Genomic DNA, 130,478 nt, shown 5'->3' on the forward strand with positions numbered 1-130,478 from the left:
AAATATTGCTCATTTGTAGTGGTCTTTCTAGAACTATTTGGAAAAATAGATATAAAAATAACTAAAAACTTGTTGAGAAATAAACAACTGATTCAATTATAAATAAAGATGTCTACACATAGAAGTAATCATCAACTTAAAGTGCCCTCTTTAGGGATTGTAATAGAGATCCATCTGGATTCATGAACTTAATTCTAAACATTTCTTCACAAAAAAGAAATCATTAACATCAGTATTTATGGAACATGTCCACAAAAAATCTAGCTGTCAACACTGAATTGATGCATTTCTTTTCACAGTTTATAAACTTACATTCATATTTTGTTGAAGTATTATTCAATAAATATATTTATAAAGGATTTTTGAATTGTTGCTATTTTTAGAATATTAAAGAAAAAAAATCTCACGTACCCCTTGGCATACCTTCAAGTACCCCCACGGGTCTAACAGAAGAAAATGAAATGAACAAATCTTTAAATAATTACTTAAATGTTTCCTGTATTTATTATTACTAGAATTAAATAAATACATCTGTAATTAATTAATTTAATGTAGGTATACATTTTATTAGTTAGTCAATAAATAATTGGCTTAACAATTTTACCTTTTAATTATTTTCTGATTGATTGATTTATTCAATGATTTCACTTTATGAATGTATCTGCCAAACAATAATGAAGTCACTATGTAAAGGAATGATTAAAAAAGAAACATTAGAATAATTAAATGATTAAATCCTAAATCAAATTTTTTTACCGATGGTAAAATGAATCATCAAACACTTGAAAGAAGATGCTCACTGAGCTCTTTTAAATATACATCAGTCATGTTTGGCGTCATGTTTGGCGTCAAGTTCGATAGAAAACGTAGTTGCATAAATGAGAAGTTTGTTTGTTTTTTTCAGACTTTTCGTTATCACCCCAAGGTGACGAGAAGGACTGCTCGCCTTGGCGGTGGGCCTCAAGTGCTGAGGCGGAGACGGAGCAGCGAGCATGTTCACGTCCCACCTTTTGCTTCAAAACAGTGAGTTTTTTTTGAGGACACACTTAATTCTGACACACATCTAAACGCTCCGCTCCTTTTGGTTGAAAATGTCTACATTTTTTACTAAACATAGGCAATTGTGATGACGCGATAGTGTGTTCTTACCCGGTTACATTACACTACTTCGCCAATGATGAGTCACATGTTTGCAGCTGACATTTGGGAGGGAGGAAAATGGTGTAAAAAAAAAAAAATCACATCTCACCTACGGACAATTTATAGTCCAACTTAACATGCATGTTTTTGGACTGTAGCACAGTCGTACTACCTTAGAAAACACTTGGCCCTCTAAGTACCACCAAACAGTAATATAGTAGGCCTAAATATTAATAATTTAAAAAAAGGTATAGTTTTTATTGAGTAGATAGTATATTTGATATGTTTGGCCATTGTAGAATTACACACATTTTGAATAGTAACACTGTGTTGAAATATTTAATTAAATTATTTGGCATACCACTAGATGGCACCCATGTACCACTCGTGGTACGCGTACCACGATTTGAGAATTTCGCAAAAGGTGTATTCTTAAATGTTGCAAAAATAATTCATAAACTTTGTTTAAAATGTTTTTTAATGTATTTTTTTAAAGAGTTTCCCTCGATCAAAGTTATGGACTGTTCATATATTTTAAGGGGTAATACCCTGGATTTACAACGGGAGCGAGGGCGGAGTTTAAGCATTGCTGTCTGCCACATCACCACTAAGTGGCGATAGAGGGTACAGTATACAAAGTGGTCCACCAAGCAAAAGAACAATACACTTTTTTTTAACATAACAGCAGCGTATTATTGCTTCTTCAACAAAGTAATGGTAAATAGTAGAGCAAAAAACCTTCAAACGAATCACATGTCTTCAAGTAATACCACTGAAAATGTGTTAGTTCATTTGTAGATCGACACTGCCATCTAGTTGTTTGTGTCATATTTGGTAATAATGGCATCATCCAAAACACACTAACGCTTGCTGGTTCGTTTTAGTCAGGGAACTTTGATTATAAATGAAAAATCGTCAATTCAGGAATATTAATCCTTGCAATAATGTGTGCAATTTTTTTTTTTACCTATAAATAATCCAACAACCGCCTAAATTGGAACACAACAAAATATTGGTAATGATTTGTTTGAATCATGGTGTTAAATAACAAAAATTAAAAACAATAAAAAATGTATATACATATATATATACATATATACAGTACATACATACATACAAAGTATATTATATATATATATATATATATATGTACATATTTATACACACATATCTATATATATGTACGTATATCTATACACATATGTATATATATATTTGTATTTTTATGTAACACCATATATATGTACATATATGTATATAAGCATATCTATACATATATATATATATATATATATATATATATATATTTGTATTTTTTATGTAACACCATATATAAATATGTACATATAGACATATATATGTATATATAAATATATATATGTATGTATATACACATATATAAATATACACATATATACAAACATATATATACATACATACATATATATGTATACATACATATATATATATATATATATATATATACATACATACATACATTTATACATACAAAGTATATATATACATATATACATATGTATACACACATATCTATATATATATATACATACAAAGTATATATACACATATGTATACACACATCTATATATATATATATATATATATATACATACAAAGTATATATACACATATGTATACACACATATCTATATATATATTTGTATTTTTTATGTAACACCATATATATATATGTACATATAGACATATATATGTATATATAAATATATATATATATACGTATATATATACACATATATAAATATACACATATATACATACATACATATATATGTATACATACATATATACATATATACATATACATACATACATACATTTATACATACAAAGTATATATATACATATCTATATATATATATATATATATATATGTGTATATCTGTCTATCTATATATGTATATATAGATAGATAGATAGATAGATAGATAGATAGATAGATAGATAGATAGATAGATAGATAGATAGATAGATAGATGGATATACATACATATATATATATATATATATATATATATATATATATATATAGATATATATACTCCTCTCTGAGCTGCTACCTTACCGTGGTAGAGGAGTTTGCGTGTCCCAATGATCCTAGGAGCTATGTTGTCTGGGGGCTTTCATGCCCCCTGGTAGGGTCTCCCAAGACAAACAGGTCCTAGGTGAGTGATCAGACAAAGAGCAGCTCAAAGACTTCTATGGAATTACAACAAAATGAACTCTGATTTCCCTCGCCCGGACGCGGGTCACCGGGGCCCCGCTCTGGAGCCAGGCCCGGAGTTGGGGCACGATGGCGAGCGCCTGGTGGCCGGGCCTTTCCCCATGGGGCCCGGCCAGGCACAGCCCGAAGAGGCAACGTGGGTCATCCCTCCAATGGGCTCACCACTCATAGGAGGGGCCATAGAGGTCGGGTGCATTGTGAGCTGGGCGGCAGCCGAAGGCAGGGCACTTGGCGGTCCGATCCTCGGCTACAGAAGCTAGCTCTTGGGACGTGGAACGTCACGTCACTGGGGGGGAAGGAGCCTGAGCTAGTCCGCGAGGTAGAGAAGTTCCGGCTGGATATAGTCGGACTCACCTCGACGCACAGCAAGGGCTCTGGAACCAGCTCTCTCGAAGGGGATTGGACCCTCTTCCACTCTGGCGTTGCCGGCAGTGAGATGCGACGGGCTGGGGTGGCAATTCTCGTTGCCCCCCGGCTCAAAGCCTGCACGTTTGAGTTCAACCCAGTGGACGAGAGGGTAGCTTCCCTTCGCCGTCGGGTGGGGTGACGGGTCCTGACTGTTGTTTGTGCTTACGCACCAAACAGCAGTTCAGAGTACCCACCCTTTTTGGGAACGCTCGAGGGAGTACTGGAAAGTGCTCCCCCGGGTGATTCCCTTGTCCTACTGGGGTACTTCAACGCTCATGTTGGCAACGACAGTGAAACCTGGAGAGGCGTGATTGGGAAGAATGGTCGCCCGGATCTAAACCCGAGTGGTGTTTTGTTATTGGACTTTTGTGCTCGTCACGGATTGTCCATAACGAACACCATGTTCAAACATAAGGGTGTCCATATGTGCACTTGGCACCAGGACACCCTAGGCCGCAGTTCCATGATCGACTTTTTAGTTGTGTCATCGGATTTGCGGCCTTATGTTTTGGACACTCGGGTGAAGAGAGGGGCGGAGCTTTCTACCGATCACCACCTGGTGGTGAGTTGGCTGCGATGGTGGGGGAGGATGCCGGACAGACCTGGCAGGCCCAAACGCATTGTGAGGGTCTGCTGGGAACGTCTGGCAGAGTCTCCTGTCAGAGAAAGTTTCAATTCACACCTCTGGGAGAACTTTGAACATGTCACGAGGGAGGTGCGGGACATTGAGTCCGAGTGAACCACGTTCCGAACCTCTATTGTCGAGGCGGCTGATTGGAGCTGTGGCCGCAAGGTGGTTGGTGCCTGTCGTGGCGGTAATCCCAGAACCCGTTGGTGGACACCATCAGTGAGGGATGCCGTCAAGCTGAAGAAGGAGTCCTATTGGGTTCTTTTGGCTCATAGGACTCCGGAGGCAGTGGACGGGTACCGACGGGCCAAGCGGTGTGCAGCTTTAGCGGTCGCGGAGGCAAAAACTCGGACATGGGAAGAGTTCGGGGAAGCCATGGAAAACGACTTCCGGACGGCTTCGAAGCGATTCTGGACCACCATACGCCGCCTCAGGAAGGGGAAGCAATGCACAATCAACACCGTGTATGGTGCGGATGGTGTTCTGCTGACTTCGACTGCGGATGTTGTGGATAGGTGGAGGGAATACTTCGAAGACCTCCTCAATCCCACCAACACGTCTTCCTTTGAGGAAGCGGTGCCTGGGGAATCTGTAGTGGACTCTCCTATTTCTGGGGCTGAGGTCGCTGAGGTAGTTAAAAAAGCTCCTCGGCGGCAAGGCCCCGGGGGTGGATGAGATCCGCCCGGAGTTCCTTAAGGCTCTGGATGCTGTGGGGCTGTCTTGGTTGACAAGACTCTGCAGCATCGCGTGGACATCGGGGGCGGTACCTCTGGATTGGCAGATCGGAGTGGTGGTCCAACTCTTTAAGAAGGGGGACCGGAGGGTGTGTTCCAACTACCATGGGACCACACTCCTCAGCCTTCCCGGTAAGGTTTATTCAGGTGTACTGGAGAGGAGGCTTCGCCGGATAGTCAAACCTCGGATTCAGGAGGAACAGTGTGGTTTTCGTCCTGGTCGTGGAACTATGGACCAGCTCTATACTCTCGGCAGGGTTTTTGAGGGTGCATGGGAGTTTGCCCAACCAGTCTACATGTGCTTTGTGGACTTGGAGAAGGTATCAACCGTGTCCCTCGGGAAGTCCTGTGGGGAGTGCTCAGAGAGTATGGGGTACCGGACTGTCTTATTGTGGCAGTCCGCTCCCTGTATGATCAGTGTCAGAGCTTGGTCCGCATTGCTGGCAGTAAGTCGGACACGTTTCCAGTGAGGGTTGGACTCCGCCAAGGCTGTCCTTTGTCACCGATTCTGTTCATAACTTTTATGGACAGAATTTCTAGGCGCAGCCAAGGCGTTGAGGGGATCCGGTTTGGTGGCCACGGGATTAGGTCTCTGCTTTTTGCAGATGATGTGGTCTTGATGGCTTCATCTGACCGGGATCTTCAGCTCTCACTGGATCGGTTCGCAGCCGAGTGTGAAGTGACCGGAATGAGAATCAGCACCTCCAAGTCCGAGTCCATGGTTCTCGCCCGGAAAAGGGTGGAGTGCCATCTCAGGGTTGGGGAGGAGACCCTGCCCCAAGTGGAGGACTTCAAGAACCTAGGAGTCTTGTTCACGAGTGGGGGAAGAGTGGATCGTGAGATCGACAGGCGGATCAGTGCGGCGTCTTCAGTAATGCGGACGTTGTATCGATCCGTTGTGGTGAAGAAGGAGCTGAGTCGGAAGGCAAAGCTCTCAATTTACCGGTCGATCTACGTTCCCATCCTCACCTATGGTCATGAGCTTTGGGTCATGACCGAAAGGATAAGATCACGGGTACAAGCGGCCGAAATGAGTTTCCTCCGCCGTGTGGCGGGGCTCTCCCTTAGAGATAGGGTGAGAAGCTCTGCCATCCGGGAGGAACTCAAAGTAAAGCCGCTGCTCCTCCACATCGAGAGGAGCCAGATGAGGTGGTTCGGGCATCTGGTCAGGATGCCACCCGAACGCCTCCCTAGGGATGTGTTTAGGGCACGTCCAGCTGGTAGGAGGCCACGGGGAAGACCCAGGACACGTTGGGAAGACTATGTCTCCCGGCTGGCCTGGGAACGCCTCGGGATCCCCCGGGAAGAGCTAGACGAAGTGGCTGGAGATAGGGAAGTCTGGGCTTCCCTGCTTAGGCTGTTGCCCCCGCGACCCGACCTCGGATAAGCGGAAGATGATGGATGGATGGATGGATGGATATATATATATATATATATATATATATATATATATATATATATATATATATATATATATATATATATATGGGGGCTTCACGGTGGAAGAGGGGTTACTGCGTCTGCCTCACAATACGAAGTTCCTGCAGTCCTGGGTTCAAATCCAGGCTCGGGATCTTTCTGTGTGGAGTTTGCATGTTCTCCCCGTCAATGCGTGGGTTCCCTCCGGGTACTCCGGCTTCCTCCCACCTCCAAAGACATGCACCTGGGGATAGGTTGATTGGCAACACTAAATTGGCCCTAGTGTGTGAATGTGAGTGTGCATGTGGTCTCTCTATCTGTGTAGGCCCTGCGAAGAGGTGGCGACTTGTCCAGGGTGTACCCTGCCTTCCGCCCGATTGTAGCTGAGATAGGCGCCAGCACCCCCCGCGACACCGAAAGGGAATAAGCGGTAGAAAATGAATGGAAAATGTATATATATATATGTGTATATATATATATATATATATATATATATATATATATATATATATATATACATACACACATACTGTATATATTATATATAGTTGTATTTTTTTATGTAATGATTGTAAGATACATCCTCAGATGCACTGGGACACATCCTCAGTGATGTGCCTGAGATCACTGGGGGTTTCGGGTCTTTCAACATCCTACCCACTCCTTCAGGTGACCCAGCCAGGGTTGATCAGACCCCAGCTCGTGTTCCAGTAGGTTTGGCCCACAGTTCGATCCTCCTGATCCAAAGCCATCTAGAGGGTCTCTCTGCTGCCTCCATGGTGGCCTTGATGGCCTTCCTTTTACCATCACCTGTTATGCCAAGTAGTGTAAACACCTTGCACAGTGAGTGGTCAGCAAAGCCTCTACACTCCACTTCAATGGGCTCACAGCGTGCCTTCCAGCCTCCTCTGCGGCATTGCTCGACTAGCTCCTGGTACTTTGACCGCTTCCGCTCGTTTGCCTCCTCTATGCGATCCTCCCAAGGAACTGTCAACTCTATCAGTAGCACCTGTCTTGAAGATATTGATGTCAGCAAGATGTCTGGCCTCAAGGAAGTTGTTGTGACGTGTTCTGGAAACTTGAGCTGCTTGCCCAAGTCTACTCGAAGATCCCGGTCCAATGCTGTGGTGAGGAGACCGTCTACTGGTTTGGGCTGTGACTGTGGATGCTCTCCAGCCCTGACAAAGGCAATTCTCCTCTTACCAACTTGTTGTTTGCTGCTGTTGTTTTTGGCCACGGCTTTGGCTATGGCTTCAGCAACAGTCTTCAGCCCTTGGTCGTGCCGCCAGCGCTAGCGGCCCTCCCCCAGTGCTTTAGAGCAGCTGCTTAATATGTGTTCCAGCGAGCCTTTCCTGGAGCACAGCACACAGGCTGGAGAGTCATTCATGCCCCAGAGATGGAGATTGGCTGGGCTGGGTAGGACGTCGTAGACAGCTTGAACCAAGAACTTAATGCGCTGGGGTTCAGCCAACCTAATCTCAGACCAGGTCACCCTCCTCTCCAGTGTACCGTCCCACCTTGTCCATGCTCCCTGCTGCCGCATACCCACCATCCTGCTGGTTCGCTCCTCCTCAACCTCTGCACGCACCTCCTTCAGGACTAGCTGGCATTTGTCTTTACCCCGTGCCTTCAAGTAGTGAAGTTGGGGGAAGGATCCCAGCCCAGCACGACCTGTTGCCACCATGCCCACCAGGGTCCTATATCTCAGCCCAGATTCAGCTACCTCCAGGCTTTCCTAAACCCTCCACTTCCTGACAGTTCGCACCACAATGCCTGCTGATGCCACTTTAGAGTCCTTGGAGTCACGATAGAGCTAAGCCTTTCGAGTGCGAGAGACCTAAACTCCTCGTCCAGGCTACTAAAAGGGAGCTGGAGCTTGTTGGTCTTCCCATACAGTGCTGTACTGCACAGGCTGTGTGGAAAGCCCATCCATCGGCGGAGGTAGCTGCTGATCTTCCTCTCCAGAGTCTCCACTGTTGACAGAGAAACCTCATACAACAACAGAGGCCAGAGAACTGTGGGCTTCAGGAATCAGAACGGACTCCCTCACTTGCCGTCAGGTGTGAAACACCACGTAAATCGTTGGCCAATCAAAAAGCAACCCCATAATGCTATAGCCAACATTCACCAGGAGATGGCAACAGACAACATAGATCACTCTATTACAGACGGCGTCGCCATGGCTGTAACTTCCTCGTTCTTCTGCTTTGTCTCCTTGTGAGTGAAGTTTTTCATTAAAATCCGTAGATGTTGTAACGTGATTGTGTGTATATATATATATATATATATATATATATATATATATATATATATATTATATTATATAGCCCTAAATCATGAGTGTCTCAGAGGGCTGCACAAGCCACAACGACATCCTCGGCTCAGATTCCACATCAGGGCAAGAAAAAAACTCAACCCAATGGGATGACAATGAAAAACCTTGGAGGGGACTGCAGATGTGGGATCGTATTCAAAAAGACTTGAGGCGGTAATTGCTGCCTAAGGTGCATAAACAAAGTATTTACTCTTTACTTACAAGTGATTATTTTAGCTTTTAATTTTTTCGAAATTTGCTAAATGGCTTCAAAAAAAAAAGAAAGAAAAAAAACTTTTCAATATTTTCTTAATGGAGCATTCATTGTCTGTAGAATTTTGAGGACAAAACCAAATGTATTCTATTTTGGAATAAGGTTGTAAAAAAAAAAAAGTGGAAAAAATTAAGTGCTGTCAATACTTTTCAAATGCAGTGTAAATATAATAAAAATAAATACATATTTACAATACAATATAATCCGTGCGGTATAAGGTGAGTAAAACATCAATACAGTATTTGTTTCCCATTTTTGCTGCAATCATGTGTTTTTTGAGTTTAAGGTTAAAATGACCATTTATAAGACTGATAACACAATTCATAAAATCACAACCTGATTCATCCATCCATTTTCTACCGATTGTCCCTTTTGGGGTCTGAGAGGGGGTTGGAGCCTATCTCAGCTGCATTCAGGCGGAAGACGGTGTACACCCTGGACAAGTCGCCACCTCATCACAGGGCCAACACAGATGGACAGACAACATTCACACTCACATTCACACACTCGGGCCAATTTAGTGTTGCCAATCAACCTATCCCCAGGTGCATGTTTTTGGAGGTGGGAGGAAGCCGGAGTACCCGGAGGGAACCCACGCAGTCACTGGGAGAACATGCAAACTCCACATAGAAAGACCCCGAGGCCGGGATTGAACTAAGGACCTTCGTATCGTGAGGCACACGCACTAAACCCTGCCTCACCATGTTGCCCAACCTCATTCAATGTTATTGAAAAAGAAAAACATTGACACTTTCTGAAAAAGATACATTATCATTGTATACTATCAGTAATGTTATTGCATCAAAGTCATAAAAAATACAAGTGTGATTAGGAGTCATTTTAGGTCACCACGGCAACAAAAACCACACTCCTAAAATATACCCAGTACTAAACCAGCATTACCAATATATTTTATTCTGCAACATCAATAATAAAGAAAAACACCAAAAGGAGCATTGTTCTGCCCACAAAATATGATTTAATTGATTGTTAAAAATAAGTAAGGCGAGAGATTGATGATACAATTGGGTATTGCGGGCCCTGCTAAATTGGTTCAGTCTCTGTCAGGTTTTTAACAATCTTTTTGCAGACGAGAGCCAGGAGAGCAATGTACAGACATAGTGTTTGGTGGAATGAAACTGACATTTATAGAGATGAAAAATGGTTGAAGAGGAGACTGAACATAGAGTACCTCCCTGCATAGATAGTGTGCATAGCTAAGCAGTCGTAAGTTAACCCTTAGCTACTAACAAACAAAAAAACATTCCAACACAAGCAACTGTCCGCTTCATACATTCTTAATTTATATTTATCGAACTGAGATACATTCTGAATTGCAATGACTCAATCCTTCAAATAAATACTGAAATGGCTAAACAGCATTGACGAAAACTCACACACATTGATAGCAAAATTCCACAAAAAGAGAATGGATTGAAACTTGTTCTGCAGGAAATGTTGATATTGCCCTAAAACCTACAAGAAATGTTTATGTGGCTGCAGTGTGACCCACTGAAACAGTTAACAGGCTTGTTGTCTTCTCTATGAAAATACTCAGCCTCAAATTCCAAAAATACATCTTATTTACACGCATCTTAGAGGAAAACAGCAAGTTTTGTATACAGACATACTGAGACGGTGAGACTTGATTTTGGTAGCAGAAGTTTACATTCTTTCGAGGAAGAAATATAATGTATACTGGAAAAGCGGAAGGCAACAGGGTCTGCTCGACAAAACGACAATTTGTTGAGTCTCAGCATGGCAAACAAACGAAAAATGAAGAAAATTTTAGTTGAATTATGTAAATAAAATGCAAAAAACTACAGTATAGCCATTATTTGCTTCTCATGCACAGGCCAGCTTATCAATTTCAAATGTGTATCTACTGTAGTGTCAAATGTAAAAACCAAAACAGTGCTTTGCTGGCAAAGAAAAACCTATAACATTACATTTAAAACATAACAGTATTGCATTTTACATATACACACACGTGTGTGTTTTAATGTCAGTTCATGCTTCACAAAGTTTGCAGTTGTTTGACTCATTTGGAAACAACCTTGTGCTGATGTTGTACTTTGAGGTCAAAAACATGTTTTATCCATGCATTCTTCGACACTTATTTGCTAAGACTCGTCCTCAGCACAGCGGAGCAGGTTTCACTTTCACTACTTTTGATTAGAAAGGCACAAACTGGGGTAGCCTCCGCCATGTTTCATATTTAAATACACAGAGCACAATACTGTACTTGATAGAACAATCAATCAAGTTTTGATTTAGGAGAAAACGGTGCATAGATAAAAGCCAGTGGCTTATAATTTGAGTGTTGGAAAAAGTAATCATTGAATTATTGCTCATACACTCGCATTAAACCAGACATTTGTCTTTGAATGTCATAAAAATATATGTGCTGGAAGAATAAATACATTTTGCACTGAAGAAGTCAGGTGTTAAAACTGAAAACACAACTGACTTTCAAAAGTGCAGATTGAGCGCCTCATTCAGAGTCACGGGTCAAAGGTCAGTTTTCGCTGTCCAGGACCTGCCAGACAATAAGGTGGCTGCGCTCAGCTATCGCCAGGGGCGACTGCCGTTTCATGGGCGGGTCCTCTCCCTCGGCCGCATCGCCTTCCTCATCCCCTGAAGACGAAAAAAAGGAAGTCACCTGGTCTTGTCATTTGCGCAGGTTCTGGATTTTAAGCGGCACACTCACCCATCCTGAAGTCTATGTAACCTTCTCCTCCACTCATCACCAACACGGACTTGGTTCCTTCATGAGCTGCGGCGTCTAATGTCTTGCCACCTGACGCTTCGCCGCAGCTGGACGCAGACGGAATGGCGTGACCTGGAAGGCGGAAACCGGCAAACTCTCTGGATCGTCGCTTTGCTATGTACTTTTTTTGTGCTTTTTTGTACTCTTTGTATTTTTTATGTACCTGGTACGGCGGTGAAGAACTTGACCGCATCCCGGTGTCCATGGAAACAGAGCTGAGCCTGAGCCATGGAGCAGTAGGGAACAAATGTCCCTGCTGCTACTTTGTCACTGCTCTCGTCACCGTAGATTCGAACGTCACTTCCTGCTCCTTTGGTTAGTTTGTTAGCTGCTGAAATAAACATGAGGTTACCCGTCATGTAATGTATTGGAAAAATCATTAATTTTCAATGTAGATTATCCTGTTCAATGCACAACAAGAGTCTGAACTACGGCTCCCTGGACTGGTCAGCAGTCTCCTATAAAGCTACCACGCATGTTTTTGGACTGTGGCAGGAAACCAGAGGGTCACACAATTCCTTACAGGAAGGTCCAAACCGAGATGTAAACCCATAACCTCCTGACTGTGGGGCAGGAGTTACATAATATGTGGCCGTTGTCTGGACCCCAGGTTGCAGAGAAATAAGAGGACGGAAAAGTGTGAAGTCCTTTTGTCTGGGAAAACACAGGTACAGTAGTGCAAAATAAGTACACAGAAGTCCATCGAGGTACAAAGCACAACGATCCTGATGAAGCTGGCTGAAGAGGCATCCTGATTGGCAATCAGGAGAGAGCCAAGCCTCAGACTAGAGTATTGGTGGCAAATGTAGGTAAACAGGAAGTTGAAAAAACAATAAAAGCACTGGAGAGGAAATAATCCAAAACACAGGAACATATAGACAAATGTTTAAAGTGGAACCTTAATATAGAAACTTATCAGTTCCTGAATATGGTTAATAAATAGAAAAGTTTGTATAGTGAAGCAAAGTTCTGCATAAGAAACAATGTAAACATACAGACCCCGTTTCCATATGAGTTGGGAAATTGTGTTAGATGTAAAAGTAAACGGAATACAATGATTTGCACATCATTTTCAACCCATATTCAGCTGAATATGCTACAAAGACAACATATTTGATGTTCAAACCGATAAACTTTTTTTTGCAAATAATCATTAACTTTAGAATTTGATGCCAGCAACACGTGACAAAGAAATTGGGTAAAGGTGGCAATAAATACTGATAAAGTTGAGGAATGCTCATCAAACACTTAAATGGAACATCCAACAGGTGTTGGATGTTACAGACCATGTTTAAGGACCAATACATTTCGTAAATTGAGGTTCCACTGTCGTTAAAATTACGTTTATTGTTATGTAATAATCTAAAAGTTGTGTACAGGGCAAATCTGCATTCTTGCCCCCTTGGCCCAATTCTGCAGTCTTCTCTACTGACCATACGTACTCCCTTTCGATTAGTCAGTGGTTGAGGGGTCACCACCTGCCACCGCCAGGCAAACAGTAAGTTGACTTTCTAAAGCTATGACTTGAGTAATTCACAACATATCGTGGAACTCTCGTCCCCGAATGTTTAAAAGATGTGAATATCAAACCAAGAATAACTTGATAACACACCAACCTTATGATATCATATAGAACAGGAGTACAAGCTTCAAATATATACAGAAGTCTAAAAAGTAAGAAATATAAGATAGGGTCTCTTTAAGTTCACTACTCACTCTCTGCAAGAGGTATTGAAATGATGACTCCGTTGCCGGTGCCAATCCACAGACGATTACAGGACACCATCAGAGCCGTGATGCGCACAAACGAGAAGCCCAGTTTCCCCGTACCTGTGAAATGGATGTTAGTAGTTGCAAGTCAGACTGACTCCTAATGTTGGATTAATAGAACAAGAAAGGGAACTAACCCAACATCTTGCTGACGTAAGGCTCGATGTCCACGTCTTGCAGGTGCTGGAAGGTGCGGGCGTGGAACAACCTGAGAGTGGAGTCTAGCCTGATGGACACCCAGATGCCGTCACCATCCCAAGCCAGCTGACGAACCTGGCTCTCTTTACGAGGGTGAGCGTCAAATGACTTCTGCAAAGTAAAATGAATGGTTGTAATCAGCGAGCTCACGCCGAAGCATTATCAGCATGAACATCAGACTTTTTTTGTCTATCAAAGCCAGGAAAAGTATTGTGATCACTCGGAATGTGACCTAAATTTCCATGAGAAAACTTTACAAAAATCCTCATCAAGTCATCGTGATGAAACGCAAGTCCACAGCAGATCTCATAAGATGTCAGCATAACGTATAAGAATTTAACTCAGCAGTGAGACTGGAAAACATTATTTGTTGTCAATCAAAATAATAGCAAATAATATTGTAAGTGTGAAATAAGTTTTGTTTTGAAAAATGTCTACCTGTGCGGCACTTTGCCTTGGAGTAAAAAAAAATTATTCTTTGGAGAGCTTCTTCATAAAGGAGATGGGGCTGCATTAAAAGATAATATCAGCAGACAGGTTTATCGCTAGAGGTAATTCACATGCACAAACCTTGCTCAGCATAATTTATGGTGACAGGCTAGCAAATAAAGCAATGAAGCATTCAAAAATGCTTTGGCACATAAAATTATGGAGTAGCCTGGATATTAGTAACATTCTTTTCGGGTGCCATTTTTTCACAATACCATCCATTTTCTACCGCTTATTCCCTTTAACTTTTTTATGAAAAAAAAAATGTCAATATTTCTTATATGCTGGTTCGTAAAAATATTGCTCGACTGAAACCGACTTGTGGCGCCAAAAAGGTTGGGGAGTGCTGATCTCAAAGTGGAACTTTTATGCAACTATGCTAAATGACATGGTAGAAACATAAAGATAACCGTAGTACCAGAAGTTTACCTAATTTGAAAGTGAGGAAGTCTCATTCCTGTCTGCTGAGCACAACAAGGCTAAGACAACAACAATTTATATTTATATATATTGTATTTATAACGATTAAGTGTGGGGAAAAATTGTAAAAGTCTAAGTTAAAGGACTCGCCTCCCAAGCACAGGCAGAAATCTCCCTCTAAATGCTCATCTACACCAGTGGTTCTCAACCTTTTTTCAGTGATGTACCCCCTGTGAACATTTTTTTCATTCAAGTACCCCCTAATCAGAGCAAAGCATTTTTAGTTGAAAAAAAGAGATAAAGAAGTAAAATACAGCACTATCTCATAAGTTTTTGATTTATTGAATTGTATAACAGTGCAAAATATTGCTCATTTGTAGTGGTCTTTATTGAACTATTTGGAAAAAAAGATATAAAAATAACTAAAAACTTGTTGAAAAATAAAAAAGTGATTCAATTATAAATAAAGATTTCTACACACAGAAGTAATCATCAACTTAAAGTGCCCTCTTTGGGGATTGTAATAATGATCCATCTGGATTCATGAACTTAATTCTAAACATTTCTTCACAAAAAAAGAAATCTTTAACATCAATATTTATGGAACATGTCCACAAAAAAATCAAGCGGTCAACACTGAATATTGCATTTTTGCTTTTTTTTTCACAGTTCATGAACTTACATTCATATTTTCTTGAAGTATTATTTAATTAATATATTTATAAAGGATTTTTGGATTGTTGCTATTTTTACAATATTTTTGAACAATCTCATGTACCCCTTGGCATACCTTTAAGTACCCCAAGGGGTACGCGTACCCAGGGGCGCCGAAAAGGGGGGGTAAAGGAGACGGATTCTAGGGTCCCATGATGGAGGGGGCCCAGAGAGGCCCCTAATGATGATGAAATTATAATACAGAGGGGTCCTGTAAAGATACAGGGGCCCTGTAAAGACTATTTTCATGGGGCCCAAAATCCCTCGCGACGCCCCTGCGCGTACCCCCATTTGAGAACCACTGATATACACAAACGGTGAATACGTTATTTACTGTTCTTACAGTCATATACATCATATAATTGCAACAATCTTAAAATTCTATTTACCGTATTTTTCGGAGTATAGGCCACAACTTTTTTTCCCACGCTTTGAACCGTGCGACTTATAAAACGGTGCGGCTGATTTAAAGATTTTCCTCCAGTAACAGCCATAATGTTTTGTATTCAACAAATAGTCTACATAGAACATCGACACCGATACTGAAAAGGTGTGTTATTGTTTATGCTATGGCGCCATCGCTTGGACGAGTTCGCTTACTGCAGGTGCTGTTAGTTGAAAGTGTATTTCCTGTTTTGTGCCTTGAACTGGAAGTATTCTGCTCAAAATAATTATTCATTTATCACTCTAAGCAACATTTGTAAGTTTTGCAACATAACTATTCATACTTACTAAACATCCCACGTGTGATGTCTGTAAGAGTGTTTTCATGCATATTAGCACATGCTAATGTAGTGTAATCAACCTAGCGTCGTTAGCATTAGCTAATATGCTAACACGATTACAAGTGTCTGTGTTAGTATTATTAACTTACAATGGCATTCGTTTTGTATTGTTTCAATTTCGTAAATTCTCCAAGTCTGTTTAGCTGATTGTAGAGCAGCTAGGTGGTCCATGATGATGATTTGTTGTGACAGGCACCGTTTGGAAACAATTAAAAAAAGGTATGTAAATGAACATTTACAGAATCTTTCGTATTGGTATATATCTGCCGCTTATAGTCCGATGCGGCTAATTTATCTAAACATATTTATTATTTGTTCAATTTGGTGGGTGCAGTTTAGATACCGGTGCGCTCTATAGCCCGAAAAATATGGTACTTTATTCCAAGTGGTCGGTTATACTGCTTAAAAGTACAACACAGCACCTTTTTGCATAAACTTGTGTTACAGACAGTTTTTCACCCCTTTTTTTGAGCTTTGCTTGGGAAAATATTTGACTTTAGATTTATGTGGGATGGAGTAGTGATTCTACTTTACATTTTGGGGTTCTTCAAACGGAAAAAAAATATTTCAACCATTGTCTTGTCACTCGTGCTTGCATGTTCCCAAAGCACACCGATTGTAGTAAGAACCATGTAACACTATAATATGCGAAGGTCAGTGTAGATGCTCATTTTTTGTAGAGATATAAGTAATACATTGCTGATGAAATAATTATTCAATAAATGATAGCACTTTATAGGTTGTAGAAAGGCCCATTGGAAGCTTGTATATTGTACCTCTATCTTCATAGCTTTGGGCTGCACCACAAAGATCTTATTCCTGAAGCCACACCACACATTGTCGTGTACCACAGTCATGCACCGGATGGAAGAGTGAGGTCTCCCCAAGTCAAGCAGATGGTAGTTAGTCAGATCCCACTGGCCGTCTGATACCAAAAAACATGAGTTTTTGTTGATCTCAGTTGTTTGTCGGGGTGAAATCTTGCGTCTGCTCACCAATTCCACGGTGGAAGATGGCTAACGTGCCATCAGAGAGGCCAACCAGGGTACGCCCTTTGACGTGTCTGTGGTAGAAAAAGAGAAAATCACAAGTCAAGTTCGAAAACAAGTATTAAAGCAGGAGTTCTCAGAATTAACTTACACAATGCCAAGCACAGAGTCTTTCAGCTTTACAGAGTGGAGACACTTCTTCCACTGTTCCACCGAAGAGTGGACATACACGCTGGGGGGGAAATGCAGTTGTATTTGATTGAATTTTGCTCACATAATATATATATATATATGTATATATATATATATATTAGAGCTGGGCAACAATTAAACATTTTAATCGAAGTTAATCGCACTATTTCTCCAATTAATCGCGATTAACTGCATTGTATACGCAAAGCCCAATAATGAATTCAAAAGTAGTGTGTAATGCACCTTTATTGGAATATTCTCCCACATGAACAAAAGCGCCAAAACATTTGTTGTGCAAACACAATTTAAATCAGTCCTTGTTAAACGGTAGCAGTTAAATAGCATATTTTATGAAAATCAACTTAAAAAATGTAAATACAAACATTTAAGCTTATTGCCACTGCCAGAGTATTTAAGTTATCCTGTTTGTTATGGAAAATAAATATAATCTACATACAAATCTCTGAGCCACAATCATAACATCTGAACAGGCAATTTCTGAGGTAACAGCAGAAACATTTTTTTATCAGGGATCTTATGTTTAAAAAACCTATATTATAGGTAGTGGGCTGTTTTAGGGAATTTTTGATCAAATTATCCGTAGTAGCAATATTAATAATGTTGTGTTTATTCTGCGTAGTGCACTTAAAATAATTATGACCATATCTACGAATTGATATGATGGGAATTTTCCGATTGTTTGCTTGGTGCTTTGATAAACCGAACGCATATACATGGTACTATTTGTGATGTTATGAGCCAGGGAAAAAAATAACTACCCTACCCAGCATGCAACAGGAGTGACGAGCATGCGCGGTACCCCGGTATAGGTTGTGTCGCCATGACGGCATCTTGTATGTTGTGATATGCACGCTCTGAAAGCAAACGTTAAGAACTCAGCAAACACTCCTCGTCTGCATTATTCATAAATAGACAGACAACACATATACTCCGCTGCTTCACAGGCCGCTGGATGTAGCCGGCAAAGTATTCCCATGCGAGTTAGTCGGTCTAGCAAGCACGCGTCATTCAGTCAAAAACGGCCCGATCTATCCACATTCAGAATTGTCTGGCGGTCGTAAGTGATCCTGGAGTGACCACGCTGTAAGCCAGCCATGAAATTTGCAGAATTGTCCCGTATTTTTGCCAAATGTTCCATCTTTACCAACAGCCCCTCCACGCCGAAGTACATCCGGGAGATGCCATCTTGTTAAGAAAATGTGCGATAAAATAATTGTCGGCGTTAATAGATTGATGAGTTAACGCGTAATTAACGCATTAATTTGCCCACCCCTAATATATATATATATATATATATATATATATAACATGAACCCCACACAGTATATATGCTGTATGCAGAAATGTGTAATTTTTAACTGAGGGTGAAAACATTTAAATGTTACCATCCATTCTGTGCCCCGAGCCACATGGTGGGCAGGACGCTGCTCATCTTCTGGGCCTCTTCTCTCATCAGATCCTGTTCTTCTGCTTTGGTGTTTGAACTCACGCCATCTTTCACCAGGTCACATCTGCCAACAACATTATATACAAGGTCATGGTCTTGTTGTTTCAGACATGTTACATTAAGCAACATCATGTGGTTACATTTGAGCGAGTCAAATGTCAACATGTCTGAATATTAATCCATTGTTTATCCGTTGTTAACTAAATAAAAGTTGAAAAAGGATATAGCTTGTGCAATGTTAAAAGAAAATAGGAAATAAAGATGTTAAAATAATGATAAAAAATAAAAAGGAAACAGGAATAAATAAAAGAGTAATAATTATATAAGTATGTAAATATACAACACAAATGTATATGTAAATAATAATAAATATTGAATAAGTCAGCAAAGACTTAAAAAAACGCTCTTAAATTAAAATAGAGAACAGTTTCTACTTACTATATAAACAAAAAAAATATTTAAAAGTGTGCAGTAAATTATTTCAAGATAGACGAACTAATGACATACAATTCAAGAGTTTATGTGGCAGTTCAGTTATTTGACAATTTTAGAATGAATGCTCTTTTTGTAACAGTGATCATTTCAAATACAGTACTAACAGAATGTGGATGACCAGCTTGTACTGTTCCAACATTTGCAATGTTTGCAAAGCTTGATGATGAATTGTATAATGCTGAAAATAAACAGAATCACATTGTACCTGATAATTAAGCAAACTACATGCTTTGTAAAGTGGATTATTGGTACTTTTTTGGCATTTCCACGGTTTATTGGACTACCGTATTTCCATGAATAGCTGTCGGGGCTAATTAATCTAAAACCTCTTCTAACTCCTGCGCTTATTCAAGGCATGCGGTAAAAATAAGCAGGCGCTAATAATTTTAAAACCTCTTCTCACCCCTGCGCTTACCAATGGCATGCAGTAAAAAATTGAGTGTGATAAAAAAAAAAAAGATTAGTAAAAAAAAATTCCTGCGGCCGCGGCCCGGTGGTTGAGGACCACTGCTCTAAAACACGTCATCGCGACCGCCTTTACACAATGCTATCTGCGTGCCGGCTGGATGTATGCATTTCGCTGCTTCTCATACGAGATTGCAATGCATACTTGGTCAACAGCCCTACCTTTTACACTGATGGTTGTGATATAAACAACTTTAACACTCTTACTAATATGTGCCACACTCTGTGAACCCACACCAAACAAATTTCTGGAGAACATCGGCTCTGTAACACATTATAAACGCAACATAAGAATTACCCACAATGCCATCCATTCATGACTCTTGGCTATATTATACACGCGCCCCCAACCCCGCCCACCTCAACCAACGCACGGAGGTGGGGGAAGGCGGGGTTTGGTGCTAGCGGGGTGTATAATATAGCCAAGAGTCGTGGATGCATGGCATTGTGGGTAATTCTTATGTTGCGTTTATAATGTGTTACAGAGCTGATGTTCTCCCGAAATGTGTTTGGTGTGGGTTCACAGAGTGTGGCACATATTAGTAAGAGTGTTAAAGTTGTTTTATATCACAACCATCAGTGTGATCTGTATGGCTGTGGAACAAGACACCTGGTTTACACATAGTAAAAGCAAAAAAGAACTCTTCCGCCATTTTGAAAATGACGACTCGTGACGTCACGAAATTGACCCAGCGGTAAAAGTAAGCATGCGCTAATAAATTTGGGGAGCGAGTTTGACACGGCAGTAATTCAAGGCAGGCGCATATTGCATGCCTGGCGGCTATTCAAGGAAATACTGTATTTGCCTTCTAAACATTATAGTTGATTATTTTGCATATCTCATAAGGAGTGTTGCAGGAAGGAGACAAGTGAGTAGAGAGCTGGATGGATTGTCCAAATATTGATATATGTAACAAATTAGTAAAGAGCAAACTTTTACATTCCATTCTGTGCTATAAGGGTCCAATGTTTGTTCACCTACACAGGACTATTCCCCAGAGATTACCTTTGAGAGTAGTTGGCTGGGGTGCCTGCTGCCTGGTGAAATCCCAGAGGATCAGTGAAATTCTGTTCAGTGTGGACTCCTTTTAGGTTTTCTTTCTCACCAGCGCACCCTCCACTATCCTCAGCGGTCTCTGCTTGTCTGGATTCTAGTTGGAACAGTCACACAGCGAGTAATAGAGAAGTGGGAATGGAAAAAAAAATGTATAGACAAATATTAATAATAATTACCTGTCTCTCCATTTTCTTGGCATGCACTACCTGCTGTCTGAGGGACAGCTTTTGCTCCCTCAGCTGTACAGCCCACAACAGTAATGCCTCCAAGCATGCCATCACTGCCTGCTGTACTGCTACCACTCTCAGACAAACTGGCTTTGTCAGCTCGTGCAGATTCTGAACTCAAGTTTACCGCTTCACCTGCAGGATAGTCTGTCTCCCTTGCACCTGAACAACAAAATACAATAACAAATACATTGGGTGGACTCACGTGTGTATGTCTCTGTTGAGTTACTTTTATGAGCAAATCAAAAACATGCTTCAAACGGTTATATTAAGCACAAACATAATAATGTTTTAATCACAGTATTTTATTCCGAACATGCATAGAGTTACCGAGTGGCACAGGACAAACGTACAATTTATCATTACAACATGTCCCAAAAAGAGAAGGAAGAAAGAGGGCTCTTTTGTTTCCTATATTTTTCCATTCAAAAGTGATTTCTATTTGTTCATATCCTGTGCTCAATCTGCAACACTAACAAACACGTTAAAAAATAAATCAATTAATGTATTATGAATAAATAACTGTTTATAATTTGTAATTCACGTAATGGTATGAATAAAATGAGCAAAAGTTTTGATAAGGTTCCAGAGGGTTATCTGGATTCTTCTTTCTTGTACTTTGCAAACACTTTGAACAGTTTCTTAAACTGGATCATATTAGTACTTTGTTTGACTTCTTAGCTTAATCTAAGGATATCCAAACTGAGACCTGCAGGCCAGGTGCAGCCCACCGGAATATACAGTGCCGCCCGCGAGACATAAGTTTATTAAGAACATTTGCCCACAGCCTTTTTTGTCTAAATTTAGCCCCATGCCGACTAAACTGGAAAGGAATTTCCGCCCTATCTTGGGTGAAGATAATATTGATGATTAAATGACCACACATTTCATTCGAAAGTGACTAGAGCACAGTATCAATATATATGACCCAATCCAAACAACTTTCCCCACTCATGTTGTGAATCAAACAACAAAAAAAGTCAACATACGTTCGCACATAACTCACATCCTGTTCATTGAACTTAATGGACATTATAAAAAAAACATATATAATTTTAAATTACACATATATATGTCCAGGGTGTACCCCGCCCTCCGCCCGATTGTAGCTGAGATAGGCGCCAGCGCCCCCCGCAACCCCGAAAGGGAATAAGCGGTAGAAAAATGGATGGATGGACATATATATGCATCCATTACAGGGCATGATTGGTGACATACAAAAACACTCTCTCTACAAGTGTCCACGTTTGGCGCATTTTAGCTGCTTGATACTTCTGATGGATTACAAAACTTTAAGGATGTCATTAAAGAAATAAACAAGGTATGAGTCGAACATTCACATACTCTAAATATTCAATGGTGTATTGTAGGGTATAGGGTCAAGTTAAGGAATTGAAGTTAGGTGTTGTGGTTCAGTCTGTTATAACTTGCTTTCATGCAATCTGAAGTGTAATTTTTGTACAAAGCATTGTAGTTACACCACAATCATCGCTCTGCTGTGTGGTAAAAAAAACATAAATGTGCATTTGTGTATGCATGTCTATTATGGCGTCTAAATTTTGCAGGCGCAAAGGTAGATTTTGAAGACAGAAAAATATATTTTGCAAACAGATATTTTAAAAAGAAATTAAACTCAAGCGAAAAATGTTTGCACGAATATAAATCTATTTTGTGCACAGTAAAAGTCTTTGCATATTTGCCACTATCCAAATTAACATTCAAATATTACTGCTGTCTGCATTCAGACCGATGCGCTCTCGTACCTCCTCTCTTCCGCTCCGCATTGATTTTTTTTCTACATTGGCACGGATGTCTGTTGTGCCTCACGCAAGTTTTGACACACCGTTATATTTGTGTCAAAAAGGCAACCAATCAGAGAGCTGAACAAATGTACGCTCTGATTGGCTGCCCTCTGATTGGCTGCTTGGTCTCTAATGAGGTTGCCCTGAAAAACAATTTTCAACATGGCGGCGCTATATAGAGTGGAAAGCGTGGCTTTCAAATGAAAGTATAGCTTTATTTATTTAAAACATCTAAAACCATACATGTAAAGCTAGGGTGACGGTAGTGGTATAAATATGTGTTCAAATACGAGACCTCGACTATCACCTCTTTTATCATCTCTTTACCCCGAGAGAAACCCTCATATTTGGCCATTGCAGACGGCTTCATGCCCAGAGCTGTTTTAAACGTAGAGAAGTAAAAGCCTTTAATTTTTTCTTTAGATATTTACACCTAAATAGCTTGACTCATGTGTTATTGATGAATGACTCTAATATTTAATCTTTTTGAAGTATGTTTACAATTTAAATCACATTAGTTGTTCGTAGACGCTATGTACATTTTTATTTCACTGGAAAATGTATGTATGTATGTATGTATTTAAACTACTGTTATTGTGAGCTTGTGTTTAGGACAATCAAGGAGAAAATGGACCACACAGCAACAATAAATGCATATAGTAACATGCGGGTTTGGCTGATATGTACTGCTGTTGGGATTCATTTCTTGCCTTAATTGCAACTATTCCAAAATAGGGGAATATATGAAATTATTACAAATGGAATGGAATTCAACTTAATTTTTACGATTACAATTACAGTTGCAAGTACAAAAAATCCTCAGCTGCTATATTTTAGAGCAAAAATGATTATTTATTATTATTTATTATTATTTACAAAAACATTTATATTAAATTTTTATTCCCTATAGCCCTAAAACATGTTTAAAATATTAATCTTAGTAGTACTCTGTGATGTTACAGTATGGAGTCCAAAAAGCAAGACCACAAAACTAAATACTTTTCCATAAACTACTCAATCACTCTTTGCTTTATAAAGACAATAACGGTCCCTTGATCCACTTAAAAAAAATGAAATAGTATGTACAAAATGTAGTTATTTAAAGTAAATTTTAAATATAAAGTTGACCAGAATGCTTCGTAGACCTGATCGCAAGTATGAGGATGTAAACACGTGACACAACAAAGAACATTCCTCCGGCTGGGACTCAAGGACTCTTTCCAGGACACACACTCCCTCGACCGCAAGGACTGGGACCTTGGAAGGATGCAGCCGCGGATTTCGGACATGATAATTGACCCCATCAGGCGCAAACTAATACTTTTGCGATAACATAGCAAGCGTTGGAGACCAAGTAGCCAAATAGAGCGCAAGTTTTTCCAGTTCTCTGATTGGTTGGCTTTTTGGGTAAAATATAAGGGTGTGTCAAACTTGTTTAAGCGCACAGCAGAAATCTTAACAAGTCCAGAAAAAAAATCTGAATGCGCAGTGGTGAGGTTTAGTGAGTGGAAGATAGGGGAGCGTATTGGTCTGACTGTGCAGAGAGCAGTAACTATTTAGTATTAATATGAATAATAGAGAATCTTCAAACACTTTTACTGTGCACACAATACATTTATTTTTGCTCAAACATTTTTATTATTAGCTTAAGTTTACTTTATTTTCAAAATATGTCTGTGCTTGCAAAACACATTTTCTGTCCTCAATATCTGTCTTTGCAAGCTCAAAATAAGACAAATATAACTATATTTGCGAGCATGCACCAGCATCCATATAACAGCGTATTTGCAATTAACCTTGAAAATATGAATTTACTGCAGTTTTTGACGTATTTTTACATTTTTGTTAAACTTCCTTCTTCAATTTGACATGAAATGAATATGCAGACTTAAAGCATTAGGTGAAAAAACAGCTTTGTAAACGTGATCACAGCTCACTCGAGTCAGCACACTTTGTAATCAAGGGTAGTGATTTCGATATTAAATGTATTTACCGGTACATGCTTATTACACATATATTTAATATCTATATAAGTACCTATACTTCAAAGCTGTATCTATATATATATATATATATGTATATATATACATATATACATATATATATATATATATATACATATATACATACATACATATATATATATACGCATACATATATATACACATATATACATACATATATATACATATATGTACATATATACATATATATACACATATATATATATATACAGTGTATATATACATATATATATATATTTATTCATACATATTTGTGTATATATATATAAATATATATATACATACATATACATATATATACACATATATACATACGTATATATATATATACACTTATATACATACATATGTATACACACATATATACATATATACGTGTATATATACATATATGTATACATATACATATATATACATACATATATATACATATATATATAGTTATACATATACACATATATAAATAATAAATAAATAAATGGGTTGTACTTGTATAGCGCTTTTCTACCTTCAAGGTACTGAAAGCGCTTTGACACTACTTCCACATTTACCCATTCACACACACATTCACACACTGATGGAGGGAGCTGCCATGCAAGGCGCCAACCAGCACCCATCAGGAGCAAGGGTGAAGCGTCTTGCTCAGGACACAACGGACGTGACGAAGTTGGTACTAGGTGGGATTTGAACCAGGGACCCTCGGGTTGCGCACGGCCACTCTCCCACTGCGCCATAAATATACATATATATGTATATATACATATATGTACACATATACATATATATACATACATATAAATATATATACATATACATATATATATACATATATACATATACATATATATACACATATACATATATATACATACATATAAATATATATACATATACATATATATACATATACATAGACATATATATATACATATACATATATATACATATATATATACATATATATATATATACATATACATATATATATACATATACATATACATATATATACATATATACATATACACATATATACATATACATTATTATACATACATATACATATACGTATATATATACATACATATATATATATATATATATATATATATGTATATATATATATGTGTATATATATATATATATATATTGTATATACATTATGTGTATGTAGGTAATGTATAAAAAATTATCATATATATAATACAGTATATGCATATAATATATATATATATATATATACATATATATATATATATATACACACATGTACGTATGTATATATGTGTGTGTATGTATATTAGGGTTGTACGGTATACTGGTACTAATTAAATACCGCGATACTAATTGATTGAATTTAGTACTATAATACCTTTGAAAACTATTGGTACCATTTATGCTGCTGTGCGGCAGTAACTACAGAGCCAAGTCGCATGATGTTGAGTGTGTCAAAACGCACACACAAAGGGCATACAAGCATTAATATCTTGGAGAGGAATAATGGCAAAAAAAAACTACAATTCTACTGGTTAATGAAGAGGGTATGTTGAGCACAATATGGAGGTATTTGGACTTCAAAACTAACAATAAAGGTGCAGCTTCAAACAGGGAGGAGGCATGCTGCAAGTGTTGCTTTAAAACAGGGGTAGGGAACCTATGGCTCTAGAGCCAGATGTGGCTCTTTTGATGACTGCATCTGGCTCTCAGATAAATCTTAGCTGACATTGCTTAACACAATAAGTAATGAATAATTCCGGTGGTAATCACAATGTTAAAAATAACGTACAAAATATAAAACATTCTCATGCATTTTTATCCAGCCATCCGTTTTCTACCGAACCTGTTCAAGAAATAACAATGTTATTAAAAAGAATCAGAGACGTATTATACTCTAAAAATGTTGATCTTACGTAAAAAATGCACGCATTTAGTTGTATTCAGTCTTAAAAAATATTATATGGCTCTCACGGAAATACATTTTCAAATGTTTGGCTTTCATGGCTCTCTCAGCCAAAAAGGTTCCCGACCCCTGCTTTAAAACATGCCTCGACAAAAGTGGCAATTAGTATTACTGAGTTTGTTTCAAACGTAGGTAAATAATAAAATAATAAGCATTCAGATCTGCACAAGCAGTTACAAAGAGTGACAGGTAATAATGTAGTTGTTACACATTTCCTGCTGTTTGGCTCCGGTGCAGACCGAAGTCGAGAAGCGCAGGGACCCATTTCCATTCTCGCAAACACACATACACTACTCTCATGAGTTAAGTAGCTCCCCTCTTGTGCACATGTAGATACATAGACGCGCTCAGCTGCTTGGCTTGATGCCAAATATCAGCAAAGTTAAGACCACCCATCTAGCGTCAAATAATGCAAGTGAAATTACTGAATTTTTTTTTTACAAATTTAACAAATGTGTTTTACATACGACATGGCTTATCTGTGTTTATTATCTATAGTTTTATTTTTAGTACTTACTAATAATTGTATTTTTATTAAAGCACAAACCAGGATTGGCAACCATAAACCATTAGGAAATTAAATATAATGTCAATAAAGCTTTTTATTCTATCCTAATCTACTAATCCTTGATTACGGCACACTATATGCAGGCATGTGATTTGGATTTAATGAAAAAGACTGAAAATAAGCGAGGTCTGGGGGCCGCAGCCAGGCCCCTTCCCCACCCCCCAATTTATCAACATGAATCACTATTCTGTTTCAGTCACTATGTTATTTAGTCTCTACAGTAATTACAACTTGCGTTCACATCCACAGGAACCACATGGGTTAGCCTACTCCATACAGTATTTACAATCTAACTAGTGTTCACTTCACAGCCACAGATGGTTCATCCAGTTTTTTTACATTATTTACACATTGCTTTGGTTTAATCACACATTACTTTGGTATTTTTGCTTTAATGGTTCTGACATGAGCCTTCCTGGCAAATTTCTGGGCAGTTTGCATTTTCCTTTTTGTTTCTGATTTAGTGGATTCTGCCTTTTATTTTATAGCAATTTCTATCTCTTTGTCTCCCTCTCCACTTCTAACTGCTCCAAATGCAAAAATCATAAAGAGTACAAACAATCTTTATTCTATTAGCTAACTTCCGTTATCTGAATGGTCATTTGTTATTCGTTGCATGGATAACAAATATATTGCCGTCATGTTGTTTATGTTTCAAAATTATTAAACTATTCAATGTCAAAATAAAAAAAAGTGGAAATTATGAAGAAACGGTCAGCTACTGTCTTGTTCTAAAACACCAATGAAAATGAAATTTAGCATTTAGACAGGCTATACTGTAGCAAAAGTCATCACGTCTGCCACAATCATCCATTTTCTACCGCTTATTCCCTTTTCATGTGTGTTCTTAAATGTGCATTCTACGTCTTCCATGTCGAGAACAATTTTGATTTGGGCTTACATGGTATACAACTAAAATGAATGTGTTCGGCATTGTTTTATCCAGACGCATACATGTGTCCAAATGTGGCTAAGTAGATGCATTGTGGGTTTCCTGGAAGTCGTCTACATCGCTAAAAGTAAAATCTAAAGAAGAGAATGACTCTGCCGTCTTCCACTAGTTTTTTTTAAATATATAAATTGCCTGCTTGAATATTCCCTCTTCTCTACTCCGACTCTTTAATCGTCATTTAGTATGTGCGCGTCTGTTGTGATTTCCCTTCCCGGTTCAATGACCCGCCCTATTTTGCTTCTGACTGGCCTATCCGTAATGTTTTGCCCAAATCTTAACCAATCGGGACTCATCATAGTAAACCAACCAACCAATCATGGATTTTCTTATACGTAAACCAACCAATCATCACGGATGTTTCCCATATAGTTTGTCCCCTGCCCGTGGAGTTACTTTGCTACATAGCTTCCATTTTTAAGTTAATAATTTTTAATGGAAAACCGTTGTTTTTAATCACTGGATTATCAAAAACCGTACTCATTACGGGAAAACCGTAGTTGTTGGCAGGTATGGCAAAGAGACAGATGAAGATTTTATCACACACTGTATTTTTACAGAGATAAAAAAAGACTGAAGCCTATATGCAAAATGGAAAATTGTAAATTGTTCTTTGAGTGCAACACGAAAACCCCACTGTTTAATGCCCTTTATATTTTAACCTTCTAAAATTGTTATTTGAGTGCAATAGGAAACATACTGTATGTTTAATGTATCGTAAGATATTCTGTTAAAATAAACCCAATATGGACATTTTTCGTAATTCCCTTTATTTGGAAAAGTATCAAAAAGTATCGATATACATTTTGGTACTGGTACCAAATCATTGGTACCGGGACAACCCTAGTATATATTGTTACTTTATATATTTTTTTTAGCCCAATGCGGCCCCTGAGTCAAAAAGTTTGGACATACTGATATGCAACTCGGATGTTGTACATGCATCTAAATGTTTTATCTTAAATTTTTATTTAAGGTTGTACAGTAATAAATTGAGGGGTGCCCTATCCACTTTAGCTGCCAGATGGGAGTAGGGTGTTGAATATATTTAAAAATGTGTTTTATGGCAATTCCAAGACTGACCACATGTAGAGTGGCACTTTCCATAATTTTCAGCAGATTTCATTGCAAAGTAATTGTTTGACTTTCTCTTCTACTGTTACTGAAAAGCAATAATTTTGTTTTACTTATATTCAAAATAGTTTGTTTTTGTCAAAACATCTCTTTAATTTATAAATTCTTATTTATAATTGTTATTGGCCCGAGTGTGTGAATGTGAGTGTGAATGTTGTCTATGTGTTTTGGCCCTGTGATGAGGTTGCGACTTGTCCAGGGTGTACTCCGCCTTCCACCCAAATGCACCTTCACCCCCCGCGAACCCAAAAAAGGAACAAGCGGTAGAAAAAAGGATGGATGGATGGATTATTTGTATTAGCTTCTGTGTTCTCTCCTGAACAAAAGGCAGTTGTGTCGTCTGCAAATAATATGAACTTCAAGTTGTCTATGATTTTACAAATGTTTACATAGAGATTTAAAAATGTTGGTCCCAGTCTTAAACCCTGGGATACGCCGCAAGATACATTTAGCGCTGTAGACGTGTATTCGCCTCGCTTCAAGTACTGCTTTCTGTTGGTTAAATACAGTACCTTCTTACCTTGTTAAAGACCAAGCCTCTGATGCCATATCATTATAATTTGTTAATAAAGATATTAGCAATATTTGTGTCAAAGGCTTTTGTTAGGTCCATAAACACTGCAGCTGCACACTGTTTACCATCCCCTGCATGGGTAAACTTTTTCATTATTTCGAATAATGTAATATGCTAGTTGTGTATCCGTATTGGTTGACCGCATGTTTTCCACTTGGAATAAATAATTAAATTTAATATTGTCATATCAGCTTATAAAAAAAACAATAAATCACTCCCAGTTTGTGTAAGAATAAAAAGCGAAACATTGCCCCCACACAAACCTGGTACACTGGCGATGCAGAGGATGTGCGCCTTACACACAAAGAAGATATCTAAGATGATTCCAGGCTGGTTGGCATCAATAACCACAGCTTTAGTGTTTGACTGGGTGCTGGTACAAATCCACACCAGCGATGACAACTCATCCTGATGTCGTAGTTCTTCCTGCTGTTCCTGCAAAGACGAAGACAAATCAATCTCTGTGTCCTTTCATGTAAATATTTTTAATCTCGACTCATTTACATAATTGATTGCAATGGACGCTGTAGAAGAGAAGGATAAGGTCATGTAAAAGAAGAAAAGTTAGTGCAAGTATGATTAGAACTGCAAATTAATTTCCCCGCCTTCCGCCCGATTGTAGCTGAGATAGGCACCAGCGCCCACCGCGACCCCGAAGGGAATAAGCGGCAAAAAAATGGATGGATGGATGGATGGATGATTCTTAGTCTGTCTTCTTTACATTTAAATTCATGTTGCTCTGCATTGTTAAAGGTGCTGTTTGCAACTTGCTCACAAAGCAAAACCTGTAACAAGAACACCACAGACTAGCTTTTGTTACCATAAGTGGTTTTTACGGAACACATTTATTTGACAATTGTCTATATTTGTTACAGTTCCAAAGTTAACGCAATGAAAATTGTTACCGACCCGAATAAAATGATTGGTGTTTACGGCGGTCATTCACCCGGTCTCCTCAACACGTCCCTGCGGGGAGCGCATGCACACTTACAAAAGCAGTTCAAAAGAAGCAACAAAGAATTTGCCACCGAAGATGATCAAGAGAAGAATATCGACCCTAGCTTCCCTGGCCTGCTGACATAAACTCCAAAACTGGACAGATCAGCTTTCAGGAAAAGAGAGCGGATGAGGGTAGGTCTACATAATATATTATTAGATGAAAATTTTATTCATTACTCGCGGTTTTACGTAAATTCTTATACATAAACTATGTTCACCAATAATTTAGCTTAAAAACACTTTTTTTTACTTATCCACAGGTCGCAGAAAAAGAAAATTTGGTGGTGTAAATCAGATCCCATTGAAAAAATAGAAGTCCTGTGAATGTCATAGGATACAATGGAAAATAAAGTCAACCCGATAATCGTACATTGCGGATATCACCCAGAGCCCAGTTTTCAACACCAGATCATCACACAAAAATGCGCAGAAAACCGAAGCAAACAAATGACAAAGAATGTAAACCTAGTTCATAGTTGTTAGTTTGTTTCCTTTAATGGAAACAAACACATACCAATTGTTGGTTAGAAGGCGATCGCCGAATTCGTCCTCGCTTCCTCCCGTGTCGCTGTCTGTCATGTCGTTTTCGTCGGTTTCGCTTGTATGCGGTTCAAAGCGATATGGCTCAATAGCTTCAGTTTCTTCTTTAATTTCGTTTTCGCTACCTGCCTCCACATTCCAACCATCCGTTTCAATACATGCGTATTCTGTTGAATCGCTTACGCCGCTGAAATCCGAGTCTGAATCCGAGCTACTATCACTATACCTTTCTGTGCTATCCGCCATGTTTGTTTCCGGTGGTTTCACGCTGTGACGTCACAGGATAATGGACGGGTGAATATACTGATGGTGGAAATCAGGCACTTTGAAGCCGTTTTTCGGGATATTGCGTGATGGGTAAAATGTTTTGAAAAACTTCGAAAAATAAAAAAAGCCACTGGGAACTGATTTTTATAGGTTTTAACCCTTCAGAAATTGTGATAATGTTCCCCTTTAACAATTTGTTCCATGCTGATCATATCAATAGAAGCCATAACAATGATTCCTGTGTGCAGCCACCGCTGCTGCTCACTGCTCCCCTCACCTACCAGGGGGTGATCCAGGGTGACGGGTCAAATGCAGAGAATAATTTCGCCACACATAGTTTGTGTTTGACAATTATTGGTACTAATATTTAAACATTTGATATGCCTAGATTTTTAGGTAACATTTTTTTTTACAGGTAATTTGGTAATAAGTCCATTTAAGCAGCAAAAGAAATCTGAGGAACCAATTGGGAGACAATTAATAGTAGCGCTCCGTTTCGTGAGTCGAACCAAAATAATCCATCACTTTTAAAGTGTCTCTGAAAAGTCTCAAAGACTCGGACCTCAAGTTCTTGATCCAGTTTATCCAGGCTGTTCTGAGATCCTGTTTTCTTTTTTGAGCTCTCTTGTACAGCCACATCACTGTAAAACACACTGGCACCTACAATGGAACCTCCATCTCTGGTTTTACCTCCAGACAAGTTCACGCCAGCAGCACACCACAGCTGAAACACAAAGACACATGATTTTTCAAAAGTTTCATCAAGTCCATTATTTAATAGGCACCTCATGATTCAGTTACGTGCTATGTGTCCATTTTTTACCGATCAACGATTATCAATGCATCTTTTTCCCCCCATACAGGATTTCTTTTGAACAAGGTAGGCTAAATTTGTCAGCATTCATCAAATTATCCATCCAAATTAAGTAAACAAATAGAAAGACCTAACACAACAAAAAAAATTTCCTGTAACACATAGTACATAAAGTGCCTTTAGAATTAAGACTTCTTTAAACCAGAATTTTTGATACTAGGAAGTTTAACACAAAGCAAATCCCGTATTTTCCGGACTATAAGCAGATACTTTTTTTCCCAAACTTTGAACCCTGCGGCTTACACAAAAGTGCAGCTAATAGGAATGCGGCTAATCTATGGATTTTTCTTCACTGACGGCCATAATGTTATGTATACAACAAACTTACATAGTAGTGACACAGAGACTGAAAAGGTGTGTTATTGTTTGTGGTATGGTGCCATCTTTTGTACAAGTTTGATCAATGCAGGTGCTGCGGGTTGAAAGTGTACAGTATTTCCTTCTGTTTCGTGCCTTGAACCGGAAGTATAAGCGCTGTTCGTCTACAAGTTGTCCATAGCGTTTTTATTTAATTCATCACTCTAAGCAATATTTGTAGGTTTTACAATACACCAAACAATTACATTTTTAATAAACAGTCACATGTTTAACAGTAGTGTTTTTATGCACATTTGTACATGATATCATAATGTAATCAAGCAAGCGTCTTTAGAACTTGATAATATGCTAACACGTTTACAAGTGTCTATGTGTGTGGGTAATTTACTTACAATTGCAGTCTTTTTGTATCGTTTCAGTTTCACAAATTTCTCCGTAAATTAACCAAAACGTCACTAAGGAGTTATAGTGTCTGTTAAGCTGATTGGAGAGCTTGCTTCCGCAGCTGGTGAGGTCATGACTGTTTTGCTGATTATTTGCTCTACTTCCATGTTACAGACACTGTTTGGAAGCAATTGAGGTATTTATACAAACATTTACAATTGTTTTTTAATGTAAATATCTAAGTTTCACAACATAGCCCGGTGCGCTCTATAATCGGGAAAATCCGGTGGCTTATTGTCTTTATTCAGAAATAATAAATAAATACTTTCAAACAAAATCCTGTAAAATAACGTATTTAGACTAAAATCATCAGCTTTTTGCACAAAGTGCTTTAGGCTTAATACAATAGCGACAATGTCAGTAATGCGTTGTGTTGGAATTTCTGGGTCCGATTGTCAAACTGTGTTTGAGTTGGCGGGAGTCAAAGACAACAGTTGAATGTGAGGGAAAATGAGATAGTTTTTGTTGCTGTTGTTGCTCTGGCGTGGTTAGCGACTGTTGAGCGACCATCTGCTCGTCACCTTTAAAGAGACCGCAGGTGCTACAATACCTACCGAATGGAAGTATTATTGTAGCAAAATTATTGCAAAACTTGTACCTCAATCTGTGTGTGTGTGTGTGTGTGTGTGTGTGTGTGTGTACTCTTGTACTTGTCTGTATATAAATTTGACTATGTGTGTGTGAAATCAGAGTGTTTTGAGTTGTCTGTCCTTATTAATGGTTTATCTGTGTGCAAAAAAATATGTGTCTGTCTTGTAATATGATTTGTCTGTGTGTAAGAAATGTCTGTCCATATTTCGATCAACGTGTCTATGTAAAAAAAAACATTTTTTGTGTGCATATTTACATGTGTGTGGAGCAGAAACCCGCTATTGGCCATTTTCTTACACATGATTTACCAGTGGTCTTGCAGCCTCTCACTGTCGAGTTGACGTTGAAGCCACGAACAATAGATTTAATCACTGGCTGTAAATAAATGTTCATGTTTTAGCAGTAACTTAGAGGTCAGAAGTATTGTTGTATTCAAATAAGTTATCAGTAATTGCATAGCGGCCGAAATGATTGCGTTTCCACTGTTAGGGATGGCGCTCCCTTTGAGATGACTGTGAGAAGCTCTGTCATTTGAGAGGAATTAAGAGGAAAGCCACTGTTTCTCCACATTGAGGAGCCAGGTGAGGTGATTGTATTTATATCTGCACCTTATTGCTCTTTTATCCTGCACTACAACGAGCTAATGCAACAGAATTATTTTCTTATCTGTACTGTAAAATTCAAATTTGTATGACAAAGTTTAAAAGTCTCTAAGTCTAAGTATTTCAAAAATTAATTCTAAAAAATAGTTTTTTAAAAAAACAACTTCTTAAGTGTTGACAGAAATCTCTGAAAAATTAGTTTGCTGTAGAGTATTATTTGCTTCTTTTTTCTTTTTTTTAACGTAAAATTGATAATAAAATAATTGATCCTACACTGGACAGTTAAAGTCAGACGGAAATTCATCCGTATAACACTCCTTCCAGATGGGCAATTTAGGATGACATGGGCAGGTTTATGTTGAGAAACTTGCAGTTTGCATAAATTAACTTCAGAGGTATTTGTCCAAATTCCAAAAACAATCATCTAAATGTGACAAAACTCATTAATTAACTAAAGTGTTCATAACATTTATATATATATATATATATATATATATATATATATATATATATATATATATATATATATTTCATACAAAAAAAAGCTATTTTTTGAGACCAAGTTGTCCAATACCTCCATCCCTGGAGGTATTGGACAACTTGTGACAAAGTGACAAAGCATTGCTTTGTCACTTTATTGTTTCATTTCCAGCCAAATGTACCCATTCATGAAATAAATACCGAATTCAACTCCAAATGTGGCCAGGGTATAAAAATTTTTGTCTGGGTTATTGGTATGATCCAAAAAAGCTGCAGGAGCTTACCTTCATAGAAGCATCTTTCTCATCCAGAGGTCTAAGGAAGACAGGAACTGGAAGGTCATTCATCTTCTCCTGACCGCCATTAGTCTTGGGGAAGAAAATAATATTCAAGAGGACAGATTTACATTCCATGCATTCTGTTATACTTTACATTTTCTCCAAACTCTCTGGTAGACATTCACATTTAAATGAATATGGTAACAATTATCGGTACATTGGCATGTGTTCAAATGTGTTAATAAATGTTCATTGATTTAAAAAAAATCTGATGTTTAATATCAACATTTAACACTGAGCTGTGCTCCCCAGTTGTAACCTTTTCCTACACTTCTGTGTCTCATTTGCGAGTACTCAATCATCCAGTATAGTAGATCCCATTCAGTTGCAATTCCAAGATATTACACAGCAGAAAGTGCATAGACTATGGTGTGTTGCCATAACCAGAAAGGAGTCTTTGCCATTAAGTTCAATGTGCCATATTTTCTTTTGTTGAGATGATGATGTGTTTATACTGTAAGTATTGTACTTATTACACACAAGTGGTTTGATTGTAACGTGCATCCTAGGTGTGGGTTTCATTACCAAAATTTGAAGGTGTTGAAATAGCCATGTTAAATCACTAATGCTAATAGGTAGCATGTAAATGACAAAAACAATATCAATTAACATAGAGCTAGCACATTTTGAAAAGTGGAGCCTTACTGTACTTTTGAGCGCATTGTTCTTGCTTTGTTGGCATGAAATAATTGCAACGTTACCTGGAGGTAATCGTCTACTCTTAATGCTTGACTGCTTATTTCCCAGTTAAGTGCTTGAGCCGCTAAATCTGCCACCGGACGTCACATGCAACAAAGGTATCGAAATATCGCACTGCTTAATTTTACTTGAATCAGTACCCCGTAGTACCAACTCATACCTTCTCTTAGCTATAGGTTGATAAATACGGTGTTGTTTGTAATGTTATCTGCCTACAGTGGATCGCGATTGTTCCAGAGAAAATTAGTTTTGGTTAAATATTACAGGAAAATGAGGCTTCACACTTAAAGTTTAGAGGATATTATGTACTTACATTATACTTATTGGGTAGGCTCCAGCCGTAAGCCTGCACTCGATCATCCCCTTTCTGGACATGGGCCTTAACCTGCTGGTACTGTGCCCGCTTCTGTTCTCGCCTCGACATGATGCTTTCAACAGCCAATCTGTTGCAGACAAGCACCAACTCCTTAATGAAATCGCCCTTTTCATAGAGATTTGTTTTTATATATCGCTAAAGTCAGTCACATTTATCATATTAACTTACTCCTCATTGAGGAAATCGAAAGCTTTGCTCTTGTCGCTGGGTAGCTGCTGCAAGGTGGTGCTCCTCTTCTTGACGGACGGTTGAATCTGTGAGGTGGGTGCATTGTACTTGACGTTGACCGAAGCCTCAGCGGCAGGCTTTTTGGATGCGCCACCCGATGAACTGAACAAACGGCTGAAACTGGAGTTGTAAGGGCAGGGAAGAGAGGGGGGAGAGGGTAGGGGAAGAGCACACGGACAAACATATAGAGGGGTGGACAAAAGCAGTGGCTCTCCAGCAATTGGAGGGTTTCACATTTATAAGGAAGGATGATAACAGAAGTTCTCATGCCAGCCTCCATAAAGGTCACAACTTACACTGATGATGATTCCAATCACGTATCACAAACTCTTGCACCATACGCTTATATTAGCTGAGCAGCTTTGCAGTAGTTATGTAGGGTTGCATGGGATGCCGGTTAATATTTTACACAGGTTGGGATATTAGTGAAGACACAAAGCAACACTGGGCATTTACACATTCCTCTCATCATGAATGGTTAGTGGCATACATATCGCATTTTATTGTACAGGCTGTTCTAAATACAACATTCACTGCAACTAAAACATGCTAGCTCAATCATATCGGTGTTCAGGCAACACCTACTCCCACCTTTCTCAACACAGAGCAAGCGGCCACTAACGCATGGCAAATAAGTGCACGCTCATGCCTCCTGAACTGTGTTTGCTAACATGCATGTAGCCAAACAGATTAGCGTGAGGTGTTATTTCAATGCCGAACCTTTCATATTTGTAATTTTGTTTTGATTTACTAAGATATTTTGACCTACAGCTACCCTCCCAACATACCGCCTGCACACAGACACATAATAGGCAGAATATAGGACGAACACATGAAAACAAGGGAAGAGAGATTTTAAATTCATCAGATGTCAATCCCCAAAAACAGATCTCTCTGTTAAAACTGAAATGTGCCCTTTTCTACAACACACCAAACGCATGCCAGGCAAAAACCAAACAAAGTGCCTTATTTAAGAGTCTAATCCCTCTGCCATGATAATCTTTAATTTTGGGGGGTTTATAAACTTGTAACTAAGACCTGAAAATCCACTAACAGAGCAAGTAAGCTCTGGAGTATATTAATTCAAGTTACTGCTCGTAGACGGGCCTCTGTTGAGAGTTTTATGGCACATACCGATAAAACATCCTGAACACACATCATGCAGAAACCTAGATTTGTACTTTTGCAAGTCACAGAATTACCTACATCCTGGAGAAACACCCATACAATGAATGTAACACAAAGAACATTGAGGATAAATAAATCACATCTATAAGCTCAAACAAATAAATAGGTGGAACTCACAACTGCCAGATGCTGGATTTCTTCTTCTCTGTAAGAGCCGGGGTTTCCTTGGAGGCCCTGAAAGACCAAAAAACATTTTCACCAAAATTTACACCAAAGCATGTCCAATACATATTATCCATATCACAAGGAAGTGTTTTAAATGTTAAATTAAAATCATCCTAGGTCCGCTATAAAGAGGAACTGCGCTTTTTTTGGAATTTTTCTTATCATTCAGACAAGCACAAATATATTTTTCTGTCTTTTTATGCACAGGCATTCTAGCTAATAAATACATGCGATTGAAAGTCTGCTTACAATGAAGCCTATGGGAGCCGCTCTGTTCTGTAAAGAATTTAAAAAACATCCAAACAACTCCATCAAGGTTTTAAATACAGGATGTAAGTATATATGTAATGTAGTAACAAGCACATTTATAATCACATGGTAAATTTACGTATTTTGCTCATTTTAAGGATACGGCGGCGCATTAATTTCAAAAACGCATCACGTTTGCTTTTTCCTTTGACAACATCACTGATTAATACTCACTGCAGACTTCATGAAAGACAACAAATACAATAAAACATCACTTACTGTACAATGTCTGCTGTCACCAGTATGCCGACTGTTAGGATTTTGTTATATTTCCATTTAGATAAAGAATAACTCATAATCCTCACGAAGAAAAATAGGGGGTTGTACCCACGTTTCTTTTTGTGTCGTTGTCACACTTTTTGGGGTCTAAGTTGGCTGTTAAAGTTGACCAACTTGTCGGATTATGTCCTCATCTTTCTGCTATCCAGGTGAGAGGCATTATTTATGATCTACAATTAACTTCCACAAAACTCCAAGTTGAGAAAGCAGCTCACCAGCCAATCAACATTGCCATACACGTTAGTTACCTCTCTGTGATCCTGGCGCCGATATAAATAGTTTGTCTGCGTTAACGATTATAATAATAATATCACTTATAATTGGTTAATGTTCAATCTATGTAATGTAAATGGAGTATTTTTGCCTTTTGGATGGTTATTTAGAGGGCTATATGGGCAGAATAGAGGACCTCACATTGGCTCTGCTGTAAACAAACTTTTTTTTACATTTATTTGCGAGTTATAATCCATTAAAACAAAAAAGTACATCTGTCACCTGGAGTGTGAACGATAGGCACAATTCCAAAAATAATGCAGTTCCCCTTTGATGCTTCAGCACAAAGGCTGCAACTGTAAGGTTGTATGTATTTTAGAAATGTGTTAATGTTTTCTTAAACTGTCATATGACATTTCTCCTAGTCTTACCGGATCATCTCTGTCCATCTGACAGCCTCCTGCAGCTCCATTAACCTCTCCTTATACTGGTTCCTTTCCATCAAGACCCTGGCCATTTCCACCCTGGTGAAGCGTTTCCTCTGTGCTGTCGGCACATCACTCTGCACAAAAAAACAACTGCTTTAAAGAATGTGTGTTTTTAAATTATGGAAGTATGTTTTCATTATGTAAAAGTAACTCACATCATCTTCGTCAGTCTTAGCGTTTTGTTTACTATCCTCAAGTGCAGCTCGAACCCTAAAGAACAGGAAAATAACATCCAAGTGTGTCCAATTAATTATAAAAAGAAAAGTCCAATTTGTATACAAAACAATTTTAAACTCCCATACCCCTTCAATTCGTCCTCTAAATCTTTATTTTTTTCCTCCAGTTTGATCTTGGCCTGACGGATGGCATCGAGCTCCCCTTGCAAAACATCTTTCTCACAGGTCAGCTCATCCATATGAGCGATGAGGTCATTTTTCACCATATTCAGAGCATTTCTGAAAACAAACACAATGTAATTGTCATCATTGATGTATGCTTTTCCATGTATTTCAGGGCAACGGGGATCATTTAAAAAAAATCATAACGATAAACATTCTTTGTCAATCCACTAACTTTGTCTCCAGAAGCTGTGCATTCTCCTGGATAAGATGCTCAACTTCACGACCCATGCCTTGGAGAAAAAAATGTAAATAAAAAGGTACAATAGTGAATTTCAAAAAGAAAAATCACCATGGTTATGAACATCTTCCTTACACTTAACCTTACCCAAAATGTTGTAGTCTGAGATTCATAGACATGGACAGATGTAGATCACGATTAGAAATGTATAATTTATTATAGTTACAACTTGACTGTGTCACTGAGGAATTGTTCTACTCTCTATATAGACTATTTCACTACCGTGATCACGAAACACAAACAGCTGATAAAGAAAACAAAAAATTAATGGAGTAAATTAGTGACAGATAACAGCTATATCTTTGATACACACCAGAAAACTCATCTGTAAGGATTAAGAATGCCAGGAAGCCGAAAAATTCAGTAAAACAATGGGAAAAGAACATTTGCATTAGTATACAATGCGGCCAAATCGAGCAAAAGAAAATGGTTATTTACCAAGCAGGTCTGCTCCGTCATCCACATCTCCAATTAAGTCATTTCCTGCAGAAGATAGCTCTTCAAACAGCGAGTCCGTGTTCCGGTCAAATGCTAGATTCTCTATACCGCCTTTCATCGGTGTGCTGGGCAGATAATAAACAACACATATAATGAAGTTGTACTTTTACGATACAATTCATTTACATACAGCAGGGGAGAGATTCATATGGGCCCTTTCTTGTGTGGATCTCGTGTAAGACGAAGAGAGGGGTGGGTTATTAACAGCAATTGACATTGCGGTCAACATTGGATTGCCACAAAACACATTTTAAAAGGTATTCCAGAAGAGCCGTGTAGAAAGAATGGCCAACTCGGTTTCAAAGTTGGTAGCAACCGGTAGTCAGGTGAGGGGCTTAAGACCAATCGTTTAGGAGATCCTCTTGCCATACTCTCTGATTGGTCAAAAATCCCTCACGTGACTACAGGGCGCTATGTGTGTTACCAACTTTGAAAGAGAGTTGACCATACTCTTTCTATACATGGCTCTGAAATATTCAACACTCTACTGCCATCTGGCAACTAAAGTAGATAGTGCATGCCCCAAGTTTGTCACGTTTCATGTGTCAGGTAAACCGCGACTAATAGGGCCATATGAATCCCTTTACTACTGTAAGCCTCAAAATCCCAATGTCCCAAATGTGCACAAAGGCTAAATGAATACACACAGTACAAATATAACCAGTGATGAACTTGTTGACTACCTTGTTGCTTTGCAGCCGTCAAGGTTCATATCCAGCTCAGGAGTAGACTCTATGATCGCTAACACCTCAGACGACTTTTCCAGGTTGTCTTTTCCATCTAAAATAAGCATCAGAAGTGAACACATTGGTATACATTAAGTAGGCTTAGACTGTGGTTGTGTTGTGGTGATTGCAGTGTGTGCACAGTGGAGATGCTCTTACTGTTGTCTGGTTTCCCACTGTTGCAGTCTAGGTTCTGTGTCTGCCAAGCCAATCGATCTTGTTCCTGAGGTGTGCCTACAGATTCTATTGCAACATTCGATGCAGCAAAAGAGACGGGTGTAGCAGAGACTTGGCTAGATACAGAACTCGCATCACCTGCTGTGCCATGAGGTGACAGCGGCCTTGACGTTTGAAAGTCACAACAGTGTGTAGATGTGGCTGTGTTTGATTTTAAACTACCCGTCTGAGAGAGTTTAGGGGCGTTGGCATTTGATGTCGCTCCTTCTTGTGTGGAGACACTTGGCTGGTTGGTTGAAGTGTTAGATTTGGACCCTTCATGGCTTGCATTGGCCATTTCATCCTACAGTGGGGGGCAAATGAAAAATTATTCACATGACGTGTATCAAATTGTTGATCCTAGAAATGGGCAGTATAAGTGATTAAGAAATATGAGAAGAGTGCACCTGATTGTTGATTAACTGTTTTTTATAAAGTGGTACGCAGGCTCCATCTCGTGGCATGCCAAAGAAGTCTGTAAATATGGACTGTATATGGAGTATTATTGTTGATGTATGTGCCTTGTGTGTAATGTTAGTGGCCAAAATGTTTCAAGTATACTCGTTAAATAAAACCTCTGTCTTGTTTTTAATGAACTCTTAGACCTACTACACTACTGTAATTTAATGTTGGTCATTATAGTAGTACTTCAAGAGCCAAGTGTTTTCTCAGGTGGCACTTGGTGAAAAAGGTTTGAGAGCCAAAACCTTTGCATTGAAACATTTGCATTGGAGTTTAGAACATTCAGTTACATTAAGTCAATTGCCCATCCCTTATTGCTAAACACAAAAACACAGCTTTGACAAACTACAGAAGATTATAGGGGACCTATTATGAATTTTATTCTTTTCTGACCAACAAATGTCATTATATTGTTGGATACTCATGTTAAACAATGCCAAAGTGTCAAGTCATATGGTCCATAGATTTTGATGTGAGATTGCAAGCAGTTTTAAGATGTCTCTGTTTTGCAGTCTGGCTAAATTGTGACATCATAGTGAGGTGAACATACTTTTTTAGACATTAAGTAAAGCGCTCAGGCTCAGCCAGAGGAGGAGGAGTGCTTCAAGCGAAGAGGAAAAAGAAAAAAAAAGATATGATAAAAGTATTATTTTTATATAATATTGGCATGTGCATAATAACACTGAGGCGCAACATGTTTTGACATAAATGCTGCTAAAACAGGTTTTTTCAATGCACTCAAGAAGTGTACAAGTGCACCTAATGTTGTGACCAAGTGAATTAAATTAATTCTTGACTCTGTCGGGGAAAAAACAGCGCTAACGTTAGTCTTCAAGATATACTGTATGTTTCAACAGTATATATTTTCAAAATATACATTATGAAATATTTGGAGAGGATGGGATGTGGTTTCATTAGCAATCCAGGAACACCTCCACAAATGAACATCTTACCGACAGACTCAAAAAAAGGGTTTATTGTGACTGTGGAGCAAAATGTTTGCAATATTTACACCAAAGCCTATCCAATACATAGTATCTAGACCACAATGATGTGTTTGTTTTAAATGTAGATTAAAAAAAAACCCTCATAGGTCCCCTTAGGTCTGTTGTAATAACTGTGAAGTTTCATGCATCAGGCAGGTCACAACACTGCAGTCATTCAAATTCAATTCAGATTCAAAACTTAGTACCGCGCTAGACAATTTATAACAAGCCTTTACCCTAATACAGTGCTGCGCAATAGCAAAAGTATCAACTCCTTGGATGTTTCAGCTTTTTTTTTTTGCTTAAATCAATGATATCATGGTCAAAATAATTATAGCTTATTTGACTTGAATTTTTCAGAAAAAATCTGCTTTCATGTCATAGTGAAAACTGAATTTACAAATTAGTGTTAATTAATTCAAAATATATATGAGGTAGAGTAAATGACTACATATTTTTCAAGTCCTTATTCAGTAGATTTGTCTACAATCACAGAACTCCGTCTGTGTGGACAAAATATGCCTCAATCAGGCTGGCACATCTGGACAAATTTGCAATTTCCTTCATCCCTCCTTGCAAAACAGCTCAGACAGTCAGGTTCTTGTAGGAGAGTCCCTCTCAAACAGTGGGGCGGGCCCCCCTGTGGGGCCACGGTGCGTCTTACTGAAAATATTTTCTAAGACGTGGTATTATTGCAGGTTTGAACAGATTATCCTCCAAAATTTGCCAATTTGCTTCATAATGAACATGATTTTCAATGTTTGGTGCCCCCCAAATATAGTGTTATTTAGTGTGATGGCCAAAAAGCATAATGTTTGTGTCATCAGATCAAAAAACATAATTTTTCTTTTGAACAAATACCAAGCAAATTTTTATGTGAGCTTTTACCTACTGCTTTCTCTTCACTATTCTTTGTTGCATTTACTTAGACTTAGACTTCCTTTTTATTGTCAGTCAAATCTGAACTTTACAGTACATATAAGAACAAAATGTTGTTGCATTAGCTTGTTGTAGTGCAGGATAAAAGAACATTAAGGTGCAGATCAATCAATCAATCAATCAATATATAATAGATATAAATAAATATATTGCTGTACAGATAAATATATTGCAGTTTTGCATATTCATCTACGTTTATGGATGTATGTTATATTGTCTTTATATTCCAGCGAGTTCATCCATTTTGGGGGGGGGAATTGAGGGGAATAATATGATGCGTTCAAGATTCTTATGGCCTGAGGGAAGAAGCTGTTACAGAACCTGGAGGTTCTGCTACAGAGGCTGCGGAACCTCTTTCTAGAGTCCAGCAGTGAAAACAGTCCTTGGTGGGGGTGGGAGCAGTCTCTGCAGATTTTCTAAACCCTGGTCAGGCAGCGACTTTTTGCGATTTCCTGGATAGGAGAAAGAGGAGTCCTGATGATCTTTACCGCCGTCCTCACCACTCTCTGCAAAGACTTCCAGTCTGAAGCACTGCAGGCTACAGTCCAGACAGAGATGCAGTTGGTCAGTAAGCTCTCTATAGTGCCTCTGTAGAATGTGGTGAGAAGGGGGGGAGGGAGCTGTGCTCTTCCGACGCAAAAAGTGCATGCGGTGCTGAGCTCTTTTTATAAGAGCTCCGGCGTGTAGGGACCAAGTCATATTGTCAGTTATCTGCACCTCCAGGAACTTGGTGCTGCTTACGATCTCCACCGCTGTGCCGTTGATCAAGAGTGGAGTGTGGCTGGAATGGTGCTTCCTGAAGTCAGCGATGATCTCATTGGTCTTGTCGACGTTCAGGACCAGGTTGTTGGTTCTACACCAGTCAACCAGATGTTTCACCTCCTCCCTATAGTCCCTGTCGTTGTTGTCACGGATGAGGCCCACTACTGTTGTGTCGTCCGCATACTTCACAATGTGGTTAGTAGTGGACCTGGCGCAGCAGTAATGGGCCAACAATGTAAACAGCAGCGGACTCAGGACACAGCCTGGGGGGAGCCGGTGCTCAGGGAGATGGCACTGAAGGTGTTGTCGCCCACTCTCACAGACAGGGGTCTGTCTGAGAGGAAGTCAAGCAGCCAGTTGCATAGGGGGGTACTCAATCCAAGGGGGGACAGTTTGCTCACCAAGTGCTGCGGGATGATGGTGTTGAATGCCAAGCTAAAGTCCAGAAACAACATCCGCACGTGTGTGTGTCCTGTCCTTCCAGATGTTCTAAGCTCAGGTCGCTGCAGCGCTCAAATCCTTAAGAGCGGTTGTAAGCGTATTGGTGGCAACTGATACAAGTTTGTAAACAACTATTTTTACTTTGACATGAAAGCAGATTTTTTTGTTTTGTTCTACAAGTTCCTGTCAAAAAAGGCAAAATAAATTGCGCAAGATTATATTAATAAAAACAACGTAAGACAAAGGCGTCCAAGGTGGGTGAGGATTTTTGCAACAGACGTCATCTCTCATTTTGTGGCAAGGAGTTCCAAGCACCTTAGTAGTAGTTTTAAATTTCTCTCCAGCCACACTTGTTGCAGTCATATGATGCGGTACTTATTAGTAGTGTTTTTCATTAGTATAATTAGTAAGTGGCAAAACAGTCCCACATCTAACTAGTCGAGGCAAAAATGCTAACTGGCCACAGCAGTCACAGTGAAATCATCCACGAGTTGTCTTTTTATGCTGCTAAATGCTGGACAGCGTAACAAAGTTGAACATAGTATCTGTATAGTAGGTATAGCTTTTATGTAAGTAAAAGGGTCTGTAACAAAAGTGTTTATGGTTAGTCAATAATCAAACATGTTGCATCCCTCCAACTTCATTTGAACAAATAGGTTAGCTTTGGGTAGTTTGCCTGTAAACATGTCTACCTGATCAGCCTTCTTAGTGGATGATTTGAACTTTTCCCTTAGGACATCCAACTGAAGAAAATAAAGGCCAAAATCAACATATTTTATAAACACTGTATTGTTTTAAATATATCAAACAATTTAAAGAAAAACAGTAGTAACTATAGAAGTGGCCCTGTATGGCTTAAAGAGGCTGTTTGCAACTTGCTCAAAGTTAGTTTTCAAACCAAAATATATAACAAGAACACTATTGGCATAGGCTTTTAAAATTACTTTTTTTAAAGTCTATTTTTCAGAATTTGTCATTATATTGAATACAAATTTCTCGTCGGCCCAAGAAATGACTTTGCCGTTCAAGCTGTCACTCACCACTGTCACACGTAACCCTAACCTTATGCCCTCAGGGCATGCACATAGATAAAAGCAGTACCAGAGAAGCAACTAACAGCTTGCAGTCATGTTGTTGCCGTGGAATTTATTGATAGCCCAGTCAGCCAGATTGCTATTATTAGCTGGCAATACACATTATTAATACAATTACGTGTTAAAAAGATATAATTGCGGCAGCGCGTTGGAAAATTTGTACACTCTCGGCAGCCATGTAAGGTTTGCAAACAGCCCCTTTATAAGTAATCACCGTTATTATTAATAAATACTTAGATGCAAAAATGGTTTCTATGTCATCAGGCAACAGGACAATATTTTGAACAGGTCCATCTGGTATCAAGATCTCCTTGGCAATTTTACTGACCAAACAATCGAAATTAGCCCCAATGTTGAATTCCGAATAAGATTATCTGCCGTTCTTAGCTGCTTTTGAAGCACACACTGAGCAATCTTTTTCTGTTTTGATCTTTGAACACCATGAGCCCCATTACGGTGAATAGTAACTAAACGAGGGGGGGAGTCAGTGCAAGAACAAAAAAGTCACAAAAACATGTAAAACATAGTATTACAAAATATTAGCACACACACATACAACAACAAACACACACAAATAATATGTATATATAGGAAGGTCATTAATATTGATGATGTAGTCTTGCTTGCAGTGTGGTTCCTAACAGCAGCAATGTGAAGACTCTCTTTATTTCCCTCCCTCCCTGAATGGTACCACTTTCTCTGCTTACTGGGCACCAGGCCACCCAGCTACAAGACAAGCTGTTAAAAATTCTAAACACACCAAACAATATTTATTTCTAAAGACCAAGTTACACTCTTTTTCAGGCTTTTTTTGCATTTAATTACCACAGTCAACTGAAACTTGGAGTGATGTAACTCAATCTCAAATTGTCGTTTAGCTTTCAGGATACTTATCTATTTCATACCTTGAGACTGGTGTTGGACCTTGGATGGTTGAGGTTATTGAATCTCCATTGTTCAGAATTCCCATCCACAGGCTGCCTTTGGAGATCAGAGGTCACGCCATCAATCCCTGGAACGTGAAAGATGCCGATGGAAATGGGACGCTCCTTCCTACAATACAACAGGAAAAAGTGAGAAACATAAAAATTATTTTGTGAGGATAATAAATAAAAGAAACAAGTCGTCTTTGCAAACCTTAAGGGTGACATAACAAATATAGAATAAAAAAACAGAAGACGTTTATTAGAAGATCAATTTTTAGATTTTCATGATGCTACCAAATTATAATACAAACATATCAAAGTTTTTATGAAATATGTGATGAACTGAGTGGTAAAGTTTCCTTTCCAGTAATAGGTATGAAGAACATAGAAGATTGCAATGAATAGGTATTTAAAAAAGAGACTTCAAAGAACAATTGCTTCATTAAAAAAGGTCCGCTAATCAGCAAGTAGTCTGTATCAATCCATTGTATTTGGTCATGTCTATAAGATACATTCATATATCTTTAAAAGTTAAGCAATAAGGAATGACTGCTCGATATAATCAGTATTCTTACATATTGTTATATATACAGTAGTTGGCTTTTAGATACAATAGTACATCAACTTAAGAGTGCCCCAAATTAAGAGTGTTTTAAGATAAGAGTTGTCTCTCGGCTAATTATTTATGCTTTAATTTTTGCAAACAAAAATTTGAGTTGCAAGAATCCACGCCATTAGTTGTCTTAGCAAATGTCAGAGTGAACCCCTTAAGATCCGAAACATCTGGCCTTACTCGGTAGCATTAGCTTATAACTAGAGATGGACATAACTTTGTTTTCCAACCATGGTAAGGAAAAACGTGAGTTGAAGGAAATCACTGAAGAAAAAGTTGATATTTTTTGATTAAAAAAAGAAATCATCAAAAACATACCGAGCGAGTCAGCAACTTGGCAAATCAATTTGAGCGTAGCATTCTTTGTACAATACTTAAGCAGAATGAGCCAAAAATGGTCAAATAATATCTAAATGGTTGACATATATCCCAGAAAATATGGAACACCTGCTGCTGTGTTTGATGAAGAAGCTGCTCGAAGGAGATACCGTAGAAGTCCACTCTCCAAAGCAAATGCTGTACATTATTATTGCATTACTTCATGAAACTACTGTAGTTGTTTGTGATACATTCTATTGTATGGTACAGTCTTTCTTTTAAAAATGCGTGTTAGATGTTAAAATAGTGCTTCTTTGGGGAGACAAGCACCAATTAAATTGATTTAAATTCATTTCAATGGGAGATGTTGATTTTAAATACAATGTGATGCATCATGTTGAAACTGCTATCATGTTCGAAATAAACTTCAACCAGCCAACGTTACAAAACCAATTAAGCTTTCCTCTTTTTGCGGGGAAAAAATCAAAGAGGAGGGGCTGACATTGCACAGTATACAATAACTTCCTTGCAGTACTACAGCGAGACCTTGTCGACTGAAAACATAGAAACCGAAGCCTGATTTTATGACAACACAATCTATCCTTCATGCCTTGTAAGCTTACTTTTTGATGACGTGTTGGACTGACCGCTTTTATCAAAGCTCCCAAATGGAGACAATACAGTGTATTACAATGGGTACCAAGCAGAAAACAATCACCCACATAAACCATCCCTTCACACAAACACACCGCGCGCGCACACACACACACACACACACGCACACACACACACACACACACACACACACACACACACACAGTACCTGCTGGGACGTGGTATACAGGGGAAAGACGGAAGGGCAGGTAAGCTGCCGGTAGCGACCGAGTAGTGAACCAGCAGCAGCACCGACAGAGACACTAGTACAGCAGAGTTGATGACCACGGCTCCCCCAACAAAGCCAAAAACAAAAAGCAGCATACGCCCAGGGCTCATGGCCCCACAAATCACTGCTGCCAAAATATTTTGTGACACAAGGCTGATTAAAACAAGCTACGGGTCCAACAGAAAATAATTAACCTAGTGTGAACCCACTGTAAAACCTCTAAAGCTACTGAAGCAGAAAAAAGATAAGTTGTGAGGTAGATAGCGAGAGGTAGATGTAATAATGACAGGAATTCAGACAGCAAAGCTGAGCAGAAATGCAGACAGCAGAACAGAAAATCATCCATAGAGAACCAGGAAAATCTGGTAAACTCCTATGTTCCCCTGCCAAGTCAGTTTTTGTTCCAGCATATCCCTTTCTGTCCTCTGCTGGGATGTGACACAGCAGGCTTTGTGTAATCTAGAATGTTCTGACTCTCTTTAGCTCCCTCTCTTCATCCACACCACTCTCTTTCGATACTGAGGCAGCTTGCTCCATATCCTTCTCTTCAGGCTGCAGCTTATAGGCTGCAATGTCTGTGACGATGGCAATGAGTATGTATTGAAGAACAAACTAATTTTATCAAGTGCTTCCATTTTAAATTGAGTCAACTCTAAATCATCTTAATTTCAGAACAATTTTGATGATAACAGCTTGCGGCTAATAAAAACACTAAATTCAATATATCAACAAATTTGAATATTTTGAAAACTTTTGCATACTAATCAGCAACTTAACAGCAAAGGGTCCTTGTGGTGACTTGTCCAGGGTGTACACCGCCTTCCGCCCGATTGTAGCTGAGATAGGCACCAGCGCCCCCCGTGACCCCAAAGGGAATAAGCGGTAGAAAAATGGATGGATGGATGGGTTCTTGTGGTTTTAAATGGTCTCTTACTCTAAACTAACTTCCTGAAATAACTGTATGCAGTTATTGATTTAGCAACATCAAATTTGCTTGAAAATCTTATATATATATATATATATATATATATATATATATATACGTATATATATACATCCATCCTTCCATGTTCTACTGCTTATTCCCTTTGGGGTCGCGGGGGGCGCTGGTGCCTATCTCAGCTACAATCGGGCGGAAGGCGGGGTACACCCTGGACAAGACGCCCCCTCATCACAGGGCCATCACAGATAGACAGGCAACATTTAACACAAGGCCAACACAGATAGACAGACAACATTCACACTCACATTCACACTATACATGAAGGAGAAATTACTTCCAATCAGGGATGTAATGTGGAGTGGACAAGGGTCAACAAGGGGGAACATGTTCCCTGCACTTCTTACCGTCCAAGAGTAATGGCGTTACACTATATTTAACGGAGACGAATAAAACACTGGCATCAAGCAGAAAACAGACGCTCAGGCTCAAGCCTGATTCCCTTTAGACCGCCCACATGCTTGTTAATTAGGTCTGTTGTTTCTTGCTAACGGCGACTTGTCCAGGGTGTACTCCGCCTTCCGCCCGATTGTAGCTGAGATAAGCACCAGCGCCCCCCACGACCCCAAAGGGAATAAGCAGTAGAAAAATGGATGGATAGATGGGTGGGTTTCTTGCTAACGTGACACCTCACCACAGTGCAATGAATGACAGCATGCAGCAGCTGACCAATCAGCAGTCAGATGCACCAGTTGGATTTAGGATGACCTCTACACAGCAATATTAATCACAAGGAGGTCAAATAAAGAAAAATCAAAACAAGAGGAGCTTTGTGCCCTGCTTGAAGGTGGCTATGTTGTTGACATAAAACTTTGCGGCTTATAGCTGTCACTGCTAAGAGAAAAGCATATTCCACCTTATTTTCTGTCGCTCCCTGGTGACACAGTGCCTCACAATCATGCCTTTTGTCAAAGAAGACGAGGATTAGATGCTGAGCAAGAGTGCACAAGGTAAACATTGAACTAAATCATTATGTGGTCGTGAAATCAAAAATAATATATATCATTAAAATGGTTAACATCTGAAATCAAAATGTTTACATGTTCAATGTTTAAATGAAATCAGATGTTTTACTTGTCGGAAACCATTGGAATATTTCTATGAATGTCATTGTCAACGCAATGTTTGTGCTTTACAGATATTGTTGTTTTTTTATAGAGCCCTGGGCTCTTTCTAATAATAACAATAATAATAATAATAATAATAATAATAATGGATCCAGTTCTAATCTCTTCTCCAAATGATTAATCAACCAGAAGGTTCACCATTCCGTGAAAGCAGATTAGGAAGAAGGGCTCTGTCTGATATACCACCCTTCACCATTACTGTACCTCTTTCCTAGTGGAAGTCTCTCTTATCTCTAGAGATCTCCAGACTACACTACCGGTACATATCAACTAAATGTCATTTTTCTGTTGAGTCTTTGAATTATTGCATGTCTGCAAAGATGGGTTCTCTGACCTTTTTCTTCCTGCCAGAAGGATACATACTGTAGAAGTGTAGGAGCATCTCTTGAACCAGATAAAATATTTCAATAGACCTGTAGAACCATCCACAGCGACAGAGGCAAAATACATATGGAAACATCTCTTGCTTTAATAGGGAAGTGCTAAAGTGTTAAATCTCAATGTGCCATGCAGAATGCTAACATGCCATAGTAGGATGGGTACTTTGTGTAAAAAGTGCTGTTTTAACCATGGTAGTATCCCAAAAAATGAGAAATACCAACTATGCTACAACTTAGCATGCTTATAACAAAAAATCTTGAAGGTTGGCACATTCATTTTACTCTGATGACATGTAGCTGCTGTTAACTAAAGTCAAGAGCATATTGGCACACTAACAAGGTAAACAAATTGGCTTAAAGGACAGGAGTTTAATTTGTCTCACCGTATCCTAGCTGGTGTGCCAGCACTGGAATCTGTGGGCTCTATTGTCACTGCATGCTGGTGTTTAGTTCGCTCCAAGTGCTCCATGTAGCTATGTATCATCTGCAAGGTCAGATAACACACAGAGTAGTTGTAATTAATATTCACTTATCACATTAATACTTTTTGTAGATTGGACAAAAGAACACCTTGAAAGAATGGCCATCTTCTGCAATAACAAGTTTTAGCGTGTTATTTTAGTATTTAGTTGTGGGTCATTATTATTGAAATAACTTACACTGTAATGCATTGTGAACCATGTTCTTTGAAAATAAATTTTAAGGCAGTGTAATACAGTGGCACCTCAACTTAAAAGGGACAAGCAGTAGAAAATGGATAGATGGAAGCTTTCTCTCTGATTTTTGTTATGCTTTCAATTGCGAGCATACCTTGAGTTACGAGCATTTTTGCTTTCGGGTGACAGGGTTGTGTCGCTTTTAATATATTGTTACACTTTGTTGCTCATGCTTCATTTGCACAAGAAACAGAACTGGTTGAGAAACGGAGAGTTAATACATTATTACACGTTGTTATGCCATCTTACACAAGAAACAAATCAGAGTTTTGATTAGACCATTGGTGAGTGTGTTTGAGCGCCACTTTGAGATCGACATCCTCCCAACCGAACTAAGATTATTTTTCAAATCACATGTAAGCAAATACGCCACAGAGTCAATTCCGGTCTTTCAACAATCGCCATTTCTTCTGAATCAAAATATATATTCATATATTACATATAGCACACTATTAACAAGTGATGGACGAAAAATTATGTTGTCTTAAATAGAAACCAAAACCGCGTGTTGTGATGAAATATCCATTTCTGCTGGCAACTGCGTCATCCGGCACACACGAGTGACGTAGCTCGCCTGGTTCTGGCGAAAAAAAATCCCATTGAGGTCGCATTGCATTTAGACTGCAATCAGACTCCAATCGGATTCACGACAACCTCCTAATGTGGACTGAATCTGATGCAAAAAGATCAGATTTGAAGCAAATTGAAGCGTTTAGACTGCCAAAAAAAATCACATATCAGATATTTGAGGGCCAAAAAAAATCTGATTTTGCGTGCAGTGTAAACGGGGCCAAGAAAATTAGCGTAAAAGAGGAGAAACGGACAACCAAATCAAAGTGAAAAACCATTAAAAATATTTTCTACTGGTTAGTAGTCATTTATCAAGCCACACTGCAGTCAGTCTGCGTCACACAAGCCAGCCTGTGCGCAGTGTAGTCACAAACGAACAATTATCCATTAAAGTATTGAAAAGCTGCTGAAATTGTGTTTGAATTTGTTATACTTAGTTCTTACTCAACAAACTGGATGGTCTAGCAATAGCTTTGGTATACAAACACATTGTTTGTTACATTGTCACCCGTAAGTGACTTCTCCTGTCTGTCCCTCAAAAACGTCGGAAATTGGGTGGCCTGATGTCACGAGGGTAACACGCAGCAGCTCTATGAAAACAATCAGACTCAGAAGTACTTTATTAATCCCAGAGGGTAAATTAAAGAAAGTAGCTTATAAATAATAAGCAGACTTGGCAAAGGTGGACAGAAAATCAGACATGCATAAGTTCGCGGCCCAGGGTAAAAGCTGTTCAATATTTTAGTACATTATTACATTAAATTACCGTAGTAGTGTGTAGTACATGCTATTGTAATGCTTTTTAAACAGTATCTAATATTCACAAGTTAGCTTGTCTTATTAAAAAGCATGTTACATGTTAAAATTATGGTGTTTTGAGAGGACCAAGCATGGATTAAATATATTTCATATAGATGGCTGCTTTGTTTTTGTTATACATTGTTTATATTGTATTTCAACTGAACCCAACAGAGTGGCCACCTGTAATTTTGTAATGCTCTCTTGTTTGATGACAACCAGGCATTCTTATTCTATTCTATGTGAATGTACATGGTACTGTACCTCAGTGTGTCTGTGGTGAAGAGCACTGTACTCCTTTTTGAGTTCCGCCTCTCTCTCTTCAAATCTGCTGACTACACAAAAAACAAACATACAACAAACATTCTATAAATCCAAGTACACAGGAGTGTAAATACTGAAGTGATCAAATGGGTTTATAAAGTAAATGTGGAAATAAATTGGTTGCTGCAATGAAACCTCTCAACCAGAAGGGGACTCTCTAACACACAGAACATACAGTATATTGTAGACCAGTGTTTTTCAACCTTTTTTGAGCCCAGGCACATTTTTTTTCATGGAAAAAAAATCACAAGGCACACCACCGGCAGAAAACCTAAAAAAAAAATTAACTCAGCAGCGGATATTGACGATAAAAAAGTCGTTCTCGCAATTGTTGGATATGAATTCAAACCCTAGACCAAGTGTTTTTATACATTTTTTGAGCCGAGGCACATTTTCTGCATTGAAAAAATGCGGAGGCACACCACCAGCAGAAATTATTTAAAATTTAAACTCTCTCAACAGTAAAATGTGGTTGTCGCAATTGTTGGATATGACCTTAAAGCATAAGCAAGCATACATCACTATAGATCTTATCTCAAAGTAGGTGTACTGTCACCACCTGTCACATCACATCATGACTTATTTTCACTTTTTTGCTGTTTTCCTGTGTGTAGTGTTTTACTTCTTGTCTTGCACTCTTATTTTGGTGGCTTTTTCTCTTTTTTTGTTGGTATTTCACTGTAGCAGTTACATGTCTTCTTTTAAATGATATTTCCCGCATCTATTTTGTTTTAGCAATCAAGAGTATTTCAGTTTTTTTCATCTTTCTTTGTTGGGACATTGTTGACTGTCATGTCATGTTCGGTTGTACATTGTGGACGCCGTCTTTGCTCCACAGTAAGTATTTGCTGTCGTCCAGCATTCTGTATTTGTTTACTTTTGTAGCCCGTTCAGTTTTAGTTTGGTTCTGCATAGCCTTCCCTAAGCTTCAAAGCCTTTTCTTAGGGACAACCACCTTTTGTTTATTTTTGGTTTAAGCATTAGACACCATTTTACCTGCATGCTGCCTCACGCTGTTTCCGACATCTACAAAGCAATTAGCTACCGGCTGCCACCTACTGATATGGAAGAGTATTAAACGGTTACTCTGCCGAGCTCTAGACAGCATCGACACTAGACGACAACATATCATTTGCAGAGTATAATTACTGTTTTGCAAAAAATATTTTTAACCCAAATAGGTGAAATTAGACAATCTCCCACGGCACACCAGACTGTATCTCACGGCACACTAGTGTGCCCGGCACAGTGGTTGAAAAACACTGTTGTAGACTACTGCGTCCTTAAAAGTATTTTTTATTATTACAATTTTTAGAAAACCCACATAGCAATACAATTCATAATTTCATGATTATTTTTCATAGGGACTACAGATGGAAGTTAGCTGATAACTGAATCTGGTGCACTCATCAATTCCTTTTGAATAATGTATACTGCATATTGTCGATAAACCAATAGAAGAAAATAATTAAACATATTGGTAGATAAAAATTACAGCTATAAAAAACCAAGGAACTTACCTCTAGGTTTTAAAAAGGAAAAATAAAGAATTAGCCATCAGAAAAATACACAGTTATCACCAGCTCTACAGTCCAACAGTGTTTAGGCCAGTCAAATATAATTATTATATTTATATTGACAGCACATTACCCGTTTTGAGTCAAATTAAATGACTTGTGTTCTGTAAGGCACAGGACATAATTCACCATTGAACAAAAATTGGGTCCAGTGTGCTGAGTTGAAGACGGAAAGAGGAAACTGTGGTTAAAAGGGGCTCCATTATGCAAAACCAACTCTTCTAACTTGTTGTTATGTTTTGGTGTATATGGGATCCCCATAAGTTCCGAAAATTTCTCCATGGCAGAGATATTTACAAAACAAACTTGCCCTCTTCCAAACGTATGGCAAATAAACTGTTTGGAATTTGAGACTTTATTGCCGTATTTTGCCTTAGTTACATCTGAGGATGTCTCCATATGGTAGAGGTTTGCCTGAAGAGCTTTGCATGAGTCCACCATTTTAAAATAGTTGTAGTCCTAAGTTGTATTAAAATGTTCCTTATTTTTTTTGTCTTCTTGTTGTGGAGCAGACTGGCTTGTACGTCCACATGCATCCTCCACTGTTGCCATTTCTAATAAGAAGTAGCTTATAGTTGTAACTTACAGTCAGTCGACCACATATGGAAGCACAACAAACTACAACATGGCTGACAGGGCGGAGAGGCAGTCAAAAAGGGCTTGGCCTGGAAGAGGACTTTGGCACGTAAATAAGTCTACACACAAAACGGTACCTTCGGAAGAGACCGTCAGAAAGCGGCTTGAATATGGTCTGTAAAAGAACATTTATTCCATGTTTTGACCAAAGCACCACCATTACATGTTATGAGACCATGGTTTCATAACAAGTAGTTTCGCTAAGTATGAAGAAGTCATGTCTTCTGATTATCTATTTATGTGGAGAAAATGATATTGCAAGATGTATATGTTTGCAGTGGCAGTGGTGTTAAAATATGTGAGCCGAGGCAAAAGTCTGGTTCAACCCTGAACCAAAACAAACTAAGCACAGGGAAAGTACCTTAAGCGCCTAAATCCAATGAGAGCAAATAATGACAATTTCCCTGCACTTATCAACGAAAACTGATGTTCACAAGATTGGACTGTGGTACAACAGTGCGTTGATTTAGGCCACGCTGCTGCCAATTTCAATCTTCAAACAGAACTTCTACGACAAGTGAAAGTCCGAATATGCCAAAGGGACTAAAAAAAAGTGAAGTGATGCTTTGGAAAACACACAGCAAACTGAAACCACTTTGATGCTGCGTCGGGAAAAAAACAAACATGTCACGCGCTATCAACAGGGCAGTCATGCACTCATCATGAGGACTATTCCTTGAGGCTGTGGAAAGATTAACTCCCCTTTTTGTGATGCAATCTAAAATGTATTGTTATTGTAATGATTAGAAAATTTAAGCCATTTTATGATGATTTATCACTTGCAATACTTTGGACTATAGCAGAACAAATACAAGTAAATGTCAATTAAGGTTCATTTTCAAATAAAGATTACAACATTGCTGTGGATAGATGTTTTTACAACAGTTTTTGTTTCTCTTCGAACCCCAATGCTCAGCTCCATCTGCCCTCAGACAAGAGGCTACAATCATGAGATTGGCATTATAATCAATTACAATTTTGACGATTGTGTGGAACAAATATTTGATATTATATCATTACTATGGCTTTCAAATTAGTTTTGAAATGTTCACATTGTTTATTTCACCCAATAAATTTTGTATGTACTTTGTTTTACTACTTATACTTATCGGCATACTTATTTAGGATTCTAGGATTTAAGGGTTCAAGCTTTCATGTACACCGTAGTTTCATGTGTTTCTGTGTAGACTTGATAAAGGATTACAAGCCTTTGTCCAATAACAAAAAAAGCTTTGATTTATATTCTTTTGCTTAATCGTTGAGCTGTTTTAATTGTTTAATGAGTAACTTATAATTGAGTGCACAAAACTTAAAATAATTAAACATATAGTGTCCGCACGGCAGAAATAAGTATTAGAGAGAAATATCCCAACGAAAGACAGCAAGCTATAAGGGAAGAAGAAAGGAATTTGTCTAAAGGAAAGGACAGATGCTGTCAAAAGTCTAAACATAAAAAGACAGACAACAGAGTGCAATGTTTGGGCTGTCAAAAGAAGCTTTGCATTCTACAACTGAAATGTATAGATCAGGGATTCTTAACATTTTTGACCTCGGGCCCCAACTTTTCCACTACAGAGGGGCCATGTTCTCACTCAAATATTAACACTGAATTAGTATTCAATAATTATATTTAACTTATTTACAGTTTAACATGAGAAAACATTGTTAAATGATACAAAACCATGTGTTAATCATGTGTTTAACACATAAACCTTAGGCTTACGTCAGGCTGATGTGCTTTTTTTTTTTAAATACAAGGTATGGAGAAATAATTTTTAATCAAACAAACTAATGAATTGATTACTCAATTACTAAAATAATAAATACATGCAGCCTTTTTCTAAAGCCTCCACTTAGCCTTGTTTCCCATTCTGCTGTCATAACAGGAGAAGTGTGGCTTGCCATTAGGCACATGAGTTAGGCCCCGTTTACACTAAGCCGGCAAAGGTTATCCAGGGTAAATCACACCTAACCTTATCCATGTCCACACACAACAATGCCATCGTTTAGGACCTCCGCTCCCTTCCGTCCGCCGGCACATGCGATGTATTACGTATGCGCAGGTAAAAAAAAAGTGTCCATCTGCTTTCCAGTAGATAACTTTACTTCACTGTGAAGTGAGCTAGTTTTAAAATAGCTATATTGTAAACAGTTTGCTGTGCATTTTACATTTGTTTGCTGTGTTTTGTGTGCAAGTTTGTAAATTAAAATGTATCTCCTTTGAACAATATCCAGTGTTGTGGTATTTCAACCAACTAGAATCCAGTGTGTCTATTGTAGTGACTCACACCTGAGACATCATATATTAATCAAATCATTATTGGACACGTAAACAATGTGATAGAGAACATTTTACAATAATTACAACAATTATTCTAGACAGAGAATACCTAAAGTATTGTTGTTGTGGGTTGACTCCGCCGTTGGAGTATTCTTTCATGAGATATGGCGTCGGGGAATAAGCTGGGTCACTCCAAATAAAAAAAGGGCCCGGATCTTCATCTTCCAGCAGTTGTTTGGAACACGAGGGGGTGGTTCCATCTTTCAGCTGCACTCAATTGGCGGAGTTAGCGAAGATGCGGGCATCATGCACGCTGCCTGGCCATTTCACAGTCACATCCATATTGCAATATTTATAGTCACACACTGCCTGTATCACATCCACAGAAGGAAGGGACCAAGTTTTTCGGTAAATAGACTCACAGCTGACGCGGACATTTGAAAGTTCTTTTGCCGTCTGAGAAGTGTTGTATCCGAAATAGCTGCAATCGCTCGTTGCCTTCTCTTAAGGTATTAATTTGCGATTTCCAAAAGCGCCTGTACATGTAGAAGAAGGAGAAACACGGGCATGTCAGGATGATCCGCCTCCATCTTTGTTATGAAGCTGCCTGTGGCGCGTTCTTCTGATGTCTTTTCCTGTGTGGAGCGCTGGTTTTCTGGCGTCACTTCCTTTCGAACTCACTTTGTAAACGATCAATGTGTCAGGCTTACCCCTGACAGTTTGTCTATGTTTTAGTTTTTTTCCTCTGCATTTGTCTGTTTCCTCTGTGTTTAGTATTTCATGTACTTAGTTCCTGTCTAGTGCTCTTATTTTGGTTCAGCTTCCTGTTTGTCTCCCTGTGTCCTGTTTTCACTCAGCTGCGGCTGATTGGCATCTGGTCACACCTGATGTCAATTGGCCAGCTCCTATTTTACCTGCTTTGTTCCTCCAGTCAGTGCTGGATCATTGTATTGTCATTCGGACTTGTCGTTGCCATATTAGATAGATTAGATAGTACTTTATTTATTCCGTCAGGAGAGTTCCTTCAGGAAAATTACAATTTTCAGCACAGCACTTGTTGCTCTTGTCGTGTCTGTGATTCTTTTCAGCTATTACCTGTCATGCTACATTTTGTCCTGGTTGTCGTAGCGGTAAGCTGTTCTTGTTAGCCATTAGTTATTTCCAGTTTTTCTGTTTGTGATCCTCTAGCTTCCATGCTAAAGTTCCTTTTTGTTTTCTAGCTTCCAGTGCTAGCTCCCTTAGTTTGTTATTCCGCCCACGTGCGTGCTTTTTGTTTTTTCTTGTTCTATTATTTATATTAAATAATGTCTTCATATCCAATGCCTGCCTCCATCCCTGCATCTTGGGGTTCAACAACTAATAACCCTGACAGAATGATCCAGCCAAATTCGAACCCCGCAGCGATATCTATGGCGGAGAGGCTTAATTAAGCTTTAAAATTAATGGCTAATTTAAAAAAGAGTTCGGCTGCTTTTCAAGCCCTCTCCCACCCACCCCTGTTGACTGTGGGCCTATCTGGGGACGTCTTGGAGCCGTCCCTTGAGGGGGGGGCTATCAGTAGCTGTGCAGATGGGGATGCACAGCCACTTCTCGTCCCAGTGGTTCTGCAAACTACGGCGCCATTGACTTCAGTTGGTCTGCAACAGACGCCGCCACCAGACGCCACCATCACCTCCGGTGGGTCTGCAACCTACGGCGCGATCACCTCCGGTGGGTCTGCAACCTACGGCGCCATCACCTCCGGTGGGTCTGCAACTTACGGCGCCATCACCTCCGGTGGGTCTGCAACCTATGGCGCCACCACGCACTCCGGTGGGCCAGCAGACTCCACCACGCACTCCGATGGGCCAGCAGACTCCACCACGCACTCCGATGGGCCAGCAGACTCCACCACGCACTCCGATGGGCCAGCAGACTCCACCACGCACTCCAGTGGGCCAGCAGACTCCACCACGCACTCCAGTGGGCCAGCAGACTCCACCACGCACTCCAGTGGGCCAGCAGACTCCATCACGCACTCCAGTGGGCCAGCAGACTCCATCACGCACTCCAGTGGGCCAGCAGACTCCATCACGCACTCAGGTGGGCCAGCAGTGGGGGGCGCCACCACCACGCACTCAGGTGGGCCAGCAGAGGGGGGCGCCACCACCACGGACTCCGGTGGGCCAGCAGCAGGGGGCGCCACCACCACGCACTCCGGTGGGCCAGCAGCAGGGGGCGCCACCACCACGCACTCCGGTGGGCCAGCAGCAGGGGGCGCCACCACCACGCACTCCGGTGGGCCAGCAGCAGGGGGCGCCACCACCACGCACTCCGGTGGGCCAGCAGAGGGCACAGAGGTGGTCATTTCATGGGCGACCGCCTCGCAAATGGCAGCGGCGTTCCATTCGCCGTCGCCACTTGACTCTTCCCCGCTGGCTGCGGAGACACTGGGCCTGGCGGCCCACCACCTTGTCTTCCCTCCACCCTCCCTTGACTTTGGACAGTTTTTTTTCTAGGGGGGGAGGGTTCGTAAAACGTCTGGTATCCGTTATGGGAGGGGGGGCTACTGTCAGGCTTACCCCTGACAGTTTGTCTATGTATTAGTTTTTTTTCCTCTGCATTTGTCTGTTTCCTCTGTGTTTAGTATTTCCTGTACTTAGTTCCTGTGTAGTGCTCTTATTTTGGTTCAGCTTCCTGTTTGTCTCCCTGTGTCCTGTTTTCACTCAGCTGCGGCTGATTGGCATCTGGTTTTTGATACTTTTATTAGTAGATTGCACAGTACAGTACATATTCCGTACAATTGACCACTAAATGGTAACACCCGAATAAGTTTTTCAACTTGTTTAAGTCGGGGTCCACGTTAATCAATTCATGATGTCATGATGTCAATTGGCCAGCTCCTATTTTACCTTCTTTGTTCCTCCAGTCAGTGCTGGATCATTGTATTGTCATTCGGACTTGTCGTTGCCATATGTTGCTCTTGTCGTGTCTATGATTCTTTTCAGCTATTACCTGTCATGCAACATTTTGTCCTGGTTGTCGTAGCGGTAAGCTGTTCTTGTTAGCCATTAGTTATTTCCAGTTTTTCTGTTTGTGATCCTCCTAGCTTCCATGCTAAAGTTCCTTTTTGTTTTCTAGCTTCCAGTGCTAGCTCCCTTAGTTTGTTATTCCGCCCACGTGCGTGCTTTTTGTTTGTTCCTGTTCTATTATTTATATTAAATGTCTTCATATCCAATGCCTGCCTCCATCCCTGCATCTTGGGGTTCAACAACTAATAACCCTGACATAATGAGTCCATACAAAGCTAAGTGCTTGAAATTTAAGAATTACACGGCTGATTTACCTGTGTAAAAAAATTGTCCGAGGAGGGGGACCTTAAATGCAGGTTTAGTGTGGCTGAAACGGTGCTTAGGCTAAATAATTATTCGTTTAAGAGGTTAAACGACTTAGTGTAGATATGTCTTTAATCACCCTAAGGATTTTAACGTAACTCATTTGATAAATTAGTTACCGTCAAAGCATTATTTTTGACAGCCCCGTGCATTATTACTATTATCCGTCATCCATCCATATGTTTGGATAATTATGAAAAAAAGTGATATAGCCAAAATTGGGTGCACTGTTAGGCTGCAACCAGCAGAGGTGCTGTTGATTCAGTCTTTCTAACATAACTTCGGTGGGAAGCTGTGCGACATCCCAGCTTGCAACGCTTTGGTAAATTCTCTAAGCAGCATTACCAGCTCCCTTGAAATACTATTTAAAAGAAAATACACAATAGTCACAAAACTTGAATGCTGTAAGTGTATGGAAGTAGAATTGTCTCACGTCAACTTATATGTATCAATATAATACAAATGCATATATTAATAAATATAGAAATACAAATGTGATATACTAATAAATAACTTGTATAAATAAACGCGTATTTGTAAATATATTTTTGAGATTTGAAAATATATACAAATAAAATTTATAAATATAAAAATGTGACGTACAAATAAATCAAGAATTTGTATAAATAAACGTACATCCATCCATCCATCCATTTTCTACCGCTTGTTCCGTTCGGGGTAGCGGGGGTTGCTGGAGCTTATCTCAGCTGCATTTGGGCGGTAGGCGGGGTACACCCTGGACAAGTCGCCACCTCATCATAGGGCCAACACGGATAGACAGACAACATTCACACTCACATTCACACACTAGGGCCAATTTAGTGTTGCCAATCAACCTATCCCCAGGTGCATGTCTTTGGAGGTGGGAGGAAGCCGGAGTACCCAAAGGGAACCCACGCAATCACAGGGAGAACATGCAAACTCCACACAGAAAGATCCCGGGCGCAGGATTGAACCCAGGACCTTCGTATTGTGAGGCTGGTGCACTAACCCCTCTTCCACCATGCTGCCCAAACACATAAATAAGCATGTATTTGTAAACATATGTTTGAGATTTTAATATAAATATTCTTGATTTTGTATTTGTTTTTGTATAATTTGCATATGTGGATCGCTTTTTTTTCTGCAATGAGGTGGCGACTTGTCCAGGATGTACACCGCCTTCCGCCCGTTTGTAGCTGAGATAGGCACCAGCACCCCCGCGACCCCAAAGGGAATGAGCGGTAGAAAATGGATGGATGGATGGATGGATCGCTTTTTTGCTTTTGTGTCTATGAGACATTCCTACCACAAACCAGATGCACAAATAAATGTGACTGAGTTTGAATGGAGAGTTTCACACGCCTTTGAACAACCAGCAGAGGGCACTGCAGCCAGAGCGGTCTGGGTCACAGACATCGTCAGACACTGGCAACCCAATCAGAGGCACACTAGGGAGGGTCATATAGTGGATTAAATGGATGGGTATGTAATAACTAGTATTGGTAATTGTTTCAGGTGTGTTTTAGTAGTACCATGGTTGTATCTACTGTATAGTTTGGTCAGTCACTCAGCTTTTACAAGTGTTGATGTGACGACAACGTCTGGCAACATCCAAAATATCTAACGAAGTAAAAGTAGAAGTAGGAGAAGAAAAAAGAAAGATCCTCCAGTGATGTACAGATACAATATTTCAGTGCTACTACTAGTGAAGTAGGCCTTAATAGCGTTGGCCTTGCTCTACTTCGTTAGCTGCTATCTGGCTAAAGTTGCTAGAAGTCGTCGTCAAATCAACACCTGTAAAAGTTGAGTGACTGACTAAAACTATCTAGTAGATACAACCATGGCACTATTACAACACGCCTGAAACAGTTATCAATACTACTAATTACTCACTCATCCATTTAATCCACAATATGACCCTCCCTAGTGTGCCTCTGATTTGCTCGCCATGTCTGTGACCCAGACAGCTCTGGCTGCAGTGCCCTCTGCTGGTTGTTTGGGGAGTGTGTAACTCCACATTCAAACCAGGTCACATTTATTTACGCATCTGGTTTGTGGTAAGAATGTCTCATCGACACAAAAGCAAAAAAGCGATCCACATACGCAAATTCAATACAAATACATATACAAAATCAAACATATTTATATTAAAATCTCAAAAATAAATTTACAAATACATGTTTATTCATACAAATTCTTGATTTATTTGTGTCATATTTTTATATTCATAATTTGTATTTGTATATATTTTCAAATCTCAAAAATATATTTTCAAATCTCAAAAATATATTTACAAATACACGTTTATTAATAAAAAAAATTATTTATTTGTATATCATATTTGTATTTGTATATTCATTAATATATGCTTATGTATCAATATCATATTGAAATATATAAGTTGATGTGAGACAATTCTACGTCCATATAAGTGTGATGGGTGAGGGAATGTATAAACCTATTAATATATTGTACTCACTCTGATCTGCATAGTTTTTCATTTTTAGCTCCAACTGACGAGAATGTGACTCCAAAGTCACCACTCGATCCTGAAGATCCTTTCTCTCACCATCCAGGGAGTCTTCCACTGCAATGTACCTCTGCAGATGAAGAAAAAAAGGAAAACATTACTGTTGAGACCCTGAAAAACAGCATTGTGAAGAGTGAGGGTTCTTTTTTGGCTGATTCCAATTGTGTATGCAGAAGATGACGCCATAGTGTTAACTAATGTTAACTAGGAATGACTACTTGAAAAAACCATTCGGTTGAGCGCAATCTCATACAAATACTTATTATATGCATGATCCATTTTTAGTTTTTTGGTACAGGTACTCAAACAGCAAAAAGTAGACATAAATTCCTCAATCTGCACTCTGCATCAAGACTAATTGGGTTCTTCTTTGTCCGATATACAATAAGTGATCATGCAAAGTAACTTAATGACAAGTAGCATTCAATACATAACCTCTTAACTTGATTCATTAAAAAAATATATAATTGGTTCAATTCGGTTTTTGGTCTCTTCTCCAATGTTTATACCCTTATCCACTCCTACCACATAATGCCTGGCATGTTAGATATTGCAGGTTTTACATATCATGGATGCAAAAAGAGAAACACTATCTTTCTCCAAAGACAGTGAATTATTCTTATTTCGAACAACCAAAGCTACTAATACTACACACCTTCTTGTTGATCAAATCAAATCAAATCAACTTTATTTATATAGCACATATAAAATTTACCACAGGAATAGCCAAAGTGCTGTACAATGGGCAGGTTTAAAACGAGAACCGGGCAAACACAACACAACACAAACAACATGATAAAAAAAAAAATTAAATAAAATAAAATTAAATAAATAAAACATAAAAACGTAAAAAAAGGTTCACGGCAGGTGTATAATGGGGTGCCATTGCAGGATGGATATCACTAAGTGTTAAATGACATGGAATAAAAGTATGTTTGTAAGAGAGATTTAAAAACAGGAAGAGAGGAGGCTTGTCTAACACTCAGAGGTAAGTCGTTCCAGGGCTTGGGAGCAGCAGCGGCGGATGCACTGTCAGCTCTAAGCTTCAGCCTCCCAGTGGGCACCCGTCCTTAGTTCAACGTCGAGGTGAGGTTGAAATTACGTCGCGACGTCACTCAACCATATCCCGACCAAATCACAACCAACTGACCCCACCACACCATATGTTGCAAATCTAGTTTGTTTTCATTATTGGGGGACATCGACTTTTCAACGTCGTTTCAACTTGTACAATTCAACTTGCCAAACATTCTGCGCGCATCGGCCATTTGCGACAGTTTTCAACGAAACCGCTGCTTGATGGCAGCGTGAACTAAAAGCCAAGCTTGTGCGCATGCGTGCTGAAGTACTTCCTTTCCAGTCCAGCAAGCAAGACTAAGAGCGAAGATTTGAATTGGAAATCGAACTATTTCACTGCAAAGAAAACCATCGACGTCCATAAAGATTCAGGTTTGTACCTTGAGATAATACTGGTTATTTATATCGATATAATTTTGGCCCTTTCACAAGAGGGTTGCAGGAAAACGTTTATTTTGACTGTATAAACTGGACCTGAGCAAAAAAAAATTTCTCCCCAAGCAGACAATTTTTTTCCCCACCTGCCCAAAAGCAAACAATAGTTTTTCCAGGCTAACACAAAACAAACCATTTTTTTTGGTTCTGTACCCATTGTCTTTTACAGCCGCGCCAGTCACTGTATTAATTTACTTCCTCTTGATTTTGATCTTCAAAACACCCGTCTGGATGGCAGTTAGGTTTTTCTGGCTCATTTTAATGTTTATTTAAAATGTTGCCAGTTTATTTTAAGTACAGGTATTTTTTAATTAGTTTGACTTGTTAGCAAGGCTTTGTCTCAAAAGGCAAGTCCACGGGTCGCCCATAAAAGGATACATGTAATATTAAATGCTATGATCTTTACTTTTTATTTTTTATTTTACTGATAAAGCCAGTACTGCTATTACAAGAGCTTTTGTCAAGTATTGAAACTTCCAAATGGTTTCACTGTTGACCTGTTGGCCAACATCCATCCATCCATTTTCTACCGCTTATTTCCTTTTGGGGTCGCGGGGGGCGCTGGCGCCTATCTCAGCTACAATCAGGCGGAAGGCGCGGTACACCCTGGACAAGTCGCCACCTCATCGCAGGGCCAACACAGATAGACAGACAACATTCACACTCACATTCACACACTAGGGCCAATTTAGTGTTGCCAATCAACCTATCCCCAGGTGCATGTCTTTGGAAGTGGGAGGAAGCCGGAGTACCCGGAGGGAACCCACGCATTCACGGGGAGAACATGCAAACTCCACACAGAAAGATCCCGAGCCTGGATTTGAACCCAGGACTGCAGGACCTTCGTATTGTGAGGCAGACGCACTAACCCCTCTGCCACCGTGAACATGTATACTAAAATATATAACAATTAAAATATCCAGACAGATTTTGTTGAAAGATGTTTTATGATTGACAATAAAAGACTGCACGGAGCGCAGAAATTTTGGGGGGGTACAAAGTTTTTTCTCTTGGCACAAGAAGGCAACCAACTTTTTTTTTTTGCAGAGCTTACCGGAGCAAACTTTTTTATATATATATATATATATATATATATATATATACATACGTCAGGAGAACAAACTATTTAATTTTCAGTTTTTGCTAAACAATCTCTTTTTTTCCCAAAAAAAACATACCCTCCCCCACGTTTCATCTGGTCCGCCCCTAAGTCTATGTACATCTACCACTACCGGTAATTGAAAAGCAGAATGTTAATGCAAGGCAATGTACCAATGATTTCAGTTTATGCATATGGAACGACACAGTACACTTGCTATGATACATATGATACCAAAAAGGATAATTTTTTGATAAAACTGTCCTTCCATGTGCAGAAATTGGAGACAGTGGAGGAACTACTCGACCTTGACGAGTTGATAAAAACTTAACCAAGCAAGAAAGATTTGCTGGTAAGTAATTATAACATTATAATTGTGTAGCTGTTTTTACATCGGAAATATTATTGTATTTAGATAGAAATTTCAGGTTATGAAATCGTGTAGATAAAACACGTGTAAATAAAATAGGCCCTATACTTGAATGTATATGTATGTGTTTGCCAGCCCCTTCCCCCAGTGTATGCTAAACACATTCTCTTGTATATTTGCAGACAGCCAGGCTCTCAAAGGTTGGTGGATATGACTTAAAGAGCTGTTTAAGCACCATCATGGACAGGTATTTTCCTCTTTCTCTTTATATATATTAAAAATAGGCGATGTAAGACCCAAATTCTAATCTATGAGTGCTAGATCAGGAATTGTAATAATGCAAAATTCCGTACTTTTTGGCCTGCATGTATGACTTGCGTGTTCAATTTCGGGTTCATGACAAATGAATTAATATCCAATCTGAACATGAAGGGGAGAGGGGGAAAAAAATAGCTTTGCCGAGACGAAGCTGCTCGATTTAGTCACAGGTGAGTTTGTGTGTGTGTTTAATAATTACATTAACTTGATTGGGGTAAATCACATGCACCCTTAATTAATTTGTATTCTTTTTGCCTGTTTACAGCTAGTGTCTTGGATACACAGAAGGGGACCGAAACGATGGTCCATGATGCCATAAAAAATAAACTGAAATATGCCCCTGGACGGAAGGGAGGAATAGGATGGGCATCACAGGCTAAATAAATAATTATATCGATTGACATTCTCCATTTTCTTTGTACTTAATTTTAATTTTGCATTAACAGGATTCAGCCTGGAGCTATATATTTACTATGTTTTGTTGTCTTTAATTATATTTATATATTGGAAGCTGCTTTTATACCAAATCATAGCACCCACCTGTTCCCAATTAGCCTGCACACCAGTGGGATGTTCCAAATAAGTGTTTGATGAGCATTCCTCAACTTTATCAGTATTCATTGCCACCTTTCCCAACTTTTTTGTCACGTGTTGCAGGCATCAAATTCTAAAGTTAATGATAATTTGCAAAGAAAAATGTTTATGAGTTTGAACATCAAATATGTTGTCTTTATAGCCTATTCAACTGAATATGGGTTGAAAATTATTTTCAAATCATTGTATTCCTTTTACATTTACATCTAACACAATTTCTCAACTCATATGGAAACGTTTTTTTTTTTTTTAAAACACCGTATGTAAGAGTAATATTGGCATTTTCTTTCCCTGACACACTAATGATGCTACCGTTTAAATTATTGTCATTCAGTATTCAAACAAATGATTAACTTCATTATCTGATTATCCTGAACACATTTAACACAACTCCATGCTTATTTTTCTTACCCTGCCGGTCATCATATGACAAAGGACGTAGGATTGCACTTTAAAAAAAAAAAGATTGTGCTTCCCCGAATTCTGTCATGCTCTCTTCCCCCAACACTGTGCATAATGCTCCTTTTGTCAACAACTACCAATACACGAACACATGTGGCTCCAGCACAAATACATGCATACAACCAATCATACAGTGCACCACTGTATCAATACTCAATTGACAGACAGAAAATAACTAATTTTGTTTCTGCCAGTGTCTTGAATGGAGCTTGCTAGCTGGGGCATTCTTGGAAAACCAGCACCAGGAACATTATTCAGACAAAGAGGTTTAGTCCAGTAAATTCAGGGCTACTTTTGGTTTACATGAGCAAATCAAGAAATGACTAACTCCTGACTGCTGACGGGTACCAAAACTCAGTTCTCTAATGGGACTGGTGCCGACGTAACAGATCACATCGACATACAAGTGTCTAATTTTGGGGCAAAGTTAATGCACACAAAGCTAATTGCAACAATTGCATGAAGGTCATATAGTGCAAGTTATGTAATGTAGCGCTAGTAAGTAATGTAGTGCTAGCCACAATAGCAACACAAAACTTCTCATTATGCCAGAAATCACATTCCTCCCAAGCGATACACATTCATAAACCCCGGAATTCTCAACATCTACATGACAAAAGAAGCAAGTCATTTTTATTAAACATTCTCTGTGTTTTGCATGGCTGCTGGTTGTATTGCGATAAATATGATATTTAGTTATGGATTTCATTTCATATTGTTGATTGTACAGTATTACTTATTTATTTAACTTATATTATTCATCATTACCATTACTAAAAGCAAAACGTGTACATTTTCCATGTTTTCCAAATACCGGTTCGGCCACCGTACTGTTTTAGAACGGTTGAAACGTACAAAACGCAAAACCAGTGGAGTTGGCACATTGTGTAAATCATAAGTAAAAACAGAATACAATGATTTGCAAATCCTTTTCATCTTATATTCAATTGAATATACTGCAAAGGCAAAATATTTAAGGTCCGAACTGAAAAATCTAATTTGTTTTGCAAATAATCATAAAGTTAGAATTTAATGGCAGCAACACATTGCAAAAAAAAGTTGGCACAGGGGCATTTTTACCACTGTGTTACATCACCTTTCCTTTTAACAACACTCAGAAAACGTTTGGGAACTGAGGAGAAACATTTTTGAAGCTTTTCAGGTGGAATTATTTCCTTTTCTTGCTTGATGTACAGCTTAAATTGTTCTACAGTCAGGGTTCTCTGTTGTCGTATTTTATGCTTCATAATGCGCCACACATTTTAAATGGGAGACAGGTCTGGACTACAGCCAGGTCAGTCTAGTACCCATACTGTTTTACTACGAAGCCACGCTGTTGTAACACGTGCAGAACGTGGCTTGGCATTGTCTTGCTGAAACAAGCAGGGTGCAACATGTAGCATGTTGTTCCAAAACCTGTATGAACCTTTCAGAATTAATGGTGCCTTCACAGATGTGTGAGTTACCCATGCCCTGGGCATTAATACACTCCATAACATCACAAATGCTGGATTTTGAACTTTGCGCCTGTAACATCCAGATGGTTCTTTTCCTCATTGGTCCGAAGGACACGACGACCACAGCTTCCAAAAACAATTTGAAATGTGGACTCGTCAGACCACAGAACACTTTTCCACTTTGCATCAGTCCATCTTAGATGAGCTTTGGCCCAGCGAAGCCGGCAGTGTTTCTGGGTATTGTTGATAAATGGCTTTCGCTTTGCAGAGTACAGTTTTAACTTGCACTTACAGATGTAGCAACGAACTGTAGTTACTGACAGTGGTTTTCTGAAGTGTTCCTGAGCCCATGTGGTGATATCCTTTACACCCTGATGTCGGTTTTTGATGCAGTACCGCCTAAGGGGTCGAAGGTAACGGGCATACAATGTTGGTTTTCGGCCTTGCCGCTTACCTGCAGTAATTTCTCCAGATTCTCTGAACTTTTGATGATATTACAAAAAGATTCTCTGAACCTTTTGATGATATTACGGACCGTAGATGGTGAAATCCTTAAATTCCTTGCAATAGCTCATTGAGAAATATTGTTCTAAACTGTTTGACAATTTTCTCACGCATTTGTTCACAAAGTGGTGACCCTTGCCCCATCCTTGTTTGTGAATGACTGAGCATTTATACCCAATCATTGCACCCACTGTTACCAATTAGCTTGTTCACCTGTGTGATGTTCCAAATAAGTGTTTGACGAGCATTCCTCAACTTTCTCAGGCTTTTTGCCATTTGTGCCAGCTTTCTTTAAACATGTTTCAGGCATCAAATTCCAAATGAGCTAATATTTGCAAAAAATAATTTTTTTTAAGTTTGAACGTTCAGTATCTTATCATTGCAGTCTGAATATAGCTTGCAAATGATTTGCAAATCATTGTATTTTGTTTTAATTTCCGATTTACACAACGTGCCAACTTCACTGGTTTTGGGTTTTGTAAATGAGTCATGATGGAGCCATAAAGTATTAGAATTATGGGTACTCAACCAGATTAACACCATCATATATACAGTAAAATAGTCTCCTGGTCACTATAATTTAAGTCAGTTATATGAGTGGATGTTTCTTAATATCATTATTGTTTTTACATTTGTATAATAAATTAAGAATTTTGAAGGACCATCACTTATTGTATTTGTAAAATACAAATAAACAAAGAGAACCTGCAGATTATAATCCTACTCATTTTGAGTTTTTGAGGATGTCATCTCCTGTTGTGTTTTATACTTTCAACGAGTGCTGAGCAATTATTCAAAACATAATCAAAATCAACATTTATAGTTTTAACCGATGGAAAACTGCCATGTGATTTTTCCCGTTTTCCGCTAATACTGTACAATCCATCCATCCATTTCCTACCGCATGTCTCTTTCGGGGTTGCGGGGGCTGCTGGAGTTTACTTCAGCTGCATTCGGGCAGTAGGTGGGGTACACCTTGGACAAGTCGCTACTTCATCGCAGGGCAAACACAGATAGACAACATTCACACACTAGGGCCAATTTAGTGTTGCCAATCAACCTATCCCCAGGTGCATGTCTTTGGAGGTGTGAGGAAGTTGGTACTCCAACTTCTTCACACCTCCAAAGACATGCACGCAGTCACGGGGAGAACACAGAAAGACACCGAGCCCAGGGATTGAACCAAGGACCTTAACTTAAATATAGTACTGATTGTGAAATTACAAGACAAAGAGCTAGGTGTCGCACAGCCTAAAAGTTGCCGGAAACCTGTCTTGTCCGCGACACAGAAGCATCATCAAGGAAAACTGAAACACCAAGCAAACAGTACATTAGCACTAAGCAGCATGTACCCAAAATTAATTCAGTTGTTTGGACACACTTTGTCTACATATAGGATAATGACTTAAGAGTGAGAAGATTGGTCACTAACCGAACTTGAGGTTAAAGTTTCAATTAATCATGACTTTGATTTTAACCATAAACTTCCAATCTTACTATCAACACATCACAGTCTTTTACAATCTGAAAGTCCTGTATCACAAGATAACCACAGGATCCTGAGAACACTGTGGAATTCTTTCTCAAACAGGACAATTTTCACTTGTGGACATACTGTAACCGTGCAACTGCAGGGCATGTCTAATATCTAGTATGTCACAAGACCACAGCCTGACCTGCAAACAGTAAGTAGCTAACCTCTATTTGACTAAGTATTTGAATCAAATGTGTCGGGGCTATGATTTCCCAAGGATTCTCTGGCCAATCAGACATGAATTGTCAAACAAGTCTTATTGGAAAAAGTAGGGTACAGTACTGTCAAAATATAAAACACAACACCGACAGGGTTTCCTCTATATGTACTTGATCATGGCTGCCCGCCGCTTGTCCGCTTGTCCCTCTCGGGGTCGCGGGGGGTGCTGGTGCCTGCATTCGAGCGAAAGGCGGGGTACATCCTGGACAAGTCGCCACCTCATCACGGGGCCAACACAGATAGACAGACAACAATCACACTCACATCCACACACTAGGGACCATTTTAATGTTGCAAATCAACCTATCACCGGGTGCATGTCTTTGGAGGTGGGAGGATGCTGGAGTACCCGCAGGGTAGAACATGGAGAACATGCAAAATCCACACAAAGGCCGCGAACCCAGGACCTTCGTATTGTGAGGGACATACACTAACCCCTGGGCTACTGTGCTGCCACACATTAAAAAAGTGGGGTTATTTTACGTGAAAATAAATTCAGGTAAAATAATTTATGAGTTACTGGAGGGTTGTGAATCTTTTGGCACCAAACGATTTGATTCGATACAGAATCAATTCTCAATTCAACACAATTATCGATTCAAAGAGATTCTTGTAATGTCTTATTTGGTATAATAATTATAATGAAACTTTTTCAAAACAGGTTACAGTTTAAAAAGGTTTTGTCTGATTGTATAGAAATGGCCTAAAAAAAATTGTTTTAATGAATCCTTAATTAAATAACGAAATTTAAATAAATGTTTTGAAAAAAAGTACCCAAAAATTTTTAAATCCATTTTTGAAAATTATGAATCGAAAAAAAGACTTCACCTAAACAGGGCTGCTAAAGCCGGATGTTGTGATGACGTAAGCAATATGCACAGGATTGACTGGAGCTGCAGCATCTCTAGGATGTAGACCTACATCAATATATCCGAGATATATTCACGGACAGGGATCTACAAAATGTGCAATGTGCAAATATTAGGACAGTGTAGAAAAAAATCCAACTAGAGCAGCAGTGTGACGTCAGGCTCACTGCAGCTCTCGCTGTTCATCGCAGACATCAAGTGACAGCAGTTAAGGGTCTCTAAAAACGAATACAGTCTCCAATAAAACCAGAAAAAGATGCTAGATTTGCTAATAGTTGTTTTTAATTAAGAAAATGTCACTGAAAGGATGGGAGAAGTCTCGAGAAACTTGAGAAATTCTCAACAAAGTACGCTGTACAATATGCAGCCAAAATAAAAAATATAGATCAAAATGATTTAGTAGAATAACAAATATTTGTTAATAATAAATAATAACATTTAGGCTTTTTGAAGAAAATATATTTTTGTTCATTTTATAAACTTAAGAAATAATTTCCCTGGCCACAGGAAGACTTTGAGGGCAAAAACCTAAGGATTTAAATGAGTAGTAGATAGCAGTTCTTGCTTTTGTTTAGTTGGTGTTTAGTATTGACTGCTTTGATGAAACATTTGTATGTAATAAAAAGTAATAAGGAACTTGTTTAAATGGTGGGCGTTAAACTGTCGATATCACACTATAAATTAAGTGAAAAATTTACAGTTAATACATGGGATCGGCCGATCTCACTCATGAATGATCTGCATCGGCGCAGATGTAAGCCTATGTGGTCAGATGTAAGACAGGTGCATGTTGCTGGTCTTTGATGCAGAGGCTTAGCAGCGGCTACAACAGCCTCTGTGGAAAGGTCATTGTCTACATTGTTGACAAGTTGCATTGTCAGAGTAGGACACATCCAGAACAATTACACGTATTTTATTTCCGAAACCATCTCACCAAAAACAATAACTCTGGCCCTTGGACTAATGCAGTTCATAACCCTTGGTCTGGACCAGTGGTTATCAACCTTTTTTCAGTGATGTACCCCCTGTAAACATTTTTTAAATTCAAGTACCCCCTAATCAGAGGAAAGCATTTTTGGTTGAAAAAAAGAGATAAAGAAGCAAAATACAGCACTATGTCATCAGTTTCTGATTTATTAAATTGTATAACAGTGCAAAATATTGCTCATTTGTAGTGGGGGTTTTTTAACTATTTGGAAAAAAGATATAAAAATAACTAAAAACTTGTTGAAAAATAAAGAAGTGATTCAATTATAAATAAAGATTTCTACACATAGACGTAATCATCAACTCAAAGTGCCCTTTTTGGGGATTGTAATAGAGATTCATCCGGATTCATGAAATTAATTCTAAACATTTCTTCACAAAAAAGAAATCTTTAACATCAATATTTATGGAACATGTCCACAAAAAAATCTAGCTGTCAACACTGAATATTGCATCGTTGTATTTCTTTTCACAGTTTATGAACTTACATTCATATTTTGTTGAAGTAATATTAAATAAATATATTTATAAAGGATTTTTGAATTGTTGATATTTTTAGAATATTTTTAAAAAAAATCTCACGTACCCTTTGGCATACCTTCAAGTACCCCCAGGGGTACGTGTACCCCCATTTGAGAACCACTGGTCCAGACCACATAGGCCTAACATGAAGTGCACTTCACAGAGCAATGATTTATTGGGCCTGTATGACATGTGAGGATGATATCATAACTTAAACGGTGCATGATCATGTGAAAAATGATCCCTGGGCTGGCAGTCTGCAGGAGTTGGCTTGCTGGTCAATAGACAACCCTCGCTGGACAAAAGAGGTGTGGGAAGTCCTAGTTTTCCCAAGAATTTCCTGCCTTGCCTTTTCCTTTTTGCTATTGAGATAAACCCCGAGCTGGAATTATTCCTCTGGGCTTGGAGCAGTTACAAGCGGGATTTGGCTAGGGCAATGTGCTTGTTTTGTGAGTTTAATATGATTATTTGCTAGAATAAGTGACTTGCCACCTTAATGAGAAGATTAGTCATGGAGTTGTGCCGTGCTTACTTATTTGCATCCTTTGATGAGGCCGCTGCTCGGGTGGCAACCAATCTGGAGAATTTTCATCGTAAAACTTGCATTTGTTTTCAGTGATTTTATTTTTCTATTTATTGTGTAAAACCCCCTATTAATTTTTATGATGTGCTATAAAAGATATTCCCATCAAATTGTGTTCAAAATCCACACATTGATGAGAAGAAATATAATTTTCCAAATATATCTAATTTGTATCAATTGAAAACTACCAGTATCGAAAAAAGCACTTGGAGAGCACAGACCTCTGCCATGCCCTACCTTGCAGTGGTAAAAAGGTCCTGAATCCAGACAGTGATCCCCAAATTGTAATCACTTTTTCCTTCCCCCATTTCTGGCATTTTCTGAAAGTATTATCAAAACGTGTCCATAACTCTTTGCGGGATGAAAGAAACCGAGTGAACACTATCCGCCAGTCATCCAGTATCTTTGTCTCTGCGGGGCCTTTAGAATACTAGCATACACACAGAAAAGTAAACGTAATGTACGTCGTAAAAATTATTTAGATCAGGCACAAAATCAGGTATTCTTTATCCCATTATGGGCATTTCCAAAAAGTAATAAAAAACCCACCTAAAATGGACTTTGCTGACAAACTACCACACGGACAAACCAATAACAATGGTTACAATAAAAAAACATAAAACAATAAATGGCTGACTTCTCTGCTTGCCAACAAGGCCTTCTGCTTTGGAATCAAAAATATATTTTAACCAATTAAATAACAAATCAATTTGAACAGTAACCGTTTTTCTGGATATGTTGATATTTTGTCTCTTTCTATTGAAATTGTAATAACAAAAAAAATATGAACCGTCTTTTTAAAGAGGTAAACTTCCAAAATCACCAAGGGATTGAATAATTATTTACCCACTGTATTTAGATTACTATATCTCTGTCGGATCAGATCCAATGATGTTGCGCTTATGCAAATGTTGTAAACTTGTAAACAGTATGATATTAAACTCCATCCATCCATCCATTTTCTACCGCTTATTCCCTTTCGGGGTCGCGGAGGGCGCTGGCGCCTATCTCAGCTACAATCGGGCGGAAGGCAGGGCACACCCTGGACAAGTCGCTACCTCATCGCAGGGCCAACACAGATAGACAGACAACATTCACACTCACATTCACACACTAGGGCCAATTTTAGTGTTGCCAATCAACCTATCCCCAGGTGCATGTCTTTGGAAGTGGGAGGAAGCCGGAGTACCCGGAGGGAACCCACGCATTCACGGGGAGAACATGCAAACTCCACAAAGAAAGATCCCGAGCCTGGATTTGAACCCAGGACTGCAGGAACTTCGTATTGTGAGGCAGACGCACTAACTCCTCTGCCACCGTGAAGCCGATATTAAACTCACTTTTTGTATATACCATATTTTGGAAGATTGTACAATTTGAAAATAATTGTAATTTAAAAGTGTGCAACTGTAGCAAGATTCTAGATTCAAGCAGTTTACTTGTGGATTTTGCATGTGGCAATATGTATGAGTGATAAACTCTCTAAAAAAGAAATTAGTTCATCAGTTGAAACCAGCTTTTGTAAACACCTCAATGGGGCTATTTGGAACATTTACACAGATGACTAGAGGGTGCTAACTTTCCAATGTATATCCACAGTATATTCCGCCCTCTTCCAACTTCTAGGACGGGATGACGTAACTACGTGCGTACGTCACACATGCACGCGCATTACCTTGATGTGTTGTTAGCTAATAATTGGACTGCTAATGTATGTTTGCACGAGCTCTCTGTGTGTACGTGTTGACCAGACAAGGTTAGTGACTGCTGTAAACACAAATCCTTTTATTCGGGCCGGTAAAAATATTTACTACACATACTTAGTAATTGTGAAAAATATACACCATTTTAACACAAATGTGCTCTGTTAAAGCACTAATGTTAACGCAAGCAAGCCAGTGGTGTTCTTGTTATATTTTCTGCTTTAAATAATATAACTGTGAGCAAGTTGCAGAGAGTACCTTTAAGTTTGACTTATTAAAAGGTGGGATTAAAATTTCGAATCCATCAACCGTTCATCAGAGCAAACTTTCTACTAGAGCTACAGCTATCGAATATTTTAGTAATCGAGTATTCTATCAAATATCCCGATCAATTTTTCGAGGAATCGAATAAATCATATTTTTGCTTAATTAAGGTTTAATTATACATGTTAAATTGTGCCCTCAATTATTGGGTTTGGGCTAACTGTCTTTTATTTCCTAAGCGCCTGTTTTCATTATTGAAGGCTGACATGCACAGCTGAAATGTGTCCATGTTTGATTGAGTCAATTTGTGTGTGATAATAAAAAAAGGCGCGCTCACAGCCCTATGTGCTGTGTGGTGTGACCGCATAAAGAAAGTTCTTGTCCCTCGTGCGTTATGGATGATTATTATACAGTGCCGTTTAAATGTTGGTTTCTCGACGCAAATCCGCTTAGCTGTTTACAACCTGCCAACAATACATAAAAAATATAAAAAGACAAACCACTTAATAGTGACAACAACAGTTTTACATTTTAAGAATGCAATACAGTTCATTGCATTCATTGCATGAAAATTAGTAATCAATTAATTTTGCCATCATAACATGTTTGAGATGAAAACGCAAATATATAAAATTAGTTCAAAAGTAATATACCCTGAGAAAGTTAACAAAAAAATATATTCTTAGTATCAAAAATAAACATTAAGAACAGTGTTCATTATATCAAACATAAAAATTCGATTCTGTAGTGCTTTTAATACTGCATTTGAAATGTGCAATTTCATATTCAGAACCAATATGGCTGACAGGAACTTTGCACACGAGTGCTACCACTGTGAACAAGGACTTGGCACTGTTACATTCTACAGAGACTATAGTGGGTGCAAGTGCAAGCTATCCAAGTAGCATGTGGTTGCATGACTTGAATAACCTGAATAACTTTGCACGGCCACTTTTGCGTGGTTACTAATGACAGGCTAATTGAACACGACAGCTTGGATACCGCTGTTAGTTTTCAACACCTTTTGGCGGCATTTGATTCCTTCGCGGGAGTGAAAGAACACATCCTGGTTATTATAATGAATAACATTAATTTTACTCACATTACTTTTGCATTTACATTTGATAATATATGACTTACCTCACATCTGGACGTCCCTCAATCGGATGCTTTCTCTACGGGTGCTACAGCATCGAGCTTGTGCTATTGTGGTATGCGAACTCCACTTTGCAATGTTTGCATACTACTGCGTTTTCCTGCGATTTTAGTGTGATGTGTGCCCACACCTTAGACAACTTTCGTCGCTTTTTAATTCCCTTGTTTTGCTATGGCTCTTAGACGCCGCAGAAAGCAGTGGACGACATTGAGAGTTATGTCGACAAAAAAGTTTATTAAACTCAAGCGTATTTAAAAGAGCGGAGTTGTCCACTGCAGGGGCCGTACGATCTGACGTAAACACGCTGTGCAATACATAAACAGTCCATGCGAAACATGAGCTTTGATTACTAAACAAGGCAAAATACTGTTAAAAAAAACTTAACGACACCTCGAGGCAGCAAAAATTCCTCCAATATAGTTGGGGATCGAATTACTCGAGTTACTCGAGGAATCGTTTCAAATCTACTTTCTACGATATGTCAGTCTCCGTAAATCAAGGACTCAAGTTGGAGTAAGGGGGATATGTTCTGGCCAAAAACCGATAATGTGACAAATGCATGCTACAGAAACTGAAATATCGTAATTTTCGGAAGCTAACTGTTTACCCATACTTTGAACCCTGCGCTTTATACAATGCTGTGGCTAATTTATGGATTTTGCCACCAATAAATGTATCCTTGTCACATCAGACCAATGAAATTGCCCAACGGGTCATGGCGGACCACTGAAATTGTTCACAGTTTAAATTAAAACATGCTCACATTAACATTCAGGTCCTCTTTTAGCTTGTTATGGACTCACCACCCTGCACTAAAGCTGAATATGATAGACCCGGCCATCAAAAAAGTAAACACTCGTCGCATGGAACCTACGGGCCCCAAAAGGCCAGACCACCACACGCTGAAGAAGACGACTTCAGCAGTAAGAAGAGGAGAAGTAGGAGTACGAAGACAGCACTCACAGGTAGGCTACTGTCTGCTGTGTTAGAGCAACTGCCTTTTGTTAAATTTGAATAGAAAAACAGACGCCTTTGTAAATATTTCACGTTTCAATGTACAGTATATACCTGCATCTTATAGACTTGTGTGGGCAAGATATGTACACAAGAAAGTTAGTCCAAAAATTAGGTGGGTGCAACTTATATTTAGGTGCACTTTATAGCTCAAATTATGGTAAGTCAATTTTTAAAAAGTACATGGATAAAATAAAATAAAACAACCTGTTTAATAAGAGGCAGAACATTCCAGAATAAGCCAGTTTTAACATGCAACATGACAACTGAGCACATCTCTGTTGGGTAGAAGCATAACTAGCAACTGTATTCTAAGATTTATTTAAAATTCTGACAAATCAGACTGAAATTAATATGTCTGTTTTTCTTTAGTCACTCATAAGTCATGGATAACAATTAATCTGTCAGAGCAATACATAACAATGGATTTATTCCACTCCAAAAGAGTAGCCTTTGCTTCGTAGTTTAAAGTTGCAAACACATTTTTGTAGACACGAGAACAGTGAGTGAGTTGTTTCAAAGCCCTGAGAAGCACCATAACCACAAGAGCCAAAGCAGTTTCATACATATACACACATTATTTTAAATGTTACCACAATTTAGAGCTGTGAAAAGCTATGTTAATTCATTTGACTACACTAAGCTGCTGGCATGTAACATTCTGTGAGACAAGCTGAAATGGAAACATAACCCACTTGTGTTTTGGAGGCACACAATGTCAGCCAACAATTGAGGTAAGAGGCAGTATATCTAAACTGGGACCTCACGAAAAAGTGTAAAAGTACCAAGAGAAACTATAGTAGGAATCTGACTGATCTGTGTATGTTAACTTACAGACAGACTTTATCTCAACTGACTTACCGTATTTTTCGGACTATAAGTCACAGTTTTTTTCATAGTTTGGCCGGGGGTGCGACTTATACTCAGGAGCGACTTATGTGTGAAATTATTAATACATTATTGTAAAATATCAAATAATATTATTTAGCTCATTCACGTAAGAGACTAGACGTATAAGATTTCATGGGATTTAGCGATTAGGAGTGACAGATTGTTTGGTAAACGTATAGCATGTTCTATATGTTATAGTTGTTTGAATGACTCTTACCATAATATGTCACGTTGACATACCAGGCACGTTCTCAGTTGGTTATTTATGCGTCATATAACGTACACTTATTCAGCCTGTTGTTCACTATTCTTTATTTATTTTAAATTGCCTTTCAAATGTCTATTCTTGGTGTTGGGTTTTATCAAATACATTTCCCAAAAAATGCGACTTATACTCCAGTGCGACTTATATAGGTTTTTTCCCTTCTTTATTATGCATTTTTGGCAGGTGCGACTTATACTCCGGAGCGACTTATACTCCGAAAAGTACGGTATATGTCATGTACTCTAATGTAAACATTAAGACATATTTGTGAAAAAATATATATATATATATTTTTTAAATGCATTGTCACCAAAGGAACTGTTTAATTTCAAAAAAGAAAATCCTTACACAAAACTGGCCTCAGTAATGCTTTGAACACAAATAAAACAGAATACAATGATTTGCAAATATTGTTTCACCTATATTGAAATGAATAGACTGCAAAGACAAGATACTCAATGTTCAAAATGGAAAACGTTATTCTTTGCAAATATTAGCGCATTTGTAATTTGATGCCTGCAACATGTTTCAAAAAAGCTGGCACTAGTGGCAAAAAAGAATGAGAAAGTTAAAGGAATGCTCATCAGACACTTATTTGGAACATCCCATAGGTGAACAGGCAAATTGGGAACAGGTGGGTGCCATGATTGGGTTTAAAAACAGCTTCCATGAAATGCTCAGTCTCGAGGGTCACCACTTTTTTGAGCAAATTGTCGAACAGTTTAAGAACAATATTTCTCAACGAGCTCTTGCAAGGAATTTGGGGATTTCACCATCGGCCCATAATATCATCAAAATGTTCAGAGACTCTGGAGAAATCACTGCACGTAAGCGATATTACAGACCTTCAATCCCTCAGGCGGTACTGCATCAAAAAGTGACCTCAGTGTGTAAAGGATATCACCACACGGGCTCAGGAACACTTTAAAAACCACTGTCGGTTACTACTGTTTGTAAGTGCAAGTTAAAACTCTACTATGCAAAGCGAAAGCCATTTATCAACAACACCCAGAAATGCAGCCGGCTTTGCTGTGCCTGAGCTCATCTAAGATGGACTGATGCAAAGTGGAAAAGTGTTTTGTGGTCTAACGAGTCCACATTTCAAATTGTTTTTGGAAACTGTGGACGTTGTGTCTTCTGGAACAAAGAGGAAAAGAACCATACGCAAAGTTCAAAAGCCAGCATCTGTGATGGAATGGGGGTGTATTAGTGCCCAAGGCATGGGTAACTTACACATCTGTGAAGGCACCATTGATACTGAAAGGTACATACAGGTTTTGGAGCAACATAATCATTGAAGTCTCTGCTTATTTCAGCAAGACTATGCCAAGCCATGTGCTAAACAGCGTGGCTTCAGAGTAAAAGAGTGTGGTGCTATACTGGCCTGCCTGTAGTCCAGACCTGTCTGCCATTGAAAATGTGTGGCGCAATATGAATCCTAAAACATATATTGGAATTGGAAATAATTCCACCTGAAAACTTTAAAAAATTGGTAAAAATGCCCCTGCGCCAACTTTTTTGCACTGTGTTGCTGCCATTAAATTCTAAGTTAATGATCATTTGAAAAAAAATTATTGTTTCTGAGTTTGAACATTAAATATATTGTCTTTGCAGTCTATTCAATTGAATATAAGTTGCAAAGGATTTGAAAATCATTGTATTCTGTTTTTATTTACGAATTACACAACATGCCAACTTCACTGGTTATGGGTTTTGTAAATACAGACCATTTACCATTTTAAAACATACCACTTATAATAAAGTGAATGACTTGACATAGAATACTTGTAAATCAGTAGGATATGTTTATATTAGATATGTTAAAATAACAATAACATTGTGATCCCTTAAAGGGGTCACTTTATACTGTGATTTTTTTATATCACGTAATGGTGGTGTTTTGGGCAAAATATTCCATAGATTTTGTTATACACAGACTAACTTCAAGCCGCTTTCTGATTGTCTCTTCAGAATGTGCCGTCTTATTATGTGCCAGAGTCCTTGTCCGGGCCAAGACTCCTTCTACTGTGTCCCCACCCCATCAGTCAATGTCTTAGTTTTAGCGCTTCCATATCAAGTCTAAATTAGAAATATGTACTACTTTTTATTTGAAATAGCAACACCACAGGATTTAAGAATGCATGTACATGTACGAGCCAGTCATCCCCGCAAAAAGAGGATAGAAAAAGAATAAACTTATTGACTATGACTTTGGACTACCACTGAATAAAAATGGCAAACTCGCGCAAAGCTCTTCAGTTAATCCTCTACCATTTACTGTATGGAGATATTTGTTGACGTAACTATGGCATAGTACGTGCAAATATGTCTCAAAGGCCAAACAGCTTGCTTGTAAAGAGGAAAAAGTGTTTAATGGATATCTCCGCCACACCTACATGGTTTGATTAAACTTTTCAGGAGTTATGGGGATCCCAAATACACCAAAACAAGTGCCAGCAGGTAAAAAAAAAAGTTGGTTTTGCATAATATGACCCCAGACCCATCATAAAATTTGAAGTCCGACCTCACTTCTCTAGTAAAATCCCACAGAGATGGTGAAGTCAAAGGAGTTGACTGCTACCGTTGTTAGCTACTAACTATCTGATTGCCATCTTGTTTACTTCTTTTTACATCTATGTGACTGTTAAGAGTGTCAAAAAATTATATGCCTTATATACCTTATTCGTCATTAACGTTTTTAGAGTGTTTAAACATGTTAATATTACAGTTGTTGGCTGCTTTTTACACTTATATGGCGATGCATTAGAATGTTTAGCAAGTTTTATGGTGATGGTTTATGATGGTGACAGCTTGACTTGGGAACAGATAAAACTAAGGTGCAACACCTGGAAACTTGTCCAAAAACAAAAGTGGCAACACAACTACTACGACGGACTAACGAGAGAGTAGCGTTCTCGCAGATGAAGTATTTCACACTAAAGCCAGAACGAACAAACCTGATGTGTCAAGTCTCTTGGACATTCTGGGGGGCAAAGGTTGTAGTTGTAACATGACAAATGGTTCCCGCACTCCTTTGTGGCTTGGTGCACTTGTTATTCAACTTCTAACTGGCAATGCCATGTCAAAAAAATACAAGGGTGTGTCCCAAACACATAGTCACCAAAGCATCCCAATCCCACATAACAAAAGTTTTGTATAGTGATTTCATTTCAATGTGATTTTTCACAAAAACCAAGCTGCTTTTGCTAGGATTAAATACAAACAGCTTAAGGAAAAAATACTAAACCAGATTACCGGTAAGTGTATGTAATAACCCTATCCAGCAGTGGATCAGGGTTGTTAGAGATGCTTGACGTTGTCTGTGTGTAGGACACCCAAGCATGAGGCCCAGGGAGGCTTGAGAGGCGTTTTTGAACGTGAGGAGTTAAAAAAAAGCATTGTTATGACACTCAAGTGTACAGGATTATTCATACTTGTATAACCACAGAAAATTAAGCAAATAAGTGAGTTTAATATGTATAATATTTACTGTATATACAGTATATATATATATATATATACACTGTGGGTGCATATATACACTGCATATACATGTGTAAATACATATATAAATATATGTATATACTGCATACATACACTGCATACATATATATACATACACTGCATATATATATATATGGGCGATATGGCCTTTTTTTAATATCTCGATATTTTTAGGCCATATCGCGATACACGATATATATATATCGATATTTTGCCTTAGCCTTGAATGAACACTCGATACATATAATCACAGCAATATGATGATTCTATGTGTCTACATTAAAACATTCTTGTTCATACTGCATTAATAAATGCTCATTTTAAACTTTCATGCAGTGAAGGAAATCACAACTAAGTCAATTGACCAAGACTGTATTTATTAAAATTATTAGCAGGTGACTTTTCAAATGATGCTACATATTAGCAGTAATGCTACTTTTGGTAGCAGCGCTTGTACCCCACACTTGACAAATTAAAGTTGTCTATTCGACATCTTCCCGCTTGAAGCCAAACCACCACCAGACAATGGACCCCCTGCTGTTTTTCTTGGGAATTAATTTTTCCTTAATTCGCACCTTCTTTCTCTCGTATTACCACTCGCACGGCTTCGCTAGCATCACAGCGAACGTTACCCAGTCTGCTACCTCTCTGCTCCGCGAGGGCGTATTTGTATGTGAAGTATGATGTGACAGTATGCGACGTGTGTAAGTTTGTGCGCTCGCTGTCTGTGAGAAGGAGACACAAGAAGGAGTGGGAAGAGCCTGTAGTGTAATTCCAGCAGCTAAAAGCAACAGCGTGAGAACGTATACTCGAATATCACGATATAGTCATTTTCTATATCGCACAGAGACAAACCCGCGATATATCGCGTATATCGATATATCGCCCAGGCCTAATATATATATATATATATATATATATATATATATATATATATATATATATATATATATATGTATATGTGTGTGTGTGTGTATGTATATATACTACATATATACACGTACATATGTGTATGTATATATACACACACACAAAACAGTGTACGCAGTATGCAGAGTCGTCAGTTATCCACAATGTTACACAACATGAAAACAGTAGTGAATGCTTAATACATGGAACAGATTTACAGGTTGCCTAAGTGTCATGACAACACCAACCAAAGTCTGACTCAAAAGGCTGAAAGCAGCAGCAGCTATTCTAAGTAGTGACTTGAACTAAAAACCCTGTGCTAGGGTGTGCAGTCACTACATGTTTGTGTATGTGATCAGGCTAACATGTCAAAGAACTTGGCTCCTGATGTGGTCAGTGTACCCTTTTTTACTGTGTTCCAATCGGAGTTGCACTACTGATATTGTTATTTAAAAAAAAATTTGGGAGGGGTGGGGTGGGTACATTACTCAAGTTTCTGTTAGCTTCTGCCAACCACTACCTGGTTTTGCTTGCATTTTGGTGTGGTCCAGGCTCACATTCAATCAGCACTGTTATTCATTTGCAGAAATTCTCGTCCGGTTGCTCCAGGTATCATTTGGCAGTCCAACGAACCCAGGACATGAGAGAAGGGTCCCAGTCCACTTGAAGTGCATTCACACTTAACCAAAAAAAAAAAAAAACTAGAGTTTGTTTGAACCTGACCAAAAATGACAAGTGTTCCAGTGTGAATGTTGTCATCGTCTTTGCCAGAACCCGTAAAACCACTTTGTACCTGGCAAATGTCAACGCTCCATATTCTTACTCTCAGGTCTGCTCTCAGTCACACTACGCAATGAAAGAGATTGTGTCTGATCCCTCAAAAACCTGAGCATAAGTGGGGTTCAGAACATTGAATTGAATAGTATAAATTATCAATTAATTATTGGTTATTACACCAAAAAAGCACTAACAACTGCAGATATGCAGATCACTTATTAGCAAAAGTAGAGGGTTGTTCCCTTCTTTTTAAACTTATGTGACTGGGGGTGGGTAGGAAAGACTTTATTTATCCCACAATGTGGAAATCATGTGGTTGCGGTGCAGATTGTACATACAGTGAAAAAAACCACATGTAATGAAACACTAAAATTGACTAAGAAATAATAGATATTGCATACTAACTTATCACATTATGTATTGAAAAAATTTAACAAAAAAATGCTACTTTAACACACAACTTTCACACTGGGCAAAAGTTTTGAACACTAAGAAAAAAAAGCAGACCTCAGTAATCAGTGTGTTTTAAGTCCTATGGCTGTAAAGTATGTTGTAGAGTCTTATAGATGTGGGTAGAAGTAACCTGCAACAGCATTCCTTCCTGTACTGCAGATGGAAGACCCCAATTACACTGCACACCAAATCTGATTTTTTTTGCCCTCGAGTGACACAGATCTGTTTTTGGGGGGGGGGGGGTTTACAAAAAACTTCAAACTGGTTCAAATCTGATCGTTTTGCATCAGATTCAGGTAACATCAGGAGGTAGTCCAAAATTGGAATTTGATTTTTTCAAATGTGACTTCAGTCCAAACGGTAATGCGACATGAATGACACTTTTTCGTCAGCTTTGGGTGTGCTCCGTCGTTTGTGTACGAGGACAAAGACGCAGTGCCTGAGAGGGACCTAATGAGATATATCAATTTCATCAACATAAGATGTCTGATATGATGCAAGTGCACATTGTTTGTGCAATATAGTAAAATGCAGCAGTAAAATGTAATTAAATGTATAAGACTGTAAATTCCTATCACTTTCATATAAACACAGAACAAAGTTGCATGAGATCACTGTGAATTGTGGGGTCAGAGTGGTATTAACGTTTGAGGATAAAACAAATCACCTGAGGACCCTCTCACTTGGTAATTGCCTAAATTAGATGCTTGACGGATAATAATAAATGTGATTACAGACCAGACCACAGTGATGCGTATAAATAGGATGCAACACACATTCCAATAACAAGTGGCATCAAGTGTGAATAATTGTATAGGCCATTACAAGCTAATTAAAAATGTAAACAATGTTTAAATTTGTATATTACCAGTATATACAGCAACTAAACACAGCACATCAGATGGAAAGAGCCAATGTAATTTATTTATTATTTAATGTAAAAGTTTGTGGGCGTGGGCATGCACAAATCTTATTTGTTTCCTCTGCCATGGCGTAATATTCATAAAACCATCCAAACTTGCTCCAAATGAGCTGTTTAGAATTTGAGACTTTAGTGGTGTATTTTGCCATACTTACGTCAGCAGATATCTCCATATATGGTAGAGGTTTACCTTAGCACAATTCTGCTAGTTTTATTCAGTTGTAGTCCGACGTAGTCAATAGGTTCCTTCTTTTTCTCTATCCTCTTATTCTGAGGCAGACTGGCTCGTACATGCAAATGCATGTTAAAAGCCTCCACTGACGCGTATAGTTCTAACTTATATCTGTCAGTAGATTCAGTATGGAAGCGCTAAAAACTACAACATGGTTGACGGAGACAGCTGTAATACACTTTTCAACCACTTGTGGCAATAATGACAATCTCAAACAAACAGAACAAGTCTGGAGCAAAAGTCACAGAGAAGTTTGTTAAAAGGACATAAGATTTTTTTTTTACAGTTAAAAGCCTTCCTGCTGGTGTATGAAACATGTCTTGGATAAGTTTTGTGTTTCCATTTTGCGTACATTTTGTTCCAGAGTCACTTTTTTAACCTGTTTCTTGAGTCTGTCTGCAAGATGACGGTTTGTGGAAGCGTTTCCAGACTGTGATTGATCAGAAATTTTTTTTGAAAAATGTTCATAAACTTATTCTTTGTTTCAAGTTGATCTGAATGTATTTTGTTGTTTTCTTTAATGTTAATAAGGATACAAAGCTATGCAGAGGTGTACTTACAACGATTTCATATTAGTATACTATTTACAGTATAGTCGCGACAGAGAGTGGGGGGGGGGCCAAAAAATATAGGAGTAACTTTGGTTTAACTCGAGTATCCAACACAGGGCCACCTCAATGCACGAGCTTACCTGAAGCCCAGGGGCCCCCATCCAATTAGGGCCTCGATTTTTACAGTTAAATGCAATGATTGGTGTTCATGGCTGTCAATCACAGACAATTGTTTACTCGCTCAGCTACGTTGATTTTTTTCCTAACGTAAACCCAGGTCGCCGGTGTGAGTGGCAAGTGTAATGTCTAGCGAGCTAAAAGCGCAGGCAATCCCCCAGATCACCAGCACTATTCTTTTAAGTTGACTGGACTCTGTGCTTGCGCCCGTCGCAAAAGAGATGTATTCTTCATTCAAAATGATTTTACGATATATCTTTAAACAAGATATGAATTAAGAAAATATCGTAAAATCGATATAATTTATTTCATGTTACAATTACCAACCGCCGCTTATTTGTTGTGTTCGTTGTTCTCACCCGCTCCCCTTCACAGACTACTAAAACTGACTGCTTACAGTATGAATTAAGAAAATATCGTAATATCGATATAATTTATTTCACGTTACAATTACCAACCGCCGCTTATTTGTTGTGTTCGTTGTTCTCACCCGCTCCCCTTCACAGACTACTAAAACTGACTGCTTACAGTGCAGTTGTCATTCACTTAAATTTCAGTTAATCTCGCTCAAAAATTAATATCTTTATATAAATATTTTCACCGGAAAATCTATCGAGATGTACTTTTTCGTCCATACCGCCCAACCCTAAATGGATGCTATTTTTGCATGTTTGCTGTTGTGTTGAATAAAAACATGTTGTTTTTCCCAAACTGTGTTCTCTCCCTCAGACCGGGACAAAATTCCTCATAGGTTCCCTTTCTTTAAAAAATTTAAAGGAATCACATGGTCAGGGGATCATGGTGTATGTGTGCATGCCTGCATGTGAAAAAAGATCATCCAGGATAATCGTGATCTGAATTCTAAGCATGAAAATTGACATTCCCATTTTTTTCAGAATAGTGCAGCACTCCACCAAAATGCACACAATGAGGCAATTATAAAGCCTTTTGTAAAAACGGAACGCAAAGGGGGCTTTTTAACACACAAAACCATTCTTATTTGCAAGGTTAAGATGCCTCTTTAAATCAGGGCTGTCAAATGTACGGCCCATGGGCCAGATCAGGCTCGTGAAAAGGTGTTATCCGGCCCGCGGGATGAGTTTGCTAATTACAAATATTAACCTAAAATTTTTGAATGAAAGAAACAGCTGTTCTAAATGTGTCCACTGGATGTCGCAATAGCAATTATTTGTATCTTTGTAAAAGATGCAACATATGTACAAAATAAACCACGATGTTAGTACATCAGTCGAAGAAAATGAGCAAATTACATAAATAACATCCTGTAATTGGATTTTTATATTTTTTTGTTATCTTGCTAGATTGAAAATGAACACCAATGAGTTGACTGATGAACATTATCACATCATTTATTCAGAAAGTATAAAAAACGAGAAATAAAGATAGAATACTATTAAGCGCAACATTTAAGAGTAAAAAAAACTAAACAAAATTATGATTTGTACAATTTCAGAATGTGCTTGTTCTATTTGGGACGGTGTATCTCGATTGCTACAGTGACTGTGCCAACAACTTGAGGGCTGCAGGTTCAATCCTCGTTCTATTTTGGTTTCATCTGACCACATGACATTTTCCCAATCCTCTGCTGTATCATCCATGTATCCATTTTGGTATAAACTCAACTCGTCGTGTTTGGAGGAAGAAGAATACTGAGATGCATCCCAAGAACGCCATATCTACTGTGAAGCATGGGGGTGGAAACATCATGCTTTGGGGCTGTTTTTCTGCTAAGGGGACAGGACGATTGATCCGTGTTAAGGAAAGAATGAATGGGGCCATGTATCGTGAGATTTTGAGCCAAAACATCCTTCCATCAGTGAGAGCTTAGAATGGTTGACCAAATACTTATTTTCCCCAATAATTTACAAAATAATTCTTTAAAATTCCTACAATGTGAATTCCTGGATTTTTTTTTCACATTCTGTCTCTCACAGTTGAAGTGTACCTATGATGAAAATTACAGACCTCTGTCATCATTTTAAGTAGGAGAACTCGCACAATCGGTGGCTGACTAAATACTTTTTTGCCCCACTGTATATATATATATATATATGTATATATATATATATATATATATATATATTGGCCCTAGTGTGTGAATGTGAGTGTGAATGTTGTCTATCTGTGTTGGCCCTGCGATGAGGTGGCGACTTGTCCAGGGTGTACCCCGCCTTCCGCCCGATTGTAGCTGAGATAGGCGCCAGCGCCCCCCACGACCCCGAAAGGGAATAAGCGGTAGAAAATGGATGGGTGGATGGATATATATATATACATATATATATATATATATATAAGAAATATTTGAAAATATATAAACCCACCTCAACCCCCCATCTCCCAAATTCGGAGGTCTCAACATTGGCAAGTATGGTTTCACTATGTAAAGCACTTTGAGTCACTAAAGAAAAGCGCTATACAATTCACTTCACTATTTTTAAACAAAGAAAACAATCTGAAGTTGTCTTTATTTTTAATTTATAGTGCTGTGAATTTTCCAGTCCAGCCTACATGGGATTTGATTTTTCTCCATGTGGCCCCCGACCTAAAACGAGTTTGACACCCCTGCTCTAAATGAAGAACCGCTCGGAAACAGAAAGAACCGAATCTTCTTTGGGAGTCAAGCCAAAAGAGCCGAAAGAAGACTGGGAGTCTCCCAGCCACACCACGTTATAAATGTTGCAAAACTGGCGTGAAAGTGTTGCGTTAACGCACCTCTTCGATGTGCTTTCGAAAGGACTTTTCTCGCTCGTACTGAGTAACGAGCTGCTCGTTGTCCTCCTTCAGCAGCTCGATCTCCACTTCGTGCTCCTGGTTGACAGCGAACACCGAGTCCAAGTTCTCCAGCACGGCGACGACCAGCGGCATCAGCTGCTTCACCACGTCCTCGTCGTACCTCCCGATGAGCCGCTCGAACTCGCGGTAAATAGAATTGGCCAGACCCGAGACCCGCTCGGACATCATGGTCGAGCCGCCAGAGTCGTCCTGGTAGAGGACAACGTCGTCCAACTCCATGTCTTCTTCTTCTTCTTCTTCTTCTTCTTCTTCTTCACCTCCCCGGCTAACGTCAGCGAGCTATGCGCAAACTTCAGCCGCCTTGTTACTCTCCCAAGTGGCTAAAACATCGCTCAGATGTGATATGTTGTACGGATGGGGAGAGCAAGTCCGTCCTTAATGGCCGTGTGCCTGCCGCACCGTTGACTTTAAGAGGTTCCTTTAGCCGTGTTGTTAGCAGTGCTGAAAAGTATTTCCTTACCTCCGCTTAGTTTTACTGACCAATAGGGCTGGGGCGACCGATACAAATGTCGATAGTAATACCGTGATGAGAGCGACGTACTTCTGTTCATTTTTATTTTCATGCATTCATCCATCCATTTTCTACTGCTTATCCTTTTTTTATCCATATACTTATGTATTGTTGTATAGTTTATTCGAATTAATTCATAATGCTTAAATAGTCACAGGGAATGATTGAACTATGCTGTCGATATTATATGGACAAACTAATTGTAAACACGTTTTTTTTTTTCAGATTAAGAGACAAATTGGAAAGTTTTTGCTTTTTCAGAGAACCAGCAGTTTACAGTAGCTTATGTTTTTCCAAATGTTTTAGATGCTGAATTTGTTTTGTTTGTGATTGTTTAAAAAAATACATTGAATTATTTCAATATGTGTATAGTGAATCAATACAATATAGGAAATTCCACATTGGCCTGGAGGTGCAAAACAAAGTGACGATTACAGAAAATAAGAAAACCAAACACAAAACAGTGTACCATCCATCCATCCTTTTCCTACCGCTTGTACCTTTCAGGGTCGCGGGGGGTGCTGGAGCCTATCCCAGCTGCGCTCAATTTCAGAAAACACAAAATGATGAGGTGGTTCGGGCATGTGGTCAGAATGCCACCCGAATGCCTCCCGAGGGAGGTGTTTAGGCCACAGGGAAGACCCAGGACACACCTGCTGTGAACCTGTTTTTTATTTTTTTTATTTTTTTTTTATCATATTCTGTTTGTTTTGTGTTGTGTTTGCTCGGTTCTCGTATTACCTTTCAACCTATCCATTGACCAGCACTTTGGTTACCCCTGTGGTAAATTTTAAATTTGCTTATAAATAAAATTGATTTGATTTAATTTGATTTGATGTCACCGGGCTGGCCTGGGAACGCCTCGGGATCCCCCGGGAAGAGCTAGACGAAGTTGCTGGGGAGAGGGAAGTCTGGGCTTCCGTGCTTAGGCTGCTGCCCCCGCGACCCGACCTCGGATAAGCGGAAGAAGATGGATGGATGGACAAAAACAAAAGCCGAATCAATTTACAAATTCAGAATTAAAAAACAAAACACATTACAATTTCAGAAAAAAAAACATTAAAAGTTCAGAAAACACAAAAACAAAAGCCAACACAATTTACACTTTCAGTAAAGAAAACAAAACGAATCACAATTCCAGGGAACACAAAAACCGAAACAACTTACAATTTCAGAATTTTTTTTTACAAAAATACGAAACACTTTAAAATTTCAGAAAGCACAAAAACAAAATACGAAACCATTTTCAATTTCACAAAAAATAACAAAGAACAAAACATTAAAGTTTCAGAAAAAAGCAAAAACAAAAGCCGAAACAACTTACAATTTCAGAAAACAAAATAACAAAATACGAAACATTAAACAATTTCAGAAAACAAAAACAAATGCCGAAACAATTTACAAATTCACAAACCGGAAAAGGAATGTCCCACTTCCGCTGGGACTTCCTCAATCAGGTTCTGTGACATGAAAAAATTGATTGGCCGATTTGGCTGTCAATATAACTGTTTTGGGACGTTCCCTTTCCAGTTCATTAAACTGTACTGTAAATTGTTTTGGCTATGTTTCTGTGTATAAATTTTCTTAAAATGTTAAGTGTTTTGTTTTTGTGTTTTACTGAGATTGTAATTTATTTCATGAAATGTAAAAAGCGTTTTACACTTCCAAGCCACTTTATAAAATTAAAATATATTAAATATTAAAAATATCAAAATGTACTGAAGTACACCTATATTGTTACATTGTTCCCAAATAACGTTGTTTATCAAAACAGATGTTAAAATTGTATGTATTAAATAAAAAACAAGTCCCTAAAGTATTTGTCCTGTGTTGTTTTTTATTATATCCACGATCAACAAAAGGCAAATCACGAAATCGATGATTAAATGTAAAACAAAGTGACGTAGAGAAAGAATAGGTATCGGTAATAATAAGCCTGTATTTACTTGGTATCGAATAGATTAAAAAAAAACATTGCCGTATTGCAATCCTCGACTGTCCAACAGAGGAGCCTCTACTGATGCATTCAATTGCAATCGGAAAAAATATATATGGGCAGTCAACTCCGCCCAAATTTTAACATGGACTATATCTATTACGATGGATTAAACACTGTTGTCATTGTAGCAAATGTTTATGGACGGTTTTAACTTCAAAACTTTGACCCGAACAACATATGTTAGATTTGCACCAATACAATCGATTTAACGTACACTTGTTTATAAATGTGTGTAAAACTCCAGTTAGAGCGAGTAACTTCCATATTTTGTATGGCTAGCATGGTGCTTGAGTGTACCTTAAACTAAACTGATTATGAAAATAATTCAATATAAAGATCTTTGCTGCAACTTAATTTAAAAGAGTCAGAGATTCGAAGTTTGAAATTACGGGTACAGTAAAGCACATTGCCAGTGACGTCACACGCTAAAGCGGGATGGGAGGATGGAGGCAGGCTGCTAATCCGAGAATCCTCAAACATTGCAAACTAGCAATGTGCGATACCACTGATTTTCTTTCCAATCCGATACCATGTACAAATCAAGTTCCAACAAAAATACTTTGTGCGACTATACCCGACGTATTACCATGAATCGATTAACGTGGACCCCGACTTAAACAAGTTGAAAAATGTATTCGGGTGTTACCATTTAGTGGTCAATTGTATGGAATATGTACTGAACTGTGCAATCTACTAATAAAAATATCAATCAATCAATCTGCTATTTCTTATGTGTGTATTTTCAAATAATAACGTATTGATTGATTGATTGATACTTTTATTAGTAGATTGCACAGTACAGTACATATTCCGTACAATTGACCACTAAATGGTAACACCCGAATAAGTTTTTCAACTTGTTTAAGTCGGGGTCCACGTTAATCAATTCATGGTACAAATATATTATCTACAAAACAGAGCTGAAAAATGATCAAAACATCGGAATGTAATGAGAAAATGTCTTTAAACTAATAAATATTAATGATAAACTTGGTCACCTGTAACATAAAGTTTTGTCTTGGACTGGACTACTGTACAAAACCCAAAACCAGTGAAGTTGGCACATGTGTAAATGGTAAATAAAAACAGAATAAAATGATTTGCAAACTCCTTTCAACTTATATTTAATTGAATTGACTGCAAAGACAAGATATTTAATGTTCGAACCGAAAAACTTGATTTTTTTTTGCAAATAATCATTAACTTAGAATTTAATGGCAGCAACACATTGCAAAAAAAATGGCACAGGGGCATTTTTACCCCTGTGTTACATGGCCTTTCCTTTTAACAACACTCAGTAAACGTTTTGGAACTGAGGAGACCAATTTTTGAAGCTTTTCAGGTGAAAATATTTCCAATTCTTGCTTGATGTACAGCTTTAGTTGTTTAACAGTCCAGGGTCTCCGTTATTGTATTTTAGGCTTCATATTGCGCCACACATTTTCAACGGGAGACAGGTCTGGACTATAGGCAGGTCAGTCTAGTACCCGCACTCTTTTACTATGAAGCCAGACTGTTGTAACACATGGCTTCATATTGTCTTGCTGAAATAAGTAGGGGCGTCAATGATGCCGTTGCTTGGATGGCAATAAATGTTGCTCCAAAACTAGTATGTACCTTTCAGCATTAATGGTGCCTTCACAGATGTGTAAATTACCCATTACTTGGGCACTAATACACCCCCATACCATCACAGATGCTGGCTTTTGAACTTTGCTTCTATAACAATCCGGATGGTTCTTTTCCTCATTGGTTTGGAGGACACAACATCTACAGTTTTGAAAACCAATGTGGACTCGTTAGACCAAAGAACACTTTTCCACTTTGCATCAGTCCATCTTAGATGAGTTCGGGCCAAGCGAACATATAGCATTTGTGGGTGTTGTTGATAAATGGCTTTCGCTTTGCATAGTTGAGTTTTTACTTGCATTTACAGATGTAGCGACAAACTGTAGTTACTGACAGTGGTTTTCTGAAGTGTTCCTGAGCCCATGTGGTGATACCCTTTACACACTGATGTCGCTTTTTGATGCAGTACCGCCTGAGGGTTTGAAGGTCCGTAATATCATTGCTTACGTGCAGTGATTTCTCTAGATTCTCTGAACCTTTTGACAATATTACGGACCGTGGATGAAGGTTCCCTAAATTTCATGCAATAAGTCGTTGAGAAATGTTGTTTTTAAACTATTCAACAATTTGCTCATGCATTTGTTCACAAAGTGGTGACCCTTACCCCATCCTTGTTTGGGAATGACTGAGCATTTCATGGAAGGCACTTTTATACCCAATCATGGCACCCACCTATTCCCTATTAGCATGTTCACCTGTGGGATGTTCCAAATAAGTGCTTGATGAGCATTCCTCAACTTTCTAAGTATTTTTTGCTACTTGTGCCATCTTTTTTGAAACATGTTGCAGGCATCAAATTCCAAATGAGCTAATATTTGAAAAAAATAAAGTTTTTCAGTTTGAACGTTAAGTATCTTGTCTTTGCAGTCTATTCAATTGAATATAGCTTGAAAATGATTTGCAAATCATTGTATTTTGTTTTTATTTACGATTTACACAACGTTCAGTATATACGTATATATACACATGTACACATACATACACATATATACACATACATATATACACACATAAATATATACACACATACTGTATATAGTATATATATGTATACACACATACGTATATACTGTATGTATATATATATATATATATATATATATATATATATATATATATATATATATACATATACATACATCTATAAATATACATATACATATATTTACATATATATATACTGTTGGAACAAATGCCCTTATTTGTTTATATTGTTTTTATTTTATTTTATCTAATTAATTGTTGGCCTCAGTTCATGTTGAATTTCCTTTCCGGCAAATTGATCAGCCCACTTCCTGTTAAAAACCAGGAAGTGTTTACAGGGATGGCACTGTTGCTATGGTGTGGTTACCATGGTAACCTTTTTAAATTGGGTCCAGGAGTGAGCACGAGCAGGGCGATTGGAGGACATACAGTTTTCGACCGTGTCGTGGCGTAACTTGTAGTAACAATGCAGTGACAATGTGCCATTCGAGGTCAGCATACTTTGTTTTATAGCATACATTCGATTTAATTTGATAGCATAAAATAAATGGATTGTCGTATCCAAACATAAAACTATAGTACTGGACATTCTATCATTTACACGCGTCAAACTGGTCAACACAGTCGCCCTCAGTATCGGCCCAGAGGTAAGGGCTGTACATATGCATATATACAAAACCCGTTTCCATATAAGTTGTTAAATTGTGTTAGATGTAAATATAAACGGAATACAATGATTTGCAAATCATTTTCAACCCATATTCAGTTGAATATGCTACAAAGACAACATATTTGATGTTCAAACTGATACACATTTTTTTTTGCAAATAATCATTAACTGTAGAATTTGATGCCAGCAACACGTGACAAAGAAGTTGGGAAAAGTGGCAATAAATACTGATTAAAATGAGGAATGCTCATCAAACACTTATTTGGAACATCCCACAGGTGTGCAGGCTAGTTGGGAACAGGTGGGTGCCATGATTGGGTATAAATGCGGCTTCCATGAAATGCTAAAAAATTTACAAACAAGGATGGGGCGAGGGTCACCAATTTGTAAGCAAATTGTCGAACAGTTTTAGAACAACATTTCTCAACGAGCTATTGCAAGGAATGTAGGGATTTTACCATCTACGCTCCGTAAAATCATCAAAAGGTTCAGAGAATCTGGACAAATCACTGCACGTAAGCGATGATATTACAGACTTTTGATCCCTCAGGCGGTACTGCATCAAAAACTGACATAAGTGTGTAAAGGATATCACCACATGCGCTCAGGAACACTTCATAAAACCACTGTCAGTAACTAAAGTTGGTCGCTACATCTGTAAGTGCAAGTTAAAACTCTACTATGCAAAGCGAAAGCCATTTATCAACAACACTCAAAAAAGGCGCCGGCTTTGCTGGGTCCGAGCTCATCTAAGATGGACTAATGCAACGTGGAAAAGTGTTCTGTGGTCTGACAAGTCCACATTTCAAATTATATTTGGAAACTGTGGACCTGGTGTCCTCCGAAACAAAGAGGAAAAAAAACATCCGGATTGTTATAGGCGCAAAGTTGAAAAGCCAGCATCTGTGATGGTATGGGGGTGTATTAGTGCCCAAGGCACGGGTAACTTACACACCTGTGAAGGCACCATTAATGCTGAATGGTCCATACATGTTTTGGAGCAACATATGTTGTCATCCAAGCAACGTTATCATGGACGCCCCTGTTCATTTCAGCAAAACAATGCCAAGCCACGTGTTACAACAGCGTGGCTTCATAGTAAAAGAGTGCGGGTACTTTCCTGGCCCGCCTGCAGTCCAGACATGTCTCCCATCAAAAATGTGTGGCGCATTATGAAGCGTAAAATACGACAAAACCCTGGTCTGTTGAACAACTTAACTTGTACATCAAGCAAGAATGGTAAAGAATTTCACTTTCCAAACGTTTATTGAGTGTTGTTAAAAGGAAATGTGATGTAACACAGTGGTAAACATTCTCTTTCCCAACTTTTTTGGCACGTGTTGCAGCCATGAAATTGTAAGTTAATTATTATTTGCAAAATTAAAAACAGTTTATGAGTTTGAACATCAAATATCTTGTCTTTGTAGAACATTCAATTAAATATGGGTTGAAAAGGATTTGCAAATCATTTTATGCCGTTTATATTTACATCCAACACAACTTCCCAACTCATATGGAAACGGGGTTTGTACATGTATAAATACATACATATATATTTACACACTAGGGGTGTGGGGAAAAATCGATTCGAATTTGACTTGCGATTCTCACGTTGGGCGATTCAGAATCAATTCTCATTTTAAATAGTTTTTTTTTTTTTTATCAATCCAACAAAACAATACACAGCAATACCATAACAATACACATGCAATCCAATTCCAAAACCAAACCTGACCCAGCAACACTCAGAACTGCAATAAACACAGCAAATGAGAGGAGACACAAACACGACACAGAACAAACCAAAAGTAGTGAAACAAAAATGAATGTTATCAACAACAGTATCAATATTAGTTATAATTTCAGCATAGCAGTGATTAAAAATCCCTCATTGACATTATCGTTAAAATAAAAAAAGAGAACAGTTGTGTCACAGTGGCTTACACTTGCATCGCATCTCATAAGCTTGACAACACACTGTGTCCAATATTTTCAGATAGATAAAATAAGTCATATTTTTGGTTCGATTAATAGTTAAAACACATTTACATTATTGCAATCAGTTGATAAAACATTGTACTTTACAATTATAAAAGCTTTTTTTTTTTTTTTTAAATCTACTACTCTGCTAGCATGTCAGCAGACTGGGGTAGATCCTGCTCAAATCCTATGTATTGAATGAATACAGAATCGTTTTGAATCGGAAAAATATCGTTTTTGAATCGAGAATCGAGTTAAAGCGATTTCTAATCAAATCGCGACCTCAAGAATCGATATTGAATCGAATCGTGGGACACCCAAAGATTCGCAGCCCTAATACACACACATATATATACACACACATATATATATATATGTATATATATATATATACACACACACACATATATATATATATACATATATGTATATATATATATATATATATATATATGTGCACATACACACACACACACACACACACACACACACACACACACACACATATATATATATATATATATATATATATATATATATATATATATATATATATATATATATATATATATATATATATATATGTATATATACACATGAATACAGAATCGTTTTGAATCGGAAAAATATCGTTTTTGAATCGAGAATCGCGACCCCAAGAATCGATACACACACACACACACACACACACACACATATACATATATATATATATATATATATATATATATATATATATATATATATATATATATATATATATATACACACACATACGTGTGCGTGCGTGCGTGTGTGTGTGTGTGTGTACAATATAAGATTGTAGCAAATTTTTTTTAGAAACAAAAAAAATCCAAATTCCCCCCAAATTTGACTTTTCAGTAAGCAGCCCTTGGTAGAAAAAGTTTAGACATTCCTGATATAAAACATTAGCTCTCAAAATTAAAAAAATCAAAAACTAATTAAAATGTAAAATATTAACTTGTGAATTATTTTGAAAAATCACAACAGCCATAATAAACACTGTTGCATATAATAAATATGTAATGCAAATATTTCCATACAGACATCATTTTTTGACACACCAGATTATGCAGTTATAATCATATTTTTTTCATTGTATTCTTACATGAGGAAAAACAATAGTAAAAATGTAGGAAAACCAAGCAAAAAAATCGGTATGTAATGATAAAAAGCTGAAATGTTCTAACTAATAATTAATAGTATTATACTAAGTCCCCTATAACACATATCTGACACAATATCTGGAAGCACATTTTTAAAATGAAAAATATATCAATGTGGCTCCGGCATATGTTGACTCTTCAGTATGCGGCCCTTGGTGGAAAAAGTTTGGACACACCTGAACTAAAAAGTATCAAAAGTATCGAAATTGTATTTAGCTTTTTCAGTATCGATGCTTGCATCACTATTGCAAACCTCACCGATTGGAGCCTACACCTACTTGACTAACACGGGCTGCACTTTAACTTTTTTATTTTCTCATGACTTCAAATCAATTTGTGGTTCATTAAAATAAATACCCTTAGAAATAGAAAAATACAGAGTGTAATTCTCAAAAATCATTTACTTTCTTAAATGCACGTTTAAAATCCATCCATTCATTTTCTACTCCTATCCCTCTAGCGGTCAAGGGGGTGGTGGGAGTCTATCCCAGCTGCATTCAGGCGGAAAGCAGGGTACACTTCATCGCAGAGCCAACACAGACAGAGAACATTCACACTCACATTCACACACTAGGGCCAACTTAGTGCTGCCAATCAACCAGGTGCATGTCTTTGGAGTTGGGGGGAGGCCGGAGTACCAGGAGGGAACCCCTGCAGTCACGGGAAGAACATGCAAACTCCACACATAAGGACCTTCTTACTGTGAAGCACACACACAAATCCCCGTTGCACAGTGAAATTAATGAAAAATGATAATTTTAATACTGTATATTTTTTTTCTTTGGGAAAAAATCCAAGGCATGTCAGTTTTGCAGACTATTTAATACAATTCCTCCTGTGTGTCCCTCAACTCATTTTTTGAACCAACATCGCCTTTTGTCTTTAGAAACAATCAAATAACGCTGCTTAGGCACTGTTCACTTTAAACAGGACAGCACGAATAACGATTTCTGTACAAAGACACATTTTCAAACATACGCCTATTACCTCGCCATCCATGAATGATCATTCTCTACCAACAATGAAGTCAAGTGGTCACTTTAAATTAGCAAAGAGGGGGCGAGGGAGGGCAGGCTCCAGCAGCAATACACTACACACAAACATACATGAATACACAGTCAAATTTGTACACGATGCGCAGTCAAAAAACATGCCATTTACGAGTCAGACTCACAGAGCAACACAAGACATGGAAATCTAAATCAAATCATTAAAAGTGCAACATAAAAAAATTACCAAATGTGGTTGGTTGCACCATCTACAATGGCGTTTCCAAAGTTCAGCAGGGTATACTAGGTCCAAAAAGAGGCCTATGAATAGAATGATAGGGCAAAAATAGCATGAATTTATAAAAAATATTGTTACAAAATTAATAGGGTTAAATGTTCAGTCAAGTCTGGAAGCAGGGACAGGCCTTTTTGTGAGTTTGCGTGTCTGTGTGTGTGTGTGTGTGTGGTACATTCAGACAACATTGTGCTGGCTGTTGTTTGAAGAGGACGGGCAAAGGGAGTAGGGCTTGTCGCTGGTTAGACTGTTGAGCGCTCGCAGTACAGCGTCAGGCATGTGATCCGCAAGCATCCTTGGACTTATTAAAATACTGCGGAAAGCCATTTCATTGGACCACTCGGCGCGGTATCGAACCTGGGCTATACAGGATCTGCAAGGGAAAAGATGACATTTGATGACATACTTTTTCCTGTCCGGGCAACCTGTGTGTTCATATTTTAAATATGGCTGTCATCGATGAGAGGCAGCCAATTTTGCTTCTTCTTTCTACTGTCTTAAAGTGAAACACATACTCGAGGATGCCGCCGAGAGCATAAATGCTACATCGACAACGAGCAAAGGAGAACGAACGCTAGGCTGGCAGAGTTTACCTGTGTCAATGTTGTCAACAAAAATACCACAGATAAATAAAACAATGCCTTTGCTAAACAGACAGCCACTGCGTGTAGGACACCTAACATTGGTGAGAACCAAGTCCTGCAAGAAGATGTCATTCATATCACCACAGCTGATCTGTCGTACAATACCTTGGAGAGGCACAATTACAGCAAGGATAAACCAACTGTACTGCACAAACACTAGCATGAAGTTGCAACTACGGGCTGAATGTGAATTTATTTTGCTTACTGGAGAACATTTAACATCTGTAAGTAATCACAACGAGCTAGGGTCATCCATCCAACCATTTTATACCGCTTATTCCCTTTGGGGCCGCTGGTGCCTATCTCAGCTACAATCGGACGGAAGGCGGTGTACACCCTGGACAAGTCGCAACCTCATCGCAGGGCCAACACAGATCGACAGACAACATTCCCACTCACATCCACACACTAGGGCCAATTTAGTGTTGCCAATCAACCTATCCCCCGGTGCATATCTTTGGAAGTGGGAGGAAGCCGAAGTACCTGGAGGGAACCCACGCATTCACGGGGAGAACATGCAAACTCCACACAGAAAGATCCCGAGCCCAGGATTGAACCCAGGACTAATCAGGACCTTCGTATTGTGAGGCAGACGCACTAACCCTTCCTATTGTGAGGCAGACGCACTAACCCCGAGCTGGGGTCACATTGTACCAAAAAAAGAGACCAGCATTGACATCTGAAAAAAGGTAAACAAGCTTGTATGTTTCAACAACTGTTTAAACTAAAGAAGAGAAAATGCAGATTTAAATGATGCACTGTTTTGTTGTGTATGAGTGTATTTACTACATTGGTTGCAATATTATTGTTCAGATTTTCAACATGTGCACTTAATTCTTACTATACTTACTGTCGCCAAGTTTTGAGCAAATCAATGACTGCAGTTCAGTTAAAAAAATAAAATAAAATAAAAACGTTCCTGTACGACATTCAGACTAAAAATTGCATTTGCAACCAAATATTGGCGTACTTTTAAGCAAATCTTATTTATGCAAGCAAATAATAATCTGGAATTATTCATGGTTAATCACAGTTCAAGAGTGTGATTAATCAGATTTTTAAAACTTGACACTTGACAGCCCTAATTCTAAAGTATTGTTTCCCATCATAAATGTTGGAAATTGAACCAATCTGTTTTGTTTTTAGTCTCTAGATGCAAGATCTTAATAATGAAGAAGTTAGCGTTTATGTATGTTTATGCAAAGTACTAATAAAAAAACAACTTCTGGTTAAAAATGGACCCTCTGCAGCACTTTGGACATACATGCTTGAGGATATCCACTTTTGTGGCAATATGTTACCATAAATTTTATAACTTTCATTTTATTTCGGAGCTTTCAATGTACAATCTAAAGTGAATCCTCGATTTAAAAACCCATCATTGTATAATTTTTTCGGCTTCTAAACTACAGACCAAATAAAAATATGCATTGGTGTACAAATCTTGTCTAAGTGTAGGAACGTTTCATTGACCTATTGTATGCCTGCAGTGCAGCTATTTTGTGCCATCAGCACATCGATTATAGGCAGGTTGAACGCTCACCGGTGCTCATTCAGTCAGCAATGCTGTCGTTAGCTACTGTGCTAGGTGCTACTTTGTGTGCTTTTAAAGTGTTTTTTTTAGTTCCACAAAATTTTTCAAGTTTTTCTAGCTCAATGTGAGTCCAAAGAAAGCAACGGACAAGCGATGTGTGGTTTCAAACATTTGGGGAGTACAGTAACCACAGCGTTGTAGATACTGTTCACCCCCTCCCCTTCCATTGAACGTTAAGATTAACTGACAAAGTAAAGTGGATTTTATTTGTTATTCCTTATCATTGTTGAAACCTGTAAATGTGAGTGTGTATCTGCAGGGCCGCTGTGGTTGTTATTTTTTAGCTTCGGTAGTAAATAGAAAGTGAATCGTTACCCTTTGTTATTTTTGTTTGATATACAGTACAGTATAACGCTTTGTATTGTGTTCAAAGTGTACAAACTTTCACTAAAATATAAATAAATGATAAATGGGCTGTACTTGTATAGCGCTTTTCTACCTTCAAGGTACTCAAAGCGCTTTGACACTACTTCCACATTTACCCATTCACACACACATCCACACACTGACGGAGGGAGCTGCCATGCAAGGCGCTAACCAGCACCCATCAGGATCAAGGGTGAAGTGTCTTGCTCAGGACACAACTGACGTGATAAGGTTGGTACTAGGTGGGGCTTGAACCAGGGACCCTCGGGTCGCCACGCCTTCCCGACTTTTGTCAAGTGTGGAACTATTTTTTTTATATTTACCTTGTATTATATGCAGAAATTTGCTTCAATATTTAAACTTTTGTATTTAAAAACACTGTTCAAGAACCAATTAAGTTTGTAAATCCAAGTTCCAATATGTGTGTCAATTAAAGAAAATAAATCAACAACTACCTGCGTGTTGGCCCATCTTCAAGGATATGCAAAACACGTCCTGGCAGGAAGAGAGGTAAATGTGTCACAGTGTGGACGGGCGAGTCGTCCGAGGCCAAGCTGTGATAGGACGACGAATGGCGAATCAAAAGTGATTCCTCGGCAAGCAGTGGCTGACTGAGCTCCTGCTCTCTTCTGTTCTCCATCTCGGAAGGGAAGTCATCCGGGTCTCCTCCAAACACTTCATACCAGCATCCCCTCAGCAGGATACGATACTGTAATAAACACAGTGCAGTATGTAGTTATGATGACACAACAGGAACTCATTAAGTTCATAAATCAAGGTTCCAATGTATGTGTCGATTAAAGAAAATAAATCAACAACTGCATCGATATATTTGGGCCAATGTATACATTAAGCTAACAAGACTTACTTTGGGTTTATTGCAATTTGAAACTATCTTGAGAATTTTTCGTTTTAGATCCTCCATATTGGGAAGACTGAGTCTGCATGGAAAAAAAATGGAATGGTGAAAAGAAGGGACAATAACGCAGAAATAAACATGTGCACATGATATCAGTGGCAGCACCACATAAAGTCTGCATTACATAAGACTGTATAAAAGTGCACTTATTAACACCCTTTAAGTTGGTGAAATTGCAGCAAACAAGAAAATTCTAGCTTGTCCACAATCAATCCCAGCAATGACAAATGCATTGAAAAACTGTAAAAATATACCAAAATACCCAGTATATCAAAATATACACTTACCGTGGAACCAGGTCTTTACCCAGCACAACTGAGACCACAAAATCCTTGGAATAATCAGTCAAGGCTTTGCTGCACATACAGTCAATATAAAACAGAAAGTTATTATTGTCCCTGAGCAAAAATGAGAAATGTATACATAAATGTTGATGTTTTGATATTAGAATAATAAGACCAGTTATCCTTATACTTGACAATTACTATGTAAAAAATCTCAGCAGGAGATTACTAGTTTTTCACGGTTCGGCATTTACTCCTCTACGTATTTGCATATGTATTTCCTCTGCTTTGAACTGTACATACTTTGATTTGTGTGCGTTTTTTTGTGTGTAGTTTGGTGGCGCTATCAGCAGGGAAAACAAGTGCTGCGGCTATGAATCCAGAATAAGGTGCTGTTTCACAAGTTAAATCACTCAATATGTTCCAGCAGGAAGATGCATTGACAAGACCTGATGTTGTGTTACTGCACGTTTTGTACAATTCAGTGTTCACTTACTGCAGTCTCAGTGAATTCGATTCGATTATTGGGGGTAACAATTCGATTCAAAATCAATGCTTTTTTTTAATAACATTAGGTGCCAGTTCTATAATTAACTATATTCTCCATAAAATAGATTCACAACTGTGATAAATTCATATATAACTTAAAAGAAAATGTGTTTTGTTTTTAGAAAATTCTTAAACATTTAACAAATTCAAATAAGACAGGAAGAGAAGTATCCCACAATTCTCTTTTCTAGTGTAAACCTGTACAGCAGATATGGGCATCTAGATCAACAATATGATTTGCCAGAGTGGCAGGACAGGACAGATTCAAAAAAACAAAACAATATACAATGTTTTTTTAATGGATTTCTTGTTTTTTTTAATTGATTAAGAATAGTTACTTATAAGAAGGGCAATTCACCCAAAAAATAATTTTTACACCCCCTATTTAATAGCGTATGAAGTGTTTTAAGAGCAAAGTGTTTATAAGTGTGTTTGAAAGTTTATATAAGGGATTAAATGCATATAGCCGTTACAAAAATCCTAACAAACATGGTGTCCTTACTTCATTTACAATCCATGAAGGAAAACTGTACTTTACACTAAATGCCTGTAAGTGTTATTTTAAGGGCTTCACGGTGGAAGCGTTCTTGTTCTGTAACCCTGAACACTGTTTGTTTGTCTAATCTTGAACAGGTTTGTGCTGAAAACAAAGTTTTGTTGTACTTGTTGCAATGACAATAAAGACCTACCTACTACCTACCTACCTTAGTGCGTCTGCCTCACAATACGGAGGTCCTGAGTAGTCAGGGTTCAATCCCGGGCTCGGGATCTTTCTGTGTGGAGTTTGCATGTCCTCCCCGTGAATGCGTGGGTTCCCTCTGGGTACTCGGCTTACTCCCAATTCCAAAGACATGCACCTGGGGATAGGTTGATTGGCAACACTAAAAAGGCCCTAGTGTGTGAATGTGAGTGTGAATGTTGTCTGTCTATCTGTGTTGGCCCTGCGATGAGGTGGAGCCTTCCGCCCGATTGTAGCTGAGATAGGCACCAGCGACCCCAACGGGGAATAAGCGGTAGAAAATGGATGGTTGGATGTTATTTTAATATGTTTGACAACAGTGATAGGAAATATTTTACTGTATCAAAAAACAGGCATTTCTATGGCTTATATGTTGTCTGTCTATCTGTGTTGGCCCTGTGATGAGGTGGCGACTTGTCCAGGGTGTACCCCGGCTACCGCCCGAATGCAGCTGAGATAGGCTCCAGCACCCACCGCGACCTCGAAAGGGACAAGCGGTAGGAAATAGATGGATGAATAATAGGTGCATTCATTGTTTGAGGGCTTTTTTTTTGTTTTTGGGTGGGGGGTGGGTGTTGCCTCCAATAGGGATCTTGAAATGTAACCCCCACAACTATCTGGGCTTTCCTGTGTTTACAATGTTAATGGTGCTGAAATTTTCAATATGTTTGCATTTTCTCACAGTTACAATTTTCAAAGCAAAAAATATAACCGGAACACCACTGACTTGCTTATGTTACCATTAGTGGTTTATCATCCATCCATTTCTACCGCTTGTCCCTCTCAGGGATGTAGGGGGGTGCTGGAGCCTATCTCAGCTGCATTTGGGCGGAAGGCAGTGTACACCCTGGACAAGTCACCACTTCATCACGGGGCCAACACAGATAGACAGACAACATTCACACTGTCACACACTAGGGCCCATTTAGTGTTGCCAATAAACCTATCCCCAGGTGCATGTCTTTGGAAGTGGGAGGAAGCCGGAGTACAAGGAGGGAACCCACGCAGTTACAGGGAGAACATGCAAACTACACACCAAACAAATCGAACCCAGGACCTTCTCTTTGGTTGGCACAAGCACTAACCACTGCACCACTATGCTAGTCATTTAGTAGTTTAACAAACAAACGTGAATATTGGGCCAAATTCCCCCCCAAAAAATATATATATAGCTGTCCCACTTTAAAAAAACCATGATCTAAACTTTAATGTGGGACCCCTTGATAATTCAATGCCAGAGAACCAGTCTGGGCCTGACTCACCTTAAGAGTCCCCCTGGTGGAGAAAAGGCATAGCACTTCAGGGTGGGGAAGGAGTTGCGCAACTGAATGGCTAGCACTGCTGCTGCACCTGCACCCAGACTGTGACCAGTGATTACCAGCCTGTATTCCTACAACACAATGCAAGCACATGCTTTAAGAATCTCACTAAATGATGTCCATGTAGCAGCTAAAAGTTTACTTATTTGCTCACTGGTGCAATGGTAAAAGCTTGGTTCAAGATTCCATCGTTGACCAGCTTTTTGTAGATGTAAGATGCAGCCTGGCTGATGCCCTGCAAGAACCAACAAGAAATACACATTAACATAGGAAATATAAAATGAAAGGGAGGTTCGTTGTAACGGATTTGAATGTGCCTTGTGAGCGTAGCAGGCTCCAGTCACGCCGTCTATGGGTAGGTTCTCACATTCAGCCGAAAGGTCTGTCAGGACGTCCTGCGGGGCAAACAGTGAAACTGACATCAACTAAATCGAATAGTAAATGTGTACTTTTCAGGCTGTCAGTAAGATAGCTGTACTCATTAATTAACAATCTGAATTTGTTGTAAAAAAATAAATAAATGAATGTATAACATTATAGTAGCCATTTAATCCAGGCTAAAAGTATCAGAGTAGTTTTTGTAGTAATCATAATTTAAAAAGAGCAAACGCGAGTGTTTCATAATAAATGTCTTCACCCAAACACTAATCATGAGTGAAAAAAGTTTTTCTCATATTGTTTATATTTTCTGAGAAATGGCCATGAAATCCCAAATTCTGCCAGGAGATGTGAGCTGTAAAGTATTTAACTAAACCAAACAAATGTGCATCTATAATAAGTGTCATTTCATAATGTGTGTCCTTTGGTACAAATAAATGCATACATCTGCACATTTTCACTTCTCACTTCACAGGATCTACGTTTTCAACATCCCTATGATCGCTATTTATACACAGTATATTTCTATCTCAAAGGTCATCCGTACAAACGGTGGGCCAATACAACGCTACAAGAGAACCGCAGTAGAGTATAATCTGAGAGCATACAGAAAAAAAATAGTGAATATGAAGAATATTTTTCTATTCAGGACAATATGTCTGAATGTCTATTCAGGAACATTTGCATGTATATCTGTTTAACAAATCTGGGTGCCTTCAATCGGAGTAACATTCATTCATTTTTTTAACTATAAAAACATATTTATTGCATAGCCACCATTGTTTATATCATGCACTAAATATATCAATCTCAGTCAAGATTTTGTGATAATAAATGATGAATTAATCAGTTAAAGGGGGTAAATTTTATGTGGCTGCCTATAGAGTGCTAAATTTTCAATGTGTTGTAAGCATTATTGCCTAATCTCTTCAGGCTTTCAGCACATTAACTATGCCCCGTGAAACACACGCATTAGATATGTTTGTCAGCCAATGACAGCAATTTGGAAAACGTTAGCTACTAATTATAGCTATCATTGAATGTATATTTTATCATAACATCATCATGACTGCACATTGTTAGTTGCTTCTCTGGAACTACTTTTGGGTAAGTGCACGAGACAGTGGTTAATAAACGGCAGACTTATTCATTGGGCTGACGAGCAATTTTTACTTAATATAACCAATAATTCCTAAAATACAGATAGTAACTAAACTACTAATAGCAACATAAGATAGCAGACGATGTTTCCTTTATATTTTTGGTTTGAAAAGATGTTACTTTGAGCAAGTTGCAAATAGCCGTTTTAACGGTAATGATTTTCAAAGCCATTGTTGATACGAGTGTCATATTGGAATAGAATAATCCCGCCTGGTTTTTCTTTAAATTTTAAAATAGTTACACTACGATAAACAGTGCCTCTCCAGGTTTGAGCCTAAGAGTTTATGCCATGACTTCAATAATCAATTCCTCATTTGCCACATACTGTACAGTAGTTCTGAAAAGGGATGTAACGGTATTGTAGATGTTTTGATATTCTCACAATATGGCAAATTAAATAAAAACTTGGTGGGTGTAGTTTTTTTCTAGCGCTTTTTCATTGGTCGGTCAGAAAATAAACCACCTCTGCCATAATCCTCTGCGCAGCGCTGGACCGGCAAGATGATAAATGGTCTGTATTTATAAACTCCTTTACTATATCTGGAAGGGTACATCACATTCACCCATTCACACATACATTCCCACTGGGGTTGGGAATGGAACGCTGTAAAGGGGGAAAAAAACGAGGAAGCATTCAGTAGAACCGGTTCGTAGTAGATAAGAAAAATAGATTTTTATGGACATTTCCTGAACATTTAATAAAATCCATCCACAACTGTTTGAGTTATGTTGCTAAGAAACAGACAACAAACCCTGGCGAAAACATAACCTCTTTGGCATAAGGAATATACTCTGCATACAGAAAAACAAAGCACACTACTTTCATCTCGAGCGTTTCCAAAGTGACTCTGCACACCACGGGAAATATGAGAAGCTACTTGATATACCATCCCTCGGAAAATATATTTGAAGCCAGCAAAGCTAAACATCAATTCTTAAGGTATTTACACTATTGAACGTCCACATTAGAAATGTCCACTGCAGAGGACATTGCTTCTCAGAAGTTAAAATTGTTTAACACTTCCATCCATCCATTTTGTACCGCTTGTCCCTTTTGGTGTGTAACACTTGAAACACTAAATGTTTACAATGTCAGTTTAAAGACACTCAACTGTAAGGTTATTTTTCATATATTCTTGAAACAATGGAACCTTTCTGCAATTTATTTTGCACTTAAAAATACATGTTTGTAGTAATAAATATGATTGGAACATTTAAGCGTTATGTTTGTGTTCAATTATAGAAAGTGTGTTGATCCGAAACATTCCACAACGGCATTTTTACCAAGTCTTTTTTTTGGGACAATGATATCGTACCGTGGACTTATTATTGTGACAATATCGTACCAGGATCTCTTGATATCGTTACATCTCTAGTTCTTAACAATTGATATACTGTATCGTATTCTTGACCTATTCGTCTACTTACCTTCAGTGACAGTGTTCCTCTGACAGCCACTAAAATGGCCTCCCGCTTATGATCCAGAGCCACAAAAAAGGGGATCTCGTATATCTGCAACAAATAGTAGTTCAAATGGTATGAAAAGGGACAAGAGAATGTCAGTCGTTCCAGATCATTATGCTGCCTTCATAGTAATGATGATAAAGGTTAAAAACTATTACCTGATTGTGGAAGCTGACATAAATGAAGTCTCTGTATTGCAATCCGGTGCTTTGCAGGATGGAGGAAAAGTGGCATCCAAGGTGGTCTCCCCCAACGATGTCATACTCAGCTGCACGACTCTTACAGCTAGGGATTAGAAAAAAACATTGATATGCGAATATATCTCAATTATTTTTCCAGCAATATAATATTGATTGTTCAAGCTTTAATTTAAAGTTTTATTTTCAAGTATTGTTTTGGGACGATTGTAAATCAAGGTCGATGTATACACCTCTGCGCTGCGAAGTAACGCTGTACTGCTACCTCACTGTTCGTGGTGAGCAAAGCAACATTAAGTCAACAGTTAAAAAGTAGAGTGCAGTTTTTTTACGTTTAAGAGGTAAAAAACTTGATCCACTCTTTGTACAATTGCAATAAATGGAAATGGATCATTCAAATTACTGTACATTGTTTTGACTCTGTTAGTCCCATGAATTACTACTGTAATCTATTGTATTTATTTACGTTTGCTATAAAATGCTTTTCAACTACCGTGCGTGGAATATCTCAAAATCACGATATTGCAATACTGTATTGTATAGGTGTCAAACTCGACAAACATCTGGCCCGCCGAATCACTTAACGTGGCCCGCCCAATCATTTAATGTGGCCCGCCGAATCATTTAATGTGGCCCTCAAAAGCCTGGATATAGTCTGCATCAATAAGGGACTTCATCTTTCTAGCTAAATATATTTAAAAATTGTAACATATGCAAAAAATTATTCTTCACTCAATATTATTTAATGCAGCAAGTAGGGCTGGGCGATATATCGATAAATTGTGGGTTTGTCTCTGTGCGATATAGAAAATGACTATATCGTAACATTCGAGTATACGTTCTCGCGCAGTTGCTTTTAGCTGCGGGCATTCAAGCTCGTCTCACTCTTTCCTGTCTCTCCTCACAGACAAGCAGGCGCACATTCTTACATACGTCACATACGTGTCCGCTCTTGCAGGGCAGAGAGGTAGCATACTAGGCTACGTTAGCTACTAACGTAGCCGTACGAGAGAATGAAGATGCGGATCTGGTAACAAATGAAGGAAGACTTACCGTATTTTTCGGACTATAAGTCACTTTTTTTTTTTTAGTTTGGCCGGGGGTGAGACTTGGCTAAACTTAAAAAAATAAAAATAAATAAATAAATATATATATATTTTTTGGGGGTTTCGACGGGTCCTTAAATAGCCTAGTATAAAAGGATACATAAACTTGCTGTTTCATAATACTGAGTGATGATTCATGTTAATTGCCAGTCAGTTTCTTTAATAAACAAATGACAGACTGAATAACTGAGCACATCCTGCCGCTGCCCTTGCGCACTATATATTTATTGAGGTGTAGTTCCCACTATCACATTTCATTTAGACAAGAGCTCAATTATTTAGTTACTTTACACTGTGATCCTGTTAATGATATACATTATCTCAAATAACTAAAGTATTAAAAGTATTGATATTTTGATTGGAAAATTGATATTAAAGCATTGGCCCTGCGATGAGGTGGCGACTTGTCCAGGGTGTACCCCGCCTTCCGCCCGATTGTAGCTGAGATAGGCGCCAGCGCCCCCCGCGACCCCGAAAGGGAATAAGCGGTAGAAAATGGATGGATGGATGGATGGATATTAAAGCAATAGGCTCTGGTATCGGCGATATTGATATTTCAGTATCGTTAAGCACAGGCTCGTCTAAGCAAGTTGACCGCCTAATGAATGTGAAATCTACTTTTCAAAGGCTCTCTGAAGACACCACAGATAAAGTGGAGTGATATTCCTTCTTTGTAAGAATGAGTTTGTTTACCACCGAAGCCGCTCAGTCTCACTTCAGCCACAGCTAATGTTAGCAGCGAAAATGTTAGCAATTTAGCAAGCCATAGAATCTTCACCAAGCTAAACTGGAGAAGAACACTCTGTTTATGAGCAATCTTTATCCGCAGATTTATGAGTCACAGCCTATTAAAAGTATTTGACCTCCCCAAAGGAGAAGACATGATGTCAGCATATCTGCTTTGTCCTCTGTCGCCTCATCACTTCATTTAGTGAGAATGAACAAGGATATTTTTGTTGTTCTAAGGTAAATGATGGGTCTGTTTTATTTATATCACACAATCTAAAGCAGAGGAAAAGCAACAAGTTTAAAGTACAGTGGAACCTTAATTTACGGACTCCTTTATTTGCGAATATTTCAGTTTACAAACTTTTGGATTGCGTCAAATATACCTGTCAGGGATTCTCCTTAATTTTGAATGTGGCGCGCTGCCTCAGCATTTTCATTCTCGCCACATCTTGAAAATAAGTAGGTTTTTTTTTTTTACTTAAAAAGAGATTAAAATAATATAATATATTGTATTCCTCAGAAGAAGGCTGACGCTATATTTAGCTTTTATTACCAATCCACAATAACAAACGGCACAATTCCAACAGGTTCTACCTCCCGTGAAAACACTTTTGTCTACATGCTTCCCCAAACACACAACACTTCCTCATTCTCTGCCAATCACCTTTCAGGAACAGACGGTGTGTTTGCAAACATTGGAAAAACTGACATCAATCCAAACCACATGAATATAAAACAGTAACACCAGCTGGTTGTTACAGTATAAATTGATATATACGGCCTATTATTTGTGCACTATTGGCAAATAATGCAACAAAAACTTGACCACTGAAAAAAAGACTTTCATCACCAAAAACTCCGCTGCCAACTCTGGTTGTAAACTTAACGCGTGCCATTGCTTGGAGCGTAGTCAGCATGTCTGCAATGTTGACGTAATTTTAATATATCACAGATATACCCACAGAAAAAAAAATCTGTGCTAATATTAAGAGGACAGTGGCGGCTTTAAAGTAGAGAAAGTTACTGGAGCAACTGCAACAAGCAAGTGTGACATCATGCTCGCTGCAGCACTTAGCGGACATCGATGGACAGAAGAAGTCTCTAAACATGAGTACGTTTTTACATTAACACTGGAAAAAGATGCTGGATTTGTACCTAATTTTTTTTAATAAAAACATTTATTAAAAGTCTCTAGACACTTGAAAAAATCTCAACAAAGTACATTGTAAAAAAAGCAGCGACAATTGAAAATATGGCAAAACGCTAAATATGTGTTAATACTAAAGGAATAATAACAGATTTGTTGGGTTGTTTACATTTTTAGCTTCTTTAAATAATATAACCATCATAGCAAATTACTCGATGATGTCATTGTGACCATGCCCATAACCACACCCCCAGACACATCCCAATGCCACAGGTATCTTGGCAGTCTAGAAGAAACCCTGCCTCTGTGTGTGAACCATGTCTCTCTGCACGAACGCTTCATTCATTTATTCTGTGTCCCGCTGGGGACACAATTTTGGAAGATTGAGGAAACTAGCTTTGTACCATAGCAAGTTTTTAATTGGGATGATAGCACTTTTATGGAGAAAGATGCCAAAGCGGACTTAAAGTGGAAAAGAAGACTACCTCTTGTTCAGCTGGGCCTCTTCCAAGAGCACAAACACACAGCCCCTCCCCCGTCCCTCCCTACTCTCCTTTTGTCTGTTCCTTTCTCGTCAGCTCCCCTTTTGCTGATAATTAATGTAAGTGGATTTTACTTTTTAAAACGTTTATTATTGTAGCAATATTATTGTTAAAGTTAAAGTTTTTTTGTCATTTCTGATTGTTTGTGAGGGCACCAAAGGAACTTTTGTTTGTGTGTGTGCATGTTGGCAGAACAGCGCATACAGCACAGTTTAGTTTGCGGTTGTTGTTGTTGTTTTGGTTTGTTAATAAAGACACAGTTGATTCATCACCTCCTTGTTATGTTTGTTAAATACACAGTACAGTATTGCATTGTATATTGTGTTAAAAAAAACAACCTTAACTATAAAATAGGGCAGTGGTTCTCAACCTTTTTTCAGTGATGTACCCCCTGTGTACATTTTTTTTAATTCAAGTACCCCCTAAAAAGAGCAAAGCATTTTTGGTTGAAAAAAAGAGATAAAGAAGTAAAATACAGCACTATGTCATCAGTTTCTGATTTATTAAATTGTATAACAGTGTAAAATATTGCTAATTTGTAGTGGTCTTTCTTGAACTATTTGGAAAAATAGATATAAACATAACTAAAAACCTGTTGAAAAATAAACAAGTGATTCAAATATAAAGAAAGATTTCTACACATAGAAGTAATCATCAACTTAAAGTGCGCTCTTTAGGGATTGTAATAGAGATCCATCCGGATTCATGAACTTAATTCTAAACATTTCTTCACAAAAAAAGAAATATTTAACATCAATATTTATGAACCATGTCCACAAAAAATCTAGCTGTCAACACTGAATATTGCATTGTTGCATTTCTTTTCACAGTTTATGAACTTACATTCATATTTTGTGGAGGTATTATTCAATAAATATATCTAGGATTTTTTAATTGTTGCCATTTTTAGAATATTTTTTTTAAATCTCACGTACCCCTTGGCATACCTGCAAGTAGCCCCAGGAGTACGCGTACCCCTATTTGAGAACCACTGAAAAAGGGCACTCATTTCCAGTCGGGTACCCATTATTCACACTTACATTGTTTCTTATGGAGAAATGTGGTTCTTTATACAAGCTTTTCTATTTATCAACCCTGTCAAGAAACAATTAAGTTTGTAAATCCAGGTTCCACTGTACTTGCTTTTGTATTTTTAAAAAGTGTTTTATTGTTTTTAGATGTATAACTTTAGCATCTTATCAGGACCTGATGTTTTATTTTAGAAAATGGCTAACACTGCATCTCTTAAAAGTCTGTTAAAAACAATAAATGACTATACAAAGCCACTTTTTTGTAATATGTCAATCTTTTGATCAGCAACTATAATCTTATGAATTTAAAAGAACATTTCTCAAGTTGAGTTTTTTTTCTCAGCATTCTAGGTGAGATTATAAAATAGAATAATTATTAATTACAGATTACTATTACGGTAATTCCTAATTGTTTTAATTGCTTGATAGCACTAACTAATATTGTATCATGTAGTCCATGCCCATATCCAGCACAAGCTGGCACACCAAGCCAGCTTGGGCTAGTGTGCTACTAGCTGGTACTTTTTAGTACAAAAATAACAGGTTTATCCCACAGATTGAACACAGACAAGATGACATCATACCAGTCTCCGCTGAGTTTGCAGGGCCCAGTAAGAAGGTTGGAGTAAATGTACAAAGGCCAACCATAGGCTGCAGCAGCAAACTGCATACAGTGGGCGGCTTTTTCCAACTCTGCCTCCAAATCTTCTCCCTTCAAATTGTAATTCATGTTAAAAAAAAAAGGTCTAGCTAAACCAAATAAGCGTAGCATCCGTTAAGAGACTCGAGTACGTACAATGGGAGAGGATGGACTGTGAGCCACAGTGACATCAGGGTCCCTGCTCCGCTCCATCTTGTCCTGTTCCTGATGCAACAGAGCCAAACCGGCGGCAATGTCACTGGGAACCAAGTCTGTGTCCTGCAACAACACACACATATTTATATCATGAAGAATGAAAGACGTCAATTTTGGGCTGTTAATGATTCATGTGAACTATTCTTTTTCTAAGGTGAAATAATTATACATTACAACATACTGTCCATCTACAATGATTACGGAAAAAAAATGGTTTCTAAAACTGTGTACATACACACGGTAAACAGCGTGTGCAATTTATAAAATAGCATGTACTAATGTTGAGTACATTACGTGCCATTTATCAAGATTGCATATGCAATTCAAAAGTGGTGCAAACGGCCTTATTTAAATGAGGATTTTGCGTGTACTGAACGGGGCATCAGACTGAGACACTCTCATTTACTGTACATTCATTTTATCATGCTCCCTCCCACCTGTGGTGTTTTGTTATATTTTTAAAGCAGAAGACATTTAATCAATCAATCAATGTTTATTTATATAGCCCCAAATCACAAATGTCTCAAAGGACTGCACAAATCATTACGACTACAACATCCTCAGAAGAACCCACAAAAGGGCAAGGAAAACTCACACCCAGTGGGCAGAGAGAATTCACATCCAGTGGGACGCCAGTGACAATGCTGACTATGAGAAACCTTGGAGAGGACCTCAGATGTGGGCAACCCCCCCTCTCTAGGGGACCGAAAGCAATGGCTGTCGAGCGGGTCTAACATGATACTGTGAAAGTTCAATCCATAGTGGCTCCAACACAGCCGCGAGAGTTCAGTTCAAGCGGATCCAAGACAGCAGCGAGAGTCCCGTCCACAGGAAACCATCTCAAGTGGATCAGCAGCGTAGAGATGTCCCCAACCGATACAGGCGAGCGGTCCATCCTGGGTCCCGACACTTTTTATGGGCATTTTAGAAGTAGTCTTGCATTGCATCTACACTTTTTTAGTTTTATACAGCTGGAGAGAGGCTGCACATCACTCCCCTCAAGATGCAAAAACATGCACACAGAGATTTTTTTTTCAAATAATAAATATTTTAATGATATATATTCTATGTAAAAAAAAATTACGGCAATAAAAAATACTAAAGGACACCAAAACACATCAATTGAATTTGTTTAAATCAGTGCCTTAAGTCAGTTAGTAGCTATACAATTATAAAATATGTTGTTGAATAGACAATATGTCTAATATTTTTTTATTTCTGACTGTCCAAAACGTTGACATACATACATACGTAGGACGGAGGATTCTCGTGTGTCTATTGTCTGTCTTTGCAGCGCGAGCACTGATCCTGCAGCCATACTGTATTCGGAAATGTCAGTTTGCATCTCCTTCTGACACGTGCTAAATAAAATGCTAAATTGTGCTCATAAAACAGTGATGAGTGTTGATAAATCACACTATGTTTGCTAAATATTTATATCTGCATCTTTTTCCAGTATTGGGGGGTTTTAAAGGTCAGCATATATTTTCCATATGAATGAAGACAAGCACACAGCAACCAACAAAACGCACCGATTACATTTTTTGTAATTGCTAGCCACCAAAAAAAAGATTTGCACAAGCAAAACAAATATACTGTCATTGAAGTTTAATTTGCACAAGTAAAAAAACTATCTTGTCATTTAGGTCTAGACATACAAAGAAATGACTTCAGTATTTTTGAAAATAAGCTTATGAAATATGACAAAACGGAAAAATCTGTTATGTCGCAGTCAGTCCAAGTGCCAACGACATTCTATGACTGGAGGTACATTTTATTCTCTTAATTTGATTTGGTTTTGTGATGACACAATGACAGAAAAAATGACATGTTACCATGTCATTGTTCTAATGGCCAAAGAGGAAGAGCATAACCGACAAGCTAGCTGCCTTTGTACTTAATGTGAGGCTGCCTATTGTAATATCTGTGCCTTGCCACATACTGTAAGATGTGCCACAAACCGGCTAATAATATAACTACTTATAATTTGCTGGCAAAAGTATTAGCGGATGGCAGACGGGGTGGATACATTTCAATTTAAGCTTTATAAAGGGACAAGCGGTAGAGAATGGATTGATGGACGATGGGCTACAGCTAGTCCTTATGCGCTTTAAAAAACAAAACAATCTGGAGGCGGATGAGAAAGGCGATGACAGACAGACTGATTGATTAACCTCTTTGCACGGTATGTTACCTCTGACCATCATGGGATTATTTAGGAAAGCGAGGACTCAAAGTCATCAGCAAAATGAAGGCGCAATGTTCTAAAAAAATACTTTGATCCCTGCGCCTTGCTAAACAGGATGTGCTACAGCTAGTCATGGTGGACTTCTTGTAAAAAAGGGACTGATTTTGACACAAAATGTGGAAATCTATGTCAAAATAGGAGGCTATGCTGGTGAAATAAACGTCTTGTTCTTTGGTGTGTAGTAGTAGCTCACTAAAATAATATTTAGTCACTTCAGATAGGATATCCTACTATGCCTGCTAGGCCAGATAGCACTTGTTACGGTCTCCTAACTATCCTCTTTTCAAGTCATCCAGTCACTGGAATTCACATTTTCAAAGACTTTGCTTACAACTTCTTATATACATTTAAAGTATTTAATGGCAAAAAACAATTTAATAGCTGATGCCGGTAGATTTGACAGCGGCATTCGACACCGTTAACCACAAAATGTGAACATTTTGTCTTAAGTCATGTGCAAGCTTCAAAGGCACTGTCCTAAAGTGCTTCCAATCTCATCTGACAGACAGGTCTTTTGCTGTCAATGTTGAACATTTGTATCCATCCATCCATCCATTTTCTACCGCTTATTCCCTTTCGGGGTCGCGGGGGGCGCTGGCGCCTATCTCAGCTACAATTATTCTTCTAAAAAAGACCCTCTAACCTATGGAGTGCCTCAAGGCTCTATTTTGGGAACAGTAGTATTCTCCCTCTACATGCTACAACTGGGATGAATTAAAATAAAAATCATAAAATCCCTTTTATTTTTTTGCAAACGTATCAACCTTTTAATTCCAAAATGGATTCAACAGAAGCACTAATTAGATGCCTACAAGAGGTAAAAAAAAACAAAAAACTGGATGTCCATACATTTTCTCAATTCAAATGACACAAAAACAGTCAGTTTCGTGAGTCTGATCTCTTCTCCGACCTGATCAGTGCCCTGAGCCCATTATATAGGACTATCTTTGGCAAAAAAATACCTGCCCACAAACCAGATAACATCCTGCTTGGACTACTGTAACTCTTTGTACTTTAGCATTAGTCCTCCACTCGTGGCTAACAACAGGTCCAAGATGCTACTGCACGCCGACTCACAGGCATTAGAAAAACATGACAACAACACCCCTGCACTGGTTTCTCTCCACTTAGCTGTCTGTTGTTTTTAGAATTCAGTTCAAGGTTTCATTATTTGTTTTTAAATCATTTCTTGGGCTGGCTCTGCCATCTTTATCTGATTTACATGTTTTACACAGAGTTATAAGGTGATACGGCTAGAGTTTTTAGAGTGTCCAAGGTCCAGACTGAAGACCAGAGAAGACAGAGCTTTTGCAATAGCAGGCTCTCATTTCTTAGATACTCTCCCTCTGATTTTCAAAGCTGCTACGTCTCTCCAGACTTTTAAACCTTCACTAAAAATTCACTCACAAGCTGAGCTGGACATGTTTGTAATTTTATGTATGCCTTTTTTCTATCTTTATGGATATTCAGCACCCCCCCCAATCCCAATAGGGACAAACGGTAAAAAATAGATGGATGGATGGATCTCCTATTCTATTTAACTTGCTTACCTTTTCTTTTTTTAACATTTTATTATCTGGCTCATTTGTCTGTGTTTATAGCCCTGTCTGTACTTACTGTGATTATAAGTGGGTTTTTTTACCGTTCTGTTTTGAATTTGTACAGCACTTTGGGGTAGTAGTTGCTTTTTTAATTGTGCTCTACCGTAAATAAAACTTGACCTTAAGTAATAGGACTGCAGGCCTGAGGCTAAATTGGGGCCCTACAAATAATTTTATTTGAAGTCACCCTGTCTCCGCATTACAATTTTTTTTCACACCTTTTAATTTATGATAAACCATTTTTATACTTTGCTAATCAAACAATAATTTAATTGGATGCATGTTTTCTACTAAAACAAATTAATGGAAAATAAATGTTTCAATTATTATTTTCTTAGTGCAAAATAACAATTTTAACATCATTAAAAGGGGTAATTTTCTACAGGTTTTGTATGAGTTTTTTCTACATTTAAAACACTTCCTTGGGGTCGATAAACATGTAATGGAGGTGCTTTGGTCAACATTTTTCATAGATATTGTTTTACAGATCATCTTTAAGCCGCTTTCTGTCTGTACAAAATGTGCCATTTTGCGGACGGTGTTACTGTATTCACGTGCCGAACCCATCTTCCAAGCCAAGTCTGCCCCCATTAGCTATGTTATAGTTTTAGCGCTTCCATACAGAGTCTACTGACGGATACAAGTTAGAACTATAAGCTACGTTTTATCAGAAATGGCAACAGCGGAAGATGCATGAGCATGTACGAGCCAGTCTGCCCCACAACAAGAGAATGGAGAAAAAGAAGGAACTTATTGACTACAACTCTGGACTACAACTGAATAAAAATAGCAGGCTTGGGCAAAGCTCTTCAGGTAAACCTTTTCTATACACTGAAGAGAGATATCCGCTGACGTAACAAAGTCTCAAATTCCAAACAGCTGGTTTGGAAAGATAAATAAATGATAAATGGGTTGTACTTGTATAGCGCTTTTCTACCTTCAAGGTATTCAAAGCGCTTTGACACCACTTCCACATTTACCCATTCACACACTGATGGAGGGAGCTGCCATGCAAGGCGCTAACCAGCACCCATCAGGCGCAAGGGTGAAGTGTCTTGCTGAGGACACAACGGACGTGACGAGGTTGGTACTTGGTGGGGATTGAACCAGGGACCCTTGGGTTGGGCACGGCCACTCTCCCAACTGCGCCAGAGAAAGAGGTGTAAATGTTTTATTAATATCTCCAGCATGCCTCCATTGTTTGGATTCGGAAATTATTGTTATCCCTCAAAAACAGGTAGCAAAAGGTAAAAAGAGTTGGTTTTGCATAATAACGACCACTTTAAAACATTTTTAAAATCTTTGCTACTGGTGTTACCTGGATTTGAACCCAGTACCTACTGAGAGTGTAAGTACGACAACCACTAGGATAATAACGGTTAACAAGACAACGCCCTGTCATCGAAGAAAAAGGTTTAATTGTTTAAACTGTAATGAAGAGGTCACCGTGCATGACCGCGTGGCCTAATGGATAAGGAGTCTGACTTTAGATCAGAAGATTGAGAGTTCGAGTCCCTTCACAGCTGTCTTTTCAGGCCAACAAGAAGCAATGAGTGTTATGTTACTACTGTAAGCGTAAAAGAAAGAAGATGAGCCTTACTGAGAAGAATCTACTGACGAGCTGTGAAATGCTGGAAAAGGCCGCTCTGTGGCTTTCGTCCTGCGGCAAGCAACAACACAGCAGTCGAAGCCTGCTCTCCCACACTTTCACTGCGATGGAGCGGGCTGTGGAGAGGAACTGAGTTCCCCCGCTGCTCTCCAAATGTCGCACCCCCAGTGGCTCCATGGCAGCAGGCGGCGGACGGGGATTGCCCATCGGGTCAAAGACGAAGATGACGCCCAGAGCAGTGAAGAGGAGTATGATCCAACTGTTGTGAAAAATAAGTACAGCTATAGACAATTGAACAAACAAAGAAGTGCATGACAAACATCTAACCTGGCAACCACAGCTGCGATGACAGCGCCCACCGTGGCCGGGTCACAGCCTTTGCCATCATCGGACACCCAAACAGCCCCCAGACATGCCCATACAAGCTCAGGGATGTACAGGATAGCTCGCAGGTACACCAACGCAGGCATGGAGCGCCGTGCCCCAGGGTTTGTAATGGTACCTAAAATAGCAAAGCAACTCTTAAAATTGCTTTTAAGAAAAGGCACAGAACATGGCAACTTTTCAGAAATCCTTTGAACTACTATGCCAACTAACTTTTGGACATATGTTGTATGACGGAATTTTATAGGATAATTTGTCAAACAATTGTCAACACATAGAACCATCACTTCTACAGAAAGTGCAAATATTTATATGGCCCTTTTTACCTTGAGCACTGACATATACGATGGCACATAGCGACAGGATGATGAGTGCCAGCACCACCAACAGTCCAATCAGGTAGATGTGAAGAACACCTTTGCCGTTGCAATCAAATTGACCTTTGTGGTAGGTGTACAGGATCAAGGTGCCAATCCACCTAAAATACATTATTAGCGAACATAAACAGTGAATCCAGAAAGTATTCATTGCACTTCTCTTTTTCCATATCTTACGTGCATCATTTATTACAGCCTTACTTCACAATTCTTTAAATTAGGGAGGCGGCGATCGATTGTCCTTTAATACGTACCAAGCGACTTTCGCCAAAAGTTACGCGATCGCCATTTTGTGTCTCCTTTAGAAATCGATTTGATCAATTATCAGAGCAGATATTAGACTTTTGAATGTACAGTACAGGCCAAAAGTTTGGATACACCTTCTCATTCAATGCGTTTTATTTTCATGACTATTTACATTGTAGATTGTCACTGAAGGCATCAAAACTATGAATGAACACATGTGGAGTTATGTACTTCACAAAAAAAGGTGAAATAACTGAAAACATGTTTTATATTCTAGTTTCTTCAAAATAGCCACCACTGCTCTGATTACTGCTTTGCATGCTCTTGGCATTCTCTCGATGAGCTTCAAGAGGTAGTCAGCTGAAAGAGTTTTCACTCTTAAGGTGTCATAGTTTTGATGCCTTCAGTGACAATCTACAATGTAAATAGTCATGAAAATAAAGAAAACGCATTGAAATGAGGTGTGTCCAAACTTTTGGCCTGTACTGTATATCGGTCTCTGTTAATCGGTATCAGCAGATACAATATTTAAACAAATGGTACCAGTATTTAGTATTTAGTAAATACTAGTAAATAGTTATAACAAATGCACAAACCCTTTTCCCTGCTTGTGAAGAATTCAATGCAACCCCATGACCCCTCACTTTCTGCAATGTTGGTTGCTTGACACAGTACAAGTGCAGATTGATCTCTTCTGCTTGGGTTTGAAAACTCCCATTTTCGGCCCGGGAAATTCAGTTTTTGTCCTTCTTTTCCCGGCGTCTTACCGTCGTTTTGTTTGTTTTGCTACTGCAACAAACAATCTTTTGTCCGCAGCACTCAAGAGTGTGAGCTCAAAGAGCGCGGTGAGTTTCATTTAACGTGATTCAATCAAACAACAACAACAACAATAATGGGTAAGGACTTTAAGATGACAGGAAATATATACATGCCAAAAAAAACAACTTTGTGTAAATACATTGATAAATATGAGACTTATTATACAAGTAAAGAGAAAGAGGCAACATTCAAACACTTTCTGGAACACCCAGGAAGGAATTGTGTCAGTCGGCTTGAAAAATGTTCCATGGAAGGAGCCTTAAATTGATTTTATTTAAATATTCGCAATATTTCAGATTTTCTCACGAGGAAACCTTACAATAAACTGCAAAGATATTGCATACAACTGAGTACATGTGACATGTAAAAATTCCATATTTTTACACATTTTCTCAGGATATTTCCCATATTTCGAAAGGCAAAAATTGATGCTCCTCTGAACACGCAGCATTAAACACTGATGTTGTTTGGTGCTATATCAACTACAACATTAGTGCCGCATTCAAAATTATGTCTCTACTGGTCCGAAGTTTTCCTGAAAACAATGTTAAAAACACAACTTAAACAACTTCTGCAGCTGTTTATTGACAAACCCATTTCATGTTGATATACTTTTAGTGCTGAAGTGAATTTCTGGTCTTGTCATCCTCGTCCGGACAGAAGGATGTCACGGCAGTGTGGCTGAATCAAAAGAGATGTCTGAGACGCATTACAGAACCAAAAGTTGCTTTATTACAAGCAAGCGTCATTTAAACAGGTCTGCAGTTCCCTGGAGGAGCCTATGTCAAATATGGAGGACTTCTAACTGGAGAAGCCAAACCATCAGTTCATAAATTCCTTTTTTGTCTGTCTGGGTGTGCCCTAAGTCCAAACGGCACCACCTGACCAAAAAAGTAGATGTTTGTGTGTAAGTGTCTGGGAAAACAACTGCTTTAAGTCATAACTTAAAGGTTGGCGTTTGAACCAGACAGGTAGTTTCCTCTCAAGGACATGGGCCTCCTTCCGACAAGAAGTGATCCAATTTAACTGCAAATATCAAACTAAGGGGCCTTATCTTATCATTTGCTCAAACTGAAATATCATTGTTCACTCCAACTTGATGGTTTGCTTTCTACAAGATGAATATGAGCATTCACCATATGAATTGATTAACGTGGACGCTGACTTAAACAAGTTGAAAAACTTATTCGGGTGTGTTACCATTTAGTGGTCAATTGTACGGAATATGTACTGTACTGTGCAACCTACTAATAAAAGTCTCAATCAATCAATCAGTTAATTAGTACACTTCAGTGCAAATGAATATCTGCGCCATTCATTTTCTACCGCTTGTACCGTTAGGGGTCACGGCGGGTGCTGGAGCCTATCTTAGCTGCATTAGGCGGAAGGCGGTTTACACCCTGGACAAGTCGCCACCTCATCTCGGGGCCAACACAGATAGACAGAAAACATTCACATTCACACATTTACACACTAGGGACCATTTAGTGTTGCCAATCAAACGATCCCCTGGTGCATGTTTTTGGCGGTGGGAGGAAGCTGGAGTGGGCTTCACGGTGGCAGAGGGGTTAGTGCGTCTGCCTCACAATACGAAGGTCCTGCAGTCCAGGGTTCAAATCCAGGCTCGGGATCTTTCTGTGTGGAGTTTGCATGTTCTCCCCGTGAATGCGTGGGTTCCCTCCGGGTACTCCGGCTTCCTCCCACTTCCAAAGACATGCACCTGGGGATAGGTTGATTGGCAACACTAAATTGGCCCTAGTGTGTGAATGTGAGTGTGAATGTTGTCTGTCAATCTGTGTTGGCCCTGCGATGAGGTCGCGACTTGTCCAGGGTGTACCCCGCCTTCCGCCCGATTGTAGCTGAGATAGGCGCCAGCGCCCCCCGCGACCCCGAAAGGGAATAAGCGGTAGAAAATGGATGGATGGAAGCTGGAGTACCTGGAGGGATTTGCGCCAAATATCCCGAAATAAACTGAGGCCATATCACGGGTGGCCAAACCACTGTCATTTATAAAATGAGTATTTAAATAATTTAAAAGTTTGTGGAACCACGAAATGTACCAAAATGAGCCAAACATTTTACCCATCTTAAATGTCAAAATTCAAAGTATTTTATGAAATGTTTGCAAGCTCATCAAAAATAAATACCAACAGAATAAGGAGAAAGTGTTCACTGTAAGTATATTTTAAATCCCTCAACAGTATAACGCAGTGGTTCTCAACCTTTTTTTCAGTGATGTACCCCCTGTGAACATTTTTTTAATTCAAGTACCCCCGAGTCAGAGCAAAGCATTTTTGGTTGAAAAAAAGAGATAACGAAGTAAAATACAGCAAGAAGTCATCAGTTTCTGATTTATTAAATTGTATAACAGTGCAAAATATTGCTCATTGGAAGTGGTCTTTCTTGAACTACTTGGAAAAAAAGATATAAAAATAACTAAAACTTGTTGAAAATAAACAAGTGATTCAATTATGAATAAAGATTTCTACACATAGAAATAATCATCAACTTAAAGTGCCCTCTTTGGTGATTGTAATAGAGATCCATCTGGATTCATGAACTTAATTCTGAACATTTCTTCACAAAAAAAGAAATCTTTAACATCAATACTTATGGAACATGTCCACACAAAATCTAGCTGTCATCACTGAATATTGCATTGTTGTATTTCTTTTCACAGTTTATGAACATAAATTAATATTTTGTTGAAGTATTATTCAATAAATATATTTATAAAGGACTTTTGAATTGTTGATATTTTTAGAATATTTTTTAAAAATCTCACGTACCCCTTGGCATACCTTCAAGTACCCCCAGGGGTACGCTTACCCCCACTTGAGAACCACTGGTACTATCACGCATCATTTCAAAGAATTGCAAAGTTATAACGGCTCTTTTGCAAACAACGATTTAATAAAAAAATACAAAAAGGTAGTTTAAAATCATACGTACCAGACCACACGGACCAGCAGTTCGAAAGAGCCAGGGAAAACGAGGTCATCACTGGCGATGCCCCAGCGACGAGCAAAAACCACCATTCCAGGCATTTTGGAATTAAAAAGATACAAGTCTGACAGGAGGTGACTTATTGCTAGCAAATGTATTCAACTGGCGCTTTAGGCCATTCATGACTCCACCTCCTGAAAACAAAGCAGTGTTGCTACATTGTACATTATTACCTCTATTGCAACACCCGCGCTGAATCTGTCTGCACACGTCATTTTAATGTCGTAATATAATGTTAAACAGAAAAGGTTGCAGCTCCAACATCAGACAGAGACCCAGTAATGCTGACCTGTTGAACTGACATTAAATAATGATATTAAGGTGGTTAATACGGGCTTACTGTGGTTACGTGACGATCGAGCTTCTCACATAGGCGAGCTAAGGTTAGCTGCGAATACTAAAAATAAACCTATTCCGGGAATGTGTTGTTAATCAACAAGCAAATAGTTCCCTTTTGTGATTTAAATATGAATTCTCTATTTACTTAAAGTTAATTAATGACAACTAAAGCAAAAAAGGGACTGGTTTGTTTTGCTCACAAACGGTGTCCGCCCAGATAGAGAAACCCCAAGCAACAAAGCAAAGGTATAATTGTTCCCCGTTTGCTTTTTGGTAACGCCCAATGACTGTGGCGCACCAGCTTGGCGGATAATGATTTTCAACATTAAAATCATTCAAGATCGAATTATTCCATTTGGAAAATGTTATGATATTTCAAGTACATAATTGTTAACCATGTACTTGAAATATCATAAAATTTTCCAAATGGAATAATTCGATCTTGAATGTTTTTTTATATTTCAAGTACATAATTGTTAACCACTCCTCTCTGAGCTGCAACCTTATCGTGGTAGAGGAGTTTGCGTGTCCCAATGATCCTAGGAGCTATGTTGTCCGGGGGCATAAAGCCCCCTGGTAGGGTCTCCCAAGGCAAACAGGTTCTAGGTGAGGGATCAGACAAAGAGCAGCTCGAAGACCTTTATGAAGATGAAAAACCATGGACCCAGATTTCCTTCGCCCGGACACGGGTCACCGGGGCCCCCCTCTGGAGCCAGGCCCGGACGTGGGGCACGATGGCGAGCGCCTGGTGGCCGGGCCTGTTCCCATGGGGCCCGGCCGGGCACGGCCCGAAGAGGCAACGTGGGTCACCCCTCCAATGGGCTCACCACCCATAGCAGGGGCCATAGAGGTCGGGTGCATTGTGAGCTGGGCGACAGCCGAAGACAGGGCACTTGGCGGTCCGATCCTCGGCTACAGAAGCTAGCTCTTGGGACGTGGAACGTCACGTCACTGGGGGGGAAAGAGCCTGAGCTAGTGCGCGAAGTCGAGAAATTCCGGCTGGATATAGTCGGACTCACTTCGACGCACAGCAAGGGCTCTGGAACCACTTCTCTCGAGAGGGATTGGACCCTCTTCCACTCTGGCGTTGCCGGCAGTCAGAGGCGACGGGCTGGGGTGGCAATTCTTGTTTCCCCCCGGCTCAAAGCCTGTACGTTGGAGTTCAACCCGGTGGACGAAAGGGTAGCCTCCCTCCGCCTTCGGGTGGGGGGACGGGTCCTGACTGTTGTTTGTGCTTATGCACCAAACAGCAGTTCAGAGTACCCACCCTTTTTGGGAACACTCGAGGGAGTACTGGAAAGTGCTCCCCCGGGTGATTCCCTTGTCCTACTGGGAGACTTCAACGCTCACGTTGGCAACGACAGTGAAACCTGGAGAGGCGTGATTGGGAAGAATGGCCGCCCGGATCTGAACCCGAGTGGTGTTTTGTTATTGGACTTATGTGCTCGTCACAGTTTGTCGATAACAAACACCATGTTCAAACATAAGGGTGTCCATATGTGCACTTGGCACCAGGACACCCTAGGCCGCAGTTCCATGATCGACTTTGTAGTTGTGTCATCGGATTTGCGGCCTCATGTTTTGGACACTCGGGTGAAGAGAGGGGCGGAGCTTTCTACCGAACACCACCTGGTGGTGAGTTGGCTGCGATGGTGGGGGAGGATGCCGGACAGACCTGGGAGGCCCAAACGCATTGTGAGGGTCTGCTGGGAACGTCTGGCAGAGTCTCCTGTCAGACAAAGTTTCAATTGCCACCTCCGGAAGCACTTTGAACATGTCACGAGGGAGGTGCTGGACATTGAGTCCGAGTGGACCATGTTCCGCACCTCTATTGTCGAGGCGGCAGATCGGAGCTGTGGCCGCAAGGTAGTTGGTGCCTGTCGGGGCGGCAATCCTAAAACCCCTTGGTGGACACCAGCGGTGAGGGATGCCGTCAAGCTGAAGAAGGAGTCCTATCGGGTCCTTTTGGCACATAGGACTCCGGAGGCAGTGGACAGGTACCGACAGGCCAAGCGGTGTGCAGCTTCAGCGGTCGCGGAGGCAAAAACTCGGACATGGGAAGAGTTCGGGGAAGCCATGGAAAACGACTTCCGGACGGCTTCGAAGCGATTCTGGACCACCGTCCGCCGCCTCAGGAAGGGGAAGCAGGCACTATCAACACCGTGTATGGTGCGGATGGTGTTCTGCTGACCTCGACTGCGGATGTTGTGGATAGGTGGAAGGAATACTTCGAAGACCTCCTCAATCCCACCAACACGTCTTCCTATGAGGAAGCAGTGCCTGGGGAATCTGTGGTGGACTCTCCTATTTCTGGGGCTGAGGTCGCTGAGGTAGTTAAAAAGCTCCTCGGTGGCAAGGCCCCAGGGGTGGACGAGACCCGCCCGGAGTTCCTTAAGGCTCTGGATGCTGTGGGGCTGTCTTGGTTGACAAGACTTTGCAGCATCGCGTGGACATCGGGGGCGGTACCTCTGGATTGGCAGACCGGGGTGGTGGTTCCTCTCTTTAAGAAGGGGGACCGGAGGGTGTGTTCCAACTATCGTGGGATCACACTCCTCAGCCTTCCCGGTAAGGTTTATTCAGGTGTACTGGAGAGGAGGCTACGTCGGATAGTCGAACCTCGGATTCAGGAGGAACAGTGTGGTTTTCGTCCTGGTCGTGGAACTGTGGACCAGCTCTATACTCTCGGCAGGGTTCTTGAGGGTGCATGGGAGTTTGCCCAACCAGTCTACATGTGCTTTGTGGACTTGGAGAAGGCATTCGACCGTGTCCCTCGGGAAGTCCTGTGGGGAGTGCTCAGAGAGTATGGGGTATCGGACTGTCTTATTGTGGCGGTCCGTTCCCTGTACGATCAGTGCCAGAGCTTGGTTCGCATTGCCGGCAGTAAGTCGAACACATTTCCAGTGAGGGTTGGACTCCGCCAAGGCTGTCCTTTGTCACCGATTCTGTTCATAACTTTTATGGACAGAATTTCTAGGTGCAGTCAAGGCGTTGAGGGGTTCCGGTTTGGTAACCGCAGGATTAGGTCTCTGCTTTTTGCAGATGATGTGGTCCTGATGGCTTCATCTGACCGGGATCTTCAGCTCTAGCTGGATCGGTTCGCAGCCGAGTGTGAAGCGACCGGAATGAGAATCAGCACCTCCAAGTCCGAGTCCATGGTTCTCGCCCGGAAAAGGGTGGAGTGCCATCTCCGGGTTGGGGAGGAGACCCTGCCCCAAGTGGAGGAGTTCAAGTACCTAGGAGTCTTGTTCACGAGTGAGGGAAGAGTGGATCGTGAGATCGACAGGCGGATCGGTGCGGCGTCTTCAGTAATGCGGACGTTGTACCGATCCGTTGTGGTGAAGAAGGAGCTGAGCCGGAAGGCAAAGCTCTCAATTTACCGGTCGATCTACGTTCCCATCCTCACCTATGGTCATGAGCTTTGGGTCATGACCGAAAGGATAAGATCACGGGTACAAGCGGCCGAAATGAGTTTCCTCCGCCGTGTGGCGGGGCT

At 38.9% G+C, this 130,478-nt stretch overlaps 2 protein-coding genes and 1 long non-coding RNA gene across 7 annotated transcripts; 1 reads left to right on the forward strand and 2 right to left on the reverse strand.

The window, feature by feature from the left end:
- Positions 1-10,136: 10,136 nt before the first annotated feature.
- On the reverse strand, positions 10,137-91,585 carry spag9b (sperm associated antigen 9b). Of its 5 annotated transcripts, none has more exons than XM_061908792.1 (30): positions 91,007-91,585; positions 64,375-64,495; positions 53,986-54,056; positions 52,021-52,121; positions 47,296-47,443; positions 45,989-46,039; positions 41,650-42,010; positions 41,449-41,545; positions 40,706-40,830; positions 40,202-40,259; positions 39,931-40,083; positions 39,784-39,838; positions 39,572-39,702; positions 38,292-38,348; positions 36,927-37,106; positions 36,696-36,825; positions 35,630-35,713; positions 32,599-32,760; positions 30,494-30,665; positions 21,169-21,381; positions 20,942-21,086; positions 18,914-19,039; positions 17,467-17,547; positions 17,322-17,389; positions 17,103-17,251; positions 13,858-14,029; positions 13,667-13,780; positions 12,114-12,278; positions 11,891-12,022; positions 10,137-11,817 (listed from the first exon to the last, which is right to left on the reverse strand). In XM_061908792.1, exons 1-30 carry the CDS (start codon positions 91,304-91,306, stop codon positions 11,699-11,701), a joined length of 4,041 nt encoding a protein of 1,346 aa, XP_061764776.1. In that variant the 5' UTR covers positions 91,307-91,585; the 3' UTR covers positions 10,137-11,698. The 5 variants fall into 5 exon arrangements, with proteins under 5 accessions (XP_061764776.1, XP_061764775.1, XP_061764777.1 ...); XM_061908791.1 differs by having other exon boundaries at positions 12,114-12,281; XM_061908793.1 differs by lacking the exon at positions 45,989-46,039 and having other exon boundaries at positions 12,114-12,281; positions 91,007-91,584.
- LOC133557885 (uncharacterized) lies at positions 65,716-68,122 on the forward strand. The gene is made up of 4 exons (XR_009807864.1): positions 65,716-65,874; positions 67,314-67,388; positions 67,589-67,653; positions 67,990-68,122. It is a non-coding gene; the product is annotated as an uncharacterized LOC133557885 (long non-coding RNA).
- Positions 91,586-100,850: 9,265 nt separating the features above from the next.
- Positions 100,851-127,229, reverse strand: daglb (diacylglycerol lipase, beta). Its single transcript, XM_061908796.1, has 16 exons — positions 126,987-127,229; positions 126,593-126,780; positions 122,525-122,676; positions 122,142-122,316; positions 121,806-122,073; positions 116,297-116,419; positions 116,085-116,212; positions 110,907-111,033; positions 110,713-110,796; positions 108,063-108,140; positions 107,900-107,980; positions 107,689-107,816; positions 105,142-105,210; positions 104,804-104,876; positions 104,391-104,644; positions 100,851-101,704 (listed from the first exon to the last, which is right to left on the reverse strand). The coding sequence occupies exons 2-16, from the start codon at positions 126,685-126,687 to the stop codon at positions 101,509-101,511; spliced, it is 2,031 nt and encodes a 676-aa protein (XP_061764780.1). The 5' UTR covers positions 126,688-126,780; positions 126,987-127,229; the 3' UTR covers positions 100,851-101,508.
- Positions 127,230-130,478: the final 3,249 nt, after the last annotated feature.

This window comes from Nerophis ophidion, linkage group LG08, assembly GCF_033978795.1.
Source record: "Nerophis ophidion isolate RoL-2023_Sa linkage group LG08, RoL_Noph_v1.0, whole genome shotgun sequence".
NCBI classification, from domain to species: domain Eukaryota; kingdom Metazoa; phylum Chordata; class Actinopteri; order Syngnathiformes; family Syngnathidae; genus Nerophis; species Nerophis ophidion.

Coding starts and splice junctions, on each gene's coding strand:
- spag9b (XM_061908791.1), bottom strand. CDS start 91,306: ATGGAGTTGGACGACGTTGTCCTCTACCAGGACGACTCTGGCGGCTCG. Junction 52,122..53,985: donor TTCACCACAGACACACTGAG/GTACAGTACCAT, acceptor CTGACCTTGCAG/ATGATACATAGCTACATGGA. Junction 14,030..17,102: donor CCAAAGCTATGAAGATAGAG/GTACAATATACA, acceptor TTTACTTTGCAG/AAGTCATTTGACGCTCACCC.
- daglb (XM_061908796.1), bottom strand. CDS start 126,687: ATGCCTGGAATGGTGGTTTTTGCTCGTCGCTGGGGCATCGCCAGTGAT. Junction 122,074..122,141: donor ATCGCAGCTGTGGTTGCCAG/GTTAGATGTTTG, acceptor TTTTCACAACAG/TTGGATCATACTCCTCTTCA. Junction 110,797..110,906: donor ATGTCAGCTTCCACAATCAG/GTAATAGTTTTT, acceptor TATTTGTTGCAG/ATATACGAGATCCCCTTTTT.